The sequence below is a fragment of the Sphaerodactylus townsendi genome, linkage group LG10 (genome assembly GCF_021028975.2).
Source record: "Sphaerodactylus townsendi isolate TG3544 linkage group LG10, MPM_Stown_v2.3, whole genome shotgun sequence".
NCBI classification, from domain to species: Eukaryota; Metazoa; Chordata; class Lepidosauria; order Squamata; family Sphaerodactylidae; genus Sphaerodactylus; species Sphaerodactylus townsendi.
The window spans coordinates 24,252,712-24,396,890 of NC_059434.1; the positions used below are offsets into that span (position 1 = coordinate 24,252,712).

General features: G+C 43.5%; 1 protein-coding gene across 2 annotated transcripts; it reads left to right on the forward strand.

The window, feature by feature from the left end:
- The first annotated feature begins 3,500 nt into the window (after window positions 1-3,500).
- KIT (KIT proto-oncogene, receptor tyrosine kinase) lies at window positions 3,501-96,228 on the forward strand. Of its 2 annotated transcripts, XM_048509940.1 has the most exons (21): window positions 3,501-3,680; window positions 39,807-40,055; window positions 49,542-49,820; window positions 50,358-50,494; window positions 54,931-55,090; window positions 58,409-58,598; window positions 59,588-59,703; window positions 68,831-68,945; window positions 71,727-71,920; window positions 74,136-74,242; window positions 74,437-74,563; window positions 75,636-75,740; window positions 76,382-76,492; window positions 77,633-77,774; window positions 79,454-79,542; window positions 80,159-80,286; window positions 82,722-82,844; window positions 88,232-88,343; window positions 88,473-88,572; window positions 91,157-91,262; window positions 93,492-96,228. In XM_048509940.1, exons 1-21 carry the CDS (start codon window positions 3,623-3,625, stop codon window positions 93,615-93,617), a joined length of 2,874 nt encoding a protein of 957 aa, XP_048365897.1. In that variant the 5' UTR covers window positions 3,501-3,622; the 3' UTR covers window positions 93,618-96,228. The 2 variants fall into 2 exon arrangements, with proteins under 2 accessions (XP_048365897.1, XP_048365898.1); XM_048509941.1 differs by lacking the exon at window positions 39,807-40,055.
- The last annotated feature ends 47,951 nt before the right edge of the window (window positions 96,229-144,179 follow it).

Here is a 144,179-nt window from a genome sequence, read left to right on the forward strand (position 1 = left end):
AGATGAAGGGTGAGGAAGTGAACTTCTCAGTCTTTCTCTAGATTTATCTAGATTTTTGTACAGATCTCCTTTTAGCAATGGCCTTAAAATTGTTGAATGGGTTGATGATATGCTGTTTTTGGAATATTCATTATGTGGGTGGAGATATGATTTCTGTGTGTGGCTTTGCACCAGCAGTGGACAGGGATAGGACAACCTTGGAAGAAGCCTTGGAGCAACCCCAGCTGAGGCAGCCCCTACCAGCCAGCACTTCAGGGGCCACTGAACTAAGTGGCACCCGCAACAGACAGTAGTGGCACCCGCAACAGACACCCTTTATTCCACAAAATGGCAGCAATGCAGGAGGAGACAATTGGTGAGCTGGTTCCTAGTACCAGCAGAGAATATGAGTAGAAGAAGAAGAATTGGATTTATATCCCCCCTTTCTCTCCTGTTAGGAGACTCAGACAACCTCCTCCCATCCCCCACAACAAACACCTTGTGATGTAGGTGGGCTGTGAGAGCTCAGAAGAACTTTGACTAGACCAAGGTCACCCAGCTGGTGTGTGTTGGAGTGTACAGACTAATCTGAATTCCCCAGATAAGCCTCCACAGTGCAAGCGGCAGAGTAGGGAATCAAACCGGGTCCCTCCAGATTAGAGTACACCTGCTCTTAACCACTATGCCACTGCTGCTCCTAGTCAAGTTGCCCCTAAAACACTGGCAGAGCGGATGGGGCTTGGCCACCAATATCCAGTGGCATAGTGCGCAGGGGGCAGGGGCAAGTGCGCATGCGCGTCTTGCACCGTGCCGGTGCAGGAGCATGGTGTGGGCATTCCGGGGCATGGTGGGAGCATGGCAGGGGCGTGGTGGGGGCGCAGGGCACACACGTTCCCCCTGCACAGTTTCCCCCCACTACGGCTCTGCCAATATCCCCCTCCATGGCAGTGGCCCACCTGGAAATTTCCCTGTAAACACTGAGGACCAGTGGCCATAGGATCATTCAGATCTCTGCCCTGTTCATGTGTAATATGGGAATGGAGTATGGCCAGTTCTGATACTGGGAATGAGTTGGGAAGAGCCTGGAGCTTCAGGCTGAGGCAAGGGCTGAATGTTCTCCACAAATACCTTCTGCTTCCTGGGTGGATGGGGAAGACAAGTATCTACAAGTGTTTGCCGTTGAAATTCCTCGGTTTTTTGAGGGATTTGGCTTGTAGCGTGGAACCATCAGGCACAGCTCGGCCACCGTGAAATGCTCCCATTTGACTCACTTTCTCAGCATGCCCATTGGGTGGTTTTGTGAATTTGCAAACCAATTCCTGCCCTCCCACATTTTAGGCCTTATGTGGTTACTCATCCAGATCACCTGTATTTCAACCCTACACTATTTTTTTTTATTTACACCCTATTTTTTATTTACAGAAAGTCTCTGACATGATTCTCTTCTCATAAATTTTATTCTCGCAACGACAGCCCTGTGGGATAGGTTAGGTTGACAATTCCCAGCACGTTTCTGTGACAGGATAAGATTATGAACATGAATCTCCCAGATCCCCATTTGATCCTCTAAGCACTGTACTACTCTGCCTAGCTAACTACTATTATATACCAGGATTTTCAGCCCTCCTGTGTTCAGGAAACCCTGTTTACATGGATATCTGCTGAAGAAATCTGTGCACTTCACAGAGGAACTGAGTTGTTGAGCTCCAACATGCCCTCTTAATCCATGTGCAGCATAATCAGACTTACGTGAATGGTAGGCCTGCCTGCTACTACGCACTGAGAATGTGCCGTCACACTCTTTAGCTGTTGCATTTTAAAGGGAAAGATCAGCAATGGTAAACAAAGTGCCTTGGGCAGCTTATTGCTGCAGAAATGCTCATAAAACTCTGAAGAATGCCAGGGTTCCTAGGAACACAGTTTGAAAACACTTTAGAAATGATTAAATGGGTTTATGTACTACGAGCACACGCCAAAAGCACAAATCCGTTGCTTCAAACAAACAAGGCAAAAACAGATTTATAGTGCAATCCCAAGGAGAGTGACACCAGTCTAAGACCATTCATTTCTATGGGCTTAAGCTGGCATAATTCTGGATAGGATTGCACTGTTAATCTTGCTACAGTTACAGTGAGATATATAAAAATATATAAGATATATAAAAAAGTAACCACACTGCTTTGGACAGGGGCAATTTTATCTTAAACCTGCCCCCTCCACCCCACCAAAATATTTCTGTTTGTTCAAACTACAACTCTGCTGGGCATACTTTGAGACATTCCGAAGAAGGGATAACAGAAGAGGAAACGAGTTTATTTTCTTCTGCCTCCAGTTCTGTATCCAGAAGAGCGTTTGTGTGTACACACATGGATTGTGTGTACACACATGAGCACCAATCATTTGACCTCACTTGTCTTTTTTTGGAAGCAGTCAGACCCAGTGAGCAAACATCAATAGCATAAATATAGTTCCAAATCTCTCTGTTTTGAAACAAACTATGTGATGCAGCAGACGTGCGCGGCAAGGCTCGCAAGATGGCCACTGTTTACTCCCCCTGGTTTGTACTGGTGCAGTAAACACACATGCTTTGACATGTAGCATCAAGCTGTCCTTCACGACTTTGCCCAACTGAGAATGCATTGGCTGTTGTGAGGTTTTCCGGGCTGCGGGACCGTGGTCTGGTAGTTTTTGCTCCTAACATTTAGCCCGCATCTATGGCTGGCATCTTCAGAGGCCTGTGATGGTAAAGTGCGCTTCTCTCTGTGCCACAGAGCAGGTATTCATTTGACTCTTCTTGACACGCCTTTTTGGTGGTCTTGTGAATTGGCCACTCCTTTGGAATATACAGCATTTTATATAATTTTTTTTTAAAAAAAACAGCAATAGCAGGAGCCTTCTCATTCCATCTTGTTCATGGGGAGCTAAGTGCACCCCCCCCTCCCATTTACATCAATAAGTCACTAGTGTGCCAAAGACTGGCCTGAAATATGGTTTTCGGGCTCAAGACCTCATGTGGCCCCAAGCGACTTGCTGGCTGAACATGCCATAAAAATGCTCAAACCACCACCACGATCCCAAACGTTTCCTTGGGGTGGAAGTAATGGTGGCTTTCATTGCATTAGAAAGGCACTTTTGCATTTCTGCTTCCCCCCCCTGCCATAAACACAAAATTTAAAAAAAAACCACCCTCCTCTTCTAAATTAAAATCTGTTTCTTGCGAGGCTTTTGGGGAAACTTGGCAGGGAGAAGTTTGATTTTCTTTTTTTTTTTAATTGCCACATAAAAAGGGAAAACGGTTTCTCGAGCCGTCTATTTAAAAAAAAAGGATTCCAAAGAGTGGAGAAGCCCACCCGCTCCGCCCTTCCCGCAGAGCCCCCGAGCTGGAGGCTCCCCTCTTGGCTGCCGGAGCCAGTGGGCGGCCGGGGCGGGAGGAGTGGGAGAGAAAGAGGCGTGGCCGGAGCAGGAGAGGCCGCCGGAGTCGGACGCCCAGTGGGAAGCCGGGCTGCGCGGGTGCCGCTCCTCTCGGTGGCGCGCTCTGGCTTGTGCGCCCTGGGTTTTGCGCTCGCCTCGCAGGGCAGGCTGAGCAGCAGCAGCAGCAGGAGGAGGAGGAAGGAGGACGGGACGCCGGGCGAGCGGCACCACCATGCGAGGCTCCTGGGCGCTGGGGCTGGCGTGGCTGGCGCTGCTGAGCGCAGCAACAGGTGGGCACCCGGCAGCTCTTCTCCGGCGGTTGCGGGGATCCGTTGGCTTCACCTGGAACGCAGCGGGCGGGCGAAGGAGGAGAGGGGCGCTTTGTCCTTTGGGAGGCTCTCCGTTGAGGTGGGGGGGGGGCGTCAGCGAGAACAAGCCCCGTTCCCCCCTGGGGGCAGGTAGGGACCGGTGGCGGCGAAAGCTGTGCAACATGCAGGTGGTGGACGATTTGCACCGAGTTAGGTCCAGTTAGCGCAGGCAGTTCCGAGCCCAGAGACTGGGAGGTTGGCAATGCCCGCCCCGGCCGTTATTCCACGGGGCAAAGTCGGCTGTAAAACTTGCGGATGGGGAGTGAAGTTTTCACCTCGGGCTTCCCCGCCGCGCAAGGCTCGGGATGCGCTTCCCTTGACGCGCCCGGTGGGAGAGGCGCTGCGGGCTGGGTTTGCGCCCTGTCCGCTTCCGAGGGAAATCCGAAGGGTCGCCCCGTTTGATTCCAGTAGTGGGATGAGCGCTGGGCTGTGCTAAACGTTTTGGAAAAGAGGCTCTTTTGCAAACAAAACAAAAGCAAACCCCCTGCCCCATCCTGAATGCATTTCAGTGGAAGTTGTACCGTCGCTGGGTTTGCCGTCGGTGGGTGTGACTTCTGTGCAGCCTTCGACTTGGCGTGGTTCTGCAGTGGCTTCCATCTGGTTTAATTTCGTGGGGTTTCCTGCCCAGGTATACAGAACATCGCAGTCAGAATACAATGGTGGAGCATCAGGCTCAAGTGGGACAGTGGGGTTCCAAAATAAGGGTAGGGTGGGAGTGGGGGGGAATTGATTTGACCATCGGGCTGACTCTGGAAAGAGAACCTCTCCCCTCGCCTTGCATTGCTGGTTTGTCAGGATGTCAGATGAATTGCATTGCATTCGGAAAAAAGAGAAATGCCAGTCGACCAGATGAAGAGGGCACATATTTTACAACCCTCTGGTTGCATATTTTACAAATCTGTAGTCAGGCTTACAGAGCAGCCCCCCCCCCCCCCGCAACAGGTGTGTAGTCAACGTTTGACTATTTGCTCATGTCCATGTTCAACCAGCCGTACGGATTCAGTGCCACATATAGGATCTGGCTTTAGTCATGCCATCGCAAATGTTGTTTTTTGAGAGTCTGCCAACACTGCCAGAAGCTAAATTTGATCATGGGAAAGGATGTATGCTACTAAGAGCTGGTACAAAAGAGAATGTAGTTCATTCCTGCAGCTCCTGTTTGCAGCTGGTTAGACAGATCTGCCGCTGGTCCCTTGTCATAAGCGGGTACTTCTCCAAGTCTGTTTGGGTGATAGGAAGAATCTGAGATAGTTATTGATTGTGGCCCTACAGACACGCAAATTGCCATCAAGTCGCAGTTGACTTGTGGCCACCCTTGGTGAGGTTTTCAGGGCAAGAAATGTTCAGAGGCAGTTTGCCATTTCCCACCTCTGTGTCACCACCCAGATGTTCCTTGATGGTCTCCCATCAAGTAAACTTCTCAGAACTTCTGGGCTTGTGCAAGGTTGAGCTGGACTGGGGCTTTCCAAGTCAGGACAGACCAACGCAGATTGAGAGCTAATCCGCATTTCTTTTATCCTCCAGTCTGTGGACTTTACATATGGTACATTAATGTTCCAAGATCCTGAAGCCCTTTCAGTCATATTGCAGTGAGAGCCATCAGGAAGACACTTGCCAAACTTCCCCATTTTTGTATGGACCTTTCTGGGATGACTTATGGACTTGCTTCACTTATTATGGTGGAATTGTTTGAAGCCGCGCTGAGCCCATAAAAGGAAGGGCGGCCTGTAAATAAAGAAATGCAATGAAAGTACATTGATTACAGTGATTTATTTTTATTTATTCATAAATACCCTGCTTCTCTACCCAGTTGGGGCACAGAACACCTTGCAACATCTGATTATCGTAACAGCCCCTGTGGGCATGGATTAAGCTGAGGCAGAGCAACTGGCCCCCAATTGCCTAGAGATCTTCCATGGAGGATTGGGGATTGGGAACCCCTGAATGTTCAAAATCCTAAACACTAAAACTTGCAATTGTGTTTATAGGCCAGTGACAATGGTCCTTTGGCAGTATTGTAATTTAAATAGGGGAAATAATACTTCCAAAAAAGTCACCCTAAGCACATGAAGATGTGTTTCGGTTCAAGCTTCTAGTCAGCAAAGAACAGGATGCTCAGAAATTTCCTGGAAAAAAGAAGTTTTGGAAGAGAGTAGTGGAGGGGTAACGTTTGACCACAATGAGCAAGGATCCTAATAAAAGCACCATAGAGAAGAATTTGTTGCATGAATAGAATATTAGATGTTGCGCAAAAAAGGGTTTCCAGATACAAAACCGCTATAACACAAGAGTGGGGTTAAGTTTTCTCGTCCCGGTCTGTTTTAATTGGAACACTGGACTTGAAAGCATGTTGGCCATACAAATAACACTCTCGTTCAGGTTTTTAAGTATCTTAACGTGTGGAAACATTTTTGCGTATCACATAGCCTGCCTTTTTATGGGAGAGGCTTTGCCACATGCTGTGTCGGCTGCAATAACAGAATTTGCCACGGAGAGGAGACCTCAGCAGCTGTTCGCAGTTACCAGTCCTGAACACCTACAAATCTGCCAATACTAACAAGGCTGTTTGAACCACCTTTTTTCCCCCCCAGCAAGCTGGTTTTGAATATATTTCTGTTATAATGAGGGAACATGGATTCAGGCGGTGCTGTTTTGAGACTATCTTGTAATCAGTACAAAATGCCTTTGTGGTTGAAATGATCGTTAAAAAACATAGAAGCAGCAAAAATATGCATGAGATCGAGACTGCCCAGCTCGTTCCAACCAAGAGGAAACCCAAGATGTATGTCTGTTCTTTTTTTAATGAAATAGGTTTGTTTATTCTATATTTGCCTATGCTTTTAAAATTGTGGACGGTTGTGTGGCTTAACGTCCTGGCCTGGATAGCGCCAGGCTAGCGTGAATTAATCAGATCTCAGAAATTAAGCAGGATCGTCTCTGGCTAGTATTTGGATGGGAGACCTCCAGGGAAAACCTGGACTTTGACATGGAGGCAGTCAAAGCCAAACTACCTCTAAAGAAGATGAATAATTTGGATTCTACCCCACTTTTCTGAACCATAAGGAGTGTCAAAGGGGCTTACAAACTAATTCCCTTCCTTTCCTCATAATAGATAACTTGAGAGGTTGGAGAGAACTGTGGTTAACCCAAGGTCAACCTGCAGGCTTTGTGTGTAGGAGTAGGGAAACAAACCTAGTTCACCAGATTAGAGTATATTGCTCTTAACCACTGTACCTTGCTGGCTGTGAACCTCTCTTGCTATAAAAGTCCTATGCCGCAAGCCAACCGAGACTGTTTACCAGATTAGAGTCTACTGCTCTTAACCACTGTATCGCGCTGGCTGTGAACATCTCTTGCTATAAAAGTCCTATGCCACAAGCCAACCGAGACTGTTTCCCAGATTAGAGTCTACTGCTCTTAACCACTGTATCGCTCTGGCTGTGAACCTCTCTTGCTATAAAAGTCCTATGCCACAAGCCAACCGAGATTGTTTACCAGATTACTGCTCTTAACCACTGTACCTTGCTGGCTGTAAACCTCTCTTGCTATATGCCACAAGCCAACCGAGACTGTTTACCAGATTAGAGTCTGCTGCTCTTAACCACTGTATTGCGCTGGCTCTGAACTTCTTTTGCTATAAAAGTCTTGTCCCATAAGGCAGCCGACACTTGACAGCAAAACAAAACAAAAATGTGGCTTAACTTAGTGTTAGGCTTTCCAATTCAGTGTTTTCCCCATTATTAATTAAACAACACAGGAGTGGAATTTTGCCCCCATGTAGCTCGTGGTCCCACCTGTTGGTCTCCATGGCTGACCTTGTAATGAACCCTTCTCTTTGGATTACCTTTTGTTGCATGGTGTTCTGTACCTGCTGTTTCAGCTTGGTGATATATCTGCCTATGCATTATCAGTTTACATCCCTGTTCTGAAACAGTTAGCCTGGAGGTAAGGGACGTTTCAGAGATACTTTCTTTGCTAATTCTGTGCAAGTAAAAATGCACACAAACAGAATCATCTGTAAACAGTGTACACAGTTACAAATTGCACCTTTTGCCTGCAGAGTGAATAAAAGTGAAGGGTCCAAATACTGAACAGGCCACTGCTCCCATATACTTTGCTAGCGAAACCCACAAATGTGCTCCCCATTCACAGGCCTGTGTATTGGTTACCCAGTAGTTGTGTTCCATAGCACAAACAGTGTTGTAGGAAGAGGTTTTGGAGCTTGGGTTGGGTTTCAGACTAGTAGCTTGACCCAGAGAGCGCTCTGGCAAATATGTACAGGGCTGGCATTTAGACTGCTGTTAACTGCATGGTGTCATAATTCAGAGTTGAATCACTGGTGCGAGAAAGCCGGGACGTTGCTTTGACACAGCAGAAGTATTGGCAGCGGGGTTCTTTTTTCCTCCAAAAATGAGACAAATTCATTGAAGATAGGTCTGTCAGTGATTCAGAACCTTGCCAATTAAATGGAAATGCCATGTTCAGAAACAATAAAAACCTAAATACCACTCAGAAGAACAACAACAATGAAAAAGTATGCCCAGAGGATAACCATCTCTGTTGTGCTCTGTTGGGAGCTTCTGGAGACACCCAGTTGGCCCATATTGGAAGCAAAATGCTAGACTGAATAACCCCTGCTCTGTTCCAGCAAAGTGGCCGTACAAGGTCACCCTCCAGGCTTCATGTGGAGGGGTAGGGAATCAAACCCAGTTTCCCAGATTAGATCCACTTGCTCTTGACCACTACACCATGCTGGCTCTCCATACTTTCTTTCAAGTGTTTATTTGTGACTCGGGCATGTGTGTGTATGCACACTGCTGGAATTGATTAATATGTTATTGCGTTGTTTCCACCCAGATCTGCTTTGATATAGAAAATAGTCACGTGGTATTTCAAAGGGCAGTTGGGTTTTATCCAGCGTGTTTAAAGGCAAAGGGATCAGGCAGATGGGCTAATCCACTCAATTAGGTTGTTTGTCTAAATCCCCTCTGCTGGCATCACCCTCCCAGGAATAAGACCCACTGGATCCAGAATCAGTGCTGACTGCTAGATGCTGCTTGAGAAAGCGTGTGAGTATCACAATTTGCAGTAACCCTAACCCAGCTTCCTATATACACTCAGGGCAAACAGCAATTGCCCTTGACAAGATTGCCAGAAGCAAATGGCTCGTTCTGTGCAGCCCCTTCTCTCTGCTTGTCTCTTAAGACCTCTCTTTGTGGCAGATTCTGCAGCACGATTCCGCTGCAGTCTACACTTATGGACCAGCCCCTCAATTTTGCATGAGGGCGCACCAGGTTGCTTCCTTTGTTACAGGCACACCTTATATGAGCATGGCAAAGATTTGGCTTCTGTCCACAGAGGCATCCACCTGCATAATTTTTGAGAGGAAGGACATGCTTCTGTACTGCCCCAATACAAATGGGCGGAACTAGCCTGGTAAGGTTATTCTCCTGGTACCTCCCTTGAGAAGTGTCAGCCCCCTGTCTTTTGTGGCTAAAAGCAGCAGAAGCAGGATAGTTTAATTTATTAGATTTTATAGGCCACCCCTCCCCTTCCCGGCTCCGGGATCTTCATTGGTACATGCCACCGTGTACTGGTGGTGTAGTGTTAAGAGCAGCACGCTCATCTGGAGAACCTGGTTTGATTCCCCACTCCTCCACGTGGGGAAGTCTTCTGGGTGATCTTGGGTCAGTCTCGGTCTTCATAAAACACTCTCAGCCCCACCTAGCTCACAAAGTGCCTGTTGTGAAAGGGAGGAAAGGAAAATGATGGTGAACCTCTTTGAGACACCTGACAGTCGAAAAAAAGCGGGGTATAAAAACCAACTCAACTTCAGTTGGCAAGTGGTGGGCTGCGAGAGAGAAACAGCAACGAAGCAGACAAGTGAATGTGTGGGATAATTAAATTCCCTCTTTAAATAATAATTTGCCAGGCTGCTTTAAGCATTATTTGGAGCAAGCAGTCAGTCATTTTGGCTTTTTTAACTTTCTCTGTTACTGGCATTGCTTTTCTGATGTCTATTGTTCAAACCGTGTACTTCTACACATTTTCCTCCTCAAAATTGTTCCATCTCTGTTACTTGCGCTAATAATTTTTCTAAGTGTGTTGCTGTCTTTCAATCTGACACACATTTGAAGGCACCTCACGATAATAATGAAAACAAAATCATAGTAGTTGATGCAATCATTAAATGTAGCGGTACTGATGAAATAGTATAGGAGCAAAACTGCCGTGACATTAAAAAAAGTCAGAGCAAAGCTTTATTGTGATTTTTTTTAACTAAAGGAGTGTGTGGGGCGGGAGTGGGGAATAAACAATTGCTAAATGCATGAACAAGAAGTCAAACTTTACCCTGTGAGCGCCAGAAGGATGACAGACATCATGTCAGGTGAAGCCTCGCAGGAAGGGATTCCATTAATGGAATGCAGACACCAAAGAGGCTCTTTGTGTCCTGTGGACACCATCTACAAAGGCAGGCAAAGCTTGATTGATGACTTCAGTTGCCATGCAGGTGGATAGGGAAGAAGGCAGCCCTTCAGGTACCAGGTTCATTGTCTTAAAGGTCAACACCAGCACTCTGAGTGGAACCTAGAAATTAACTGGAAACCAGTGAACATCTTTTGAGAAGTGTGCTTAATTTGGCATGTGCCAGTGAAGATCCCTGACCTGCATGGCCCAGGCTGGCTTCATGTCGTTACATCTCATTAGCTAACCAGGATCAGTCCTGGATAGTACTTGGATGAGAGACCACCAAGGAATATCAGGGCCTCTTAGTGAGGAAGGCAATGACAAATGGCCTCTGCTAGTCTCTTGTCTTGAAGACCCTGCTTGGATTCCATTAGTCAGCTGTGATTCGACAATACTTTACATATAATTAAGAACTGTGTCAGCAGCTGGTATATTTTGGACACAGATGAAGTTTCTGAACAGCAGCCTGTGACAAAATGTAAAGTATAATACAGGAGGTTTGGGCGTGTGTGCTGAAAACCTTTCCCCAGACTGGTGATTCCCTCGAAATTTCTGTCTGGTCTCTGTAGGGTGTCCTTTTTCTCAAGAAAACCCTGGGAAAAAGACAGGTCAGTCTCACCACTCAAGAGGAAGGCCATCAAACCTATTCAGGCATCGAGGTACAAGAAAAGCAGGAGTGATTATTTCAGTCTCCCGTTCCTTTGTTTAACTGTATTCGAGCATGGTGCTTGTTCTTTGGAGTCTTGCAGAAGAGAACACTGTTTATTTTTGCTCTTGAGTGACATGTTGGATTAATATTGAGGAGAAGCACACAGAACAGAAGACACAGTGCCCTAATGGATCCCTTCCTGGGTAAACATACACAGACATTTACATTAGGTTTACCGTCTTTGTTTGTTGTTCTGCTTTGCTCTTTCTAATAGAGAAGAACTGGCACCAAATCCAATATTAAACGTCACCTTTCGTGTGGAAATTGAGCTGTTGAAGCCTTCAGCTCTACTGTTTCCCTCCCTAACATAGGAGCAGAATTCCGATCTTCTCATAATAGTCTTTTCCTTTTACTTGGCAGAAACATATATGGGATGACTTTCCTTTAAAGCCCCTTCTGTCCTTCCAGACCATTTTGTTTGTTTTTAATAAGCGTTCTAAAACTTCAGCTGTGAAGATTTTTTTTAAAATCCCCAATTGGCTGTGAATCTGTTTGAGTAACCTTGTGGAAGTCACCAACTCTCTGCCTTGCATTCCTGGAATAGCTGTTGTGATGATGAATTTCGATAATCACAATCCCCTTGGATGCAGGGCAGGGTAAATATGCAATAATAATGATAAGAAAGAACAAAATGCAAAAGAGATCTAGCAGTAGGTCTTTCCCGTTTGTTACTTTGGGGAGGGGTTGTGGCTCAGTAGTGGAGTATCTACATTGCATGCAGAAATTTCTAGGTTCAATTTCCTGTTAAAAAAGATTCAGGTAATGGTGAATGTGAATTCTGCCTGGGACCCTGAGAACAGCCAATCAGAGTAGATAGTAGACAGACATTGATAGATGAATGGTCTGGATCAGTATAACTCAGCCACATATAATCACTGTGGTACTTTATCTCATGAGTTTGATTGCATCTGAATTTATTCACTTACCCATTGTGTTGCATAGGTCACTAGTGAAAATTGTGCGTTACTTGTCAATAGCAAAGGAAAGAGGGGGGCATGAAGATCTTAACAATTATTGCAGTGTGAGCTTCTGTAAACCAAAACCCTCTTCCTGATAATATATAAGCTTACATTACAGTCTTAACTTGCCTTTCCTCTGTTTTTGTACTGCTTTTCAACAGAAGTTATCAAAGTCATTTGATTACGTAAACATACAAGGTTATGCCATGAAAAGTCAAGCTGTAAGAGCTAACCTTCAAAAGCACATGGTACAGTAAATTTGCATGTTCATAAGATGCTTCAGGCAAACTGGTCTATACTGTAAGGTAACATCTGCACAGCATTTTGATTTGCCATCTGCATCACCTGTGCTGATTCCCTGATAGTCTGTATAGAGCTCTGGAGCAAGTACGATGCTGGTATTCTTGATGAAATCCAAAATTCATTGCAGTAGCCATACTTCTTGCTCTTCTTAGTTTGGCTTCCTTTTATGTGGAAAGAGCATGGTTCACTTCTGCAGGGACGTGCTCAGAGATGGTGTCATCTAACAGGGCATAGAGTTCAATTCAGTTTTACAGGATGTGCAGTCAGAAATCTTGAAGTAGTCACGTAGGCAGTGTGGGTGAATGGAGTTGCTTGTGCCCCTTATTTCCTTTCCTGCCAAAGGCTCGAAAACATTTCAAATATCTGTGGGCTAGCACTGATTTTCAAATATGCCAAAGTCACAGCCACCAGCATCAAATTTGATTTCCCCTGCCATTACAGTCCTTGCTCCTAATCTCTGTACATTTTCTGCTTTTGAAAAAGAAGGGCATCTGTCCACATAACCCTACTTTCTGCCTGTGTTGAATATTTGCCCATAGTTGGGATCAAGATGCAAGATCAAGAGTCAGGTAAGCTTTTTGTGGCTGAAGCTCAGTTGTGTGATTCCCTCAAGAAGATTCACAGCCTATGAGGATGACTGACCAGCACACTCCTGCACTGCCCAATACGCCCTTCACAATGCGTTCAGACAACAGGAAAGAAAAAAGGAATACAGGGTAATAGCAATGAGGAGGTAATGCAAGATGGCACTGATTTAAGCCTTGCAAATCTAAGGGCAACCTCCCAGTAAAGGCGGGGTTTTTAGTGTCCATGTAACCCCACCAGATTCCATTTAGGTTTCAGCCAAGGTTGAATGAACATGTCTCTTTTCAGGATCACTTTGAGTCTATCAGTCAACTGTAGAGTAACATAAGGCATACTTCCTCTGCCCAGGGGGAAGAAAGCTGTCTCCACAACACACCCAACACCTGCCAGCCCACAGGGCAAGAGAGTTCAGGTATGCTTTGAGTAATTGGTTCAGCCTCACTGTTTACCTGAGAACTCTCCCTATTTGTTTTGGACCTGAGTTGGTGGTGATTTTTGGCTCTTCCCTTCAACGTTTAAGGACAGGTATGTTCTAAATGTTGTCCCCCAAACTGTAGCCTGAAATAAAATGCAACAGCAAAAGATGTGCTAGTTATGGGTGTGCATCTTTTTTCCCCCAGTATTTTTTAAATTCGGGTTTAATAACTACCGAATTTTTTTTTAAAAAAACTGATTCTCTATACTGGCTGTTTTTGGATATTTGGGCTTTTTAAAAGGTCTATTATACCCAAACGCCAAAAATTCCTCCTACCTCCGAACTCCACGTGCATCTCGGATGTGGCAGGTGGCTCAGAGCTGAACGCATTAAAATCAAAACTGCTGTTAGTCACACTAAACCTTTGAGGGAGCTTTTATCATGATCTCTTAATTCTCATCCTCTACTATTGCTAAAGCTAAGTATATGTAACTAAACTGAACTCTTATATTCCCTCTGCATTCTCTGGCATCTATTTTCTTTCATTCCTTTGCTGCTTGTCCCTGGAGAAATTTCAGTTGGAAACTTATCTAGGCAGGAACCCTTTTGTTGTACTTTGGAATATTGATGACACTACATAAAATGCCTACTTACTATAATAATAATAATACAGAATACAGAAAAAATGTGATTAAAATGAGGACTGAAAGCTGGCACAACAAAGCTCTGCACGGCCAATTTCTGGAGAAGATCAAGGACAAGGTGGACAGCGAAAAGACCTGGCTGTAGTTAACAACTGGAACTCTGAAAAAGGAAACTGAATCCCTGATTTTAGCCACTCAAGAGCAAGCCATTAGAAACACATTCAATCAAGGCCAGAATGGAAAAATCCTTGGATGATGCAAAGTGCAGATTGTGCAAAGAAGCTGATGAAACTGTAGATCATGTCCTCAGCTGCTGCAAAAAGATTGCCCAGACTGAATACAAACAGAGACACAACTCAGTGGCCAGGATGATCCACTGGAATTTATGCAAGAATTACAACATAAGGACAGCTAAGAACTGGTGGGAACATTGTCCAGAGAAAGTAATGGAAAATGAGAAGGTCAAGATCCTGGGGGACTTTCGAATCCAAACGGACAAAATGTTGAAACACAATACACCAGACATCATCGTGATCGAGGACAAGAAAGTGACCATCATCGACATAGCAGTACCCAGTGACAGCAGGGGTCATTGAAAAGAACAACGAGAAGGTCCACTTCCAGATCCCACCGATTTTGAAAATGGGAGCTTCGAAAGCGTCTATGGCACAAACCAGCTGAGGTCATTCCAGTGGTAATCGGCATGCTGGGCGCCATCCTAAAAACACTAGGGTCGCACTCGAAACATCTTCAAATTGACAAAATTAACATCTGTCAGATTCAGAAGGCAGCTCTACTGGGATCCGCATGAATACTATGTCGATACATTACAACTTCCTAGGCCTCTGGGTGTGGCTCGAATTGTAATGAAAGGCCAACAGCCAGCTAAAGATCTGACAGCTGTGAAATCTACCATCATCATCATCATCAATCATCATCATCATCATCAATAGTAGTAGTAGTCGTCGTCGTAGTACTTGGTGACAGCAGGGTCATTGAAAAAAACACACGAGAAGGTCACTAGATACCACGATTTGAAAATCGAGCTTCAGCATCTATGGCACAAACCAGCTGAGGTGGTCCCAGTGGTAATTGGCACGCTGGGTGCCATCCCAAAAACACTAGGGCAGCACTTGAATTGGCAAAATTAACATCTGAAAATTCAGAAGGCAGCCCTGCTGGGATCCACACAAATACTACGCCGATACATTACAACCTACTAGGCCTCTGGATGAGGCTCAAATTGTAATGAAAGGCCAACAACCAGCTAAAGAACTGGCAGCTGTGAAATCAACCAATAATAATAATACTGTGTTGGCTTAATGAAGAACACAGAATTTGCTGCTTTCATCTGTGTTATAATTTGAGTTCTTTTAAAGAGCTCAGACAGTCAAAATATTTAGGAAACAAATCTTCCATTTCATCAGGCTGTTTAAAATTAGTATGGTAGAAGATAAGGAAGTAGTGAAAGGTGGAGGGGAAAAGGCACTAAAGAATCATTAGCAGCACACAGATGCAAACATCACAATCCACGACACTTAATTTCTGAGGTACATTTTATAGCCAGATAGTGTTAATAACTCATCGCTTTTTTCCTGTCATTTTTATTTTTCCCTGAGAAGCTCCGTCCCGCATGGTCTTTCCCTTCACATTTGTGCGCTGTTTTACAGATGTTGTTTTCTTTGTAGTTTCGTACAAACATCTTCCAGGATTTTGACTCATTTCCTCAAGCCTCCTTCAGCTGTTTTAAAAGGACAAGAGGAAATAAGCTCTAATATCCTGAAAGGCACATAAAAAAAATTGTGTATAATACGAGTCTAGTGAAATCTCAGTTTACTTACAGATGTGTATTTTTTTTCCTGTGGATTCACCTCTGCCCCTGGTACATTGATATACTTTTATGTTTAGCTTATTTCCCATTTTTCTTTCTTATTGGACCAAATCCTGGTTCTCATTCAGCCCATTTATTTGTTTGTTTGTTTGTTTATTGCTTCAATTTAATATACTGGGCAGTGTACAGTTTAATCCACCATATCAATAATTAACAACCCCAATCAAATCATAAACAACATCTTAATTAAAACATTTTGAACATCCTGTAACTCCATAGCTTCACCTATCCCGAATTTCATCAATATCAATAACAGTAGCCCAGCTCAACTCAGCGGCGGTCGATCTCAAATATAATTCCAAAGGTGGAGTGGAATATAAGGGACAGCACCTCAACGGCTGGCCTCCCCAAAAGCACGGCGGAACAACTCCATCTTGCAGGCCCTGCGGAACTGTTCTAAGGCCCGCAGGGCCCTGATGGTCAGAGGGAGGGTGTTCCACCAGATGGAGGCCAGGGCACTAAAGGTCCTGGCCTGGGTAGAGGCCAGCCAGACCATGGAGGGGCCCAGGACCACCAGCAGATAGGCCTCTGACGAGCGCAGAGGCCGAACAGGGACATACGGGGACAGACGGTCCCTAAGATACGTAGTTGAGCTCTGGATTTGTATTAAAATATAGTTGACTATGACAGACCTGTTCATAGCTCTGCACATTTCATACAACTTACCTGAATATCTGATTTTATCAGGAGGTTGAACAAGGCTACTGAGATATACCTGGGCTGCATATAATTCATATTTCTGTGTGCTTTGTTTTTGAGGGATCTGATAGACAAAATAGGTTTTCAGGGGCATAATCAAATCTTGCATAAATGCTATCTCTGAGAGGACTTTGTGAGATCTTCCAGGAGTAAACATTTGTGTGTCCTATGTACTAGGAGGTTACTTCATGATATTGTTTGAGCCTCTTCCAGAAGTGGATATCTCAAAATCAAAGCCCTGTTGCTTTTCCTGTTGTGCTACCTGTCAATACACAGTGGGGAGGGGGTCAAATCCCACCAGTCACTTCTTTCAAGTGCCCAAGGAGTTCCAACCCCCTTGGTTGTTCCATGGGCGAATATTTGCTTTCCTTGGAATTAGCTGGTTTCTTCCATGGCTTCGTCCTCCCGATCTTTTTTGGGCTTCTGATTAAGGCTGCTTATGTCACTTATGTATCTGATTTTTCTTCCACCCTCACCCACATGTCTCTTTGCATCTGAGGTCCTGTATGCCTGCCTGACAGTCAAGAGACTCAGCATTCTTTTGTGCCACCGCTTGATTCTTGCCAGTCAAAGTCACATGTGCACAGCTAACCATGATGTCATCAGGGCCAACACTGTCATTTTGACAACCCTGCTCAACTTGCCAACAACACTGCTGTTGCAGAAAGGTTTATGCTAGACCTGTTCCCTTAGGCCAATAGTAACATTTGATACTCACTTTTTGTCCTGTGTAAGTCTCCTTAAAACCCATGAATCAGTTGACCTTGTGAGGCTAACGTCTCCCAGCTTTTTCTTTTTGTTTTATAGTTGACCATGTGAGGCTAACTTCTCTCATCTTTTTGGTTTTGTTTTATAAATGGAAGGAGTTATTTTGTCATTTAGTCTCATGACTGTAAAAATCATGTGAGAAGGATTCATACACTAATAAGCTAGGAGAAAGACAATCGTGCAGTTCATCTGCTCTTGGATTTTAAACTTCTTTGTGCTTTCTCAGAACTAGTTGCTTATGGTAATCCTTCTAGTAAAATGTTTTTAACAAATGGCTTTGGGGGACATTTCATCCTGTTGTAAGTCTCACTTTTGTTCTTTGTAAGTCTACTCAAAAACCATGAACCAGTTGACCACTAGAGACTGACTTCTCACAGCTTTTTTTTTAATAGAAGGAGTTATCTTGTAAGTTAGTTTCATGATTGTAAAAATCATGTGGGAAGGATTCATACACTAATAAACCAGGAGAAAGAGAGTTGTGCAACTCATCTGGATTTTGAACGTTTTCTCACACTTAGCTGCTTACAGTGATCCTTCCTGTAAAACGTTTTTTAACAAATGGCTTTAGGGGACATCACTGTGTTTGTACAACACATCCTCCTGACACTGTGATGTATAACTTTGTATTTGATCTTGCAAAAATGTTCCAGCTGTAATGAAACAGGCCATAAAGGTGGTTCCCATCAATTTTCTATTTTTTTCCTATGTTTGTTTTCAGAGATACCTGGTTTAAATGATAGGATTGCAGTGTGGATTCCATGGTCCAAATCCACCAAAAGGTCTGACATTCATGGCTCCAATTTCATATGTTTGTTCTGTCATTTAATTATATTTTAGTTTACTCGATCTGTGTACCTACCTGGCTCAAGTATGTTCTAACTGTTCTTAGACATTTATGCAAACCACTTTCACAATACCCTGTGCAGATGTATTCCATAGATTAAGTTTGTATTGTATGGATAATCTTTTTCTTGTATTCTAACATGTTAGTAAGTGAATTGTTTCTCATGTTTGAGGTTCTACACAACTTACAATATTATAGTTTTCTGCAATATATGGTACCCCCCTGCCTGTGTTTTCTTCTGAGTTTTTTTAAAAAAAGAAACTGGTTTTTTTTTGTACCAAAGATAAGCCATTTTTCCTTGCATTCTATATGTAGGGCTGGATCTATACTAAATATACCATAAACAGAACATGCAGGATAATTTCTACCCAGTCTCTCTTCCAATTTGCCTCTCTTACCATTTCTGAAGCTGCATTTCAGGGAAATCAGTGGGCTGCAGTTGAGGGAAAGCAGGAAAGTATCTCCAATTAATGTAAAATTTGGTCAGGATCCAGTCCATCTTTCCAAGATGGAGGCAAGGATTTGACCAACATTCCAGCTTGGGGTGTGTGCGCGTGCATTTTTTTTAATGGTAAGAGGAAGGAGAAGCCCTTGTGGAACCAGGAGAGGGCACATACCCCCTTCCCCCTGTTTTTTGCCTTTTAATTACATGGCCCATTCTAGTGAGGGCCATTTAAGGTTCCCTAGGAGGGTTTAGTTTTAATTTTCAGATGCTGGGTTTGTATATTTTAATGTTTTAATGCTGTTTTAATGCTGTTTTAGTAATATTACAGAGCTTATATTTGTGTTAGTTTTAACTTCTGCTCTGTCTGCTTATGTTACTTCTGTACACCACCCTGAGCCCTTGGGGGAGGGTGGTATATAAATCCAATAATGAATGAATGAATGAATGAATGAATGAATGAATGAATGAATGAAGCAGGAATAAACTCCTGACATAATTTGTTTTTAACCATAGGTTATTTGGAAGTAAGGTCAACTGCAATCACTTGATAACGTTCAAGATAAGCATGCAGTTACTGAGAATGATTGTTGCTTCTGGGTTGTACTAGAACAGATTGTAAAATATATTCCAAGTCTGAGAATCCCCCTCTCCCCCCGCCCCGCCGGCAATTATATCAGTTCTTTATAGTTGTTCTTTTGAAATAAATACTTTCACTTTTTTTAGATGCAATTTACAAAGAACGTGTAGTTCTGTGCTTAACTTTTGTAGTGATTTTCCTATAACAATTTGGATAAACTGATAATGAACATAACTGATTATTTTCTGTTAGTAACATAATCAGCTGCATGTTTTCGAGTCTAAGTCTTCCCCCTATGATTAGTCTTGCATTTTATCATCCCTGAATACATGAATTAATCAGTGGCTACTGAGAATGCAGAGAACTGAAGTTTCATAGAATGGCTTCTTGTGTTTATGGCTGCTTCCTGTTTTTTGGTGGTTATTTTTTTTTAATTGACAGAACCATTTAAAATCTTCAGAGCCATATCTGTATCACCAAGGCCCTTTCTGCACATACAGAGTAATGTACTTTCAATCCACTTTATATGCACTTTGCAGCTGGATTTTTTACTGTAGTATTGGAATGCCAAAATCCACTTTCAAAACAAAGTGGATTGAAAGTGCATTATTCTGCATGTGCTGAAGCAGCTTATAATAGTGGGGGGGAGTAAAAGAAGGCAGAATAAATACTCTTCTGAATAGTGACTTGTTTGGATGTTGGGTGCTCTGGAAATGCAAAAAATGTAGTTCTGAACCCTATCTGTTCTTAACCTCTGAAATGTTTCAACAGCCCTGCTAATTGGGATGTGTCCCTTGGAAGCATAGCAGTTTAATTGTATGCAATTGGAAGGTGAGAACAAGGATGTTCAATACCATTTCTTTCCTGCAAGATGTCAGCAGAAATAATGCACCCGTTTGCCAGCAGCAGCCGAGGAACCTTGACCGGCAGGAGATGCTCAGGCACCGAAGACCCACCGTGAGACAGCAGGCATACGTTCGTTCCAAACAAACTGGAAGGCTTTATCTTTGGATTTGCAAGATAAGAGATGTACAAACAACTGCTTGTACAGAAACAGAAATAGAATGAGAAGTACAGCTCACACGTAATGTACTCAGTTGAAATTCCTCCCACAGTCATACACTCACACACCGACCTTGCGATTTTAATTTACAGTCTTACTGGGTTCTTCCCACCAATCACATAAGGGATAATCTTATTGCACCTGATTCTGACATTAACTGACCTTTCAGACTTTCTGCTGATTGTGCAAGTCTAGATCAGAATATGTCGCTTTGACACTCCTACATTATTCCAGCACCCCTTCTCATATTCTGATCACGCTACTTATCGGATTCGAAGTTACATACCGGTATATGTATACAGGTTTGCAGTGTGTATTATTAACTTACAGTCCTTAACCAGTTGCACTTTATTTACATGGTTCACTTTGCACACAGACATCCGCTGGCAACCCAAGTTCATACACCAAGTAATTGTGTCTTTGTATAGGCAATTGAAACTTTGTTAGTATGTCTGCCATTTCTCCTCAAAAGGTTTATAGTGCAGCTTTATTAAACCAGACTGCGCTAAGCATAAGCATAAGCATTTTATTGTCATTATTGCGCTGCTTGAAATTTACAGCAGCATTCCTCGATTTTTACAATTTCAGACTCATACAATTTCAGACTCATGTACTTTCAGACTCATACATCATCATCCTCCACCAATACCTACATAGCCCCAAATACATCAATATGAAGCTTGGCCCGAGGTTTAGCATAGCCACAGCTCTAGAGTAGAAGCTGTCCCTAAAGCCTCTTTGTCCCTAGTTCACAGAGGGCCCTGTATCGTCACGCAGATGGTAGCAGTTTAAAAAGAGAGTGTGCTGGATGAGACGGGTCCCTTAGAATATTTTGGGCTTTATTTGGGCTTCGGGCATTATAGATTTCTTCCAAGGAGGGGAGAGGGCAGCCGATAATCCTTTGTGCAGTATTGATCACCCTTTGGAGCGCCTTCCTATTCGCCACTGTGCAACTGGAGAACCATACACAGATGCAGTAGGTTAGGACGCTCTCTATAGCACAGCGGTATCAGGTGTCTTACATTTTGGCACTTGACTGCTATGTATTTTGTTCTGGTTTTGATGCTTTCACTTTCTGCCATTGCAATACATGTTTGGGAATCCTCATACACACATGTTGGCAGTTTTCAGTCCTCACCTGGGTCACCTAGGAGTTTCCGCTCTGGAAAATTCAACGGAGAATATGTCTTCCTCTGGACATTAAGTGAACTGTTGAAAACAAAGATATGCTAGAAACATAAAGCCAAAGGGATAAAACATTTCCGGCCCTAATTGCTGATCTGTTTTAAAAGTGAGTTTGGCTGAGGCTAAAGAATTCACCTGTGGGATGGCACTTGCACAATATCCAGTTTAAGTTGAGCTGCTGCTCACATAGAGGAGTTATGTACACATGAGGTCCAGTTTAAACCAGACACTGTGTTAGCACTGTCCCAGGGATAAATTCGTTGGCCTCAGCCAGTCTTATGTTTAAATCAATTCTGAAAGGTCTTCTGCGAAGCGCACTTAGAAGTAGCTTTTCAAGAAAACCTTTTCAGGAAAATGAAAATTCAGATGAACTAAATGTAAGAACAGGTTTTGGAGGCTTCTTGTTCCTCAACATTTCATCTTATTATGGAAGAAAAAAATAGCAACTTTGCTTTTAACGTTAAACATTTGCTTTTACCCCAAACATAGGAATAAGGCTAACAACTCACTAAGGATATTCAAAATAGGATATCCAGTTGTCACTTAAAAACTATTTAACCTGAATATATGCTTTTTAATCTGTTTTTACTATTGTTTTACTGCTGTCTATGCCAATAAAGTCTTGCTTCCTATTTAACCTGAAGCACCTTTAAGGTAGTTATGGCAACTGCTCTGCTTCAACTGTCCAGACAGTTTTTTGAGACCAGAGAAGTGTCATGAAACCACAAAGAGGTGGGAGGAACTTCTCTGGGACCTTGCATAGCTAGATCTACTAATATCTAAGGGCATTTAGGTTAATTTTCCCCTGGAGAATCCTAGGCAGATTCTGCTGGACCAAAAACAGTGGTGTGAAAACAGTATAGACCCTTTTACACCGTTTTACACCGTTTTATGTCATTTTCACACCCTTTTCACACCGCTGTTTTTGGCCCATGTGCAATGGAAACAGGAACTTTTATGGAATGGTGCCAAGGATTGATTAGTGTTGTTATCCTTTTTTAAAAAAATGTGAACAACTCCTGAACAAAGAAATATATCTCAAACTACTCCTCCATGTATGTTTCTAATTTTTGTTTTGTCCAGAAAAAGAAACTTGGGCTGATTCCGCATGGGCCAAAAACAGTGGTGTGAAGGTGTGAAAACAATATAAACTCTTTCACACCGCTGTTTTTGACCCATGCAGAATCAGCCATGGACAAGAAAGAGCACATAAAGGAAGCCATCAACTGAGTAGGACAAAGAAAAATCCTATTACTTAAAAAAATTTAAATGAAGAGAATGAAACAGATCTTTTCTCAGTCTTTTCCTGGGTTTTCTAGGGGATACATTGCCAGTACTACCTTTTGGGCATATTCTGGAAATAGCAAATTAATTGAGGACCTAGTGTGGCCTAGGATCATCCCAGGGAAGTGCTAAGTTTCTGCCTTGCATGTTGTAAGGTCTTTGTTGTGCCAAAAAGTTAGTGATGACAAACTTCACCCATGTTACACTGAAAATTTGCAGGCCTGGCAGGGGGGCAGTGATTTCATTTATTCTGTACTGCGCTGCAAGTATCGTGACATGTGCAAAATGGGGGGGGGGCGCTTAGCTGTACTATTACAAATTTCACTTTTTATTTGTGTATCTGGGCAGAGTACAGTGAAATTATTACTTTTCCACTGGACCTTTGGGAAAGGAAAAAAAAGCACTCATTCTATTGAGATCATTGTATTAATTTGGATCGATCTCTTCCAGAAGGTGGAGAGGATAGTTTGGGGACTCTGTAACAAGTATAAGCTTGGACATTTCTTTTCCATCCATAGCAGTTTACTTGTATAGCTGCTGCAAGCAGATAAGGCTCATCTGGAGATGTTCCAGATTCACTTTAGTTGAATCCCATAAAACAGTACTGTCCACAGTGTATATACTGTGCAAAGTACTGAGTTACAGTTTGCAGGTTTGTGGTCGGGCTGAGACCAAGACACGAATTGCCTTGTCCATTTCCCCAATTAATGGCTTTCCAGTTTCTGAAACTAAAAGAGTAGCGCCTTTGACGAGGACACAGGAACAAATCAATTGGAGACTTGCTACAAAGAGATGGCCTCTTTGGCTGACTCAAAGAGCATTTAAATTAGTCCTGTGGCTTGTAACAAAATAAGATTTATGTATTCATGTGCTTTTCGTCCTGCTGGTCCTTTCAACAACCCAGCATTACAGCATTACTGTGATGGGGATTGTAGGTGAGTTGAATCCTATATGTTGTTTTTGCTTATGTTCCTGTTCCTCCACTGATGAGTGCATGTCAAGGTACTGAGCAGAAGAGGTCTTCGTCAAGGCTTGCTGATTATCTTCTTTGCTAAATGGTCTTTTATCTGAATATGTAATTCCTATGTCTTCAACCCCCCTCCCCCCTCACACATATGACTAGCTGCACTTGCTAAAATCTACCTCCAACATTTGTGTATTAAAATATTTCTACCCTGCCTTATTGCTTCAAGGTAGCTGACTGAAGAACTGCAAAGACATCATAACAGCCAAGCAATGTGTCAAAACCGATACTCAAAATATGCTCCTAAAAACAACATACACAATTAAATCACAGCCAACACAGTTTACCCATCACTAGATACCCTCTGAAATAAAACAGTTTAAAATGTCTTCCTGAATGCAGCAAGGGAAAATGGCTACTTACCCACTCAGGCCATTCAAGAGGGCTGGGCCTACCACTGAGAATACCCATGATTTAGCCTTTGCAAAATGGATGGGCCTGGCTGAGGGTACCATCAGGAGAAAGCTGCCTGAGAAGGCTGTAACTGGCACACAGGAATATATCAGGAGATGCCGTTTGAGAGATATCAAGGAATCAGACTTGAAGGGTTTTAAAGATGGTAACCAACATTTTGGGCAGTTTCCGCACGGCCTCCAGTGATGCATGCGCCGCCAAGAGTTCTGCGCGGCGTGGGGCGCTAATCCGTCCGCCACGCCAGCCGTCTGAGCAGGCGAAGCGGAGGCCGGCAGGCGGCAGGCGGCTCCGCACGGAGCCGCCTCTTCCCCCTTCCCCGCCCCACTCACTGTGTCCCTCGCCGTGCGCTTCGCCTGAAGCCATTCTGGGCCGCAGCTGCCGCCCACGCTGCCCTCTGGCCCCTGGAGGTCCGAGGAGGGACAGTGTGAAGCAAGGGCCAGCGGCTGCCCAGCATTTGGCTGTAATGCACGAGGACACCGTGAGATGCATGGAGATCGGGAGACAGCGTCTTCCCGGCGTAAGTGCGGTTCGCACCGCGCCGTTGTGAAGACGCTTCCTCCCCAACAACAACCCACTTTAAAGGGTTGTTGTTTAGGGTGGCCTGACGCCGCCCTGGGGGGAGGGAAGCGGGGAGTCAGGTCTGTCTGGTAACGGCGGCCTGGGGCATGGCGTTTTTACCCGTCCCAGGCCGTCTTTAATGGAAGCACGTCTTGGGAAACGGCCTTGAATTGTGCCTGGAAGCATGTAGGCAACCAATGTAGTTGGTGCAACCTGTGCAGGTTCCAACCAGGTGACAACAGATGGGAGTCTCAGCACTATATTTTGTACCAGCTAAGGCTTCCAAGATATCTTTAGCACCATGTAGAGTGCATTGTAGTAGTCCAGGGTGGACACTGTGATAGCACGGGCCTAATTCAGAGGAGAGTTTTCCAGGCAGATATAGTTGAAAAAAGGTGCTTCTAGAAATATAACTACTAAACACAGAGTAGCCTCGCTATCCACTTTTATCTGATCACCTCACAGGATACAAAGGGGCTCTTTTGACTTCAGTGGCTTGGAAGGAGATGTTTAGCAGATCCCTTTCTGCCATTGCAGTTACTTCAGTTATGGGAGAAATCAATGCCTTCTAAACTGCTTCAGTGTCCTGTTGGTGCACGGGGACACCCTTTCAGACCAGCCATTATCAACTCTAGTTGAGACAGAGCACAAGCATTCCTTCGTTTAGTGGCATAGATTATTTTAATCTGCCTGTTTTATTCATTGTTGCATTTTTCTTGAAATAAGATATGAAGAGGAAAGAAGATGCCAGAGATAACAAAATAGCAACAGTGGAATAAATGATGCCCTGCTATTTTCCCCCTTTGGTAGACTTTATTTAGGTGACTATCAGTATATCTTCAATGAAATTTCCATCTCCTGATTGAATTTCTGCCAGTCTTTGAAATAATTAGCATCCATATTACCAAGAAAGTGACATTTTCCTGTTCCGTTTGGTATTTTCTAAACTGCTTCTGATTCAGATTGGAACATTAGAAAAGACTGCTACGTGTATTTCTTGTGCAGAAGTCTAGAACGCATGTTGCATATATTTCTTTAAAATGAAAGCAGAGTAACAAAAAAAGAGAGAAAAACTAGTGTACTTCTAAATACGAGTAGTGGAAGAATTGGGGAGGGGAAGCTAAGCCATGGAGCAAATTATCCAGAAAAAGTTATTTTGAATGAAAGAAATAAAATCCCCGGCCTGTTAGAATAATGAATTTTTCATTAGTGTGTGTTTTGATCCTTTTTAATTGTTCTGATTTAATAATTTCATTTTTTCCATTAGTGTGTGTTTTGATCCTTTTCAGTTCTGATGTAATTATTTAATACCTAGCATATTTAAATGTACCATGTCTACAAAAAAATCAACTATGGGGAGAAATTAGTTGATTAACAGCTTGTTAAAGCAGAAGGAGAATGTGTACATCCTAGAAAGTAGCATTAGGTTAGTACATTTATACAAACTCTACTTAACAGGCATTTTCAGTAAGCAGTATTTACTTAAGCAAAATGGGAAAGGTGCAGTCTACCCAAAGTTAGGTGCTCCTAAAGGTCAGAGTACTAGTTAGGGGTTAGGGATCACTGTCAGTCTCCCAGTCTTTAAAGGCAACTATGATGGGGTCTGAGTTGGATATGAGAAGAAGTGCTGGACAAAGGGAGGATTTTTTGCAATCCATCCTGTTCAGGTGGTTACAGATGTACACCCTATTCCTGACAGCCCCAAGCAGCCATGGTGTCTGAATGCAGAAGCTGCTGGTGTTCTGGCACTCCTCCATCTCAGGAGACTGTGCCGGCACTGGTGAAGGTGTTCCAGGGGCATTCCTGGGGGTGGAGCCAACTTTAGTAGGCTTCCTGTTGTCTTTTTGACCAGGGAATGCCCCCTTTGGCTGGTGTAGACTTATGCCGGCTAAAAAGCGTGCATAGGGGGATTTGCAGGGCGGCCAAAGATTTCTTCTGCTATCTTGCTCCCTGCACCACCTGAAACCCCTTTGGAGGCAGTGTGGTTGCGTTGCTATTGCGCTTTTCCCTTCTGTTACGAAACTCCCTCCCCTGGTGGACTGCGCTGCCCGTGTTGTCTGAAAGCAGCCCTGGTGTCATTTCTGTTACTTGCCCATATCTCAGTGCTCAAGGCCCCCTTTTCTGCCTGTTCCACCACTGTGCCTCATGGCTCCGTGAAGCCCCCCCCCCCAATTGGCCTCCCTGATAAACCCTAGGTTAATGTTTTATTAATACTTTTGTTTATTTTTCCAAATGCGAGCCCTCAAGAACGAACCTCGGCTTTTTTTTCGTTTGCATGTTGGCTTGTTGCTTTTCAGAGTTTTGAAGATAAAGAGATTAATGTTAAGAGAGAGAGAGAGAGATTATCATTATCACATTAACTTCACAGATGGTGTGAATGTCCCGTTTGGTAAACAGCAGAGCCTTTGTTAATCTTGTCCCTTTATCTTCCTCCTGCTTTAGAGCTTCCAAGGAACTGTTATTGATCTGCAAGTATTAGGATGGTTTGCTCAGGAACCACAATGGGGAAGGATAATTGACCTGTTTTAATCAGCCTCGCTGGCCCTGTGATATCAGTTGTGTTTTATTGTGGCAACAAAGTGCTTTGTTTGCAGGGAAGAAAGGAAGCTTCTTTTTGAAAGCCTTTCCAGGTACATGCCACAGTAAACAGTGGATTGATATTGTGGTCGTCCTTTCCCTGGTCCTCTGATACCGAGAACTGTGCTGTGAGTGTAAAAGGGAACACCAGGTACCTGATGTTTCAAAAGGTCCTTCTTGGGCTTAAAGAGAAATGCAGGTGATAACTACCTCTGATACCATTGTCCTTGGCTAATCAGGTGTAAAGACACCACAAAATGTAGCACAGGTGGCTTTCTAACAAAAAGCAAAGGTACCAGTATTAAGTTGCAGGACTCATAAATACTGTTGAATGACACCAGTGCAATTGAATGCCACTTCTTCTGTTCAATCGTGTAACAACCTTATTAGCACATCGGTGATAATAACTACAGCCAGACAGTAGAAATCAGTGATTTCTGTCTACCTTGGAGGCTGGGATCCTTAAGGTGATGCTGGGAGAGTTCTGTTTTGCCCTTGGCCATTACCCGGTTGGGTTCTGCAAGGTTGTCCCCCATGTGCATCATGCACATAAAACAGCTGAGAGACATTGTCCAAGGATTGGGAGGGTATTGTCACCAATATGCCAATGACATTGAGCTCTATGTCTCTGTCTCAAGGGAGATGGTGGATGTGGATTAAACTTCTTGTTGACTACAGATGTACATGCAGAGGAGTAAAGAAGCTAATGCAATTGTTTATATGTAAAGAGCATCCAAGGTCAAGGAATTATGGGAAAGAGCCCTCACCAGATTTGTGTGTGTGTGTGTGTGTGTGTGTGTGTGTGTGTGTGTGTGTGTGTAGCAGTGGTCTTAATCACATAATGTTTTCTTTCCTGTTAAAATGTGTGTTTCATAAGAGTTAAGACAAGTAAATGTGCTTCAATTAGTCCTTAGGGCTGCAGAGCTGCATTCATTTATATGCTTTCTAGCTTCATTGACTTTAGTACAATTTAAGCTGCATGCCGGATTGCAGTACCATCATTTACTCTTATCATATCGTTTTAATTAGTATCCCTGAGAAATATTCTCCAAACTGCCTGTTGTGGGTTTTCTGGATTGCGTGCCTTTGGTCTGGTAGTTTTTGCTCCTGATGTTTCCCACCTCCAGCCATAGATGCGGGTGAAACATTAGGAGTGAAAACTACCAGACCATGGCCACACAGCCTGGAAAACCCACAACAGGTAGATGATTCTGGCTGTGAAAAGCCTTTGACAGTGCTTCTCCAAACTTGGGTGCTGTGTGGTTTCCGGGCTGTATGGCCGTGTTCTAGCAGCATTCTCTCGTGACGTTTCGCCTGCGTCTGTAGCTGGCATCTTCAGAGGATCTGATCCTCTGAAGATGCCAGCCACAGATGCAGGCGAAACGTCAGGAGAGAATGCTGCTAGAACACGGCCATACAGCCCGGAAACCACACAGCTTCCCAGTGATTCCGCCCGTGAAAGTCTTGACAATGTACTTCTCCAAACTATTTTCAAGAAGTTTCTTCTAAGCAGAAACTTCCATAGGTGCCCTGAGAAGTTTCCTGATAGGATAATTTTTTTTAGATCATAACCTAAAACCTACTCCGTCCTTCTTCTTCACTGCCACCAGAATCCCAGTAGGTCATTGAGGGCAGACAAGAAGCAGGTGGTACCTACTGTGATCCTTCCTTCCTTCCTTCCTTCCTTCCTTCCTTCCTTCCTTCCTTCCTTCCTTCCTTCCTTCCTTCCTTCCTTCCTTCCTTCCTTCCTTCCTTCCTTCCTTCCTTCCTTCCTTCCTTCCTTCCTTCCTTCCTTCCTTCCTTCCTTCCTTCCTTCCTTCCTTCCTCCTTCCTTCCTTCCTTCCTTCCTTCCTTCCTTCATCCATCCATCCATCCATCCATCCATCCATCCATCCATCCATCCATCCATCCATCCATCCATCCATCCATCCATCCATCCATCCATCCATCCATCCATCCATTCATGTTTTCAGGCAGAGATGTATGGGGGCACACACCTTCCAAGAAATCTTTCTGTTTTATCTCTGGATATAACATGAGACTTTCCCAATTTTTATCCTTACAGCTGCCCTTTCTAGTAGGCTGTTTTGGGAGAATGTGATTGGCTCAAGCTTATTAGATGGGTGGGGATTTGTATCTTAGGTTCTCTTTACACTCTGCTCATTGTACTGCACCATTGTAGCCCTCATTGCACTGCACATGTCACAAGGAACACAAGTGCATCCGGCATGTACATACATACATACATAAAACCTTTATTAGGCATAAAACGAATATAACAACCAGCATTATCCAGACAGATGTTCCATATATAAAACCACCACAGGTATTATTCCAAGGTTCCTAAAAGGAACCTAGCTACAGAATTTAAAATCACAGAAGAAGAGTTGTTTAGTAGGAATGCCACCTTCCCAGCAACAGAGTATTCCTTAAACTTAGCAGGAAGGAAGGTCAAAAGCCTGGTCCTAGCTTCCTCGTATTTGGGGCAGTTGAGCATTATATGTTCCATGGATTGCACCACTATATAGTACAGTGGGGGGCATTTCCGCCTCTTTATGAAAGTCATCAATTTTAAGAAACCTCCCTTTGGAGTATAGAACAAAGGGAAGGAATTAAGCAACGTGAGCCCCTTGTGTATATATCCATCTCACAGCTTGGGCTCTTGGGTATACTCAGATAGTTCTGCCATCACATTGGTTTTGAATTTGATGTTGAAAAAAGAAGGGGGAACAGTTACTTGGCTTGGTCTTGTAGGAGACTTGTAGCTCCTGGTCCAAGGAGTCGCCTTTTAGTTGAAAGCTAAAGAGTTCGGAAGGGGAGGTAGACATTTGCAAAGACTCCCAGGAGGAGAATCCCCAGGAGAAAAAGTATTTTAATTTCAACTGCCACGCCCACCACTTAGATCCATGGAGCTGGGGGAGGATATGATTGATAAGGCTACCAGTGTCCGGAATTAAAGCACAAGGCCGGACCCAGGAGACTTAAGGGTGGCCAGCCAAGCTTTTGTAACCAGCATATGCTGTCCCGCTTCCAAACAGAGTTGCAGCATAGAGGAATGCCAATGTGGCACTCCGAGATATTTTGTATAAGAAGGCTGACTGGATCCCTTTCTAAACTTTTGTGGCTCCAAGCATTTAATCCACAGGGGGGATTCCATAGAGCAATTGGAGGAATCACTTTCATGTTAAAGACTCTAACTGTGGCAGGGGATAAACCCTATTGCCTTTCGTACAAGAAAAAGTTCTCCCACACCCACCACAGTAGCCCTACAAGCTGTCATGGCTAGGTCTGCTGTGTTTTATACCAGAACAGGCTTTATGATGGAAAAAAGCGATTCCTAAATATTTCTCTGCAGAACTTGACTTGTTCAACCAATGCACCATCTAACATCCATCTAACTGGGTTTATAAATGTTAATGCAAATACAAACTAACACCTTAGATTTAGCTTAGGGTTGATGGGATAAAAGAATTCCGATGTACAATAATCACTGCATTTGGATAACAAAAGAATTCTGAAATCCCCTCTTCCGTTCTAGAGAGTAATAACGCATCATCTGCAAATAGAAGTAGTGGGTAGAGTCACATTACCAAAGCTGGGGCAAGGTGGAGTTGACCGATTTTTTAGATCAGGGGACAGATCGAAATTTAATGAACAGATTAGCGAGATAACAAAGGGGCCAAAATGCAGCAGCTTGTTTAACACCTTTAAAAGTTGATTGGTACGAATTTTTTTGGCGTTAATTTTCCCGATGGGTCACATCTCACTTGAAGGGTGGTATTTGTATATAAAGCCTTGATAAGAGCAAGCAGCCTACCATCGATACCCATTACCGTAAGTTTTTCCCATAAGAGTTCTCTATTCACTGAATCGAATGCCCTTTTGAGATCCAAGAAGGCAACATACAAAGGGGCGGCATGTACATGTGAACATCTGCTTGTAAGAAAGAGCCAATGTGCCATCACTTTACGGGGGGGGGGGGGCTAGTACCTTGTTGAATGTGGGGTTTCAGAAACATGTTCAGCTGTACATGCATGGAATGCAACATGAAAATTACTCCACACACTTGAAAGAAATATCAAGGGTACTCTGTGCATGAATTGCACATGAGTTCGCTATAACTCTTCAACCAGGCTACCGATGTCTGAGTTTGGTGGGACAATAATTTGTCCACACCTTCAGTGAGTACAGTTATAGAAAGATTCACATATAATGAGATACAGGACCAGCATAGTGGTTAAGAGTAGGTGAACTCTAATCTGGAGAACAGGGTTTGATTCCCCATTGCTCCACATGAGCGCCGGACTCTTCTCTGTTGAACCGGATTTGTTTTCCCTCTCCTACATTCCTGCTGGGTAACCTTGGGCTAGTCACAGTTCATTCAGAATTCTCTCAGCCCCACCTACCTGACAAGGTGTCTGTTGTGGGGAGAGGAAGAGAAAGGAGTTTGTAAGCCCCTTTGAGTCTCCTTACAGGAGAGATAGGCAGTGTGTAAGTCCAAACTCCTGATAGCCAAGGCACATGTGGGCCTAATTTGCATCAGGGCTACAGATTGGAGTGAGGAGGGTTTATGGTTTCCTCCTGTGGAGTTGCTGTTTCTCTGTTGGGGAAACTGATGAGTAGCGTGTAAGTTTTTCCAAATAGCAGTTCCTAGAGTATGTCTGATTATGAGAAGCTGAGATGGACACATGAGGGATATGAGGACTTTGTAACACAGGAATTAGCCCAAGTGATTGACATGATTGGCTAAGTTCTTGGATGGCTTTCTGACATGTTTCTGCCTTTCAGACTTCATGACTTTCACTGCATTAACAAGTAATTCAGCTGGTTGCTTTGTAATTCTTCAGTGTTCTTTGTTAGTTTTCCCTTGGCGAGTATAAATGGGCACATGTTTAGTTGCAAACACTTTGTGACTCATCATTTATAATAATTAGGGGACATGCCTGTAGGCTGAGTACCCTGGTAGTGTTGCATAGTAAGACAAGAAGGTCCAGTGTAAGTGGAATAGTAACCTTTGAATGAGTTAGCAATTCCATGGGTATGCAAAACAAAGAAAGCTATTGTTCCCTGTGGTTGTCAAAGCTGCAAATTCAAGATATGTATGTGTTGAACCATAAGTAGACTTATAATGGTTTTTTTTAATTTCATGCATGCTTGCTGGAAAGTGGCCTAGAATCTCTGCAGACAAAGAATATTGTGCTACTGCTAAAGAATGGAAGAATTTTAAAAACAGTTTTGAAGGTCCTATGTCTTTGTATGAAAGGACTTGGTTTGTCTGCAGTAGGTACCAAGTTCCATCATTGGAATCTCTAGTTAAAGGATCTCAGGTAATGGATATTGGGGAAGTCTTTTCTCTGCTTGAGAACCTGGAGTAAGGGTCCTTGACCTTTCTTGCTTTGAGGAGGACAACATCTCGAATCTGGGTTATTTCCACCAGCTTCTTGAGGAGCCAAGACTGACCAATTTTCTGTCTCCCATGTTGGAAACCCCAGAGCTCTGTTTGTTTGCTGCCTAGATAGTGAGCACACGGAGAAAGAGCTTCTCCTCAGCAATTATACTCTGTTCTTCACCAACTATTAAAAATGTTACTTCTAACTCAGCAGAGATCGATTCCTCTTTGAAAAGGTCACAGACCTGATGGTGCTGCCTGTGGTTAGAGGGGACTGTGCAGAAAGGAGACAGAGCTGGAGGAAAAAGCAGCAGTGTTAAAACAAAAGCACCAAACCATGCAGCCCCCAAAATGGGATCATCAGCCCCAACAGCCACCACTTTGTCCTCCATGGCTACAACTGTGGTCCCGCTCCTCCAGCAGACTCCCCTTTGACCCCAGTACTGGCAAAAGAGGGGTAATATACAGCTAAAACCCCTGCCTTGAGGCCTTGAGTAAGTTGTGAATGAGCAGCAACACCCTGGAACTCAGGACCATCAAGAAAGCTCTTCTAACATGTCCTCATCAGGACTGACAATGTCACTATCAAGATCCATATTAATAAACAACGGGGCTCAAAATCTGCTACGCTGCATTGAGAAACAGGCTATTCTTTCATAGGCAGAGATTCATCTACTATCAATCACTGCAGAGCATCTCCAATTGCAGAGCATATCAATTGTGGTCAAGTTTGGACTACTGAGAGTGGATTCTTTTGCCTCTGTATCCAGTCATCAAGTATCACAATTCTTCTCCAGGTACCGCTACACTCATTTGCAGCAAATGAATTCTCACATCTCATTGGCCAAAGGGTCTTCTGTATGTCTTTCCTCTACTACTGGTGACTCCAAAAGCCTTAAGAAAGGTACATCAGAAGACATCAAAAGTGCAAAAGATCAAAAAGTGCAAAAGATCAGAAGCAAATGTGATCTTAATTTCTTCATAATAGCCCCATAGACCATGGTTCCAATTTCATACAAGCGCCATAGTGTATTCTGGTGAGTCAGTATATGTTCCAATGGGGCCCGGCATGACATCCAGATCAAGTTGCATCTGGCTGAGTGGCTCTTGAAAGGCAAGGGTTTCTCATCAGAGATAACAGAAACCACTATGGCTTCTAGGAAAATGTCCACCACACTAATACATAGTTCCACCTGGGAAGCCTTTGCAAGATCATGACAACATAAGCATGTTGGAATTGGAACAATCCCGGAATTGGAACAGTTACTGTTTTTCTTACACGATGGTTTCTATCAACAATTAAAGGCTTCTATTCTGTGTTGCCAGGTTGCTGCCATTGCAATAATAATTCCCTGAACAGCTGGGGTTGTCCCTAACAAGGTCCCTCCATGTCGTTTAATTCCTCAAAGGGATTCACATATTTCCTTCATGGAGATTATATGTAGTGCTATTAGCTATCACCACAAGCAGTGTTTGAGCCTTTGAAGGAAGTGCCTCTGAAATGGGTATGCATGAAGACCTTGTTCTTAACTGCAGTGACTTCTGGCTTCAGAAATAGGAGTCTTATCAGCCAGGAAAGAGTCCAACCTTTTTCACAAGGACAAGGTCATGTTCCATCTGGATCCAACCTTCATTTCAAAAGTTAATTCCTTCTTTCTCAGAAATTGAGAGATTCACTTGCCATCATTCTGTCCACAACCCAGCCTTTATGTTAAAAAAAAGGTGTAGTGGAACCAAATAATTAACCAAGACAAAACCTACTATGCCAATTCTACTGGCAGAAATGAAGTTAAAGTGCTAGTTAATAAAGTGCTGAGAAAATTGTATTAATAAAGTGAAGCTGTGAATAAATAAAAACAAATACCAAACCACATTCAGTGAGATTAACAATCACACAAAAAGTTGCTCTACTCCCTCCCTTTGGATTGGGCTGTTATCTTCGATGAGTCCATTTAACCCACTTTTAAAGGTGGTAGGGTAGATTAGAATTAACATTGTCCCTGTACTGCAGAGGGGAGGTTGAGTGATGGTGACCCATTTCAGGCCACCCTGTTTGTTCAGGCTGCAACAGCAATTGAACTAGAGCTTTACAGCCACACTGATCATATTCTTTAGCTCCCACACTTACACGAACTCAAAAGGAATAAATAACCAAGCTGAGCATACTTTTTTAGAAGCTTTTATGTATTCCTGTTCTGTTATAGGGCTAAACAACATAGTTCCATAATGTAAAATGCTCAGTTTGGATACATTAATGTGTCACTATGATCAAGCTTTTGCAAAATAATTGATCACCCGGGAACCCTGTCTTCAGCTTTTCAGTGTTGTGTTCAGCTTTTTGGAAGAATTCTCATCTTGCTATATGATGCACTAACAGGACATTAATTGTTCAAGACTTTTGGACCATATTAGACAGTATTTCAGGACTTACGTCCTGTGTTATATGTCTATTGTATTGACACTTGTTTGCTGTTTGTCCTTATGTACTTTGCTGTTTATGTGTGATTATTGATCTTGTTAAATGTGGTTTGGTATTTGTTTGTATTTATACACAGCTTCATTTTATTTATATAATTTTCTCAGCTTTTTATTAAAACTAGCACTTTGACTTCATTTCTGCCAGTAGCGTTGGTACTGTAGTATGTTTTGTCTTGGTTAATGACATGGCCCAAGCTTGCCAAATAAAAGGCTAGCCACACGTTGGACTTGTGGAGGACCTTATACATTTATCTCACAAAGTCTGTTAGGAGAACAGACTTTTTATTGGTTGTGGTGGGTTTTCCGGGATGTGTGGCCGTGATCTGGTGGATCTTGTTCCTAACGTTTCACCTGCATCTGTGGGGTATAAAATTGTCATGTTCCCGGGTGGGGAACCAATCAGTAAGTGTTACCGATTGGTTCTTCACCCAGGGACATGATAATTTTATACCCCACTAAAACATTCCCCTTCTCACTGGACACAGTGTATAACAGACTTCTCTGTGTGATACACCTCTGAAGATGCCAGCCACAGATGCAGGTGAAACATTAGGAACTGGATCTACCAGACCACGGCCACACAGCCTGGAAAACCCACCACAACCAGTTGAATCCGGCTGTGAAAGCCTTTGACAAGACTTTTTATTCATTTCCTTAATTACACCAAATAAGGGATGGAAAATGTACAGGTCAGCCGTCAGCTACAACATCAGACAGTGTATTTGTCAGGCCTACAAGGTCAGCAACATTCTGACTCTGTCAGGCATCACAGCACACTCAGTTTGAAGGGCAGCTACCATTGCAGCATTTGACCATCAAACCTTCGAAGAAATATGTAAGGTGGCCACATGGGCCTCCATATTGACTCTTGTGAGGCACTATTAGCCTAACTCCTTCTCCTTGGCTGATGCTGCCTTCAGGTGCAGGGTGCTACAATAGTTGGTGGATGATGAATAATGCCCACCCAAGCTGACAGACACTGCTATTGGAAACCCCAGTTTCAAGATGCTATCCTCCTCAGAACAAGAATGGAACTTTGGATACTCACCATTCCCACTCCATCAGGAAGAGGAAGAAAAGAAAAAAGAAATAATTTCCTGCTTCCCTGATTGGTTGGTGTGAAACACCCACAAGATGTCCTCCTTCTGCTCAAAGGAGAAGGACCCTTCATGGGTATTACCAATGGTTGATTTCAGGCTGAAGCTCTGTTTAATAGGATACTTTTCAATCTGCACAACCAGTCAGAAGTCCTGCAGGACAAAACCCCCAATTTGCCTCACCCATTTTCTAAAAACACTTGGTGGGTACCAGAAAGGAGGCTGGCAGATCCAGTGCTTGCTACGTTGGGTGCTTGGCTTAGAGGGCCATTATCAGCAAGAGTAGGCTCTATTGAGCTAGTTGGACCAGTCTTGTGAATAGACATGAGCTATAAGTAATGTATAAGTAATCGCACTTGAATTCTCCAAGGAGTTCAGGCTGTTCATGAGCTTGAGGTGTTGTTGTTTTTTAATGAGTTATGATGACTCTGTCAGGTGGTTTGGGCTGAGAACAGGCCTAAGGTTAGCAGGCTTCATACCCTGCTGAAATTGCGTAGGGAAGTAGCATATAAGCTGGGTATCTTTAAAGGGGATAATTATGGGTGGGATCCAGCCAGCTATTTTCGTCAGTTTCATCTAATTCTCCTCCTTACTACTGCCCTCATCGCAGTTAGCACTGTCCACAACATAGGCTTCTTGGACATCCCTTTTGGGCTCCCCTTTTCAACAGCAGAAAAGTTGGTTGTATCCAACTCACTCTGGCCAGACCCGGTCTGCTATCTGGTATTACTACTTCCCTGCAGTTGAGAAGATATGGCTGGGAAGCAGGCATAGAAATGCTGCGAATGTGTGGTTCTGCGAGGAGCAGGGATTTGAATCTAGGTCTTTGTGTACAAGCCTAGCCCACTTGCTGCTTATTGATTTGCCTGGCTCTCTATGGTTTCGTTTGATTTGTCTCTCTGGAGAAACGTCCTTCTTTTGCCTCATCCTGTTTCACTTTTGATTTGTCAGTAACTGGAATGTTTACCGAACATAATCTTAATACAGTTTTGTGTTTCCAAGAGCCACTGAGGTGGGGAGATAACTGAATTTGAGACCGCGTAATAATCTATGCAAACCTCATTTGAAGACCGAGCTGGTGAGATTGTCTCTAATAGCGAGAGAAACAGCAATTTTTTAAAAAAGAAATAATTAATTGACATACTATTACCATCTTCATCAGATTAGCGCATTTTAAACCAAGTCTAGTTGCACTTGTATAATTTTTCATTTCTGTCAGAGTGGTAATTGGTATAAACGCAGTGTGAGATAATGAGATTGTGATTCATGCTACTGAAGCGTGGACAGTAAATGGACTTGGCTTGTGAGACCTTACTGTCAGACTATATATGCAAAGCAAACCATAATATTTAAACCAGCATGGCTAAAATTAGTTTCCAGAGACTTGCGTTCAGCATTCTGTTTGTGTGACTTAGACCTAATAAGTGCTTAAAACCTAAGGATAAGACAGCTAATTATGATTTCTGTGAGACTTGGACATGACTGACTTTCTTTGGATTGAGGCCACCATGCAGGACTTAATAACAGAAGTATGTAGAATTAGTCAGTACTAATGGGCTAGGGTTGCCAACAGCTTGGTGAAGAAAAAAGCAGTGTCCCTTCAGCAGAAGTGTAATGTGTGGAAGTGGGCAGGTGAAGCTTTTCATATTATGGAAGTAAATAACATCACCTGGAAAATGATGTCCCATTAAAAGGGTAGGTCATGTTTTTCCAGAATGTTGGCAGCCCTCAAATGGTTCCATAGTAGGACTGTGTGAGCGTGCATGCGTGTGTAATTCTATGCACGCAATGCTCAGAGCATGCAATGAGTACGCAATGCTCAGAGAGACTGTGACAGAGTACATACTGGGTATTTTCTCTTCCTAACCAGATGTTAGAAGATCATCTTGGAAAACTGGATTTCTCCATCCTTTGTTGTTTAATGATTGGTGGGACTAGCCCTGTGGATTATATGGGAGGAGTGACTCCTTCACATTCACACTCCTTCACATTCACACTCGTCCAAATTGTGGGCAGTTCCTATGAAGGATTAGTTATTTAGAGTGTGTGGTATTTTTTTTTCACACAATGGCTTTTATTGCTAGTGTGGTTTTGTAAGAACTAGGTAGGCACTAACACCCCTGTGGAGCATTCTACTACAAAGAGGGTCCAGGAAATGGTGGATTGATGTATAAATTTACTGCCATCTTTTGGTGAGACAGTCTATAGTAATTGAAAGATGAGGAACTACAGTGCAGAGATACGTGCCTCTCTGTTCTAAGCTAAAACCTTTTCATGCATGCCTCCACTCTCTGACTATTTCTACCCACTTGGCCCAAAAAGAGAGGTGAACTGAATTCTTTACTTTCCAGTGTGAATGTAGGCTTGGGTATGGGACTGAAATAGCCATGGTCAACCTAGATGACCTGTGCTGGGAGGTGTACAGAGAGCATGTGACTTTGTTGATTTTCCTGGACCTCTGAGCAACTTTTGATACCACTGATTGTGGTGTCCCTATGGACTGTCATTGCAGGCTAGGACTTTGAGGCACCATTTTGCAGTGGTTCTGGTCCAACCAAGAGGGTGGATTTAGAAGATGGTTCTGGAGGACTGCTGCTTAGCCCTTTGCTGCATTCCCTGGTTACATCTGCAACAATCATGTTGACTAGTGGGCCATATCACTGAGGTCTAGGCTCTCAGGGCCCTAGCCCTAGGGTCTTGCCATGCTCACCCAGTGGAGTCCAGGAGACAGTGGCCCCAAATGATCCCTCCTTGTGATGGAGCTTGGCTTTTTAAAGACTTGTAGTAATGGTTTTTCCTCCCTAATCAGACAGCACCTGGCCCTTTTCAGGGTTCCGATGGCCTGTGAACACTTTCGCTTTTGGGAAAACTGTTAGGAGGAGGGGGTGTACAACAGGGGATATAAGCTGCTGCTTAGTGTGGGAATGTAAGGTCCAGCAAAATCGCTGGAATGTATCTGTTCGTTTACTCTGTTGCAATAAACACAATTTAAAGTGCTACTGTTGACCTTTAAAGACATATATGACTTGGGGCCAGCTTGTCTGAATAAACCTACTTGACCACTGAGATCATCTTCCAAAATCCTGCTCTGCATGCTTCTGCCTTCTGAGATAAGAAGGCAAGTGACAACCCAAGAAAGGACCTTCTTGGTCATAGTATCAAAACTCTGGAACTTTCTCCTCTCGGAGACTCTTCCATCCCCTTCTATTGCCATCTTCAACCACAGAGTAAAGATTTGTTTTGTTTTTGTCTGGAATTTGCTCAGTGATCCCTCCTCTTTGCCCTGTTTTTTTCACACAAAATGCTTGCTTTTATGGGGGGGGGGTGTTCACACTTTAACTATGGTTTTAATATTTTTAAAGATGTACTTTTGTTTATTTTAACTGATTTTTCAGATGTGTTTTTATTATGTGTCAGAGCAGAAAGGCAGGGTAAACATTTTGTAAATAAATAATAAATTCAAGCAACATACTGGCCAAGAAAATTTAGTTAGCCGCCAGGGAATTTGGAAAGTAGTAGAAGGACCCACTTTAGTCTGTAGGTGCTTGTAAGAAGGGTGGGTGCATCAATATTGAAAATAAGTACATTTTAAAAACCTAATATATAGTATAATTTTTTAAAAAAAACAAAGGTGATGAACTCACACTAACCAACAAATTTTATTTTTGGCAGGTGGCACAAAACCTTCTATTATCCCTGCAGTATCAACTTTGGTTGTGAACAGTGGGAAAGAATTAAAGTTGTTGTGTAATGATGATGGCCCGGTGACCTGGGATTTTCAGAATACGGACCCATCAGGAATGCCAAAGAGTTCAGAAAAGAAAGAGCTATACATACCTAAGGCAAGAGCCAGAGACACAGGAACATATATATGCAAAAACAGGGAGGGCTTGAACAGCTCCGTTTATGTTTTTGTTAAAGGTAAACTTTTGTTTTCTCCCCTTCTTGCTCTGAGAGGACATTTTCTAACATATAGTGTGGCTTGAGGGTTTGGTTACTTTCTAGTTATGTACTTATTAAGCAACTTGACTTATTAAGCAACATATGTCAGCATAGTCTCTTCAGATGTCAGCTCGAGCCCATAACGGTGATGGACAACACATTAATGTCAATAGCGGTGTGGTGGAGTGTACCTATGTCCAAAGGGGGTGATGTACTGTGTGGTGTAATGGTTGCGAGCAGGTGGATTCTATTCTGGAGAACTGGGTTTGATTTCCCACTCCTCCACTTTAGTATCGGAGGCTTACCTGGTGAACCAGATGTGTTTCCGCACTCCTACCTTCCTGCTGAATGACCTTGGACTAATCACAGTTCTCTTGGAACTCTCTGAGTCCCACCTACCTCACAAGGTGTCTGTTGTGGGGAGAGGAAGGGAAAGGAGCTTGTAAGCTCCCTTAAGTCTCCTTACAGGAAAGAAAGGTGGGGGTATAAATCCAAACTCTTCTTCCATGAGCAATTGCTCTGGATCAGTGAAAGTTTGGTTGAAAGTTGCACCATTTTCAAGCAACCCCTTTGCTTGCTGTACAGCGTGGTATAGTGGTTTAGAATGGTGGATTCTGATCTGGAGAGCCGGGTTTTATTCCCCTATCCTCCTCATGAGCGGTGGGCTCTTATCTGCTGAATTGGATTTGTTTTCCCAATCCTACACATGAAGCCTGCTGAGTGACCTTGGGCTAGTCACAGTTCTCTCTCAAAACTCTCTCTACCCCATCTGCCTTACAAAGTGTCTGTTGTGGGAAAAGAGGGAGAGAAAGGAGTTTGTAAGCTGCCTTGTGTCTCCTTACAGGAGAGAAAGGCAGTGTGTAAATCCAAACTCCTCTTCCTCCCCCTCCTAAAAGCACTCTTGGAAGCCTTTCAATTCTTTGATACTCCTTTATCATCAAAGTGGAGAAGAGGTTTATGGAACATCAAACCTTGGGCAGCTTATACCGTGTACAATTGGGCCTTCACTCTTTGTCATTATTGGGCTAGTAATTTTTGAATGATTCCTAGAAGTCAATTCTCAGAGAAACATGCTAATTTATTGGAAGATGTAGCATATGAAGACTTGTCCCCTTAATGAGAGATCTAGGGTGGAAGAGAAAAAGGCTAATCCTGACCTGCCCATGCCTTTGAAGAACTGTAAAGAAAAATTCCAGGTTCAGGTAATGACAGTGATAAAAAGGGCTCATGTAGCCAGTAACATGTACAGGAAGTACAGTTAATACCTCATTCAGCTCAAGTTGGTAACTTTTCTATCTTGTGGTTAAGGTCTCCTGTGTTTTAGGAAACAGCTGCAAGGGAAAGTTGTACTTTAGGGTGGTCAGATGATTACCTCATAATGTATTGTGCTTCTTTTCCTGTGTTCACAGGGCTTTTAATGGTTCTTGGAGGTGCTAATTCATTTCTCCTGACCTCTGAAAGACGCATGCCTTTCCAATCCAACGCAACATGGGACACCTTTTTCAAAACGTTCCATTTCACGTTTTTGACATTGAAAAATCAGTAGGCGCTTTTAAAGATTCTGTGCAGTTATGCTGTGTGGCTGGATGATATGAATTACTTTGTGTGCTACTGGGCTTGGCAGTTGGGCATGCTTGACTTTGAAAGGGTCAACAGGGGGACTACGGTTGCTTGGTGCTGCTTCTGAATCTCAGTTCTGCATCTCCGTTCCTTCAGCCGGGTGATAGCTGAACAAAGCAGTTTATAGTGAGAACAACGTCCCTGACACCTGAAAGGTGTTTTGATAATGGTGTAGGGACTGCGGGCGATATCACTATTTATCAACTTAGTTTATTGTATTGAAGGTTGGGATCAGAGCAGCATACAAACATTTTAAAAATATTACATAAATGTAAATTCATAAAATTAAATTATTTACATCTCATCCTTAAAAACCTGAAAGGTGATGAAACAGCAAATGTCTTACGGAAGGCCAACCTCCCCATCTTGACATGGACCCTTTGTCAGAGGGCTGTTTGAGCATGGGGTGGGCGGGTGTTAGTTTGAGCCAGGGCTTAAATGAAGCCCGGAACCTGTTTTGAATCATAGGACTGAGTTCCTGTATTAAGAATAAACAGCCAAGTCAGAGATGCCTTTGAGCACGTGCTTTCTTTTTTGAACCTGGGTAACCTTAAGTCTGGCACTGTGTATCTGAGGTTAGAAGCAGAACTCTTTGAGTCAGAGGATAAGGCTTCCCGATAGAGTTGGGGTCCTGTACCTCTCTTTTGTAACATGACCTGTGGGATTGGCATCAAGTAAGCATCAAGTAACGTGGCTCTAAAGAAGTCTCTCTGAGACATGAGTATTCCTTTTGCTGGGCTCCCTAAGTAGATGGGAATGATGCCCATGTGAGGACAGAATCTCCCTTGAGAGGTACATGAAATAATGTGAGTTGCAGGATGGGTTTTTAATGGGTCCTCTGGCAACCAAAATGGCTTCTCTGTGGACCTTTCATCACACTGAAGGGACTTTGAAAGCACTAATAGAAGACAGTTGTATGTTTTGCCAGAACTTCCTCTTTTTTTGTTGGTATCTTTATTGAGCAAGTTCACACATGAAAAGCACATGTGATTTCTCATGACTTCTCAACAGTAGACAATTGGCAATTGAATAAATTCCCTCACAGGAAAGTTTTTGCTTTGGCACTGTATAGGATGGAAGGTCTATTGGTAGTTGTGATGGACTGCAAGGGTAAAGGTAATTTAAAATGAAGTTATGTCTAAGATAATAATTGTTTACCTTCACAGTGTGACACAAAAAGGCCTAGGAACAGGGGAGCCACCTGATTTACTGTGACCTCCTGCACTTTGATTGGGCAAGTAACGGTATGATGCAGAGGGGGAGGAGGTAAATTCCCTATCAGTACATTCTAAGAGGCTTTTGGCCTCTAGTGTTCCTGCTGTTAAGAATTGTCTGTCTTAACTGAGGCTCATTCCGCACATGCAGAATAATGCACTTTCAAACTGCTTTCAGTGCTCTTTGAAGCTGTGCAGAATAGCAAAATCCACTTGCAAACAGTTGTGAAAGTGGTTTGAAAATGCATTATTTTGCGTGTGCGGAAGGGGCCTGAGTAAAAACAAAACACCTCTGAGGGAATAGTTCTGTCGAAGTGAGCAACAGGAACTATTGTTATTAGCTTGAGTGCTGGAAGAAAGCAATTATACACCAACCAAGTATACTGGGGAAAAGGTTTACTGGTGGGCCAGGTGAATGGTCATTTAAACCTGGATAGGAATATCTTCTAGAGATAGAGAAGAGTTCCAGTGTACCAGTGGGTCTGCGGTATAGGGATTTGCTTTAAGTTTACCTCGGTGGAGAGTTTGTTTTATTTTTGAGGGCTTTTCCTAACAGGAGGGCTGAGTGAGTGAATTATGGCTAAGTATTTGGCCTATGTCAGGACCCTGTGTGTACAAACAATAAGGCAGTACCATCTATGAAAAAGGAACTGTACAATCTGAGTAATATCTATGAAACCAACATGTAAGCTGAACTATAACTGAATAATTTTAAGTTCTGTGCTGTAGAATTCAAAAACTCTAAACCTGTGTGCCAAGCTCTTGTGTAATTAGAGTATATATAAAGAGTATATATAAGTATATATAGAGAGAGTATGTATAAAGAGGTCTGTCTGACAATTGATATCTTCAATTCTCTTTATGACTTGTTTTGTGTGCTCTATGGCCAACTCCAGTAGGGCTCAAGAGGGAAACCCTAGCCTTTTCCCAGTCTGCTTTACCTTCTTGAGATTATTCTAGAGAAATGCTCTGATCCAGAGATACCTTTTAATTGCAGGTATTCCAGTGCCAACACAAAGGGCCTCCTACATGAGAGGACTTTGTAATTTGTGAAGGAGACAGCTATGCCACCTGTAGATGTGCTGTGAATTTACTTTTTGCCACTTGAGAATAGTGCTTGCCCAGCAACTGTGCGTGCTCATCAGAACGCGCTCATGGATGAGGATTAAGGTGTAGTGTGCTAATAGAATTTTGAAGACAGAATGTTAAGGAATGAAACAGCTCAAATAAGCCTTTGTTACCAATTAAGAACTTCTATTAAAGTTCTGTTTTGTTAAAGAGGATTAAACATCTGATCATACAACAGGTTACAAAAAAATCCTCTTTGAGAAGGAAGATGGGGAAAAATTATTACTTGCAATGAATCAATATGCAAACCTCATTCAGTGCTAGGCTGCATTTGATACTTAGATTTCGGCAAACAAAAGGAAGTGAAACTGAAGTAAACAATTCTGTGATTTTTCGCCCCCTTTTACAGCCCAATCCAGAGTGGGCTGGCAGACGGGGACGACATTGCACTGCCCTCTCCAAAGGACTTTCCTGCAACACAGGAAGCCCAAAACGCCCCCTAAACCCCTTTGAGAATCCCTCATAGGGGATAACAGAGATACACCACAAAGAACGTGGCTGATCTCCAACTCCAGCTTCACTGGCAGTGGAGGCTGGATGGGCAGTAGAAGCCAACTGAGGTTGGCTCTACCTCCTGGAACGCCCTCGGCCACGCCAGTGCAGATTTTTACATCAGCAGTCCTAGGGACAAACAGCAGCTTCTGGGTCAGGCATCACAGAGCTATGCAGTGCCCGGCTGCCAGGGTAAATTGCTCTTTTGTCAGCACATTTGCCCCTTGCGCCAGCAGGGTGGGTACCCACACTGGCACAGGGCTGCACCGGCTTCAGAGGGGGATCCAGCCCCTCACTCTGGATTGGGCTGCCTGCCTTTTTTGGATGAAAATACAATAATTCCTTACTGATTGTTTTATTTGTAAATTCATGCTGCAAACACAATACTGGACACTATTAATTTAGCAGAAGTTCTTCATGGAAAAATGATTCCTGTTGCCATGGAGCAGTCCGCTTTCAGGTGTTCCTTTGGCTTAATCTTGGGCCCTGGAAACTGACTTGCTTGCAGGAGTAACATGAACATGCTGTAAAATTTAAGGTTCTAATCAGTGGTGGGATTCAAATAATTTAACAACCGGCTCCGGTGGTGGGATTCAAGTAATTTAACAACTGGTTGTATACAAGCACCATTTTAACAACCGGTTCTGCCTAAGTGGTTCGAACTGGCTGATTCCCACCACTGGTTCTAGTCCAGTAGCACCTTAGAGACCGACAAGAATTTCAGTATAAGCTTTTGAAAGCCAGATCTCTCTTCATGATATATGAATGCGAATGGAGTTCTGTGAGTCTTTTTTTATATCAATCAGAAGGTGTGAGAGAGGTGTTGCAAAGAAAGCATGTAAAGGATTAAGAGGTGCAATGTTTATTACACAGCCTCATGGGGGAAGGGAGGACATCAGTGGGAGCAGTGGGGTGGCCACATGGGCCCCTTCCGCACATGCAGAATAATGCACATTCAGTCCACTTTCACAACTGTTTGCATGTGAATTTTGCCATTCTGCACAGTAAAATCCAGCTTCAAAGTACATTGAAAGTGGGTTGAAAGTGCATTATTCTCCATGTGCGAAAGGGACCTGTGACAAATTCACTCTCCCCGGGACACTTACCTCAGCAGAAGAATGATCCCAGTGATGTTCAGTTGCTGCCACTCCCAGGCACAGGAATGCAGTGCAGGATGCTCTGGCAGCATTCTGGCACAGTGGGGGGCGGTCAGGGGATAGCTGGGGAAGGGGTCAAGTGTGAATGGGGCTGCCCATCATCTTGATCAGAGCAGAGGGGAAATGCTTGGGGGAAGAAAATTAGTAGTAGGATAAGAATTCTGTATCCTGAGTCTTCCAGATCATAGTTCAGTACTCCAACTATTGCACCACACTGGCTTTCAGTGTAGAGGGAAAGAATGCAGGATGGTCTGGAGGAAGGCTCCTTGTAATGGTAAGTCATTTGCTCGTCCAATCACAGGTTTCTTCCACTTTTTTTTCCAAGGCACAATATCCATGGTCTGCTCGAAGCTGAACGTATAATATTTTGGTGACAGTCACAGAAAAAAACATCCTCTTGTTGGGTTTTTTCCTCCTGGTTTTCAATCAGACAAGAGATTACAATGATGATTAAAAATTGATGAATTGTTTTGTGCTGAGCTCTTAATTGCCTAAATTTGAAAACAAAAAGACATCTCAGTAGTATTGTAAAAATCAACATCAACGGGACCATATCGCATTAGCTCTGTTGAATGGAGCTAAGTCCATATTTTCACAAACAGCTCATTAATTGTAGTGTTGTGAGAACCAGAAATCCAACCCCCAAACAGGAATAGTTGCGAACAAATTATAGATCTGAATGTTAGACCCCTAACAATAACTGTAACAGCAACAACAACAATAATAAAGATTTATAATTAGCTTGGCTAAATAGACCCTGTACACACCCTATACCAGTGAGGGCAGACCTTTAGGGCTCAGTATGTAAAAAAAAAATCAAACATTGCTTAAGTTGACTCTGCTGTCCCCACCCCCAAGCAAAAGAGAAACAATTATCTACATATTCATTTATTTTTTAAAAATACAATCATGTACGGTGGTATCTATTATGTTAAGAAATGTGAAATAATTAAAAAAATGACTCAGAGTCAAAAAGGAAGAATAGTTGTTGTCGGGTGTTGATGAATGCTGGTGCGCCACCGAAAATATTGTGGCATGTCACCTTTGACACACGTGTCATAGGTTTGCCATCCTTCTCTACACTGTGCAGTATTCCACGTTCTGAGGTACTGGGAAATGAACAATCACAGAAGGCCTGTGATGTCTTCTTGTCATGTTTTAATTTTCCCTGAGGAACTTTTGTTATCCAGTTCTTAGTATGAAACAGGGTGTTCTAGAGGTAGAGCAGACAAACCGCTGGAAAGGTTCCTGCTGAGTACAGCCCTTACAGTCTCACATTCTGGGAGCCTACCTACTGAGTGAAGATCCTCCTGACATCCACAGGTACCATACTGTATGGACAGGGTAGAGTATGTATTTACTGTCTAAATACAGTGCCAGCACATACAAGTTGACTGGTGGCTTTTTCAGGCCTCATTTTCATGCATATTGAGGTTGTACACACACAGTAAATACGTTCATTGCCCAAGTTTTTACAACATGGCAAACACATATCCAGATGATCACCAGTAGTGCTCCCTTTCAGGCCATTGTGATATCTAAAAAAGAGATGAAATCAGGGCCAGATCTTGGAAGGAGGACAAAGGGAGGCACCTGTCCCTGGTGGCATGCAGAGCGGGGTGGCAGATTGCTGCCTGTGGCTCCATGTGTCATGTCCCCATTGGAGAAGGAAAGGATGTACATGCAGTTGTCCTTGCATAGTTCCTATTCCCTGGCTGGCTCCCTGCCTTTCTCCCTCCCTCCTTCCCCCTACCTCTGTGATATCCTTCGGTGGACATTGTCCTCAGATCCCAATTCCTATTGGTTTCAATGTTTGCAACTTTGCTAAGGGCAGGTTTGGCAGGGGACTGCCTCAGGATCAACTGCAGGAAGCTTCTTCCATTGTTTGCTGTGCAGCACCCCACACATAGCCACGTACCCGGCTCCTTTCTGGACGTTCTCTGAATAACCTTAGATCCATCACAAGGCCTCAGCCTGGCCTTTGTCACAGAGTGGTGGTTGTGAGAGAGTGGTGGAGGGGAGAATGCTGCTCTAAGCTGCTTTGAGTCCCAACTGGGGGAAAGGGGAGATTACAAATAAATAAGTGCAACAGAAATGTGCCACTGTCAGCTGGCCCTATTCGCTGAGCCTTCCTCAGGCAGCTGAGCAGCCCATCCAGCGGTTGGCTCTGTACTAACGTCTGGTTCTTGAGCATCCTGGTTTCTGCTACAGAATCAGGACAAAGTTCCGCCAGTGCTTCAAGGCTTCTGTTCCTACCTATATTCATGCATATGGAAGATTTATGAGCAGAGCAGGCTCTTCTCATAGCAGCAGTGTTAGGGAACAGTCTAGGTCTGTGGTGGCAAACCTATGGCACTCCAGATGTTCATGGACTGGCAGGGACTGATGGGAATTGAAGTCCATGAACATCTGGAGTGCCATAGGTTCGCCACCACTGCTCTAGGTCTAAATGGTGACGGGAAATCAGCGGTAAGGGAGGGGCTGTGGTTCTGTGGCAGAGCATTTGCTTGGCATGCAGGAAGCCCCAGCTTCAATCCCTGGCATCTCCAGTTAAAGAATCAGGTAGAGACCTCTGCCTGAGCACCTGGAGAGCTGCTACCAGCTGAAGTGCACAGCATGTATATAAATATGTATAGTATGGGGATGTGATGTTATTCTGCCCCTTTTCAAAAATTAAGCTCCTGGGTCAAGAACTCCAATTCCCTGTTAAAGTAATTGAGTTCCAGACTAATTGGCCATTTCTGCTAATTCCCCATTCTTTCTGCAGGCACCCCCTTCCCCAATTGTCCATCAGGGTCCCGTGTCCTATAGGAGCAGTGTTTTGTGAAGATAGAGTTGGAAGAGACCCAAGGGCCATCAAGTCCAACCCCTTACAATGCAGGAACACACAATCAAAGCACTTCCGACATATGTTCATCCAGCCTCTGTTTAAAAACCTCCAAAGAAGGAGACTCCACAACCATCCGAGGCAATGAATTCCACTGTCGAACATCCCTGACGATCTTCCTAATGTTTAGGTGGAATCTCTTTTCCTGTACCTTGAATCCATTTCTCTGTGTCCTAGTGTCAGCAGAAAACAAGCTTGCTCCCTCTTCGACATGGGATCCCTTCAAATATTTAAACATAGCTATCATATCCCCACTTAACCTTCGCTTCTCCAGACTTACCATCCCCAGCTCCCTAAGCCTCTCTTCATAGGGCATGGACTCCAGACCTTTTACCATTTTCGTTGCCCTCCTTTGGACCTGTTCCAGCTTGTCAATATCCTTCTTGAATTGCGGTGCCCAGAACTGAACACAATATTCCAGGTGAGGCCTAACCAATACAGAATAGAGAGGTACTATTACATCCCTCTATCTTGACACTATACTCCTATTGCTACAGCCCAAAATTGCATTGGCCGCCGCAGCACACTGCTGACTCATGGTCAGTTTGTGGTCTACTAAGACTTCCAGATCCCTTCCACATGTAGTGTTGTCAAGCCACGTGTCACCCATCCCATATCTGTGCCTTTTATTTCAGGTAGGAAAATTCCATTCTGCCTCTGGAAAATTTAACACAGAACTGACCTCTCGTAGGTTTTTCTACAGTTCTTCATTTAACTGTGGGGTGAGAGGGAATAGATCGAAAATGTGAGGAAAGCCAGACAGATACCTTAATATGGTTTGCACTTGTTTGTGAGTCATGAAGGAATTGTAAGGAGTGGATTGGGTACAGTTAAATATGTCTCTCTGTTCTGTGAAATGGGAAAGGATTATTTGCTATTTCTAGTTTCTTTTTTTTCAGACACTAATGTGAACACTGATATGTCGGTATAAAAACCTTCAAGAGAATGATTTTTGTTTCCTTTACAGACCCTGAGCACCTGTTCCTTTTCGAGTCCGTCGCCTTTGCGAAGGAAGACGACGATGCCGTTATTCCGTGCGCAGTGACCGATCCAAATGTTTCAAATTTCACTTTGAGAGGATGTTATGGAAGGCCATTGCCAGAAAATATGGTGATAATTCCAGATCCTCGGAAAGGAATCACAATAAAAAACGTGCAGAGGTCGTTTCACGGCTGTTACTGGTGTGTGGCGCTGCAAAATGGAGTTGAGAAAACGTCAGACGTGATTTCTCTTGTTGTGAGAGCAGGTAACTTAGATCTTCATCTGGCCCAGTATATTTAGTAAAGTTGTAACAACTGCCATTATTGTCGCATCAGCGTTCTGCTTCCACCCCCACCCCACCCCACCCCCAATTCCCTGTGATATAGGCAGCCAGTATTACTACTGTGATTTTATATAACATTAACAAGAGTTAAATAATTAGGTAATTATTTTTGCTAATAGTACACTCAGCTTCCATAACTAGATGTCCAAGCCATGGGTCATAACCTTACAATCATTATCATGGAATCAGTGTCTTGATTGTACTTTCTTTGCCAGTCAATTAAATATTGTGCAGGCTTACCTGTGCATGTTATGCAGTGACAGTGAATGTGTTTGTACTTTTAACGAAAGAAATGTACACAGCGGCAAACTACAACACTAATATATTGCAAAGATTTAAAGTACTTCCAGGAGGCCTGATATTTATTGGGAGGTTAATAACTGTTGATTCCCTCTCTTACCCCCTCCCCCTCAGCGCTGCATGTAATGAAAAATAATCCACATCTAAATTGTTTTCCAGTACACAAATCCCTTCCAGCCATCACCTTATCCAAAGCAAACCAGCTTCTTAAAGAAGGTGAAGAATTTAAAGTTATGTGTACAATCAGCGATGTAGATAGCTCTCTGCAAGCTAATTGGATTTTTCAAGGCAATGCGGTGAGTTCATTATATCCCATCAGTCTTAACTAATGTACTTGAAAGAACAGTGAAAAAAACCCCACAGGATCACATTGGGGATGTATACTTCATTAGCTGTGACAACAGTTCTCCTGAGAAGTGTCGTTATCAAGAGCAGTAGCCTTGTCAAGTCTCAAATGGGTGCCTCCGTGGGTTCCTTGCTTTTCTGCCATGCGCACCCCTCAGCAACAGCCTGCATGAAATTTCATCAACCACCGTTATCCCCTCTGATTGACAGCCTCTAATAGATTCCACCCACATGACTTCTTACCTACTTCCCGTTACTCATTTCAATTATCATCATCGTAGGTCCAGAGCAGCCAAACAGTGCTGTGGTTCCAGTTTATCTTCCCTGTGTTATCTTCAGTCGTCCCCTCTTTGCTTCCTCCTGACTGTCTCGTAGTTCTTGTCAGTGTCTTCTCGTTTGTTCATTCGTTCATGTATATGTATATTCATTCAGTCATACTGTTGCTTTTTAAATCTGAACCAAGACTTGGTTTTCACACTGGGACGCTTCTCTGGATTGTGTTCAAAGGCTCTAATACAGAACTGCTGAACAGTTGTGACGAGTTACAGGGGGCTTATTTCTCAGGGGCTAACTACATGTTAGTATTATCAGTATTTGAATGAGAGGAAGAAGAAGAAGAAGAAGAAGAGTTGGATTTATATCCCCCCCCTTTCTCTCCTACAGGAGACTCAAAGTGGCTTACAAACTCCTTTCCCTTCCCCCATCACAACAAACACCCTGTGAGGTGGCAGGGAGTGGGGCTGAGAGAGCTCCGAAAAGCTGTGACTAGCCCAAGATCACCCAGCTGGTGTGTGTGGGAGTGCACAGGCTAATCTGAATTCCCCAGATAAGCCTCCACAGCTCAAGCGGCAGAGCGGGGAATCAAACCCGGTTCCTCCAGATTAGAGTACCCCTGCTCTTAACCACTGTGCCACTGCTGCTCCTGTCAGCTGGCCCTATTCATTGAGCCTTCCTCAAGACAGGAAATGCTACACAGAGGAAGGTAATGGCAAACCACCACTCCTCTTCTTCTTTCCTTGAATATCCCATAGTTGGGATCATTATGAGTTGGTTTTGACTCAACAGCATGTTCCTTTTTAAAACTATGTTATGTGTAATGGGGCTAAAGTGAATTCAGACCAGTGAAATTGAATTCAGGGAAATCTTTGCAATGCAAATCTCAGCCTGGCTATTGGTGGGATTGCTCATTGAGGGTTCCAGGTTGCTCCCTGCTCTCCCTCCTGGAGCACTGCCTTGATATCACTGGCTTGTTCCCTTGCCTGGTTACCTGTTTTGGACAGACCGAATCATGTGTAGCATGCTACCCCTTGAAGTTCTCATCGTGACATGCATGCTTGGAGTTCTTGCTGCAAAGACAGTTGAATTTGTTGTGGGGTTTGGATTCCATTCCTAAGGCTGCCTGTGGCTTATGATTCTGGGGTCTTGTGGATCAGCTGGTCACAAAGCCAGCAACTCAATCATGCTTACACACAGACTCACACTCCAGTTTCTGTATTCAAATCCCCCCCTTTCAAAGAACACTGTGATTTAATTAGCCCCACAGAGCAGTCACTAAATGGCAGGCATACACCCTAGAGCTCACAAACAACACCAGGCCGAGACCTGAAGAGAATGACTGAATTAGCTAATCAATCAACGAAGTGTGCAGGGATGAGGAAGAAATGCCTTATAGGAAGAAGAAGAGTAGAAGAGTTTGGATTCATATCCCCCCCCTTTCTCTCCTGTAGGAGACTCAAAGAGGCTTACAATCTCCTTGCCCTTCCCCCCTCACAACAAACACCCTGTGAGGTGGGTGGGGCTGAGAGAGCTCCGAGAACTGTGACTAGCCCAAGGTCACCCAGCTGGCGTATGTGGGAGTGTACAGGCTAATCTGAATTCCCCAGATAAGCCTCCACAGCTCAGGCGGCAGAGCTGGGAATCAAACCCGGTTCCTCCAGATTAGATTAGGGAGGTCTAGAATGGGTGAAAACAAGGAAGATAAATGAAAATCTGGAGGGCCAGGGTCACAAAGAGAATCTCCAGGTCAGGCTGTGGTAACAGCATCAGTGCTGCTAACTTTTGAGTCCTGGAGCACTTGTTTGGATTGCAGACTCAATGAGACACTAATCCAGACATTCGCATGCCACAGGGGTTCTCTTTTACAGCAGCATGGGTCACAACTAGTCCCAAGCACGGAATCTGATCTCCCTAGCTGACCTTTCTTTTTGCGTCAGGAGCCCCAGGCAAGCAAACCAAGACCAGAACTCCAAGAAGAGGCTTTCTACGCTTGATTTTTGGCTTTCCTAAACAGGTAACCAAGCCTGGAAGCAGGTCAGGCAAAATTAAAGGCAGGATTCCTGAAGGCAAGTTGGCATAAAGAGCCCAACATCAACACCCCCCTCCCCCACTGCAAGGGATGGGGTTTCTGTTCTAAAGCTGGTCTTCTCCAGAAGTTTATTGAATGGTTCCAACAGCCAATCCTCTTGCAGCTGTTCAACAAGCAACAGATGGGAGAGTGACACTAAGAGGCGCAGAGGCACTAAATCGGGGCCAGAAAGGTCCACCCAAGGAATTCAGTTGCAACACAGTTGGCACTTCATCTCTATGAAAATGGATGCCACATCCCCGATACAGTGATTGACCTGGCTCTGAACCACTGGTGGCTTAGAACTTTGCAGCAACCTATTTTTTAATTGGAATAGGAAGAACGCCCAATTAGGCTGCTCCTAACCATATTGAACACAACCCTGCTATTAATTGACAAGCCTTCTCTCGTTAATGGCAGCATTTGGGATGTATAATTAGCAGACCATGTGTGCACAGAGAAAGGAGTTGTGCAGCAGTGCAGTGCTAGATAAATCATGCACTCTTGAGCAAATGCGTCCTGGGTAATCTCTCCCAGGGGTCCCTGGAGAAACATGCCTTTCCCAGCTAATCCATTGGTAGCAGCGGCGCTTCTGTCTCTTAAGTGCATCTCTGTTGGCACATCGCTGCTTGCCCCCTCGCCAACGTGAAGCCACTCTCAGTAGCATGTGGTCAACTCTGGGCCCTGCAGATGGTGCTTTTGGGACTGTTCCAAAGTCATGCAATTTTTTCAAAAATCTGAAAACTTGCTTTCTTGCTGGAAGCCTGCTCATATTTTTGTATTGTTTTCCTTGGTATATTTTACCTTCCCCCCCCCCCACACACACACACACATTTGCATGAATATAAAACGGTACTAAAATACTTTCATCTCTGTTTTGCAAAATATCATTAGCAGCATTCTGCTAAACTTGAAAATGAGACACTAAAATCTATCTTGCTAGTTAGGTCACATTAAAATCTATCTTGCTAGATAGGTCACATTAAAGGGGCTGGTGGAGACCCAATGGTGGAGACACACCACAGGTAGGAAATGAAGTGCCAGCCCCAGGAACAGGTGCTTCTCCTCCCCATGGCCCCTTCCATTCCTGGACAGGTTTTTCCTCTCCCCCTTCCCCGAACAGTTAATCAGCACCAGCGCTCACCAAGTTAAGCGAACTGGTTGTTCTTAGACCAGATTAATTAAGAGATTCTCGCTAAGTCGGAATTTGGCTTTCTTGCCACTGCGTTTGAAATTAGAATCCTAATCCTTCCCATGGATCTTTGAAGACCAACAAGATTCCCAGGGTATACATTTTGGAGAGTCAAATCTCCCTCTGTCATTGTTGTTATTGGATGAAGGGAAGGAAATCTTGTTGATCTTTAAGGTGCTGCTGAGCTCAAATCATAGCTCTTCTATTTACCCACCTGAAACTAACATTTTCCCTGTTACCTTAATGGCACACAAGTCTTCATCCTTGCACTGATTGTGTAGCCGCAGAAATCTGATATGTTTGGTGGGGGGGGGGCACTGTCTTGAGGTTGACCTGCTTTGTGGCTGACTTATTCCTCTCACGTGACCCAAGTCTTCTGACGCAGCAAAGGTAATACAGGAAAATGCTTTGAAATGTCACATCCCTTAATCAGGACATATCTCCTGATTTTCTAGTTATTCCTGGAAAAGGCAGTAGGCCAAGAATGTAGGAGAGTATCCAAAGAAAGGAAATTGGGGGGGGGGGGCAGAAGAGAAGGGAGTACAGCTCTGGGAAGGATCCCCCCCCCCCCGAACTCAGGCATCGCGGGGAAGGGGGACCACTTTGGCTGCCGGGTGGTCCGAATCCCGAGCAGCAGCTCCCACCCCAGAGATCAGGGTGGCTGAGAAGATAGCTGTTTTGTATGGAAAGGTTCCAGTGACAGGTTTGTCACGATGGCTTATTATTCTGGTTTTAAGTTATGAATATTAATACGGTGAAGTTATAATTACGTCTATTTTTAATTTATCTGAGAAAAATGCTGTGTACACCGTATCTTAGATGTTAATTTCTCCCCCTCCCCTTGCCGACAGAATGTTGCAATGAAAAGCAAGAATATGGGTTATTATGGATATGAACAAAAATTAACGTTGAGCATCAGTTCAGTGGGAGTTAATGATTCTGGAGAGTTCCTGTGCCAAGCAAGGAACCCTTTTGGAACATCCAATGCTACTGTCACCTTAAAAGTACTAGGTAAGTACTAACAAAAGTTCACTGTCATGGGGGAGAGCAAATAATACCTGCGTGCACCTTGTTCCCCAGTGCAGAGGCAGGAGGATTTGAAATATGTATATAGTAAGTTCAGAATGTTATTCAGAAAAATCACATCGCAGTTTTGTAACATGTATAAATTCATCTTAAGAAACACATGATTACTCTGAACAAAGGAACCTTTATTTGGTGTGTTTTTGTATGTGAAATGACACTGTAGCCTGTGATAACAATGATGATGACCGTCATGTCGGATTTATACGATGCTGTCAATGTAAATGCAGTGATCTGTCTCACGGTGTGGCACCCCTGCTGGCCAGGGCGCCTCCTTGAGTTTGCTTTCTGACAGGGCCTGCCAGTGCCAGGTCCTTGGTTCTGCCTCAGAGGTGAGGGGGGAGGGCTCACCTACTGCCTCTCCCTTCCCATCAGTGCAGTTCCCCAGCTTTGGGAACTGGCGATCAAGCTTCCTCCTCAGCTTGAGCCTTCCCCTTCTGTATAAAGCGACCCAAATACCTTCCCAGTCACCTCCAGCAGTCGTGACCTTGGGGTCGAGCTTTAGCCTGCCCTTCCTTACCCCTGTAGGCTGTTTTCCCCTTCCCTCACTGCTACTCTCCGCCCCCCCCCCATCTACCTTCAGCCTAATCTTTTCCTCAGCAAAGAGGCCTGGTTGATGGGCGTGGGCCAGGCCATGACCTGGCTTGCTTGCCCTGTCTCCCTGAACTCACTGCCTTGCTGTTGGGTTACCACTGCGTTGCCTGCAGGCCTAAGCCGCCCTTCACCCCAGTTGTTGTTTCCTCTCCCCTGGTTCCACCACACCTCTCTGATTCCCCCATTGCTCGCTCCTGTCCACTGCAGCTCACAATAAGACCTGCCGGTGGGCCAGGGTTCCGGACAAGGCCATCTGGACAAGACCATCTGCGATCTGGACAAGGATATCTGAAAAGACCTACCATCTTTGATCTGTGGCAGACTAACATGGCTGCCTTCTGTGCCATCGCAGGCATTGCAGGGAAGGGGTCCATGCTAGCTGCCAGGTGCTTTGAGCCCTGAGCAGCAGCTCCCACCCTGGAGATCAGGGTGGCCGCCATGTCAGGACAACTGTACCTGTGTGAAGTAACTACAGGAAGGTGCTGATTCTTGGAGAAATCATAGGCATTAATATGGCAAGAACATGAAATGTAGAAGTATAGTGGCTGTGGTGGAGATCTTCTGTTGTTTATTGTTTGGCTTACTTATTGATAAATGTTTAAAGCTGTGCCCCCTCCCCAGTGTTCAAACTGACATATACGCAAGTAGTCATTAAAAAGAAAATAATTTGTAATAACGTATTGTTGAAGGCTTTCACGGCCGGAATCACTGGGGTGCTGTGTGGTTTCCAGGCTGTATGGCCGTGTTCTAGCAGCATTCTCTCCTGAAGTTTCGCCTGCATCTGTGGCTGGCATCTACTATCAGATCCTCTGAAGATGCCAGCCACAGATGCAGGCGAAACGTCAGGAGAGAATGCTGCTAGAACATGGCCATAAAGCCTGGAAACCACACAGCACCCCAATTTGTAATAACATTAAAAGAACAGAGTAAAAACTGACTATATTAACAGCAAAATCCATGAATATCATCTCCCCACTGAAAATTGCCCATGGTAATATACAATCAAAAGACACTAAGAATATATACTATTATAAAGAACAGTGTATAGTGGCAGGGTTTAGTAGGCCTCCTTGGGAAGGCAAATCCACTAAAATTAACAGCTGCAAAGCATTGCCCATTTTCGTGCATGTTCCTGTCCTTGCATGATGCATGGAAAGTATATGAAGTGCATTGAGTTCTTAAGCATGGAGGAACATTTGGCCGAAGCTGTTTCCTAAAATGAGCTGCACTAAGCCCCAAGAGTCCATTTGACAGCTTTAATTTCCAGGGTCCACGGGAAAGTTTGTTGCATTGTGTCCCTCCTGCTCTACAGATTAGTTCCAGCAAGAGCCTTCAAAAGTGCTTACGTTGCTCTGTTTATTAACATGCTTCCCTGAAAGAAAAAAAAGCAAGCCACAGTGTCGGATTTCTGTAACACACAGTACTTTTTAAATATTAAAATTACCATAAGCGCTGAACTGATTAGGAGCATATTCATCTACTGTAATTAGCCGAAGTATTCTGAACACGTCTTTACGTAATTGAAAAAAGGGCTTTTTTCCCTTTATCGTTCTGCTTCATGGATGGTATTATTATACATAGGAATGGAATAAAATCAGTCTAGCTGCTACATTGCAGCATTTCTAGAGGATGTAGATATGTTAGGAGAACACCATGTTGCAGCTAGAACAGGTTGCAGGAGGGGTCTCAGTGTCATCTCCCAAGAAGGGCTGAGGATCCTCTACTCCTTTGTTCATTTCAGATTGGGAGGGGGAGGGTATTTAATTCAACCAGTTCTTCCTACTCTGTGGAGGATGATGCTTCATTTGCTTCTTAATCTCTCTGAACTCAGTTAGCAGCCATCTCTACCACTACCCTTTCTTTCCACGAGACTTGGATTGCGTTTATTATCAGCTATAAATCCTAAGGGCAGAATCAGTGGTGGGATTCAGCCGGTTCGCACCAATTCGGCAGAACCAGTTGTTAAAATGGTGCTTGTAAACAACCAGTTGTTAAATTATTTGAATCCCACCACCGGAACTGGTTGTTAAATTATTTGAATCCCACCACTGGGCAGAACCCCCCAAATACTATAGAAAAAGCATTACACCTGTGTGAAATGTAAAAAATTCATTGGCTCCTCCCTGTCAGGTGCAAATCAGGGTGCTAGTTCATAAATATTAGTAGCCTCTAACAATCTGGATTAATTTGAGGATACTTCTGCAGAGCTTATTGTATTGCTAACTCTCTATTTATCTGTTTATCGTATTTTTATGGTGGTTTTTCCGCTGTGAACTTCTGATATCGACCAAAAAAATTAGATGTAAATCCCGCAAAACATTTGCACTGTAAAGTTTCATTTTAATATAAATCTCCCCCTGGAATGAATGGCGAGATCCAGATCCGTTATCCGGTGCAAAGTTATTGCTCACCTCACTCAGCAAAATGTCACTGGCCACTCACAGTTTTTCATTTAACCGATAAGATCAATTTTCTGCAGGTGGAAATTTATAATCTCCTTTATCAGTAAAGTTTCCTTATCCCATTGACCTTGATTTAATTGCACGCAGATAATGTACACACATATACACAGACATACAAAACAACAGAAAAACTGGAAGGCCTACGGGCAAAATACTTTTTCATTTCTTTTTTTGTATTGCAACCAACCAGGTAAAGGATATGTCAGTTTATCATCTACGACAAACACGACGGTAAATGTCAATGATGGAGAAAATCTGGATTTAGTAGTGGTGTATGAAGCATATCCAAAACCAGAAGAAGAAGTGTGGCTGTATATGAATGAAACGCTGCAAAATTCATCTGACCATTATGTCCGCATCAACAGTATAGGCAAAAACAGGTAATAAAGTGCAAACAAGCTTTGATGTGGCTGGTTCTACCGTTGTTCCGGTAGATACAGGCCACGGCAGGATCACTCTATTCCAGCACTCTATACATTTTATTGGCAGAATAAAGGGTGAATGTGCCCAGATTTCCCCTCTTTCTCCAGCATAAAGCTCCTATACCATATTACCAAAGATAACTGTCACAGTGCTTCCATTATTTAGAGATAGCAGGCTTCCCTTTCTGGGGTAGTATTGAGGCTCTAGAGTAAAGGCAGGCTGACAATTATCTTTCACCTTAAGGTGAATCAGCAGTGAGAATGAAAGCGGAGACACCTCATGATATGTTGCAACAAAGGCAGTGGTGGACAGCCTGAAGTACCTCAGACAATACAATGAAAATAGCAGAAGATCAAGCTGGAGGCCTTTTCCGGAGTAGCAGATGGCAAATTTAATCTAGAGCAGCTGTGCTAGTGTGAAGAAAAGAGGAAACTTCACTAGGTAGCACATAGATGTTGTGATGTTTGTTTCTGTCTCGCCCTGCATCCTCAGATTTTGTGGTATCATTTTAGCCTGACATGCATTGGACTGAGACAGCTGGGTGTGCAGCAAGTTGAAGGCCATCTGGAGCACACTGCAGGGAGTTTTATCCAGCCAAGCCTAGCTCTCTGGCCCAGGGTTCAGCCACCTGGGGCTCTAAAGAGTCAAATGTGGCTCTTTAGCTGGCTTTAGCCACCATTTCATCCTTACTGTTATTTGCACATGGGGTGTGTTGCTGCAGTGCAGTTTATGAAGATTTTAACAGCTTTCCTACAAAGTGGTAGTAAAATGTACAAAGATGAAGCACATCAGAATAGGGGTCCTGAGTACCTCACAGTATAAGGATCCACATCTGCAGGGTCAGTTCAAGTCCACATTTGCTGCCAAAATGTCTCATGTTAGCTTTCTGCATATGCTATGGGTAGCATGAATAATAGAACCAAATTTCTTTCTTCTTATTCTGTAGATACTCCAGCGAACTTCACCTTACTCGACTGAAGGGAACAGAAGGAGGTATTTACACATTTGTGGTGTCTAATTCAGATGCCACCTCATCTGTTGCATTTAACGTCTATGTGAACAGTAAGTAGAAAAGAGCAGCCTACAGTGTTTTGTCGATGTACAGGTCATTGTGTTTTTTGGAAACAAAATGCATATGGGATTTGTCACAACAACTCACTGCCACAACAAAGGAAATTTCGTCAGATTTTAGAAGCTGGGAACAGTATTGAAAGTGTCCACTCCTTCCCTGCCCTTTCCCTTCTCATCTTGGAGTTAGCCTCGGTTTAGGGCTAACCAGACAATATCAGGTTCCTTTTACATTTTTTATAAATGCAGCAAGGGGGCCAATCCTGATGAGGACCACGGTCTCAGCTCTTGATAAATCTTGGAGGTTGGGAACAGGAGTCCCAGGGACGATCTGTGGTGTTTTCTAAAGATAAAACAAGCTCTGCTGTGGTAGGGCATTTTTGTGGCAAACTCAGGGAGTCTAGTTTGATGTACTGTCGAAGGCTTTCATGGCCAGAATCACTGGGGTGTTGTGGGATTTCCAGGCTGTATGGCCATGTTCCAGTAGCATTTTCTCCTGATGTTTTGCTGGCATCTGTGGCTGGCATCAGATCCTCTGAAGATGCCAGCCACAGATGCAATTAAAACATCAGGAGAAAATGCTACTGGAACATGGCCATGCAGCCTGGAAACCCCACAGTCTCATTTGACCTTTAGTATTATGTTAATGCTGACAATATTCCCTTGAAACCATATTTTACAAATACCTGACTGTGTGCAAGACCTTATGTCTTATGAACTATATCTCACTTATTTGTAAGAGCCAGCGTGGCATAGTGGCTAAGGGCAATGAATTCAAATCTGGAGAGCTGGGTTTGAGTACCCACTCCTCCAGATGAGGAGCAGACTCTAGATATACAATTTGCAAGCCCATTTTTGCGACTGAAATAAAATGCCGAAGCTAACAATACAGAACTATCATGTTGGTTTCAAGTCTCTGGATTGAATCCTGTGACTCTTCCACTAGACTGGATCCTAGAAATCTTTTCCTCCAAGGCAGCAAAGAAAAACTCCGTATTGGAGGAAACCACAGCCCATCAGAAAAATGTCGGAAGGAGGACTTGAAGGAAGAGAGTCAGGCGCTCCAACCCAGTGTCTGTATATAGTTAGGGAACCATGCCTGATGGCATAGGTTTTGTAGACTGCTGCTGCAGCATGACCTCTTCAGTACAGCTAAATAGCAGGGCTTAGAAGAATTTTTTTTGAGGAAGGGAAGGTTAGGTGTATTAAGTCAGTCTGTCTGCATTACATGAACCTTAGTGGATTTCAGCATCTACACACCCAACTTCATGCTTTTATTATTACTTTTCCCATTTGGATTCCAGTGTTCAGTAGTGTTAAAGGCCATGTACATGCAGTTATTCCCTTCTATATTTAAAGCGAGATGGTTTAGGCTGAGAGACAGTGATTGGCCCAAGGTCATCATAAAGCGAGTTTATGCATCTGGTGGAGAAAGCAAACATGGAGAACTTTCTTTCCCCTTTGCTAGAATGCTAGAACTCAGCTGCAGCCCTTGAGGATGGTGGGCAACGGGCTCAGGACGGACAAAAGCAAGTTTTCCTTCAAGAAGTAATTAAATTGTGGAATTCACTGCCAGTGAATGTAGTGATAGCATTGATGGGTTTAGCGGGAGATTGAGAGGATTCATAGGACCCATCAGTGGCCGTGAGATGTGATAACGAAAGGGAACCTCCACATCTGGAAGTGCTAAGTCTCTGAACACTGGTATCAGGACTTGGCCTCTGTACTGTGTTTATTGGCCACTGTATGAAGCACAGGGCTGGACTAATAGACCACTGATCTAGTAAACAGACCACTGATCTAAGCAGCACACCGGTTACATCCTTGTGTTCATCCGTGAGTGGAGTTTTGAATGTAGGTTTCTCTGGTCCAAGTCCAGCACTCTGTTTATTAAGTCCCTTTTTTGCTCTTCACCTCTTGGTGACATCCTCATCAGTATTCAAGGGACGGTATAAAATAATTGATTCAAATGTAGCCCAGCGCTAACTAGCATGGGTACTGGTTCTGTTCCAAAGCCTCATCCTGGGAGCTGTTTTATAGGATCTGGCTTTATATACTCCAGTGTTTTTCATTATGCCCCCCCCCCCCCACAAAAGATACTAATGGCTATGTATTGTTCACTGCTTCAGCGACAACAAATTAATTATTGAACATTTCATTAAGCTGTTTTGCATAGTTCCATCCTCTTGTCAATAATCAGCCACTAAGTACTTAAAATCTGTAATTTCATTAGTTTATTAAGTGCTATGGAGCTACTATCAAGACAGATTCCAAGCATGCTTAAAGGGAGCCCAAATAAGTTGCTTTCTCTCTTCAGCATCTCAATGGCCTGCACTTTAGCTCTATGGAGACAATTTGCATTACTTTTATTACTAGTTCCTTTTCCCTCCTAATTACTAGAGGCAAATAAATATTTAGGATGAGGCAGTGGTGGTACAAATGTTTGTCACTAGCATCCTCTGGAGAGGATACAGTCATTCACAATGCAAACCTATGCACTGCTGTAGTTTTAAGTGTGTGGCTCGGTGTAGTGGTTAAGAGCAAGTGGATTCTAATCTGGAGAAGCGGGCTTGATCCCCCACTCCTCCACGTAAGCGGTGGACTCTTACCTGGTGAGTTGGATTTGTTTCCCTGTTCCTTCACATGAAGCCTTCTGGATCGTCTTGGGCTAGTCGCAGTTCGCTCTCAAAGCTCTGTCAGTCTCACCTACCTCATAAGGTGTCTGTTGTGGAGAGAAGAAGGGAAAGGAAATTGTAAGCTGCTTTGAGACTCCTTACAGGAGAGAAAGACTGGGCGGCCACACACTAGCACAACCACCCGTCTTCAAGGGTAAGTGTGCCAGAGAGAGCAAATCTGCCAGCTTGGCCACACGCTGCTTCCATCGGTGGATCCCCTCCCCCTCCCGCCCCCACATGGGGCTCTTAAGCATTAACATGACATGCTAAACAGTGCAGAAATCTCAAAGTAGGATCATGCTTAGGATCATGTAGGATCATGCAAAGTAGGATCATGCAACAAACAGTACATACTGTACACAGTACTGTGTACCTTTAACAAAGCATGTTTCTGAACCATTTTGTTAAAATACAGCCCTGTTACCTGTGTAAAAAAGCCTCCCTAAATCACTCCGTTTTGCATAGTGTATATATTTAGTTGATTTCTATCCCACCCTGCAAATGCACCCCAGGTGGGTAACAACTATCTAAAAATGCTTCCCACATTACAATAAAAAAGCACCATTTATAGATAAAAATTCCTGAGGACAGACCTAAAACTAAAGTATACCTAAAAGATGTCCATCCCTTCCCTGTCCCTCCCAGGTGCAGGTGAAGGATAAGTTCTGAAAAAGCCCAGTGGACAAGAGTCACATAGCATCAATCATTCAAATGCCTGGGTGAAGATGACGGTCTTAACCAGGCCCCAAAAGGTGCAGAGTGTCGGTGCCTGTCGGACCTCTAGTGGGAGGGCATGGCATAAAGTGGGGGCTATTACAGAGAGAACCCTCCATGCAGCCCCCACCCCCCTCACCTCATAGAGAGAAGGGACTGCCAACAGGGCCCCTCCCTGTTACCTCAGCTCTCGGGGCCAGTCTGTATGGCAGAAGGTGCTCCTGTAAGTAGGTGTAGCCCCAGGCTGTTATTGGGCTTTATAGGTCATAACCAACAGCTTAAATTGAGCCTGGTAGCAAACTGTGAATCTGTGTAGATTCTTCATTACCAGCATAATATGTGCATGGCTTGGAGTGTTGGCAGCTAACTGCAGCATGCTGTACCAGCTCCAGCTTCCAAACTGTCTTCACTGGCAGCGCCACCTAAAACACATTGTAATAGTCCAACTTGGAGGTTACCAAAGCTTGGAGAACTGTGGCCAGGTCATTTTGGTCCAGAAATGGGCAGAGCTTGCTGGAGACATTGGTAGGCCCCCCCTTAGCCACAGCTGGCACCTGCACCTTCATAGGTAGCTGTATATCAAGGAGGAGCTCCCAAGTCTCTCACCCAATCCTTTTGGGGGGAAAGGTATGGGCTGTACCTTAGAACCCATCACAAACAGCACCTCCGTCTGGTCAGGATTCAGCTTCAATCGATTCGCCCCATCCAGACCATGACCGCCTCCAGGCAGCACTCCAGCACCTGCACTGCCTCACCTGATGAGGATGGAATCGTGAGGAACAGCTGGCCATCATCGGCATATTGATGGCAGCGCACACCAGACCTCCTGATGACCTCCCCCAGTGGCTTCTTATAGGTGTTAAATAGTGTAGAGGGCAGCACCGAGCCCTGGGGAACTCCACAAGATTGCTCCCAGGGTTCCAAGCTCACATCCCCACAACTATGGAACCTCCCACTGAGGTAGGAGGAGAGCCACTGTAAAACAGTGCCTCCTACCCACCACAGATGGTCCAGCAAGATACCTTGGTCGATGGTATCAAAGGCCGCCAAGAGGTCAAGGAGAACCAACAGAGATGCCTGACCCCATCTCTCTCCCTGACAAGGACAGGCTTGCAGGAAGCCTAGAGAATAGGAGTCTTCCTGACTTCATCAGCCAGGCTGTTCCGTAAGGAGGACCATAATAGTGAATGCATTGTTGTTTTTGCCAGTTTTCAGGGTGATACCTGCAAGAGGCCCTGGTCCAGTGAGTAAAAGTGACATGGAAGACCATAGGGCAAGAGGCAGATAAAGTGCCTCTGGACTCTTGGTTGGTTTTACCTAGAGAATGTCTTAGAGAATATGTGACATGGGCAAATGAGGAGCATTGAAGTACCGTATATACTCGAGTATAAGCTGACCCAAATGTAAGCCAAGGCACCTAATTTTACCACAAAAAACTGGGAAACTTATTGACTCGATTATAAGCCTTTGAACTGGACTCAGTAGCAGCTAAAAACAGAAGATTTGTGAGCAAGATGAGATAGAGATGCTTAGAGAATAGGAGAGAATAGGAGTCTCCTAGAGAATAGGAGTCTTCCTGACTTCATCAGCCAGGCTGTTCCGTAAGGAGGACCATAATAGTGAATGCATTGTTGTTTTTGCCAGTTTTCAGGGTGATAAAAAGCTGATAGCAGCTAAAAACAGAAGATTTGTGAGCAAGATGAGATAGAGATGCTTAGAGAATAGGAGAGAATAGGAGTCTCCTAGAGAACAGGAGTCTTCCTGACTTCATCAGCCAGGCTGTTCCATAAGGAGGACCATAATAGTGAATGCATTGTTGTTTTTGCCAGTTTTCAGGGTGATACCTGCAAGAGGCCCTGGTCCAGTGAGTAAAAGTGACATGGAAGACCATAGGGCAAGAGGCAGATAAAGTGCCTCTGGACTCTTGGTTGGTTTTACCTAGAGAATGTCTTAGAGAATATGTGACATGGGCAAATGAGGAGCATTGAAGTACCGTATATACTCGAGTATAAGCTGACCCAAATGTAAGCCAAGGCACCTAATTTTACCACAAAAAACTGGGAAACCTATTGACTCAATTATAAGCCTTTGAACTGGACTCAGTAGCAGCTAAAAACAGAAGATTTGTGAGCAAGATGAAATAGAGGTGCTTAACAGAGTTTGCATTAGGGATGAGCAGCTTTCCAGCACTCTAGGAACACAAATGTACCACTGTTTTCCTCCAAATGCAGAATAATTCTGGGATTCATAGCCATGCCAGCCTAAACTTTGCTCTAAAGAAAGTCTTTGTCTTCAGCAACATCAGTATTTGGCAGTAAACTACTGTATGAAGAATTGTATTCATCTAGAATGCAATGCACCAATAACCCTTAGGAGAGAAATGCCTTGAGTAAGAAATGTGAGTTAGAAAAAAAGCAGCAACATGCTTACTGGATCCCCACAGCAGCCCCAGCTCTGGCTGCCATCTTAGAATTACCGTATATAGTTGAGTATAAGCCAAAGGGGGGCTTTTTCAGCATTAAAAATATGCTGAAAAAGTCGGCTTATACTCGAGTATATACGATAAGTAGGACTCCTCACCATAATATGCTGCCATGGATAATGGGAATTTCCTTCATGAGCTAACTAGTAGATTCCACTAGTGCATGACTTGCTTCTTCATTGTTGCTCTGAGGGGAAGGACATCTTGACATAGGTGATTCTCATCTGTCCATCAAGAAGACAGGAATAAAATTCTTCCAGACAAAATGAACTGGGGGATCATGGACATAAAAATAGTCACATTGTCTCTCTTCCCACATAATGGCATCTGTGAGTGTCAGAAGGATCGCAGGTGGCATGCACTCATGTTGCATTCTATTGGAATGTCTAAAGTGAAGCCTGAACTGTGCCACAGTGAGTTTCATAAAGGGATGCTAATTGAAAACTTGATCTCCCCACTTTGCTGATTCTCCAATTCCAACTTGTGTCTCCTCATCCTACTTTTCCTGATGTGCTTCTGGAATAAAAAAAAGGTGTGGTAAAACAGACTGAAGTGGTTTAGCACTCTGCATCCACTCAAAGTTCTGTGCCTTCGTCAAGGAGTATTCACAGCTCTGCTCACTGTGTTTTGTGTTGGTCACCAGCTTTAGCTTTTTGCATACAAACTTTTGCATCTGCAACTGTGTGGAATTGGGCATCAAGAGTCACTGTATGTTCGAAGCATATTATCAAAAAATAGAGAGAAGTTATTGAATATTATTGGAAAGTTAGATAAATAAAAGAATTTTCCACTGGCCAAGGGCTATTTTTTTTCTGACTCTCCCCCTGATCAGGATGTGTTTGATCTTTGCATTCAGCACTCAGTTGAGTTGTATTGTTAATCAGTCCAGGCAGTTTTGCAAAGGTTTGATGTTTTGACTGATATGCAGATGCAGAGAGAAGATACTATTTTTAGTTCCTGTAACACAGTCTGGCTGTAGACAGTAAGGGGGGTGGGGAAGGATATGGAGAGAATCCACTGCCTTTCATACACCGTTTCAGGAAGTAAACATCACCTGAGTCATTTGGAACTTTGTAAAGAGCTAACTTTGCTTCTGTACTAAATAATACTTCCAATATGGTTATGAGTTTGTCATTGCCGCATTTATAGCGCCTTGTGGTAATACTAGAAAATTTCACAAACATGCACATGTTTATAGTGCAGTTCTAAGCAGACTTCAGTGAGTTTGCAAAGGCATGGATTACTTTGTTAGTAATCTTTACAACAGGCCTATAAGGCAGGCAAATAGAAACCCAGATTATGGGACAGGAAGGAACCCAAACTCTGTTAAGGCCTTTCATTGAATCCATGATTAAACTAAGGTTCAGACCAGAAATTTCCTGGCTTGTATATTGTACTGTTACCACTATGTTACGCTAGTTCTTTCCAGTTGGATTTTGTATGGGATTTTTTTTTTTTTTTGGTAATTCCATATTTGGAAAGGATTTGAATGTCAGGACGTATTTTTCCAACCTATTTTGGCTTCTGTTCCTTATAAAGCTGTCCAACTCCTCCATTAAATAAATCCTTTCAGGATGTTAAGAAAAAGTTTGTCAGAATTCTTTCCTTGGTGTACCTGTTCTTCTGAATGCTTTTTCAAAGTCAGCTAGAATAAATTGCCTTAAATCCTATTTATTGCTGCTGTCTTCCCTTGGGCTCAGATACTAATCTTTACACACAGCAGTGCAGCACTTTCTTAAAACAAATGTAATAAAACAAAGCATAATGTCTTGGGAAAGGAAACAGAATACTGCAATCCGTAATCTGTAGAGATGTGTATTTTAGCCATGAAACAGAGTAGATAGCCATTAATCTTCATTTCACTTAAAGAAAAACCTCTTTTTTAAACGGTGTTTTAAAAATTGGCCTGATATTTGTTTTACATTTCCTCAACTCATGTTTCCAGGTGAGCAGAACAGAGGGGCCTTAAGAGTCCCCCTGACCCCAGTTTTGGTCATTCAAGCCGATAAAAAGTGAACATAGTATGAAGCTGATGGGAAGGGTTGTGGGTTTCATTGTATTACTCAGTTCAGCTAAGTGTAGACCTTTCTGCGGGCCCAAGGAACGTTATGCTAGCAGAATAGGTTCTTTCTCCAGTGGGAGATTCCTTGCACCTTGAGAAGGCTGAGTGGACTGATAGGATATAAGCCCTAAGTTTCTACTGGCTTGGTGGTCTTAGGCAAATTGCTATTGTTCGATTACATCTGTAACATAGGTACAATGTTACATGATACCAGTTACAAATCGCCGGCCAGCCAAAGCACATGGCCAGCACAAAGGAGGGCTTGGCTTTTTAAGGCTCTGGTCCACCCTCCCCCTTTCGGTGATGCCTGCCCTGACCTAACATGGCCAGGGCTCTGCTTCTGCCCATACTTGGGCAGCTGCAGCTGGCGCAGCTCCACCTGCCCACCCCGTGCGGCAACCGCAGCCCATGGTGATTCACAGCTGTCTTTACATCTGTAACATAGGTACAATATTACATGATACCGGTTTATTTTAAGCTGGATCTACATGTTCTACAGCCACTTCATCTACTGAAAGATGTACACAGCAAGGGTGATTTGCAGTGTGAGATTAGTAGGAGAGGTGCTTTGCCTCTCTCTTGCTATTTTTGCCTTGCACTCCTCCTATGTTTTTCTAAGCAAGACTTCTAGGCATAAGTTTAGTTTACTCCCTAGCTGGAGGAAAATCTAAAGCTGCCGGGGTAAGCAGCAATGGTGGGATTCAGCAGGTTTGCACCACTTTGGCAGAACCGGTTGTTAAAATGGTGCTTGTAAGCAACCAGTTGTTAAATTATTTGAATCCCACCACTGGAACCAGTTGCTAAATTATTTGAATCCCACCACGGGTAAGTAGTAGAATAGTTAAGTCCCCCTCCCCAGTCTGATGTCTCTTCTCTGTAAATTGTTCCCTGCTATTGACTGTTTTGCTTCTGCAAAGCAGCAGTTGGGGTTTCAGTACAGGATTGTGGTTCCAGCCATAAATGATTCTTAACAAGATTTGGTGAGGCAAAATGTGTGAAGTGGGTTTATTAATGCGCTACGAATTGCTAAAGATGAATGCTAGTTCTCGGTTTGCTGAAGCTGCTTCGTCCATTCTGGCCCACCCTAGTCAACTTTCAAGTCCTCGGGCTGAATTAGGAACAAAGTAGGAATGCACAGTAATGAACAAATCGGAGGAATGACTGTGTTCCAATGCATTTTGTTTTCAGCCAAACCAGAGATACTGTCTTTGGACAGACTTAATAATGGCATGTTCCACTGCGTAGCATCTGGGTATCCTGCACCGACAGTAGAGTGGTACTTTTGCCCCCCATCTGAGCCAAGGTGAGTGGGCGATTCATTTTCTGCATGCATTTTAACATTGAGTTAGATGTTAAAGCGACATTGATGAATCGAGACACATAATGTTCAAGTCATGCATACATTTTACATTAACTGCAGCCCTGGTTGGCTAGTAGTTTTCCTGGAGGCCACTTAGGAAGAGAATGGGGGCCAATGGGCCAATCAATGCATCTACACTCCACCCTCTGTCAAATGGACTGCCTGCAAGTTTGACCATTTTGTTCCCCACACCAGTTCTGCTTGTAATTGTGCCGTGCCATGGGGCAGTTGGATGTCTTCTTCAGGGTAATTTTGTCCAGGGGGCTCCAGTTATTCACTTCTACTTTGCATGTAGTCTTACTTATTGGGGGGGGGGGGTCTGTTGTTTACTCTCTTCTCTCTTTTTTTGCAATGAGCCACTATAATTTATGACTAGGCCATTAAGGGCCAAATTGCACTTCAAAAGGCTTACATCCACTTACAACTAGGCTTTTTCTTGGCCCTAATTATTGAACCCTGTAGAATGACAATTACAGAATAGCTTCTGTGTGTGGCTATTATCTCTTGGATTTATCATGTAATAACACAATTTTCCAGGACACAGGATAATTAGATTTCCATTTATACACACTAGATTATATGGTAAATGTGTCTCGTAAACTTGGGGGGAGGGGGAAATTAACTACAAAGGTAATTACCAAGTTTCTGAGGAGATTGTGTGTCCTTTCACGCAGGTAGAGGATTTGCAAACAAGGAGTATAAAATGCTCACTTATTTTGTCAACATTCCAGCCATTATTGCTGGGAGATAATACATTTTCTTTCTGAATCATTTTTCAAAAGTTATTTTTTCCTCTGAGTTGCCTTTTGAAATGCACATTTTTCATCAGCAACGGCAAAGCAGCTAAAATTGGGAATTATGCTTCATCCAAAAGTGATTTCAAGTTGTCACAATGAAACAAAATGAAAATTGAACATAGAACCTTGCAAAAACGAGTCCAAAGATTTGTCTGCAACAAGAACTGCTTTTACTAGGGGGAGCCCAATCTTGCCCCTCCCCCCTGATTCCAGCAGCTGCCCAAAAGTTTTATTGTGGATGATAATAAAGTAGAACTAACTCCCTCCCTCCCTTCCTCGCACAATCTCTCTCTCTCTCTCTCTCTCTCTCTCTCTGGCTCATTCTGCACATGCAGAATAATGCACTTTCAAACTGCTTTCAATGCTTTTTGAAGCTGTGCGGAATGGCAAAATCCACTTGCAAACAGATGTGAAAGTGGTTTGAAAACGCATTATTTTGTGTGTGCGGAAGGGGCCTCTCTCTCTCTCTCTCTTTCTTTCTCACTCTTTCTCTCTCTCTCTCCTCCAGTGTCCTTTTGCTTATGCGTGTAGTGATGTAAAGGAAATGAAACTGCTCTTGTGGATCCAGAGCTATGGCTCTTAGCAACTCCAGCCCCAAATTATCCCCAGTGGCGTAGTGGTTAAGAGCAGGTGCATTCAAATCTGGAGGAACCGGGTTTGATTCCCTGCTCTGCTGCTTGAGCTGTGGAGGCTTATCTGGGGAATTCAGATTAGCCTGTACACACGCCAGCTGGGTGACCTTGGGCTAGTCACAGCTTCTTGGAGCTCTCTCAGCCCCACCTACCTCACAGGGTGTTTGTTGTGAGGGGGGAAGGGCAAGGAGTTTGTAAGCCCCTTTGAGTCTCCTACAGGAGAGAAAGGGGGGATATAAATCCAAACTCCTCTTCTTCTTCTTGCTGCCATTCCAGCATACGCTGCTGCCCTGAGAAAGTGGAGGCTCTCTTTTGCTACAGGTCAAGGACTCCAGAGTTCCAACAGCTTAGCAGCTGGTTCTACACTTCCTTTTTGCTGTGCATGTGCAAAGTGCTTCACTCAGCTCTTTTAAGATGGCCAAAGTGTTGCAAAATGTTAATGAGACTTGTTTGGGAAGGAGACTCTTTAGGTGAATTGCGCCTACCGTTATTTTGGTTGAAAGTAGAACTTGACCTAAAGAAGGGGGTTTATACCTGATAGATCACACGTGTCAAACTCGTGCCCCTCCAGATGTTATGGACTACAGTTCCCATCATCCCCTGCCATCATGATGCTGGCAGTAGTCCATAACATCTGTAGGGGCATGAGTTTGACACCTATGTGATAGATGCTACCCTGGGGTCAGTCCTTAAATATAAGAATCTTTGGACTATTGTGAAAAAAAAATTCACTAGAACTTGTTAGAAAAGGCAGTGAACATTTGGTCGACCAGTTTCCTTGTTAAGTACAATAGGTTAATAACCATGCAATTCTAAGAAGGATTACTCTCTTAGAATCCCACTGATGTGAATGGACTTAGAAAGGGGTAACAGCTTTCAGTTGCCATGTAAAATGTAACAGACATAAGATAAGACAGCAAAACCTGATATCGTACTTCCCCACAAGCTATGATATGAAAAGTAACGTTTTTAAATATGTGGTGTGTTGTGTAAAAATGCTACTTATCCTGCAAGGTCATCAAGTAGAGTGGAGCTCATGAAGTGGGACTTGCCTTACATCTCTGTCTAACTGCAGTCCGCTAAGCCCTTCCTTTGCCCCCAGTTTTGTTCCTAAACTGCAAAATATGGGACAAAACGGGACTCTGAAGTGTGAGGGGTGGAGGATCAGTAGAACTCACTCCCGCTGTGCATTAGCAGCGTAGAAGGTACAAACCAGTAACCTTAAGAAACATCAACAGGTTGCATAGTTGCCCCCAAAATGTGGTTTTTATCTGAGTGTATTTTGTGTCGTCCAGGTGTTCAGATTCGGCCAAAATGTTTCCAGTGGACATGAAGCCCAATTATAGTGCTTCTTCCCTCTTTCCCTTTGGGAAGATACTGGTGGAGAGCACCCTGGACGCCAGCCTCTTCAAGAACAATGGCACCATCATATGTGAAGCTTCCAATGATGTTGCCAGCAGCTCGACTTTTTTCAACTTTGCAATCAAAGGTATGGGCCAGTGTACATAAGAACATAAGAACAAGCCAGCTGGATCAGACCAGAGTCCATCTAGTCCAGCATTCTGCTACTCTGGGATCAGATTTATGATATAATCATGTGCCACATAGTGAACATAATGTAGTACAGTAGTCTGGATGTCAAAACCAGCCACGAGTGTCCACCAAGTAGCTACGGAATGTGAATTACGTGCAGATCTGAAAATTAAACTGACCATTTAGTAATTATACACACAACATTAAAAGTATGGAAAATAATGTAGGAACTGTTTTAGGGTGAGCCCAAAGAAGAACATTATGACATTTTTTTTCCTTCAGAGAAGAAATCTTATATCACAAGCCGTTTTTGAAAGTCTGCTCTGTTTCAGAACTAACCAGCACTATTCTCAAGTTGCACACAAAATTAGTTGCGTGGAAAGTGACCTTGTTTTTTTTCTATTTTAGTAAGCTTTGAATTAAATTTGTAAACAACTCTCTTCTGTGATTGTCAAAAAGGGATTAAAAATATTTTAAATACATTCAGACACAAAAGCAGTGACATGGGCTAATAGAGTACCAGTGTTATTAATAGTTCTGCTAATGTTTAACTGTAGTAATATGGCTGTCCATGCAATGGATTAGATCCAGGACAAAAGCGCTTATGCCAGGATTCTTGCACAAGTGGGAATCCAAAAAAAGAGAAAAGCTTGTGATAGCCATTTTCACTTTCTGACATTGTGTAAGAATATAAGAAACAGCCTGCTGAATCAGACCAGAGTCCATCTAGTCCAGCATTCTGCTACTCGCAGTGGCCCACCAGGTGCCTTTGGGAGCTCACATGCAGGATGTGAAAACAATGTCCTTCTGATGCTGCTGCTCCTGAGCACCTGGTCTGTTAAGGCATTTGCAATCTCAGATCAAGGAGGATCAAGATTGGTAGCCATAGAACGACTTCCCCTCCATAAATCTGTCCAAGCCCTTTTTAAAGCTATCCAGGTGAGTCGCCATCACTACCTCCTGTGGCAAAATTTGAATATTAATATTGAAAATATTAATATTGAATTGAATATTAACATTTGAAAATGTAATATTTGAAACAGCGAGGAGGGTCTTTAACAATTTGATCAGTTCAGCTGTGCCGTCCGACTGATATTAATCCTGCTGTATCTTCCCCATTCTCTGTTGGTTGTTACTTTAGTTGTAGTTAGTGATTTTTATGTATTGTAAAACTGTTTTTAAAAGGTTCGTAGACCGCCCTGAGGCCAGCTTCGGCCAGGGAGGGCAGGATATAAATTTCATAAATAAACTCGTGTATTGAAATGTGCACTGAAAGATCTTTGGGACAGGAACCTTCCATTTGAAAAGAGCCGTGTGATTATATAGAGAAATAAATTAGAAAAGAGAAATATATTTTTTTACTTTCTTCAGCATAATGCCTCCTCTACTAGATTTCCCTCATATTCATTTTTGGCTCCTGTGAACCACAAATGGAAAGCATAATGCCTCCTCTACTAGATTTCCCTTATATTCATTTCAGTTCCTGTGAACCACAAATGGAAAGAGTGGGTGATCCAGGATCTTTGCCATGTTCCTCTTCCCCCTTTGCAACCCAGAGAAAGTTTATTGCAGGATTGAGGGACTTGTCTCAGTTGGTCAGCTGTGATGGAGATGGGAATGAAAAGCTTGCCTTTTCTACCTCTTGTACGAGCAGAGCTACTCTTGCAGAAGAGAAAGGAAACCATTTCACCCTCTTCCTTTTCGCTACTAAAGCCGCCTTAATTGCCTAGTTTATTAATGTCCACAAGTCGCCGAACCCCAAGAATAATCTTTTCTGCAGTCAGAAGAAGTGAGCTCCAAGGGGAAGGTGGGGAGGATACACAGTCCCTGATCCCACACATAATGCAGCCCTTTATTGAGATTTCTTTTGCCATGTCTTTGCCGCTTTTTTACCCCTAAGCAGTGTCCACATAGCTTCGTAAAACTGCACCGAGATCAATAAAAAGGAAATTGAGAGCGACGTTATGATTTCTCCTGCCGACGGAGTATTCTTTTAATCACTAAATAGTATTTGTGCCCTGACAGAAGTTGCAGCCTCCACAGGAACATCCCCACTTTCCAGTTCAGCGCTTCAATTTCAAACTGAAATGGCAATAAAAGGGCAAGCTGGTTTCAGGCTTTTCTTGCGCAGCCTTTTACACCGGGTATTTCTTGTCTCTCTCTTTTTCTAGAGCAAATCAGCACCCACACTCTTTTCACTCCCCTGTTAATTGGCTTCGGGGTAGCAGCAGGAGTCATGTGCATCACCGTTATGGTTCTCATGTATAAATATCTCCAGGTAAGGTTCAGGAATTCACTGCTGTTATATTTCTACCCTGCTTTTCTTCCGCAGAATTTGCTCCCGTTCCAGGCTGCGTTATGTGCTGATCCATGAAGCCCCCCCCCCCCCCCGCCATCCCCAGAGACCTGCTTTAGCAACTGCTTTCATTTTACCCAGTTTGAGCACTCGGATTTGTTTGCCCTGTTTTTCAGAAACCCAAGTATGAAGTTCAGTGGAAAGTGGTTGATGAAATAAATGGAAACAACTACGTTTACATAGACCCCACGCAACTTCCGTACGACGACAAATGGGAGTTCCCTAGAAACCGGCTAAGCTTTGGTTAGTTTGCCTACTCTGGAAATATGCATGTAGAGGATTTTGCTTGTGAATGAGGAATCAATAGGCAGAGTCTCTCCCAATGCTTTGTCCAACTCTGTTGTGCACCATAATACATGTGAACAACACATTCTGGTGCCAGAGTTTAAGGATTCAGTTTCCACTGGCTGTTGCCCCACTTTGGTCATTTCCCCTTTGCTGCGCGCTACTCTCAGTGCGCGTCATTTCTGGCGCATGCCTGTGCTTCCAAAGGCGCCTTTTTGAAGAGTGCCAGGAATGACGCGGGCGGAGGGGGCGCGAGAGCGGCAGCTTTGGGGTAGCTGCGTTATCGCCGCCCCTGTAGTGGGGAGTTCCGCGGGACCCCGCGCTACTTGGGGAGAGTAGCACGCAGCAGAAGGTAAGTGGGGAAAAGCCCACTGTTTCTGGCAGTGTTGAGGCAGTGCCAGGCAAAGTCAGATTTCTTTCTAGGTCAGACAGTCCTTTGTCAGACAGACTAGTGATGTATCTCACTGTTGCTACTCAAGCAATCCACATTCACCAGACAATCCACTTTTCTTTGCCAAAATCGACCATTCTTTTGAAACTCCCCTTCTAAAGTATTCCCCACAGACCATGATGGTCCAGTGTTATGACATTTAAAAGTAGCACGTCACTGTAGATAATTGTAACACAGAACTGCTTATTTACATATGACAGACGTCAGATAAGCAGGATATGGGAACCACAGAGCGGCAAGTTGGTGTGTTGTGAATAAAGACTGAAATGAAATGTGATAAGAAGCTGTATCGATGGGCCCTGTGTACCACAGCTTCATATAACAATGTGGTACATGATAGTTCTAGGGAAATAAACACTGTCCCCTTCCTTGTCATATGGGGGCACAACTTTGTTACTTCTCCCGTGATAGATGAAAGGTGAAAGGGCCTTTTAGTGGGTGGGACACAGCCTATGGTCCTCACCTTGGCTACCACAGTTTTAGACTACTTTAACAATGTTTTTAAATGAACTTTCTGACATTGATCACACGGCCAGTCTGTTTTGCTTGTTCTTTAAATGCTTCATGGAAATCCTTTAGGTAAAATTCTTGGGGCTGGAGCTTTTGGGAAAGTTGTTGAAGCGACTGCGTATGGTTTGTCCAAACCAGATGGGGCAATCAGAGTTGCTGTAAAAATGCTCAAACGTAAGTCCCTGGATCTCTTTCATTTATTTATTTTTTTAAAATGTGTCTCTAACACTGATGTCTAAGGGGGTTCCAGAGTAGCTTATGAGTAGATTATAAACTAAACAGTAACAAAAAGGCAAGCTACCATTACAGCAAACTACAGCATACAACTGCTGTTGTAACTACCATTGCAACAGACTACAGATGCAGTCAGTCTTAAACAACCAGTTCCTATCTGAAAAGTGAGCCAAACAAGGCCTCCTTTGGGAGTGAGTTGTACTATAAAGGTGAGGTGTCATTTTCAGTGTAACTCTCTCCTGGAAACCCCTCAGCAGGGCTTTGTTGGAAGAGCTTAAAGAAGCTGGTCAGTATCGGATAGGGCAATATGAAGGCATCTCACTGTGTGACAGCTGACAACTTCCTTTTGCTGACTGTTTCAGTTGCAATACTTCTACATATCCATACACTTTTAGTCTTGGCTTTCCATCAAGGAGTTCAGGGCAACCATTGTATGCCATTTTGCCCTCAGAAGAACCCCGTGAGGTAAGTTAGGCTGAGAGATTGTGACTAGGCAAAGATCACCCAGGAAGCTTCATTATGGATCTTTCAAGCTCTTACTCCTACACCACTGTGACTGTGTTCCTTCTTTCTCTTTCTAGCCAGTGCCCATTTCACTGAAAAAGAAGCCTTGATGTCAGAACTAAAAGTGTTAAGTTACCTTGGCAACCACATTAACATTGTGAATCTGCTCGGAGCTTGCACTGTTGGAGGTACAATTTTCCACGTGTCCCTCAAGTTTGGTGTGTCTACTTGGAGAGCATAGGTGTCAAACTCGCGGCCCTCCAGATGTTATGGACTACAGTTCCCATCATCCCCTGCCAGCATGATACTGGCGGGGGATGATAGAAACTGTAGTCCATAACATCTGGAGGGCCGCGAGTTTGACACCTGTGTTGTAGAGTGTTTTTTATTTCACGGGTTTCAGGGGGTCTTGAGAACAGCAGAGCCTGTTTCCTAGAGGACATTTTCTTCCATATTAGCAGTTCAGTCACTGGGAGGCCCCAATTCATTAAGCCCCTCATTAAGCTATGCACTCCTACTTGCCCCTACAGGGGGTCTAGGATCTTGTCATAATGCTGTCTTGGCATAAACTTAAGCGTATTTTTGCGCTATTAAATAAATTGTAGTTGGCGAACCAAGGGTGAAGAAGCTACCCACATTAAGTAGTGCTGGCGCAGAATCCTATAATTGAAATACCATGCAGTGTTATTACAGATTCAAATGACTTAGAGGCAGTCAGGCATTCAGAAAATGCATATTTGATCTCAAAACATTCGTACCAAAGGCAGCTCAACTCCATTTTCAAATTTCATTTATATTAGTATAAAAGGTCTTGAGCATCTAGCTTTCTGTCTCAGTAGGCCGTTCTGTCTGGATGGTTTTTTCCTATCACTCCAACAAGTATAATAGTCTACATCGTTTCCAAAACATTACTGTAAGAGCGAGAAGTCCTACTGTAAACACGAGTGAATCAAAGGGATTAATGTGAGGAGTTTACATTTGGAACAGATAACTTCCTTCAGGAAGGGTTCCAAAATGAAACAGATGTGTCTGGTTTGTACCATTATCACAAGACTTTATTTAATTCATGAGGTTTTTTTGTTTTTAACAGTGCAGTACTATTGGTGTTGAAATAATTAATTGGGAATGACATCGTTTTAATTGGAAGTAGGACCCAGCCTCTGAATAGGGGAGCTGCTGTTGTAATTTCACTGTGACACTGCTCTACAGTGCTGTTTGAAATGGCCTCTTTTGTGCTTGTAGCAGAATAATCTTTTAATTTTTTAAAAAAATGCCCGAGATAGGATTCTGAATTCACCCACCATTTCTGACTTCCTCCACATCTGCAGGTCCCACTTTGGTCATCACGGAATACTGCTGCTATGGTGACCTTTTGAATTTTCTGAGGAGGAAACGTGACTCCTTTATTTTCCCAAAGCATGAAGAAACAGCTGTCTACAAGAACCTGCTTTATCAAAAAGGACACATGTGGTAAAGATGTGCCAATGTTAGCTGTCATTGCCAAGAAATCACAGTCCATCTTTTGTATATATTTTTTAATAGATCCGTACTGATTTTGTGAGGGGAGGGGAATCCTTATTTTGCTATATTTCATGCTTCCTTTTAAGGGATTCATGTAGACATGAGGTTATTCTTTTTAGTTTCACAGGAGCTTTGGCAGGCAGGCTCCCAGGAAAGATGAGGCTTTGCCCAACGCCATCTAGCATTGTGTTGTAGCCACATGAATTTTTGATTACTGAATGTTGTGGTTCAACTGTAGGGCTATATACATCACAAAGAACAGCTGTCTTCTAAGACCAAGCTAAACATAACACCCACAAGCTTTTGACTTAAGTCTCTTATCTCCTGTGGATTAGCTTTTTTGTTAGAAAGGACACTTTAATAAGTCATAATTTTATTTAGGAATCTCAGAACCAATTAGACATTCATTCCAATTTACCACAATCTAGGGGGTGAGAGTAGCACTTGGGATGGAGTGATGTCGCACTGGTGTGTTTGCCCACCCCGCTGGCTTAACTGGCATTTAAGAAAAAGAAGAGTTTGGATTTATACCCCCCACCTTCCCTCCTGTAGGAGACTCAAAGGGGCTTACAATCTCCTTTCCCTTCTCTCCCCCCCTCCCCACAACAAACACCCTGTGAGGTGGGTGGGATGGAGAGAGCTTGGAAAGCTATGATGAGCCCACGGTCACCCAGCTGGTGTGTGTTGGGAGTGCACAAGCTAATCTAGTTCCCCAGATAAACGTCACAGCTCAAGTGGCAGAGCAGGAAATCAAACCTGGTTCTCCAGATCAGAGTGCACCAGCTCTTAACCTCTACGCCAATGCCGCTCCCTTAAGCCAGAGGGGAGGGCAAGCAGGGCTAAACCTGGCTGCTTGTGAAGCTGTGAGTGGGCTAGGGACATTCCTGGGCGTGGAGCCAATCGTGGTTGGCTACCGCTGGGCTTTTGGCTTTGTAATGCCGCTAGTGCAGTAGTCAGATTTACACCACCCAAAAGGATAGCGGAAGTCCATTTCAGGCTATGGGGGATTCTTCAGCAGCTGGGACGTTCTTTTTGCTACCTCTCCTTGCCGCCTTGATCCCCTCCATGGATGGGGGTGTGAGTTTTGCGCTGCCCAATTAACCAAATTTTGTGGGGTCAAATGAAGCCCACTTGTTTGCCGTTTCTCAAGCCAGGATGCTCCAGGGCAGGTCACAATTCACTTGTCACTCACTCTCAGACTGAGGAAGAAGATTTGTACTGATAACTCCCTTTCCTAGGAAAAAAGGTTGTTCTGGGTCCTCTTACCCCGCCCCCACCCACAAGTCCTTTCTGTTGTGCAGTGAGCCATGACAAATGCCCTACTTGATGTTCGAATTTTCTAGACTACACAATCCGTCCATCGGTACAGTAAGGTGTGGTTCTGGATGGTTTGTCTGCAAGGCCCAAATGCTCCAAAAAGAGTTGAAATAATCCAGCTCCCAAGGTTTTCTCTCCCTCATTTTCCTGATCATCAGATAAATCTCATCAGGTTCTATTCCTTTTTTAAAAAAAAAAATTGTTTACTGCCTAGAGACTTTTGGAGTCTTCTACACAGACAGCTCCTTGGTAAATGCCACTTCTTTATTGTGTCCCGTATATTAAGCTCTGCTTCCTCTGCTTTCCTTCAGTGACAACATCAATGAATATATGGACATGAAGCCAGGAATTCCTCAGATCCTCCATGCCAAAACAACTGCAAGACATCCAGGGAGACCAGGTAAGCTTGCATCCCAAAATGCCGACAAGAAACGAGGGGGCGAGGAAAAGGTTCAGTTTTAAAATGGTCAGCCAGGCATTTCCAATTATAAAACCTAGTTTGGTGGCACAGAACTTTAACTACCGTGTTTCCCCGAAAATAAGACAGTGTCTTATATTAATTTTTGCTCCCAAAGAAGCGCTATGTCTTATTTTCAGGGGATGTCTTATTTTTCTGTGTTCTGTTCGTCGGGCATGCTTCCAAACAAAAACTTTGTTACGTCTTATTTTCTGGGGATGTCTTATATTCGGGGAAACAGGGTATGTGTACTGCAGTTTAAACTTATTTTATTCTTCTGTTGGATAGTTGCAAAATTATCATGAGAACAGGTTATATCAGGGGTGGCCAACCTATGGTGCTCCAGATGTTCATGGACTACAATTCCCATCAACCCACACCAGCATGGCCAATTGGTTGTTTTTGATTACCCAATTGGCCACCCCTATGTTGGCCACCCCTAGGTTATATGTTTGTGTGTGTTAATTCAGCGTCAGACTCTGCTGATGGAATATCTGTGATCTTCCCAAACAGCCATAATTAATTTTTTTGTTATATTTTCCCCCCACGTATTGCTTAGGATCATTTGCTAATCAGGACGTCACTGTTGCCATTTTGGAAGATGATGAGCTGGCTCTAGATACTGAAGATCTGATAAGTTTTTCTTACCAAGTTGCGACAGGCATGAGCTTCCTTGCCGCTAAAAATGTAAGTTGGAAACTGAAGGCAGAAAATGATTTCTTCACAAGGAGCGACGTTGACAGTGAAGTCCTAAAGAGGTCTACTCAGAATCTTACTCCACACTGTTCAGTGGGGCTTACTCCTGGGAAAGCGTTCTTAGGATTGCTGTAAAATGAGGATACAATACCTGTTGAAAATGTGATCAGCCCCTGAGTAGACCTGCTTAAGATGTCTCTTTTATAGCGTGATGCTAAGAAGTTACCCCCTTCTGTGTCCATTGAAGTTAATGGGCTTAGAAGGAATAATTCTACTTAGAGGGCCTGAAAAGTCTACAGCAGTTACTTACTAGAAACGACAGTGGAACTAGTACATGAACCATTAGCAATGAAACTTCTTTCAAATCACTCCCAATTCTGCTAAGAAAATTGTTATCCACCACCAGCTTGGTGTAGTGGTTTAAAACAGGTGAATTTTAGTCTGAAGGACCAGGTTTGGTTCCCCATTCCTCCACATGAGTGGTGGAGTCTTATCTAGTGAACCAGATTTGTTTCCCCACTCCTCCATGCTTGGTGGGTGACTGTGGGCTAGTCTCAGTTCTTTGAAACTCTGTCAGTCCCAACTGCCTCACAAGGTGTCTGTTGTGGGGAGAAGGGAAAGGAATTTGTAAGCCCCTTTAAGTCTCCTTACAGGAGAGAAAGGTGGGATATAAATCCAAACACTTCTTATTGGGATTTTTCAAACTGGGTATTGACTTGAATCCAGTTACCTTTTTCACTCAATCTCGCCTAATTCCACTGCTTAATACAGCTACTTATCCCAGACAGCTTTTGTCCAGGCAGGTCCCGTGAACCCCAGCATAGCCTTTTTGATGGTCAAAGGTGATTCCTTCCTCCCTTTTTAACCAGCTAAAAAGCTTGTAGGATCCAACCCAGTGAGTGACATTACTAACATATTGTATTATCGCCATGTACTATGTCAAAGTAACTAGGGGCAAGTTAGCTAGATGTCATTTGAATGATAAATAGCATGTCCTTCAAAATGCTATCTAAGGTGTCTTTCAAAAATCAGAATCTCTTGCTGAAAGCTCAGACTTGTCATTTGGGAACAGCCATTTTTTTAAAACCATGGGCTTCGGAGAACTGACGTTTTGCTTAAATCGAAACTATTCTTCCGCGTGCAAGTTAGTTTCTTGATTTGGTGCATATAGCTGCTTCTGCACAGTTTTTGGTGCTTCATTCATAGGGGCAGCAATTATAGAACATGTGCTGTGGCAATAGAGATCCCATGAAAGGAATTCCCTGTGCCCTTTCCTCTTTTTATTTAACTTTTCCTTTTCACATATGCTCTACTGCAGTTCTGTGGTTGTCAAAGCTGTTAGGGGTTTTGGTTTTGGCTTCATACATGTTATTGACTAAGGCCCCTTCCGTACATGCAGAATAATGCACTTTCAATCCACTTTCAGTGCCCTTGGCAGCTGTGCGGAATAGCCAAATCCACTTGCAAACAATTGTGAAAATGAATTGAAAGTGCATTATTCTGCATGTGCGGAAGGGACTGTAAAATGGTATCTTTCCAGCTGTCTTGCAGCTTTCCCTCTTTATTCTTTTGTAGGCTATTGAGACAGAAACGTTCTGCACCTTCCCTCTCATAGCTCTCCATACATAATTTAGCCATTGGGGAAATTAGAAAACAGTCCTTGAAAAAAATGGAAATAGAAAACAACTTTTCAGTTTTTTTCTGGGCCTTCACATCTGTAGGAGAAAAACTCTTCTATGTTAGCTCAGCAATACTACAAAAAACAATTAAGAGTAGAAAAATGTAATAAAGAACATGCACATTCAGAAGACATTACCTGGAAGTAGATTCCATTCGTTTCAGTAGAAGAAGAAGAAGAAGAGTTTGGATTTATATCCCCCCTTTCTCTCCTGCAGGAGACTCAAAGGGGCTGACAATCTCCTTGCCCTTCCCCCCTCACAACAAACACCCTGTGAGGTGGGTGGGGCTGAGAGAGCTCCAAGAAGCTGTGACTAGCCCAAGGTCACCCAGCTGGCATGTGTGGGAGTGCACAGGCTAATCTGAATTCCCCAGATAAGCCTCCACAGCTCAGGCGGCAGAGCTGGGAATCGAACCCAGTTCCTCCAGATTAGATACATGAGCTCTTAACCTCCTATGCCACTGCTTCTTTCTGTGTAAATCTTCCTTCAGTTATAGTACAGAGATTGAAAGGTAGCCTACCTGGCTATGGGATCCTGATGTAGTTACTTTGGCCCAATCATTTCTTTGTGCCCATCCTCAAAGTCCTATTCGCTGTATTATTGTTACTTCAGCAAGTAAGGTAAGATTCCCCTTTTGCAGCAGATCAGCAACTCTGCATAACAAGTGTAAATTAATAACAAAGCTCCACAACTGTTTTGCATCTGCCTTTATTTTGTGCTTATCTGTAAATTTATTTTATTTTTCAGTGCATTCATAGGGACCTAGCAGCAAGGAACATCCTCCTCACTCACGGACGCATAACAAAAATTTGTGACTTTGGCCTGGCGAGAGATATCAGGAATGACTCAAATTACGTGGTAAAAGGAAATGTAAGTATCACTGAGTGCAGCCTGTGTCTCCACAAACAGCAGAGCAGAACTAATCTGAGCTCTTAACCACTATAGATTATGCCACAGCCTTCTGCCCAGTAGATCATGGCTCACCTTGGAATGGGGGGTGGAGGTGAAGAGTGGAAACAAACTGATCTGGACTTCCAAACGGAAGGTGCAAAGAAGGGTTCCCCCTGTCATTGCAAACCACTTTCCCTTAAATGAACTTCCTTTTGACTGAATCCCTTGGTTAAAACTGTAATCTCTTCCTGTGTGCTGGAACCTACTATTCGAAATGCCCTCTTAAGATGATGAGGATCCCAGGCTCAACCAAAGAAGGCTGCGTTCCTTCCTCTTCCACCCTCCACTACATTTTTCTCGCCAAGTTGAATGTGGGATGCTGACCGCTAAGGCACGAGCGCAAGCAGGCAGGCAAACGAACAATATATTTTATGCCCCTTTCCCCTAAAAGCTCAAAGTGGTTTACAAATGAAAACAAATCAACACTATCTAATAACCATGCTAAGATCAGATTGATGACCAAACACAGTATTTTAAACCTTTGATTGCTTCTGTACAGGGAGGATTGGTTCTTGATAGCTGTTTTGTTGCTGCTGAAAATGCAGAGCCACTTACAGCAGCGATGGAGATTCTGCTGGTGGTATTTCCTCTTGTGCCTCTTGTGTCCACCGTCCACCTCTCACCACTGGAGTGCGTTTTGCCAGCTTTTAAAAGATCAGTGGTAGGCATATTGCTATAGAGCAGTGATGGCGAACCTTTTTGAGACCGAGTGCCCAAATTGTAACCCAAACCCCACTTATTTCTTGCAAAGTGCCAACCCGGCAATTTAACCTGAATGCTGAGGTTTTGGATTAGAAAAAAAATGGTTGGCTCCCTCTTCCTCTGCCCCACCCACTCGAGCAGGGGCCAGCCTGCTCTAGCCTCCAGCAAGTCCCTTGCGCACTGCTCTGTGCCTCTTTAGCATCTCTGCCTCCTCTGCGGCCCCCCCTCAGGCAGCAGCCACCCAGAGCACAGGCACCAGGGCCGCCAGCCAAGTCCTCACTGCGGTGCGCGCATGTCGTGCTCAGTGGCCCAGGCCAGCCTAGATGTGTGTGTTTGGGGGGGGGGTGATTTTCCGCTCCCCACATGACAAACTCTGTGTGCGCGTGCTTACAGAGAGGGCTCTGAGTGCCACCTCTGGCACCCGTGCCATAGGTTTGCCATCACTGCTATAGTGTAATGACAGGATAACGGTATAGTTCACTACTGATTTTTGGTGGCAGGGCTGAGTGGCAAATGCAGAGGGTAATGGTGCCAGATGTGGATTGGGGATGTGGAGAACTCTGCATCTTCCTGTCCTCTTGATGGCTAAATGTGCTTTGATTACAACTGGAACCTTCTGCAAGCCAAGCCACCACCACCACCCCCAAAATGGACAATTGCACAATGACGTCATGTAGATTCAAAGAAAAAAAAGCCTGCTGTGGTTTGGGGAGGGGAAAGGATGAGAAGCCTGAGGTTTGTGTGGGAACAGCCTGTAACGTCACCAAAATGTTGACTGTGGCAAGGATATCAGAACAAAGATGCCACAATTCCCCACTTGACTGTGCAGTTCCGGTGATGGATCCGTCACAGGAGAAGCTCTCATTTTGGCTGAAATGGTCCTGACCCCCCTCAAAGAAGGGGGGGGGGAATAGACAATGATGAAAAAACCAAAGCAGTCCCAAGGACTCATGTCAACTAGTGACCAAAAGTCCCTTTATGACAGTTGCACAGGCAAAGAGACAAAAGTGACAGATCTGGTTTAATTCTCAGGGTAAGGATCTGCATTTTTAAAGTCAGGACAACAGCTTGCAGGTGGGAAGTAAGTAATTACATTCCATTTGCCTAGATTAGGGGGTTTCTGTGTCCTGAGTTGCCTGTTGTTGCCTGATCCTCACAGAGTCAGAAGAGGAATTGACTGCAGCTGTCAGGAACTGAGGGCAGAAGATGCCCCTTAATCTTGTCTGGCGTAATATCAAACCAGATGCTAAGGGAATTCAGAGAGCGGTGGAAAGTGATAACAAGCCGTTGCTTCAGTCTAGAGCAGGAGTGCTTTGATCACCCTTGGGCAACCAAAGATAACAGCAGTTTTAGAATTCTAATTCAAGACTTTTATAGCAAACTCAGGTAAAGAAGTAGTACAGACTGCTTCCTTTAATCCAAAGCTTCGTGTTCTTACTGCATTTTATGCTGGGATCAGACTTATGATATATATCATGTGCCACATAGTGAACATAATGTAGTACAATAGTCTGGATGTCAAAACCAGCCACGAGTGTCCACCAAGTAGCTACGGAATGTGAATTACGTGCAGATCTGAAAATTAAACTAACCAATTAGTAATTATATACGCAACATTAAAAGTATGGAAAATAATGTAGGAACTGTTTTAGGATGAGCCCAAAGAAGAACATTATGACATTTTTTGTTCCTTCTGAGAAGAAATCTTATATCACAAGCCGTTTTTGAAAGTCTGCTCTGTTTCAGAACTAACCAGCACTATTCTCAAGTTGCACACAAAATTAGTTGCGTGGAAAGTGACCTCGTTTTGTTTTTATTTTAGTAAGCTTTGAATTACATTTGTAAACAGTCCTCCTCTGTGATTGTCAAAAAGGTATTAAAATATTTTAAATACATTCAGAAACAAAAGCAGTGATGTGGGCTAATAGAGTATCAGTGTTATTAATAGTTCTGCTAATGTTTAACTGTAGTAATATGGCTGTCCATGCAATGGATTAGATCCAGGACAAAAGCTCTTATGCCAGGATTCTTGCACAAGTGGGAATCCAAAAAAAGAGAAAAGGTTGTGATAGCCAATGCCATTTGCACTTTCTGACATTGTATAAGAACATAAGAAACAGCCTGCTGAATCAGACCAGAGTCCATCTAGTCCAGCACTCTGCTACTTGCAGTGGCCCATCTGATGCCTTTAGGAGCTCACATGCAGGATGTGAAAGCAATGGCCTGCTGCTGCTGCTGCTGCCCCCGAGCACCTGGTCTGCTAAAGCATTTGCAATCTCAGATCAATTTCCATGAAGACTTGTTTTATTGTTTACTTATTATTATTTATTATGAAGACTTGCCACTTAGGCTGATAACTTTCACAAAGAACACAGATCTCTCACTTTCTCATAGCAGCATTCTCAATCTCTTTTCCTCTCTTCCCCCACACCACATATTCCTCTCTCTCCAAACCAGTCAATGGTACCCCTTAGGATACAGCTATCATTCAACCATAACACACTTCAATCACCCATCCAGACCCCGCCCCTTTCCCACTCTAGAGGCCAACATTTTAACCCACAGCAACATCCATAGAAACTTCTTCACTAAATCACAGAAATAAAACACACATTAAATATTTACTTTGTGAATTACCAGAGCTAATTTTGCAGGATAGGAAATGAAAGTGTGGTCAGTCCATTTAGGTTTCCACTTGGGCATTGCTGGATCCAAGGCCATGGCTATTTCAACAAGTAGCCAAATCTTCATTTACATTACCAAAGCAATGCAGACTTGATATGAGTTATCCCCTTCTAAGGTCATTGCAGTCAGTGGGTTAGAAAGGCACAACTCTATTTAGGATTCCACTCCCAGTTATGTAAACTGCCTAATGATTTAATGAACTTCAGTTTGAGTATGGATGCAATTCATAAAAACTATTCTTGCTAGTTCTTTTTGGAGTTTTAGTGGATATCCAGGTGTCAGCAAGAAAGGAACTTGCTTACAAAATCAGCTGTAAAAATGCAGTCCTTATTTTGCAGCATATAGCCAAACAGTCAATAGTTTAAAAATTCCCATTGACGCCATCCCAAGAATACTCAGCCAAAACTTGTCAAGGATTTTTGTGCTATCACTTTCCTAATATCTTGATGCCAATGATCTTGTCTGTTTCTACCACACTGAATGCCGTGCAGAGGTGGGGGGCGCTGTTCGAGAAACACATGAAATGGGTTGGATGGTTTTTTAGGACATTGGCTTAATCCCGTTTTAATTTTACTAGGTTTTGAATTATATTTTGAAAAGATCGTATTTATTTGCACCCTAATGGAAATTACCTTTTTTAGCAGGCTGTGTACTAATTAGAACTGACTTGATTGGTAGATTAATCACCTAATGCTTTAATCAGTTAATCCAAAAAGACTGGTTTGCATGGACAAGGCTTCAAATTAAGCACAGTTACTGCGATTGAGAATGGGGAAAAGTACTAAGCGGTTCTTTACAATCTCATTTGTAACCGATTTTCTACTGTTTGAAGAAAAGCAGCTACCTTTTTGGGACAATGTAATCGATTAATCATTTATAACCCACTTGGCTGGTTTGCTAGCTGGGCCATTCCTAGAGAAAATAGACCTGACTAGGGCAGTACATCTGGATGAAGCAGAACCAAAAACAAACCTGAGAAAGCCATTTCAACTTTTGTAGGGTTTATTTTTGGCCAAAAAATTATGGTAATTTAAGGAAGCTGAAAACTGGATCCTGAAAAATGCCAGATTTTTCTGACATTTTTTGAGCCACTTCATAAGAACATGAGAAAAAGCCTGCTGGATCAGACCAGAGTCCATCTAGTCCAGCACTCTGCTACTCGCAGTGGCCTACCAGATGCCTTTGGGAGCTCACATGCAGGACGTGAAAGCAATGGCCTTCTGCTGCTTCAACTCCCTAAAGAAAAAAGGGGGACCCCTTTTTCCCCTCCTTATCCCCCTCATTTACCTGCTAACTGCTGCCTCCAAAATCCACATCGGCTCAGAAGTGGCAGAAGGCAGAACTCTGGCCTAGCATTAACTTTCCCTCACCACCTCCAAAGACCACTTGGACTCTGGAGCCAGTTGGGGGAGGAGCAGAGCTAAAGCCAAGCCTTGCATTCAGCTTGGCTTTATGGAATTTTTCAGGATCAAGTTTAAAATGCCCCCCAAAATTAAAAAAAAGATTGTGGAAAACACTACACCAATATGGGGCTTTGACTTCTTTTGGATTTTTTGAAAATGTCCAGGTCTTTTAAACCCAAATCTGAAAAGTACCAAAAATAAAATGGTGCACATCTCGAGACCTGACCATAGTTACACATGTCTTGCTAACACCCAGGTCAGATTATTGCTCTACATAAGGCTGCCTTTGAAGATTTCAGCTAGTGCCAAATGCAGTGGTCAGTATGTTGTTGTGCACAACTGTCATCTAAATCCGGTTCTTTCAGGATTGCAGTATCTCTCTTTGCTTCTTGGTTTAAGTTGTTTACAACATAAACCATCTGATAACAGACCCCAGTAATTGGCTTATTTCACATTTTATATGATAGGATCTTTTATGCTTTTATTTTTAAATCTTCTTTCCCTTTGTCTGCAAAGGCCCGGCTTCCTGTGAAGTGGATGGCGCCAGAAAGCATTTTTGATTGTGTGTATACATTTGAGAGCGATGTCTGGTCCTATGGAATACTGCTTTGGGAACTCTTTTCGCTAGGTAAGATGCATTCAGCAATCAAAGCGAGGGCTCTTGCAAAATAGCAGAATTGTTAGGGCTGTCTTCATTTTCCTGGGGTGGTGGTGGGGGAAATAATGTGATACATTAACAGGGCTTCTGCATTCACAGGAAGCAGCCCCTACCCTGGAATGCCTGTGGATTCCAAGTTCTATAAAAGAATTAAGGAAGGATACAGAATGTTCAGCCCAGAGTTTGCACCTGCTGAAATGTGAGAAAACAAACTTGGATAATTCTAACGTGTAGATTTTGATTATCTTAAGGGGGGGGGGGGGGATGGTGGATCCATTGCAACATTTTAGCTTCCACCAGAGCTCTTGTGCAATTGGAAACACAAGCGGTAGGCTTTTTACACTAATTCAGAAGTATTGTATGCCTACTTACATTTTCACGTGTTCAAGATTTTGTGCAACCAATATTTGGGCATTATAATGAACAGCTGTTGCGCAAGATCTTGTGCAAGCAAAAGTGTGCTTAGTCTGTTTATGTTTCCCTTTGTGCATTGCTGGACCCAAACCACAGTCTTTTCTTTTTCTTGCTGTAGTTGCAGTAGCTATGTGTTTATCTATTTTTATTTCTGCCATTCTGCAAGGAGCTTGGGGAACGATTTATCATCCTCCGTTCCCTCATCTTGTCCTCACAACAGTCCAGTGAGAAGGATGAAGCTCAGAGAGGGTGATAGGGTGATATACACACACACCCGACCCTACCTTTGCAGCCCCTTATGGACTAGTAACTTATATCCAGTGCCAGATTTTGAGCTGCTGCATATGATTGAAGAATACATACATGGTTCTTTCTCGTCTGCGTGGAGGAAGTGGTGATCTCATGCAGAACAAAAGAAGAATATCTTGATGCAGTTTTGTACTCCAGATTTATCTAGTTCAAGTTTGATTTTTCCCAGAATAAATCTGATCTTTGATGGCTGTAGCCCAGTAGCCCTGTATAATAAACAGTCACCTGATCTTGATAATTGTGCCTTTGAACTGGATGTTCTCTTACCTTGTAATGTTTGTTTACTGTCAACAGCGTGACAGCCACTGAGTACACGTTCGCACAGTCATGGCACTGTCCCTAACCAGTCAGATACAGATGCGAAAGGACAGGATGAAGGAGGGAGTAAAGTGAGGGTCCTTATATTTCCCCATGGTTGCTCCACTCTTCATCAAGCAGTTTATTGAGGGGGCTGGGACTCTGTGAAGTCCACCTGTCTTTCACCAGGTCAAGAGCATTTTGGGTGGCAGCTCCTTCCAGTAAATGCTCTACTAGGGGAGATCTGTGCCCTGTCAGATTTATCTTAATTCCTCAAAGCCTGTAAAACAGAACTCTTTTAACAGGCATTCCTTCAGACTCAGGCCACAGGTTTGGTCTGGTACGTTCCATGTAATTGCTGGCCAGTTTGATGCCTCTGCTTAATACTAGAATAAGTGTTGGTGTAGTAGTTGAGCAGGTGGACTCTAAACTGGAGAACTGGCTTTGATTCCCTACTCCTCCATACGAGCAACAGACTTTTATCTGGTGAACTGGATGTGTTTCTCCAATTTTACACGTGAAGCTTGTTGGGTGACCTTGGGCTAGTCACAGTTCTTCAGAACTCTCTCAGCTCCACCTACCTCACAACGTGTCTGTTGTGGGGAGAAGAAGGGAAAGGAGTTTGTAAGTTGCCTTAAAACTCCACACAGGAAAGAAAAGCGGGGTATCAATCCAAACTGTTCTTTATACGGCTGTGATATTTATTGTATTGTAAACTGCCTTGAGCTTTGGAAGGACAGTATAGAAATGTAATAACTGGATGAATGAATGAAATGGTCCTACTGATCACAAGCAGGCTAAGATCCAAAGAGGTGAGCCCTCAAGAGGTGGGTTTTAGAGAGGGACTTAAAAAATATAAGGTGTTGATCTGTGGAATTTCCATTGATTGAAAAGCAAGAGGCTTTCCCAACAGCCTACCTGCCCTTGCATGCTTATCTGTAAGACTGTATTATTATGGGTGCAGCTACACGAAGCTTTGTGCATGCAGCAGAAGAATTCATGGGGAAACCCTGATTTGAAGCCATTTGTGGGTTGGCGGGGGGAGGGGCTCACTGCATTATATCACCTTTCTTTCTGGGACTCCAGCCACTGTTTGTTAAGCCATTCTGACCCATGAGGTTGAGGCAGTTCTCTGGTTCCCTCTGCATTTCTCCATGATGCCTGAAAAGTTGACCAGAGGGAGAAGAGAGCCACTGAGCTTCCTCTACCAGTGGAAGTGGAGAGAATTTTATTCCATTCAGCAGGGCAGCCCCTTTTGCCCAATTCAGCAGGGCAGTCCTTTGACCCACAGCATCAACAGTTTTTGGGCAGGGGGAGACCCATTTGAACTAAAGCCTTGTGTTTTCAATTCATAAGAGCCAATGTACTGTCGAAGGCTTTCACAGCCAGACTTAACTGGTTGTTGTGGGATTTCTGGGCTGTGTGGCCATGGTCTGGTAGATCTTGTTCACCTTTGCTTCTGTGGCTGGCATCTTCAGAGGTGTATCACAGAGAAGTTGCCTCTGAAGTTGCCAGCCACACCTCTGAAGTTGCCAGCCACAGATGGCAGGTGAAATGTTAGGAACAAGATCCACTAGACCACGGCCACACAACCCGGAAAGCCCACAACAACTCATAAGAGCCAGTTTGTGGTTTGAAAACCAATGTTCAGGAGGCAGTAAAATAGCATGCATCTGCATTTTATAATATCTGTGTTTAGATACAAGCATTAAGTTTTATCTCCTGATGATGTCTTGGTTGATCAACCCTAACCATATTTGCAGGTATGAGATAATGAAGAGTTGCTGGGATGTGGATCCTGTAAAGAGGCCAACCTTTAAGCAAATTGTACAACTGATTGAACAGCAGATTTCAGATACCGCAAACCATGTAAGCATTGAGCTTTCAGCCTTGCTTCCTGAAGGAGAGGAGTGTTGAGTGTCCTGTTTAATGCAGTTATGCATTGTAAATGTTCCTTTTCCAATTCCATCTGCATCGTACGTCTTTCCTGGTTAAATGAAATGAAAAGGTCTTTAAATGCAGCTTGGGTACATTTCTACCCTCCTCCTTGCTGCAGAGATGGATTATGTCTGAACTTAAGAGGCTTTTCTGAATGTACTGTCTCATCTTTACAGATTTATGAGTAGAGTGAACAACCAGAATTAATCTAGATGATATATGCCTTTGATTGTGCTTTTAAGTAGTTTTGTCATGGTGTCGTATACTATGCAAAATGTCAGACCTTTACGCACACATACGTACTTCCCAAAAAGAGGGTTCATAATAACAGGTTTGATTATTCCAATATCTTCTTAGGAACAGAGGAAGAAGAGGATTTAACTCTCTATCTTCCATTAACTAATGAGTTTAATGAGTACGGAACTAATGAGTACGGAATGCTTACCTCAGGACTCTTCTTTGTGCAGTGGGCTTGCAGAGGGGTCTCCTCATGTTTCTCTGTTTACACATGAGGAGGCACTCCCTCCTTTCTGTGGAGTTTTTCTGAAGAGAGCTTTCCAGGTCTGGTTCTCTTAACTCCACCCATCAAGTGATTCTTAAAGGCAAAATCTCATTACACACCGGTAGTCAAGACTTCTGACTTAGGCCTTTAAGCTGCATTTATGTCAGTATTACTGTTCCAAAAGTAATCCTCCCCCACCTCCACAAATAAAACAAGTAGAACCATTCTCTGGACCATAGGCTGCTAAAGAAGGGGACCATCCTGGAACAAATATTCTCTACTCCTCCCCACAACACTTGCTGCTGCTGGTGCAGCTGCTACTGGAGGACAGAGGCTTGTTATTTCCAAGCTCTCTTTATAACAATATCTTGAAATGTCAAGAGAATTAGAAGTTGGAGTTGTGTGAGTGAACTTATTTTCTGTTACTTGAAGCATCCAGCAATATGGAAGGGGAGCAAGGGGAAGGAGTGCAAAGTGCTGTGAGGGAGAGGGAAGACTGGCCATGGGTGGAGGGAAGGTCTCCAAGACAAAGCTGTTCCTACTTGCAAATCTCCCTGCTCTGGCAGTGAAGCAAATTAAAAGTCTTGCTCTAAAAGTGGTCTCACTTGCCACTGAGACAACGGAAAGTGAAAGCTGGGCTTGAGGAAACAGGTCCTCACAAGGAATCTTGCTGCGATGGACACTTGCTCCCACCATGTAGCAAGCACATTGTGCATAATTGGCTGTTATCAGGCATCTAATGGCAATAAATTCAGCAAATATCTTGGAGCAGGAAGCACTGAATGGTGGATGAGATGTTCTTAATCTTTACAGTACCTTTTTGGTTTAAGCAAAGTAATTGATGCACAAGAACTTTCTTCTATGTGGAGATCATTCATGGGTCTCTAAGAAGTTCACCATTCTCCTGCATATGGTGTATATTATTCTTGCCACCAAAGTGACATTCACAAGATAATTTACCATGTAAAGCAGCCCACCTGATTTGACTTTTCCACTTCAGAAATGCTCTCCTAAAGCATCTGTTATTCCACCACAAGAGTTTGGGTCCAGGCAGCTTTTTCTCTGGTGAAAAGGGAGGAAGAGGTGGGACTTCAGCTATCAAAAACATCTGATGAACATCTTGGGATCTACATGGACAAGAGCCATGTGGGGTAGAGGCTGTTGTAAAGTGGGGGAAATGGCCGAGATAGAGCAAAAAATTGACGACCCAACCTATATCATGTGCTTCAGTGTAAGTAGGTGCATTTGGGAGGAGGGGCAGAGCCAGCTTCTGAATCTATCTTTGCTGTATAGATTCATAATTAAATCCTCCTGACTGGTCATTCCTCTCACTTTTCTCCCCAGTAGGAAGCCCATTAAGATACAGCAGAAACAAACATGAGCAGGGAGAGGTTTAAGAATGCAGCACAGGTCTTCCTCTGTCTTTGTTGGCGGATCTTCCTTCCAGCTCCTATACAGTCTTTTGGCTCACACTTCTAGGCATGCCTGTGGTTTAATTCCCTGTTGCAGAGGAGAAACAAACTCAGCCAGGTCTTACACAACTAGTAGGACCTTCACTAGCACATAACTCTCCTGGAATAAATGCAGAAAGCACTAATAGTTGATTTTCGTTTTGGGCGCAGTCATTCAGTATTAACTCTTGGTTATTTCTTCTGCAGACTTATTCAAATATTACAAGTAACATTTGCAGGCAAGGAAATGACACAGATCATTCGGTGAGAATTAACTCAGTGGGCAGCAGCGCTTCGTCCAATCAGCCCCTGCTCATGCATGAGGAAGCTTGAAGACCGACTCTGCAACCCTGGATGGGGAATCCACTGTTACTTTCGGCATTTTGACAGAATGACTACTTGTTGTTCTCATTTTATATACCGCTCTGCCAAGGCTAGAAGGAACACCACAGTAATTTTCTTTCTCTCTGTTTTTCTTTCAAATCACATCCTGCTTAGAAGCAAAAGCAGATTTACCAATCATAGTTATAGTGTTGTTGCTGTGTTTGTTAGAATCTGTGTATAGTTGCTGTGTTATATGCATTTGTAGTGTGGGGCCAGATCTGGAAGGGGGAAATAACCTTAATAAAACTTTATGTTGTGTTTATGGGATTTTTGATGGATTTTGAGAGCTCCGGAAGCAACTAGACAAGACATGTGAGATCCATGATGGGACTGAATTTCCCAACATCTTTGATGTCCTGTAGAGGCAGTCACTGGGGGATCCTGTGGATTGGAGCCAAGGTGTGAGGAGAGGTGGGACTTAACTCCAGCACATGTGCCATTCCCCACTTGAAATCCCCTCTCCCAGATCTGTTAAGTTTCCCTACTGCTTTGCGTTTGTGCGTAAGATTGGGAAACCAGCACACAGACGAAGGCTTCACCCTGTTCATTGTTGTAAGCTCCCCCTTTCCCATGGTTGCTTTTAAATGCAATTGAAGACGTAATCACTGCTCTCTCATGGCAAGTCTAGTTGGATTCTTGAAAGCTGATGTTTGTGTTTGGAAATAAATAAATGCAACTAACTAATTTCCCACAAATTACCATTACTTGCCAACTTTGAAATGTGAGCGCAAGACAGTGTTCAAAGCAGAATAAGCCAAGAGAAATAGAGAGATCCTTAATGGTATCTCAGTGTGATAATCAAAGATGATTAGCCACCTTGTAGGGGAGATTAGAGAATATGGTTTGCCTGTGTACCAATTCAGGTTTCAGTTTCTTTCGTTGTGGGCTGAACAGTTCGAGGTCAGCTCCCGTGTTGCCTTTCTTTTATGCAGAGGTTTAAAATCATACACAACTACCTGCCCTAGCGCATATTTTCTGTTACCCACACTGGAAGCCAGTCTATGAATCAGTTTCCCAAAGCGTGCAATGGGCCGTTTGTCATTCCCATCTGGATCTACGTGTAAGAAAATAACATCTAGTTCTGGAAGAGACAATGCGGATAGTTGTATTAAAAACAGACAATCATATGTTCTTTATACACGTACTTTGATCAAATAGACAAAGTGTCTCATGATATAAGCTACATTCCTCCCAAAGAACAGACTTGTTTTTCACTTGTTTGTTTCCTAAACCAGTCTAATTGTTCTCTGGTTCTCCCAGAAGCATCTCTTGCATACGTTTCCCTGCTCAGCTGTCACAGTTTTTTTAGACTGGGCCCCACATGCCGCATCCTGACTAGAGCCTCTTCCCTTGTAACATTGCATACTGCAGGGAGGGCAACACTGTGAAAAAAACGGAGTGTTTGAAATTTGTGCATGTTCATGTCATAGCCGAGTGGAATATTGGCAAGCATGTGGAGATAGGAATGTTGCATCTTTGTTGTAGTTGTGTTGTTTTAAAAGACATCTTTGCTAGCCCTCAATAAGAGAAAGGTGCTGGAAAGTCCTAAAGATCCTTTTATTTTCTAAACGATTCATTTGTTTGTCCTATTTTTCATCAGTGAGAAACAGGAGGTGTTGGGGTGATTCACTGAAGTATCTGTTCCATTTGCATTGCACGCATGAGCATTTTAGTGCCTGATTGCTTAGCCTTAACATGCCAGCTTCTTTCATTGAGTTTGCATTTGCTTGTTAGAAGTAATTATGTGCTCAAACACCGATGCTGTTCAAAATGTACAGATTGCCAGAGCTCTCCCCAAGTTACACTGGATTTGCTGTATATCTGATCTTTAGCTATTCTTTTTTCCCCCCTTCCATGTTGATAGCAACAGAAATTTATTAGCCAGTTTTTTTAAAAGTAGACTCTTGCACTGGAATTATTTATGCTGTGGCACCTTTTCCAAAGTTTGTGGGGTTTGAGGCGAACAGTCGGCTCCAACCCCACATACGAGGAGGGTCCCCATTCTCTTCTGTGAAGGGAAATGTTGTATACCTGTACTATGTTTTCTTATTGCACAATACAAATCATCCCTCCTCTAAGAATGGGGAAGCCCCTCCACATGCTGAGCATCATGTGCGCATCAGACTCTCTGCATGCACACCAAAGCCACTGGATTGACATCCTCCACTCCAGCTGTTATCATAAAAAACATTTCTTGGCTTTTGTAGATTAAATTGTAATAATTGTAGACACAGCGGTACTTCATGGGCACTTGGATGAAAGTTTTTTTTTTCTTTTAATATTCTCAAAAGTTATATTTTTATAATTTTTGGTTCAAAAGTTAGCTTTGCAGTAGCTTGATATTTTCAGATCATTTTATTGTTCATATTGTTTTATTGTTCCTGTAAATGCTGAGATGTAGCAATAATGTCCTCTGAACTCCTTTTGGTTCTTGAGTCTTAAAAGATATTTTTATAAATATATATATATATATATATATATGTGCAGCGACTGCATGTATAAATATGTGGATGTTTGAAAGTGCATTGTTGGGAAGACTGAATAAAAGTGTAAATATTCATAGGTCTTACTGTCATATACTTTCATCCCAATTCTTCTGTTTCCTGGAACCCCAATGCGAACTGATGGGACACAAACCACTGTGTTCCATTGTGCAGAGAACATCTGCTGCAAACTGACTATGCCATGGAAGTGGGCTATACACCTTGTCTATATTGGGTGTTATTTGCATAGCGAAAAAAGAGGAACCAGCGACACTTTTGTGCCTTGCCAACTGAATACTAGCCCCAGGGAATGTATCAATTGAGGTCTAGAATGTAGAAGTCAAACTATCTGGATTTCTTCCTATTTTCCTAAATTTCCCCCCTTTTCACAGGGAAAGGGTAATAAACAGCAAGACAAGCTAGTTAATATTCACATCTGACAAAAAAAGATGCTGCACGTAATAAGATACAGAACCTGAATCCAAGCAATCTAGTGTTTATTAAAAAAAAAAAAACTAGAGGTGGGCAAAGTGAAGCCAGGCCAAGAATGCTTTATGGTTTGGTTAAGACATAGTGCAAAACCATGGCTTACTTTAGTTTGTGAATCACTCAGATCCTGGCTTTTCTTGACCAGTGCTGGTTTCATCCCCTGGTTTCATCCCCTCATCCCCTGGTGTCTCTGTAGCCAAGAAGTGCATGAGAGTAATCAAGGGAGGTCTTAGTCATGAGGCATCCACAGAAGCTGTTCAGGGCCCCAAGCTTGGGTGGGGGCAACCACCTATGTCCCTGTCCCCTTAATTAGGGTGAAAGGAGAGTGAAAGCAGGTATGGCTCTTTTTGCTGTTCATGCCCACAATGTTCAGCTATCAAGTACCCAGCCTGGTGGTTACTGCTCATTCCAGGGTTGGGCATGTCATGAACCTTCTTGACCCCTCAGGCACTCAGTTAGCAGTAAGCTTGACAGTAGGATTGGAGATTCAGACAGTCTGAATCCGGGGTTCGGACAGAACCCGCGCTGATTCGTACTAGTAGGGTCCGAATCCGAGCCGTCTCTTGATGACACTATCCAGCTTTGGGGAACTTTTCTTCAGGGGAAAGTGGGAGATGGGTCCTACCCTTTTGGGGGCCCATAGCATTGAAGCAAAGTCCCCCTGAAGCAAAGTCCCCCAAACCCAGATAGTGTCATCAAGAGACTTTCCTGAACATACCCTGAAAGTTGATGATTGCATTATGCTGTGTTACGTTCTTTGAGGTTCAGTTAGAAATGCAGATAGTAATTTTTTTTAAATGCCCTAGGATTGAACAGTGATACTGAAATTCTTTGCTTAAATTAAACCCCCTCCACATGGCTCATTTACAAGTGGCTTAAACCTAGATCCTTTGGATTCAACCTGACCAAGGATGAGATCCTAGAAGTGGTCACAGCCAAACTATAAATTATGGGTTTTATGAAATCCTTTGACTGAGACAATTATGTGCCAACTGCATTCATTCCCCAGTGCCTGGAGCCCCAATTTGGATCATGACTGCAGCACCAGTGGTGGTAAGAAGGGGGATGGGCTTCATTTTTCAAAATGGGGTCCCAATCACTTGAGAAATGAATTGGCTGACATGTGATTGCTTCAGTCAAGTCAAGGGAACCCAGACTACACATTCAATGTTACTTAAATGGAAGTAAGTTCTATCAAAACCCAGAGGGATTTCTAAGCTATATGTTTAGGATACGAGTGTCTTTTAGGCCAGTACAACTGTCATTAAAAATTGGTGTTGCTTATCTGCTGAAGAACTGTTCTTATAATATCAGCGTGCTTTGTTTTGTATTGGAAAATCACTCTGTACTCCTCTATGGGCAGCTCAATCCAGAGCCTGGGACAGCACCGCCCTACCAACTCCAGAGGGCTGTATGGTTGCTTGGGCAGGCAAAAACCAAAAAAGCCTTCTCGCCACCAAAAAGTCCTCCATTGGGCTCAATGGACTTATGCCACTTAAAAGGGTGGCATAAGTCAATGAACTGGCACCAGTGTCCCAGGAGGTTCCAATGCTGGGTTGGAATCTGATTAATATCAGCTCAACCCCTGGCCAGTCACAGAGGTACTTACAGGGCATCCCAGGGCACTAACAAGGTGTCCCGAGAGACCATAGCGGCCACCCTTCAAGAATTTGCTCCTGCGCCTGGGTAAGTCCCTGGTGTAGGACCCCGCAGCATCCACAACTGCCTCCCCCCAGATTGGGCCATAACTATTTAATTGTCACTATAATTGTCTTACCCTGACCTGGGTGGCTAGCCTGATCTTGTCAGGTCTCAGAGGCTAAGCAGGGCAGGTCCTGGTTAGTACATGGATGGGACACCACCAAGGGACACCACCAGGGTTGCTACCCAAAGCCAGGCAGTGGCAAACCACCTCATTTCTTGCCTTGGGAACCTCACAGTTGCGACTTGATAGCACTTTCCACCCAGCACCACTATGGAGGCCTCAGGAGACACATGTGGATCTTTGGCATGCCACCTGTGGCTTTTCTGTTCACCGTTCCACAATACAGCACCTGTTGTGATAAAGCAAGGAGGATATCTTGATCAGAACACAAGAGGTTCATGCCCCCAGATACATCACCTACTTTGCTGGGAAGGAAGATTTCGAGCTGAGAGAAGAGCAGTTCTTTTTATGGAAATAAATGGCAAGGATGAAGATGTCTGGTTCTGTTCCAGATATTTTGAGCTAGGCCATAAATGCCAGGGATGTACACTACTTTATGAACCAGGGAAAATTCAGCAACTGAGTCCCCAGTCCAGGATAGGAGAGGAAGAAACTGATGGGGGGAAGGGTTAAAAATGTAGCACACACTGTGGAAGAATGCAAACCAAGGACCAGGGAACAAAGAGGAATGGTGTGTCTACCTTGACCAGCCTATAATTCAAAATTCAGCTTGGCTTATGTCCATGCATCAGAATAATAAAACCAGTTATGTCTGCAGTTTAGTTATAAAGATGATTTACAATTGCTTGTTAGTTCAATTGTAGCTTCAAGACAGTGTTCATTGGAAAAGCTGAAATGGATCAGACAAGTTTGGAACATCATTTTTCCTACAAAATTAACTGATGTATACAGAAAGATGAACAATGTAAACAGTTGTTCTGATAAGTTTGTGAAAAGAGTAGTCTCTTTGTATTCTTGAAATTTTTAACAGTGTGCTAAAATAAGACCCAAAGTCTCTTTTAACATGGTAGTTTTTTCCCTTGATTTGCTTACTATGTTAGTAAATTCTATTTATGTTAAATGAAGAACATTTTAAAGCATTGATTTAAAGCACCCCCTGGCAAGTTTGGTTCGGAGTTTCGGACTGCGGTGTCATCAATATGTAGATGACACACAGTTTGTGTTCATGATGTAGGGCAGCCCGTCTTCGGCCCCTGAGGCTCTCCAGCGTTGCTGGTTGGTTGAGTGCGAGTCAGCTGAAATTAAATCCTACAAAGACGGAAGTCCTGTGGCTGGGTCGGGGAGAGTGTCCGGTGTCCTTTGGCCTGCCTAAGCTGCATGGTGAGGCTTTACAGTTGGCCTCATCCGCCAAGAGCCTGGGGGTGATTCTGGACCCAGTACTATCAGTGGAGGCCCAGGTCACCCGAACGGCTCAGTCAGCTTTTTCCCATCTGCGGCAGGCACGGCAATTGGCCCCGTACCTCTCCCGTCCTGATCTAGCCACTGTGATTCATGCAACGGTCACCTCCAGGCTAGACTACTGTAACTCGCTCTATGCAGGCTTGCCTTTAGCCTTGATCCGGAAATTGAAACTCGTACAGAATGCGGCAGCCAGGCTTCTTACAGGAGCATCTAGCAGGAGCATCTATACCATTTGCACTGGCTGCCAATCGAGTTCCGGGTCATGTTTAAAGTGTTGGTCTTGACCTTCAAAGCCACTCATGGCCTTGGACCTGCATACCTACGAGATCGCCTCTCCCCATATTGCCCCCTTAGGCCCTTCTGTTCATCGGAGGAGGACCTCCTGGTGATCCCTGCCCCTAAAGCTATCAGGCTGGCCTCTACAGACGGAACAGCCCTCTATCAGGCTGGCCTGTTCCACCTACCTGGTGGAACAGGCTTCCAAGATAGATCAGGACCCTGCGAGACCAGCAGAGTTTCCGCAGGGCCTGTAAGATGGACCTGTTCCGCCAGGCATTTGACCAGCCTGGTTAAATACATCGCTGCCATTTCATCTGGCCTCCCATGGGCATAATGATAAGGAGTGGGGGGAGGGTTGAATGCCATCTGACACTGTAGGGTTCTGGGTTTTATTGCTAAGCAGGGTTGGTCCTGGTTAGTACTTGGATGGGACACCACCAAGGAAATCAGGGTTGCTACCTAAAGCCAGACGTTTACATTTTAAGCTGTTTTTATCATTGTTGTTCGCCACCCTGAGCCCCTAGGGGGAGGGCGGTTTAGAAATCAAATAAATAAATAAATATCGGCCCTCAGTTAAAAACCAGTATCATTCAAAGTCATAAAGCTTTTAGCCAATTGAATTCAGAATCAGGGTATAACCCTCACAAAAAGACATACAACTGGGGGGGAAACACATGCAACAAAATGGCACCAGAGACAGGATAACGAGAGCTGTCCCTAGGAGAAGGTTCCAGAATCCTGCTCTGCTCTGGAGAAGTTGTTTGGTTTCTGTATTTTTGATGGTGATCTCAGTGCTGCAACAGGCCTCCATGAGATGACACTGTTTGTAACATGGTCCCATTGTTAGGGCTTTAGCAGCGATCTACAAAAGGTAGCTGCAGAAATGCAGTCTACTAAAAAAAAATCACAATAGCAATGGGTGTGTGCTATGTGTAGGCCTGGTGCTATTCACAAACAACTAGCAAGTTCACGCACTCATGGCACTGTGAAAATATTCAAAGCTGCTTGTGTTGGACACCTTTGAGTTACTCCCTATGGGGTAGAGAAGGCCGCTCACTCACTGGTGAGAAGGTGCTGAATGGTGTCGCACCAAAATTGAAGGAGGAGGGAGCTCAAAGGAATGGGAAATTATTTTTTTATCTTCTGAATTCAGTATCTCTGATAATGATAAATGATCTCTTGGCAATGATAAATACCGAGGTTCTCCAGCTCTGGATTAACCATTAGGCAAAATAAGAACATGTTTAGAGTGTCAAGTAAATCTATATGTATAAGGTTTACCATTGTTTTTATTTTGAATTACATATGCAGCATATGGGGGTGTTGCGATCTTTTCAGCGCTTAGGACCTCTGAAGGTCTTAATCAGGCCTTGAGGTCCCCCTTAGCATTTTTGCAGTTATTTCACCCTTGGGGTGCTTTCCCGGGCTTGTAGATTATCCCGAGTGATACCATTAATACCTCCAAGCGGATGAGGGTTTTGCAGCTTCCCAGCCTGCCTCTCCTTTTCAGAGTTGACTCAGCCCAGAACCACAGCAGAGTCAGACTTGACAAAAGAGGCTTCTCATTCCCTGACAGACATCAGCTGACATTTGCTGGAGGTGAACAAGGTTATTTCAGCAATCAGAGAGAGTGAAGACCAGGACGTGTTTGCTATTTCCTGTGCTCAACCATTCTACTTTTGGTAACATCCAAATTTAGCCTTTGGTTTTTGTTTTTTTGAGTGAGTTGTATCATCCTTTGCAGTTAATAAAATGGGACGTTGTCTGCAATGGCAAGAAAAAAGGCATGGTGTACCTTTTACTTAGACCAATCAAAACATCACAAAACTGGTGCAAACTTTAATATTCTCTAGAGCAGCCATTCTCAACCAGGGTACCGTGGTACCCTGGGGTGCCATGAGCATGTCCCAGGGGTACCGTGGCAACACTACTGCCCCCCCATTTTTGTGGTGTCTCCCACCGGCGCCAGCAAGGACATGGAGCTGTCCCATGGGGCAGGGCCTGCCACAAGGTCAGCAGCCACCACCACCCTCAGTGCTTCCCTTCACCCTGGGAGGGGAAGGTGGGGGTGTGGCAAGCAGGGGCAATGGGAAGGGAAGGTGGAGGGTGGCGGCAGGGGTACCGTGAGATATGAAGAGTGAGGTCAAGAGTACCCTGACCTCGAAAAGGTTGGGAAACACTGCTCTAGAGTGTATTGTCAGGCAGGAAGGTCAGTACAAAAAAGAAGGAAAGGACAGATGGGACCCGTTGGAAGAAACAGCCTCTTCAGAGCTAAAGCAAGTTGGTAGTCTGTAGCTTGTCTGGTGTTTCCCATCACAATTGCCATGGTTTTTAGTATTTAATTATTTAGTCTATCCAGCAGAACTTGAAAATTCTGTACAACTCACATCAAGCAAAGCTTCAAAAGCAATCAAGGCCACAACTGCATAGGGATTATGTTCTGATTTCGCTTCTGCAATAGAGCATCCACACGATCAGTTGACTAATGGATTCTAAGACCACTTTGGCTGCCTTGCATTTTTTCTTCCATTTCAGGCTTTCAGGACAAAAACCTGTCTATACCTTTCCCCTTATATCTCTGCAATGAAAAACCTAGAGGCTTACTTTTAAAAATGGATACTGGGAACTCAGAAGAGCTAGTAGATTGTGGCAACTGATTATTACAACATTATTATACAACAGCAATTATGGATTTGGCAGGGAAAATGGCACCAGCGATATAGTGATGGAGGAAGAATGGTACTAACTTGGGTGGGTACTAACTTCTGAAATGTGGACCTTCCTGCCTCGGTGGTGCACAAACTCACTTGGGCTACTCTCTATCAAAAAAGTTTGCATCAAAGCAGGTTTGGGATAAATTGGAGCAAATATCCAAGCACAAATCAGAGAAAAATCGGAGGAAAGCAGAGACAACTTAGAGAGTGGACAGTTAGAGTGCAATATCGTGTGCATGCTAAAAGCAAGGGTGGGGTCTAGTTTAGAAGCAAGGGCAGAACAAAGCATTGCCAATGAGTATTTTGGCACCTTAAAGGCTAATGTATTGTGGTGAAAGCTGAATGTAGCCTGTTTTTTTTTCAGATTCAGTTTTAAAATGGTAAAATCAACCCCCACCATGTGGGCTGCCCTCTGCTAGAATCTCTCCAGGTTCGTTTTGAGAAAGAATCATGCTGTAGTTCAGCTCTTCGCCTCACTGAGATCTCAGGTATTCAAAATTCTTGGATAAGCAAACTACAACTCTGCTAATTTAGATGCCTGCTAATATCCCAGGGCTCTTGGTGGCTACCAACGGCGATCAATTATCACCATTAATTTAGCATGCATTTAATACTAATCTGCTAAAACTAGGTCAAGCCACTTACCAAGAGTTTCAGCTAGACATTCAGCTAGACACCAACTCTCAGGTGAAAAGGGGAAACAAGACATTTGGGTTTAAAAACATGTTGGTGGAGGAGACAGAAGGCACCATATTAGAAGATTAATAAACCAACAGTGCAATCCTAAACAAAATTAACACCCTTTTTACACTCATTGATTATTGAATGTAGAAAGGTATAAGTCTTCTTAGGATTGCAATGTAAGAGACTAGCAAAACAACAAGATTGGGAGGAGACTATGCCCAGACAACAGATAATTTATCATTTCTGCTTAATCTTATTTCCCTCATTGCATAATGTGAGTTTTTGCCCAGTCTAAATTTGGGCACATAATAGGATTTCAATGTCTGTAGAAAAACATATAAACATCACGCTGAACTATTCTCAATGCTCTTTTGCTGTAGACAGCAAACATGATTTCCCCCCCTCTTTCTAACCCTGTACATGTATTAGAATTAGATCATAAGTACATGTGGTACCTTTGACCATCTATAGATTCAAGAAAATGAGCTTTGTTTCTCAGAATCTATTGTTTTAAAAACAGAAGTGCCTCTTTTGTCCTTTCAAAGCAACAGTTAAGCAGAAATGCTTCAATCTCACAACATGGTGCTATTGTGGAAATCACTGAGACGCTAGAAAGCAATTTGCAGGGGTACTTCAGCAATTTAGGAGCAACAGAGGATGTTCCAGATTCAGTCTTGCACTGGACCGTCTTCAGAAATTATCTCCTAGTTTTGTAAAATCTGTGACTAAAAAACTACTGAATGTAAAACTGAGTATAGATACCACATATTAAATAAACACCATACAAAACACCATACAAAAAATAAACACTATATATACCAATAAAATCCCCTCAGTTTAAATATCCCCCAGCACCTATTGTTACATTTTACAACTTACTGGTTGACCAACCCTAGAATAGGGAGCGAACACAATAGTAAGTCCAACCCATCAAACTGTCCTAGAAACACTTAACAAGAGCGGAGACCAGGCATCCTTCCCTAGAATGTCAGGCATGGGAGTCAGGCTTCCCAATTGTTGCCGCCCCCACCCAGGGGGGTAATTACTAGTCCTCAAACCACAGCCCCAATTTCCTACCTCCGAGAAACTGAGGAGCAGGAGAGAAAAAAATGATCTTCACAAAGAAGCTCTCTCGAAATTTCCTCACTAGAGCATCACCCAGAAGTGACATCACACCCTTCCCAAACTCCACTTTTCCCAGGCACCACCTCCCAAATCTCCCACCATTTGTCATGGCAATGTTGGGAACCCTAATGGGAGGGGCGTGAAGAAAGCATGTTTGTGCCTTCCTGATCTATCAGATCAGAAGAGACTTTGTAGACATCAATCAGTAGAGGAAACACTGAGCAAATAATCTAGCTATTTTCACACCAGCCCAATTAAAGATATATGGCATCAATTTGCAGTGGATATGGATGTGCAGCAGCATCTGTTCTTTGGAACACTCTTTCTCCTGAGTTCAGAAGACGGCCTTATTATTACTTTCATGCAAAGTTGGTTTATTCAGTTTGAAAATAAAGTAAGCGTACAATATTTCTCTGGAAATCATCTTTGCAGCTTGATTGGCTCTGCCTTCATTTCCTCTCTACTTCCTCTGAAACGGTTTCTCCAGGAAGCAGAGCTTCTAAACACTGACTGCTTTGAAAGACTTGTTAACAAATTGTAATCATATGGCCAGGATCCTGCTCATATTGCTTTAGGGGAAAAGTAACTGACGCCAATAAGTGACAGAAAATGTCTCTGGGAGGAAAAGCATCTGTTCTTCTAAGAGAGAAAAGGCCCACAGTCAGAATATGCTCACATGACTGTCATATGCATAGAAGGGCTATATCATTTCAGTAATGGTTCAGAAAAAGAAAGAATTGTTCCAAATGCCCTTACTGTATGGTTTCCAGTTCTTGACATTCCTTTCTTGTATTACATACAAACATAAAAAAAAAAACCATGCTGGATCAGACAAAGACTCTTCAAGTCCAGCCGTCTGTTCACACAGTGACCAACCAGGTGACCCACAAATAAGATGACCAAAGCAGCATTATATAATAGACATGCTCCCTAATACTGAGGAGAATAGGTATTACTGTGATTACTATCTATTTTGACTAATAGCCATGGATAGCCCTGTCCTCCATGAACATGGCCACTCCTCTTAAAGCCTTCTGAGTTGGCAGCCATCACCTCATCCCAGAGTAGGGAGTTCCCACAATTTAACTAAGCATTGTGTGAAGAAATCCTTTTGTCTGTTTTGAATATCTCACCCTTCAGCTTCAGCAGATGACCCTGCAATCTCTCCACATCAAGCATGTTTTAAAGATCTATATCATGTCTCCCCTTATCCACTTTTTTTCCCATAAGCTGAATAGCCCTCAGAGCTTTAACTGCTTCTCACAGGGCAGCTGCTCTCGCCCCCTGACCATTTTGGTTGCTCTTTTCTCCATCTCAAGCTCTGTGGTGACCAGAACTGTACACAGTATTCCAGTGGTGGGATCCAAAAAATTTTGTAACAGGTTCCCATGGTGGTGGGATTCAAACAGTGGCGTAGTGCCAATGGGGCTGGGCGGGGCACAACGGGGGCATGGGCGGGCATTCCGGGGGCGGGGCATTAATAATTTCTCTGTTACTGTAAAAAACTCTTACTGTAAAAAAAAATTCCTAATTTCCATCTGGTGTCTTTCTGTCCATAATTTAAACTCATTATAGCAAGTCCTATCGTCTACTGCCAACAGAAACAACTACTTCTCCTCTAATTGACTGCCTGTCAAATACTTAATACTTTCAAATACTTAATTTTGTTTCTAGAAATCAAAAGAAGGATACTTTCCTTAAACAAGGAACTTTACCATATTTCTAAAACATGTTTTTAAAACAGCCCAACAGGGAGAATTATCCCATTTTCTACCTTTGCTAACCAGCCACATAGGAAACAACAGGACTTTGTGATTTTTGGACCTAATGGAATTTCTAACGGAAAAGCAGACCCAATTAGTAACCCCCTCTCGGCACACACAAATAATTAGTAACCCACTCTCAGAAACTGGTGAGAACCTGCTGGATCCCACCTCTGCAGTATTCCAAGTGTAGTCTCACCATAGATTTGTATAAGGGAAATATGATACCAGCAGTTTTATTCTTTATTCCTTGTCTAATAATGGCCAATATGGAATCTGCCTTTTTCACAGTAGCCACACACTGGCTTGACATTTTCATTGAGCTATCCACTACCACCCCAAGATCCTTCCTTGGCCTGCTGCTACCAGCTGTGAAGTTGGGATTGTTGCCACTCCTATTCAGATGCCCTCACATATTGACGTTTACTCACAGGTATATATACTCCACTTGCTTTCCTTTCCAACTATCAGATCCTCTGAAGATGCCAGCCACAGATGCAGGCGAAATGTCAGGAGAGAATGCTGCTAGAACACGGCCATACAGCCTGGAAACCACACAGCACCCCAGAAGTTGGGATTGTTTGCCCCAATATGCATCACTTTACACTTGCTCATCCTGAATCCCATTTGCCATTTTAATGCCCATTCCTCCAGTTTGAAGAGATGCTGTTGAAGCTCTTCACAATACATTTTTGTTTTAACCACTCTGAGAACTTTGGTATCATCTGCAAACTTGGCCACCGCACTTTTCACCCCCAGCTCCAAGTCATTGATGAACAGGTTCAAAAGTACCAGTCCCAACACAAATCCCTGAAGGATCCCACTGCTGATATCCCTCCAATATGGCAGCTGACCATTTATTCATACTCTTTGCTTCCTATTTTTTAGCCAGTTCTCAGTCCATGAGAGGATTTGTCTTTTTATCCCATGACTAAGAAGTTTACTTCGCAGTCTTTGGCGCAGTCATTTCCTTTTGGAATTCCAAATATACAGTGTCCACAAACTCATTCTTGTCCACATGCTTATTGACATTTTCTAAAAAAACTCTAAACAGTTAGACTCATTCCGCACATGCAGAATAATGCACTTTCAAACTGCTTTCAGTGCTCTTTGAAGCTGTGCGGAATGGCAAAATCCACTTGCAAACAGTTGTGAAAGTGGTTTGAAAACGCATTATTTTGCGTGTGCGGAAGGGGCGTTAGTGAGATAGAATCTACAATTGCAGGAGCTATGTTGGTTTTTGCTCAGCAGGGCTCCTCCTTTTATATGCTTGGCAATCCCATCTTTAATAGTGCTTTCCATCGACTTCCCTGGATCAGATGTTAAACTAACTGGCCTGTAATTTCCTGAGTTCTCCCTGGAACCTTTATAATAAATTAGTGTTACACTGACCATTCTCCAGTTCCCTAGTACAGAGCTGATCTTGGGGACATGTTATATATATTAGAAGGTCATGTATCTGTTCTGGTCCTTTGGGGGCCTTTTTGTTTTTATTACCGATGTATTCATTTTGCTTTCTGATTATGCCAATAAAGGCTAATGTATGTATGTATTAGAAGGTCAGCAATTTCCCACTTGAGTTCCTGAAGAGCTCTAGGATAAATACCAATCTGGTCCTGGTGACTTATTAGTCCGTAGTTTGTCTATACATTCTACAACTTCCCGCCTTATTACCACAGTTTGCCCGGCACCTCATTCCCACCCTATGTCTTCAATAGTGAAGACAGATGAAAAAATTAATTTAGCTTCTCAGCAATTGCTTTATCTTCCCTTAGTGTTTCTTCACTCCCGTTATCGTCCAGTGATTCAACTGCTTCCCTAGATGGCTTTCTGCTCCTAATACCGCCCCTTCCTGATGCCCTATGTACCATCTGTCTTTTTTGGCAATTTGCCGGTCCCCTCCTAGAGGTAGGACCGAAGGGTGGGTGGGTTGTATTGCTGCTACTGATTTTATTGGTTTTATGTATTTTAATGATGTTATTTGATGTTTCTTTGTACCTTGTTATTTACTGACTTGTATACCGCTCTGAGCCCTCTGAGGGAGAGCAGTTTATTAAACAAACAAACAAACAAATAAATTTAAAGAATTTTATTAGTTGGTACTGATATCACTTAGCAATATCAAATCTTAGCCTTCCATTTCTCACCTGTTTGGAAAAAAAAAGATTCCTAAACTCATACCTCTCAGTGCTCTCAATGGTGAGTGCTCTGTTGACAATTTCTACTCCATGGAAGGGAAGGACATAAACTTGATACCAAAGAACACCCTTGTTTTTGTGGGAAGATAGACAAGATTTTTGTTTTTTTGTTTGCATATTTGACATGATATTGTAAGGTGTCAGAATCTCGAACACAAGACATTCTTGATGTTTCCCAGCCCTTTTCAAGTCACCCAGTTCCGTAAAAAAAAACACGGGGGCCTGGTTTATGCACAAGGGGTGGGAGTGGCCGCAGAGTGGCAACCTTGTTGATAGCATCCAGGATCTTCACATTCCATACTCCCACTGCAGCCTCAGCTGAGCATGTATTTGAGATCCTAAATTCCCCCAAAGCGATCTGGAATCCAGTCGATTCATGAGCTTCTGTGGGCAGACTGTTTGAACCCAGCCCTCTCTCAGGCAGGGTATTGAAGTACCTTGAAACATCAAGGATATATTTAAACAACTCGAGGAGGCAACCAGAAGAAAAGTCAACAGGGTCTTCTTTTACACCCCACGAGCAGAAATTCAACTGGAGAGCTCTTCATGCTTCTTTTTAATGATAACTGATGTTTATGTCTGGAGTTTATGGATGAATGTTTATTAGGTTCAAAAGGATTTAACTAGTCCAAAGCATAACCCGATTTCACACATAAACAAAGCAACTTTTATTTTTACTTGGTCATTAAAAAAAAATCCTCCACCAACGTTTTTCAAAGAAGCAGTAATTGTACTTTTTAAAGACAGAAAAGACTTGTTCATTTAACTGCACAGTAAATGGTTCTCAGCAAGAAAGTGATGGAAATTTAAAAGATCTTTTAAAAGCTCAGACAGATGGCAAACGTGTAACAATGCTCATCCACTGTCACTGAAGGCCAATGAAAACAAGTTCTTACCCAGACCTTCTCTAGAACAACGTGATCTATCTATACTACAGGAATATGTTGATCAATAGACGTGGGGTTTCAAAGTTGACGAACAGGCAATGGTGCCACAGGCAGGAGAGGTAGAGCCAGCACGGTGCAGTGGTTAAGAGTGGCAGGCTCTAATCTGAAGAACCAGATTTGTTTTCCCCAGAGGTGGAGCAAGGGGGAACTGTGCCTGGGATGCGCGCGTGCCCTGCGCCCCTGCTGAGGCACCATCCACCCCTGCCCCCCTCAACGCCCCCAGAATGCCATGCCACACCTCCACCATGCCGCCTCTGCAGCCCGGCCACACCCCCTCCGCTGCTTTGCCCGGGGCATTACGCCCCACCCAGCCCCGTTGGTGCTATATCACTAGTTTTCCCCACTCCTTCACAAGAAGCCTACTGGGTGAATCTGGGCCAGTCGCAGTTCTCACAGAACTCTTTCAGCCCCTCCTACCTTGCACAGTGTCTGTTGTGGGGAGGGAAAGCACCTGTAAGCTGCTTTGAGGCTCTTTAAAGGTAGAGAAAAGAGGAATATAAAAACTAACTCTTCTTCTCCTTCTCCTCTTCTTCTTCTCCTCCTCCTCCTCCTCCTCCTCCTCCTCCTCCTCCTCCTTATAGGAGAAAATGCAGAGCTAGTCTTTCTTAGATGATTCAGCCAACATGTAGGTTCTCAGGCTTCTCTCATTTCCTTATCCATGCCTGGCTTAAACCTTGTTAAATGGCTGTTCCTGTTCTAAGAGCCCTTGTTTATTGCAAGGCCATCTTGACTCATTATGACTGTCTGTCTTCTGGAATTCTCTTCAGATCCTTTAATGCTAATAACTCCACAGCCATGATGTTTTGTTGGAGCAAAATTAAACAGGAGTCTAGGGGCATTTTAAAGAATAATAAAAATGCATTCCTGCAGAAACTTTCGTGACCAAGTCAGAACTCACCTCATCAGATGCATATGAGTCGACATCCAAAGCATCTTAATTTATACAAGCAACAGAAAAAGGGGAAGGGGAGTACTGAAAAGTTACAAGAAGCCAGTGTAAAACAAGACTCCTTAAATCCATTCTGAGCCAATGAGAGCAAGCATGGTGTAATGGTTAAGAGCAGGTGGACTCTAATCTGTGGCTCTTTCCACGTAGGTGGAATAGAGCGCCTCAGGGATGGCAAAAACGCCATCCCTGGGGAGGAGTTTGCACGGCCGCTGCTGCCACATCACAGCAGTGCCGGCCTCGCCACCCCAGAGTGGCGCAAAGATGCTGCTTCCGAACCTCGCTCCCTGAGCGAGGTTTTTCAGAAGCAGCGTCTTCTGGCAGCGGCGGGAAGGCGCCATTCCCCCTTCCCCACCGTCCCTGTCGCCGTACCTCGTCTCCTGGCTTCCGGCATGTCGCAGAGGCCAGGGGACATGCCCCCTGGCCTGTGACTCCAGAGCCACTGTTCCAGCCTGTGGGGGGTTGTCCCCTGGCCTTTGTGACGCGCCAGAGATGAGGGACGGCGACAAGGATGGCGCAGCCTGTGCGAAAACTGCGCCACTGCCTGCACCCCTACCGGGACCGTCCGTGTGAATGGTCCCAGGGGGGGTGCATCGGCATTGTTTATGCCGACGCACCCCCGCTTGCACCCGGGGGGAAAGGGCCTGTGTTTGGCTCTCCACTCTTCCACATGAGCTGTGGAGTCTTATCTGATGAACTAGAGTTGTTTCCCCACTCCTTCATGCCTGCTGGGTGACCTTGGGCTAGTCATGGGCCCCTTCTGCACATGCAGAATAATGCACTTTCAATCCATTTTCAATTCACTTTGCAGCTGGATTTTACTGTGCGAAATAGCAACATCCACTTGCAAACAATTGTGAAAGTGGATTGAAAGTGCGTTATTCTGCATGTGTGGAAGGGGGCATAGTTATTCAGAGCTCTATCAGCCCCACCTATCTCACAAGGTTTCTGCTGTGGGGAGAGGAGGATAAAGGAGTTTGTAAGCCACCTTGAGTCTCCTTACAGAAGAGAACGGCAGGGTATAAATTCAAACTTTTCTTGTTTTCTGAGAACTATAATAAAGTTTAGTAGGATTACCATAAAATGTAGGTGTTCTGTGCCTCCTATGATTAAGGAAGGGATGTTGGAATGACTGAAGATTTCCAGAGACAGCAGTGGTGATATTTGGTCAAGTACTTGGAGCCGGTTTTAAACTGTATGCCAATAGCAGGTATAATTACTGCCCTGATGTCCAAAACCTCCACTGAATTCATGCTTCATCAGAGCCATCAAGGTCTTTTTTGTTTTCGTTCCAACACTTGCCTTTCGATCAATATTTAGTGCTTCTGTGTGCTTATTGATATTTTTTTTCTTTTATCATTTGTTCTGTGATTTGATTAGGTCGTGAAGCCAATTTTAACAGGTGAATGGAAAATAATTACCGTGGTGATTATTGTTTCATTTCTGTTCCATACCACTGTTCTAATTGCTTCTCTATCTTTTTGTAAGAATGTGGCTTGTCTGTGCTTCTCGCCATTCTGCTCAGCCGGTTTGTTCTATTAGCCTGTGACCCAATTCTAGGAGCCGTTGCATCAGCGTAGATCCTTCAGGTGGAGTACAAGAAGTTCTACAGCTTGGTAAGATGTGCGGCCAATCTGTATACCCTGTTGGTCAGTGTTCAGTGTGGAATGAGATAAGCTTCTGCTGGGATTCAGGAAGGCAATGCTTACATGAGTCAAGTCTGGAGGTTTCACCCATGGAATAACCCCCAGTTGACTGATCATAGCTCAATTAATCTGAAGTCTTTTATGACTCAGAAGCAAATTAACAGATAAGGGCACTTTCACCTATGCAAAATAATGCACTTTCAATCCACTTTGCAGCTGGGTTTTGCTGTGTGTAATAGCAAAATCCACTTGCAAAGAATTGTGAAAGTGGATTGAAAGTGCATTATTCTGCATGTGCAAAAGTGCCCTTAACGACAAACTTTCCAGGCATATACTTAAGGCAGCTAACAAAAATCAAATGGCATTAATACAAAATGGAGACCATAGAATCAGCACTTCCTTATCCTTTATGCAGTTGATATTGCTAAGTGGTTGCAGTAAGTATGACTAATAGAGGACTGTCCTTTGGCCTTCTCTCTGTTCCAGTAGTTGGCCTGGGATAGGTTATGAGCCATGAAAAACTGAGCATGAGCTGAAGTAACTGTGGTGGTTGTGTAAGGTGATCGTAATCCCATGATTTGTGGGGTGCTGCAAGGAGCAATCCTCTCCCTAATGCTTTTTAGCATCTACGTGTGCCCCCTGGCTGGATTGGTTCGGAGTTTCGGGTTGCAGTGTCATCAATATGTGGATGACGCCCAGCTCGTGTTCACAACGGCAGGTTGCCTGGCCTTGGCCCCTGGGTTTCTTCAGTGTTGTTTGGAGGCCGTGGCTGGTTGGTTGAGAGCGTGTCAACTGAAGCTGAATCCAGCAACGATGGAGGTTCTGTGGGTGGGTTGCGGGGAGAGACCAGTTGACTTTTGCCTACCTACACTGGACAGCGAGGTCTTGCTTTTGGCTTCACCAGTCAAAAGCCTGGGAGTGACCCAGCTTTGGACTCAGCTTTGTCACTAGAGGTCCAGGTCACTAAGGCCACTCAGGTGGCTTTCTACCATCTGTGACAGGCATGGCTACTGGCTCCCTATCTCTCCTGTTCCAACCTGGCCACAGTTATCCATGCAACAGTCACCTCCAGACTGGATTATTGTAATTCGCTATACGCTGGCCTTCCTTTGTCTGTGACCTGGAAACTTAAGCTCGTGCAATATGCAGCAACCAGGCTCCTTACCGGAACATCAAGGGGAGACCGGATCAAACCGGTCCTGTACGAACTCCATTGGCTGCTGATCGAGTACAGGATCATATTCAAAGAGCTGGTACTAACTTTTAAGGCTGTGAATGGACTTGGACCTGCATACCTGTGGGACTGCCTCTCCCTGTGTTGCCCCATGAGATCCCTCTGCTCATTGGTGGGATATCTGCTGGAGGCCCCTGGCCCAAGGCTTCTATGAGGGCTAGGGTTTTTACAGTCCTGGCCGCTACCTGATGGAATAAGCCCCCCACAGTGAGATCAGGGCCCTGAGGGAATTGAATGGTTTCTGCAGGGCCTGCAAGACGGAGGTTTTCCCCCAGGCATTCCCATCCTACACTAGCCGGCCTGGCCGATTATCATCATTGGCCTCCTGTGGGTGCAGTAGGGGGATGGTTTTTCGCCATCTGTGGTTGTTTTTACTGTTTTTACTGGTTGTTGGTTTTATGATTGTATTGGTTTTTATTATTGGTTTCTTGTTCACTGCCCTGAGCCCTGCTGGGAAGGGCAGGATATAAATGGAAATATAAAATAAAAATAAAATTTCCAGTTCAACCCACTTAGTCAGCTGCTTTGTGATGGACCATTGAGCCTGCACTGAGTACTTGAGTACTGACTACTTTGTCATTGCTGTTTTTTAAAAACTCTATTTAATAGCCTTACATTTCAAAATTGTGTATCAGTGCATGTGGAACTGAGGCCCCTTCTGCACATGCAGACTAATGCACTTTCAATCCACTTTCACAATTGTTTGCAAGTGGATTTTGCTATTCTTCACAGTAAAATCCAGCTGCAAAGTACATGGAAAGTACATTGTTCTGCATGTGTGGAAGGGTCTGAGTGAGTTAAGGGAGAAAAGTTCTCAATCTGACCATACATCTGCTAACAAGGATATTCAAAAAACCAAGCTACTTAGACACTTCAAAATAAACACAAGGAATGATGGAGAACAGCATTTAATTTACAATCAGCTCATCTCAATCAAGATTGTTTTAATATGTGTCTGAGACTTCGGTCAGAAGACCGTTGATTTGATACCGTTAGCCTGAATTCTTGATAAAATCTGTTATTACAAAAAGCTGACGGAACTAAGTTGTGTGGCAAAGTATAAAATTACTTGGGTCTTCTTTCATGACTTGCCTTGAATGGAAGAACCAAGGAGCTGTGAGGTAATTCCAGGTTCCCTTTTGTGTTTTTCAAGAAGATTGGATGGATCGAAGCTGGTTTTGGAAAGAAAGGAGCAAAGCAGACAATATTGTGGAAGTTAGTGATTGGAGGGTGACTGGGTATGGTGTCATAAGGAAGATCTGGGAAAAAATATATAATTTGAGATTCAAAACGGAGCCAGACTCCCATGTGAAACTGTCTGACCAAAGTATTTTCATCGATTCTATCCCACCTTTCTATATGAATCCAAATGGAAGGAAAGTTGATAAACTGGGACTGAACCCCCTTCCTATTAGCCATCTGTTCTAAAAACCCATCTTTGTTTCCTTTTGGTTGTAGCACATTAATCTGCAGCTTTTGACACTGTTATCTTTTGCCTGCAAGCTTTGGCTATAATTTATTACTTGTTTTCCTGCCCACCTTCTCCTTTCCAGTGCAAGTTCCCTTTGAGCAACAGACTTGGAACTATCCTTCAGAAAACCAAACTGGCCACTTCCTATACCTAGCATTTTCCATTATACCACAACAGTCACTTCTGACTTGAATTATGACAAAAGCGTTTAAGTATTCTTAATTACTCATCAGTTCTTCAACATAGTCATTTGAAGGATGGGGAGGTTTTTACACATCACTGCCCCTATGTATAGGAACTGGTTTCACCAGGCCTTTCCTGCTCTTTTAGCCACTGATTGGACAGACCCACAAATAGGTTGTCTGATGGGGGGGGAGCTTAAATTGTTTACTGTCCAGAATGCTAGAGGAAATTGACAGAAAACAGCTGCAGTAATAATTGTGTGTTACTACAGATCAAACATGGCCAAAACGTGGTTCTTTGAGGGGGTGATGTGGACTACTCCTTCAGCTAATGACACCTGCTTCAAGAGTTTATTTGTTTGTTTGTTTGTTTGTTTATTAAATTTGATAAACCACCCACCCCCAAAGTGCTCTGGGCGGTGTACAGCAAAACCACAACTAAAACAATGTGCACAATAAATAAGTGATAAATAGTTAAAATACATAACTCAGAATAAGCAGCATTCTAAAACCCAGGAAAACAATATTAATAATACTAATGATGGCTCCCAGTCCCAGGGCCGGGAGGGGACAGACAATACCGAAAGATGTCACACCGGTAGTGCCAATGATGGTGCTGCACGCAACACAGGGGCATCCAATCTGCGGCTGGCCTCCCCAGAAGCCCGGTGGAACAATTCGGTCTTACAGGCCCTGTGGAAATCACTAAGATCTCGCAGGGCCCGCACCGCTGGTGGAAGTGCATTCCACCAGGCAGGGGCCAGGGCCGTACAAGCCCTGGCCTGGGTAGAGGCCAGCCGCATCACAGAGGGGGCAGGGATCATCAGCAAGTTGGCCTCAGCAGAACACAGAGATCTACCAGGGACATATGGGGTGAGACGGTCCCGAGTTGTTTTGACTTCCATTTTGGGTTGGTCATTCTTAATAGTAGAAATGGAGGCTGAGACATTTTTGACTTGCCATTTCAAAATGTAACTGCGCAGTGACACTGGAGCACCTGCGCAAAAGAAAAAATGGGGAAGGGTTGTTTTTCTGCATCAAGGATGATATTTCACCAACCTCAGAAATAATATGTTTTTAGCAGTTGTGTGTGGAATATGTGCAACTGAAGAGACAAGGAGAACCCCTCCAAATTACTGGGGGGTTGGGTGGGAAGGAGGTGGGATGAATGATTGCACAGAAAACACATCCAAGACACAAGATTTGACCACTGGGAAAATCTCTGGTAAGCTAAGCATGCAGAAAAGGCCATTATGTTGCACATTTAGAGCTGGCCCAAATGCAATCAAATACTGAAAGACAGATTATTCTTTGAAGCAATGAAAGAAGATAGAAATGTTTAAAACCACCAAATAAATACACACTGAGCATAAGATACTGAATGGCAAAAAAAATAATAATCTCATGCCCTGTACTCTTGGCCCTCTCTGGGCTTTCTCCCTTCTGAAGTGAGGTGGCTAACAACTGGAGACAGAGCCTTTTCAGCAGTGGAACTTTGTCTTTGGAGTGCTTTCCCTTTGAGACTCCCCCGGATCCTACCCTGCTTTCCTTTAGGCACCAGGTTAAAACAATTATTTTTACTCAGGCTTTTAACTGAAGGTTTCTACGTTTTTAAACTATATTTATGGTCTGTTTGGAGCCGAAGGATGGTTTCGTTACTACATGCTGAACGTTATGTAAGATGCTGAATGTTATTTTTATGCTCTGGTGTAGTGGTTAAGAACAGGTGGACTCTAATCTGGACAACAAGGTTTGATTCCCTGCTCCACTACATGAGTGGTGAACTCTTGTCTGGTGAACCAGATTTGTTTCCTCAGTCCTACATTCCTGCTGGGTGACATTGTGCTAGTCACAGTTCTTTGGAACTCTCTCAGTCCCACCGACCTCACAAGGTGTCCAGTTGTGGGAGACTGGAAGGGAAAGGAGTTTGTAAGCTGCCTTGAGTCTTCTTATAGGACAGAAAGGTGGGGTATAAATCCAAGCTCTTCTTCTTCATGCTGTGGTTTCATGATGTTATTGTATTGTTTTACTTGTGAGCCATTTTGAGCATCTCCCTGGAGCATGGTATAGCAATTTTCTAATACGGTGGGACTCACTTTGCAGCTCACTGAGTGGCAACTTCACAATTATTATAAAACAAAACAAGCACATGACTCCTGTATTCCGGGCGTGCTACCACCCTCACTATAATATAAAATATATTAAACGTGTAACTAAAATATTTTTAATTACCAGATTACTGATGAGCAGTAAAAGTTCTCTCTCCCCCTGCTGCTGAAACTGACAGCGCCTGGTCTTGTTTACGTAGGGTGAGGTGAAAACCTTTTAAGTCAGGCTTGTGACACAGAACAGAGTGCGGTCTTTCCAACTCTGTAGAACTGTTTATTAGGCTGGATGTTTTAAAATAGATTCCTATGTTAAAAGCTTCAAACTTGCTGAGATGAGAACGCAGAAGATGCAAAGGAGGGTGGGGGACTGTGGGAAAGACAGGACCTTTCCTTCCATCTCTGGCAAGAAGCCCACAATTCAGGGAAACTCGTAGTTTACCCATCTTCCCTTCCCTTCAGTGGTGTCTGCTGTAAGGTGGGAACCAATTGCCAGCCTCAGGCCCCCACCACAAAATGGCCTAGCCCACTTTCCTGAAACATGGGGCCACAGGTACCATAGTGGGGAATAGAGCTCAGAAGAGCCACAGGTGGCATGTCAAAAAGCCACTGAGTGTTCTAATATCCTAGGCCAGTGACGGCGAACCTTTTCGAGGCCAAGTGCCCAAATTGCAACCCAAAACCCACTTATTTATCGCAAAGTGCCAACGCGGCAATTTAACCCAAATACTGAGGTTTTAGTTTAGAAAAAATGGTTAGCTCCAAGGCACGCGTTACTCAGGAGTAAGCTTGGTGGCTTTGAAGCCACCATGCAACTCTTCCAACGGGAGTATCACGACCCTAGGAAGGTTTACTCAGAAGCAAGCCCTATTGCCGAGCTTACTCCCAGGTAAAGGGTTGCGCTTTAGTTGTTTGCATGAAAATCAGTGGGGTTTAACAGCGCTTAACAGGGTTACCTACACTGCTTCCCCAAAATTAGGACTTAGATTTAATGCTAATAATCAAGCCCAGCGACCCAGGCCAGCCTAGATGTGTGTGGGGGGGGGACTCTGTTTGCGCATGCCCACAGAGAGGGCTCTGAGTGCCACCTCTGGCACCCGTGCCATAGGCTCGCCCTCCCTGTCCTAGGCTGATTACGCATGGGCCAAAAACTGGTGTGAAAACGGTATAAACCCTTTTACACTGTTTTAAACCCTTATCCACCATTTTCACATTTTTGGCCCCTGCGGAATCAGCCCTAGAGACTTCTAAGCCAAGAATACCCTCATGCCAATGATGGATTTGCTGTAGGAAACTTAGCAAAATTTGGCTGTTCTTGCCTATGGCAAAAGGATGGAGGACTATTAAGAGTTCCACTTCTTTATTCTGCTGCATATTAAATTGTCTATGTTACGTAGTTGATTTCTGTGGTGTGAGCATAGCAACGCTATGAAGGAGAGCTCTCCTGCCTCTCTAGTCCTGCTGTAGGCAGTCATTGTCCCCTGAAATCATGCCCTGAGAGTCCCCATAAACTTTGGGGTGAATTGGGAGTCTGCAGTATGGACAGCTGCTGAACTCCCATTCCTTCATGAAGTTCCTTCCCAAAGTGAAAACATTGGTGAAGCTAGAAAGAAGTTAGAATGATATAACCACAGTCAATTCCCTTTTCATGAACAGATTTGAAACTCAGTGTTTTTCATACATTGCAGGCCACCATATAGATGCATTCATAACCTGACCATTGTATGTGCAAGTGTGGAAAGTGGTCCCTCCAAAGTTCAAGCACAGTTAAGTCTCATTGGTTTCAACAAACAAGGCAACCATATCTTCATCCTTTCTAGTGAAAGGCTTATTGCTTAATCCTATGCACAGAGGTGGGATCTAGCAGGTTCTCACCAGTTCCTGAGAGTGGGTTACTAATTATTTGTGTGTGCCGAGAGGGGGTTACTAATCGGGTCCGCTTTTCCATCTCCACGCCCTCGCCTCCCCGAGAGCCATACTGCCTTTGAACGTAAAGGTTCCATATAGCAATTGTGACTAATAATGTAACTCCCTGAACTGAGTTAATCCCTTTCAGGTACTGCAATTCATTGATTCTCAGCCTTTCGTACCTTTTATCTCACCAGTCTCTATCAAAGAACCTTGTGTGTTTCACCATTGCTGTGTTCAGATTTGTGAGTTGGGGCATTTTCTATAATGTGATGATGATTTAGAAATGACCTGGTGCAAAAAATTTGGGGGGGGGTCGTGGTGGGGTGGCTGCCCATGGGGGCGGGGAGCATCCAATTCAGGTTTTGCCCAGGGCTCAGGTTTGCCTAGGTACGCCTCTGCCCCCTTTGCTGAGGGGGGCCTGGCGAGGGAACCTGTTACTAAAAATTTTGGATCCCACCACTGCCTATGCATGGCCATGTGGGAAGCAGTAAATGCACAATAGCCCCATGTTTACTTAGAGGTAAGACCCACTGAGCTGAACAGGACTTTCTTCCAATTAAGTGTGTGTAGAAGATTGTTGTCCTAAGCCATTTTCAATTGTACTCAAGCATGGCCATGCTGAATCAAACATAAAGGTACCCTTACAAGATGAATGGGTTTTTTTCCCACCAAAAAAAAAATGGGAGCAGGAAGAAAACAAATAATGTGTTTTATATATATTTTTTGTCCACGTTGCTGTTTGATTAGGAAGTAGAGGAAATTGTTCCCGTCATCCATGAATGTTAATAGATTTCCTCAAAAGTAATATGGGACTATTTATGCTGTGATTATTTTAAAAGTAAAATTAGGTGCTGGAAAGGTTTAAAGTAATTCTCGTTCTATTAAATGCTGCTTTCTGGAGTGTTGCAAACAGATGAGCGTTGTCTTCCTGCCCCATGCGCTTCACATGCACCAAATTATGCAAAATGCAGTCAGCATGCAGAAATCAAACATCTCAGAAATGAATTTTTTTTTGGCTACATAATCAAGCAAGCAATTATTACATTATCTTCAAATTATGGATATACATTATTAATACATATTCTGCAGGGAGACAGGGGGGAATAAATGTTTCTGTAAAAGCATCTTTTCTGGCACGTGTGATAATCCAGGTCAAGTTAGACATGAACATGAGCGATTGCCTGGGTCAGTTTTAAATGCTCCTCAGGGGTTGACTGTAAGAGAAGCAGAGAAAAAGAGCAGGTTTATATTAACTGTCATGTACTAGACTTTTCCCAATGAATGTTCTGTCGTGCTAGAAACGCAGGCAGTGGTTTCCAAGTGCACTATGCCAGTTGGGCAGAAATTGCATTGACAAAGCAAATGCCCCCAATCTGGAATTTATTTTATTACTAAAAAATGCAGTTTCCCTTGCCCTGGCTTGCATATGCATTTATCCTTTGGGGGTATTCCCAAACTACCCCCTCAGTTACCATAGTCCTTACTCCCACCACCACCAAGAACAGTGGTGGGATCCAAAATTTTTAGTAACAGGTTCCCATGGTGGTGGGATTCAAACAGTGGCGTAGCGCCAATGGGGCTGGGTGGGGCATGACGGGTGCGTGGCTGGGCATTCTGGGGGCAGGGCATTGCTGGGCGGGGCTGTGGCAAGGAAATGAATGCACGCAGGCACAGGCTGCCATGCACGCCGGTGCACCTCCTGCTAGACTGCTTCAAGTTCTACCCGCTACTGCTGAGGAGCGAAGGAGGGGCGTAACTAAGGCAAAAATCACGTGGCAAAATCACCAATTAGTAACCCTCTCTCGGCACACACAAATAATTAGTAACCTACTCTCGGGAACCTGTGAGAACCTGCTGGATCCCACCTCTGACCAAGAATCATGACTTCTGAAGGCTGATGAAGGTAGTGAGAATTCTGCTAGGTATCCCTAGTTTCCAGTGTGGTATAGTAGTTAAGAGCAGTCGATTCTTATCTAGCGAACCAGGTTTGATTCACCACACCTCCACATGAGCAGCAGACTCTTATCTGGTGAACTGGGTTTGTTTTCCCCACATCTCCCGGAGAAGCCAGCTGGGTGACCTTGGGCTAGTCACATTCTCATGAATTTTTTTCAGGCCCACCTACCTCACAAGGTGTCTGTTGTGGGGAGATCAAAAGAAAGATTTTGTAAGCCACTTTGAAAATCCTTACAATTGAGAAAGGTGGGATATAAATCCAAACATCGTGTACATTATAAGCCTGCGGCTCTTGCTAGAAACAACAAAAACAGCTCCCCAGGGACAGTAAAAACACTGTCCCTGGGACACTGTTCACATGGCTGCCACCTCCAAAATGAGGCAGCGCTGTGTTTTTCCTGGGGAAATGCTGTGTTTTTCCTGGAGAAATGCTCAATGAGCAAGGCATTTGGGAAACAGCATTTCCCTCCCACTTTTCGGCACCTCCATCTTTCCCCAGACTTACCTTCTTTCCCTGTGGAGCTCAGCAAGGAGAGAAGATGAGTGTGGGGAAAGGAAATGCAAAGGTGCCTCGGTAGGCAGTGGCTACTCTGGGGTCACTCACACCCAGCGTGTAAATGGCCCCAGGGCTTCATAATACCGAAAGATTTTCAAGTAAGCCAGGGAGTTCTTTGGTGGATTCTGCACGGGCGGGGGCAGCGCTATTCCACCAGCATAGATGATGCTGATGGAACAGCGCTGCCCCCGCCCGTGCAAAATCCACCAAAGAGCTCCCTGGCTTACTTGAAAACCTTTCAGTATGAAGAAGAAGAAGAAGAAGAAGAAGAAGAAGAAGAAGAAGAAGAAGAAGAAGAAGAAGAAGAAGAAGAAGAGGAGGAGGAGGAGGAGGAGGCGGAGGAGGAGGAGGAGGAGGAGGAGTTTGGATTTATATCCCCCCTTTCTCTCCTGCAGGAGACTCAAAGGGCTTTACAATCTCCTTGCCCTTCCCCCCTCACAACAAACACCCTGTGAGGTAGGTGGGGCTGAGAGAGCTCCAAGGAGCTGTGACAAGCCCAAGGCCACCCAGCTGGCATGTGAGGGCATGTACAGGCTAATCTGAATTTCCCAGATAAGCCTCCACAGCTCAGGCGGCAGAGCTGGGAATCAAACCCGGTTCCTCCAGATTAGATGCACGAGCTCTTAACCTCCTACACCACTGCTGCTTATAATCACCTCTTTGAGCTGGTGTTTTTTTTTTTTAAGTATTAAACAGAAATGGAGGTGATTGACTAGAAAGGGATGCTCCTCTAAAAACTGTAGACTCAAAATTGCTGATTTCCTTCCAGTTAAACAAGATCTTTGATGGGAAGAAGAGTTGATTTTATACACTACTTTTCTCTCTCTTTTTTTTAAGGAGTCTCAAAGCTCTCTCCTAAACTAGAAGGATCCCTTGGGAAAAGAGGAAAGATCACAGTAATAATCAATCTTCTGTGTATATTTCTGACTCAGTATAAGGCAGTTTCATATGCAGAAATCTTCCATTGGCAAATGGGTTGCTTCCAGTCACTTCCACCTTCTATCCCTTGTATTAATCAGTTAAGGAACATGTTGGGACTCATAGGAAATGTCATTTTCTTTTCTCCATGCAGGAAATAACAGGGTAGAAATTTTTTAAAATTATCATAATCAGAGGTGGGTAAAATCTGCTGTTCTCAGAATTTCATATAGTAGTCTGCTCCTGGAATTTTCATGTAGATAAAAGGATTTTCATGGGAAAATTCTTCTCAGCTCCAGGGATTCTTGGAAGAGACTGGTTTTCTCAGTCATTTCAGTCTAGCTTGAGGTCAGGATTTGGAACCGAGACAGCTTTGGTCGACTTGGTTGATAATCTCTATTGATAACTAGATGGAGAGAATGTGACCCTGCCGGTTCTATTGAATCTCTCAGTGGTGGAGAGAGGTGCGGGTGGGGTGGCTTTTGGTATATTGAGTTTGATTGTTTTTAGGTTAGATTGCTTTAAATAAATAAACGGATTCCAAATAGGCTGTGTGGGTCAAGGAGATGTGAGAATAAAAACTTAGGCTCATTCCGCACATGCAGAATAATGCACTTTCAAACTGCTTTCAATGCTCTTTGAAGCTGTGCGGAATAGCAAAATCCACTTGCAAACAGTTGTGAAAGTGGTTTGAAAACGCATTATTTTGCATGTGCGGAAGGGGCCCCTGACAGTAAAAAAGTCACAAGGAAATAACAGAGACATTTCATAGAGACATTGCATGGGGCTGTACCACATACCGTACATAATGCAATGTGTGAAACGTTGACACCATGTGGATGCTCCTGCATGCCGAGAACCAACTCACATGATTCCATCCACCCTGGATAAAGGAATTTGGCCCCTTCCGCACATGCAGAATAATGCACTTTCAATCCACTTTCACAATGGTTTGCAAGTGGATTTTGCTATCCCGCACAGTAAAATCCAGCTTCAATGTGCATTAAAAGTGGATTGAAAGTGAATTCTGCATGTGTGGAAGGGGCCAAAAAAAAAAGGTAACACAAAACAGACCTCCATGCATATAGAATAGAATAGAATAGAATAGAATAGAATAGAATAGAATAGAATAGAATAGAATCTTTATTGGCCAAGTGTGATTGGACACACAAGGAATTTGTCTCTGGTGCATATGCTCTCAGTGTACATAAAAGAAAAATACATTTGTCAAGAATCATAAGGTACAGCACTTAATCATAAGGTACAGCACTTAATGATTGTCATATAGGTCTAGTAAGCAATCAGGAAACAATCAGTAGTAATGAAAACATAAAATGTAAAAAATCATAAAATAAAGATAAATGTAATAAAATGTCAGCACAGGCTATAGTCATACAGTCATAGCGTGGGAGGAGAGATGGGTACAGGGAATGATGAAAAAAATGTAGTGCAGTAATTATATAATAAGTATAATAATAAATAGTTTAACATTAATTCGAGGGAATTATTTGTTTAACAGAGTGATGGCATTCGGGAAAAAACTGTTCTTATGTCTAGTTGTATTCCCTGGGGTTGTATTCCCTGTTCATTTTATTTGAAATCATTTTATTTGAAATCTAGTTGTATTCCCTGTTCTTATGTCTAGTTGTATATTGTATTCCCTGGGGTTTGTCTGTGTCTCATGTGATCAGTACAGAGAACATGCCTGCCCCTTCTTCTTCCATGGGAAGATCATCAGATGGAATAAGAACAGGAACCAGCTCTTTGTGACTGCAAAAGCAAATTCCAATTTTTAAGCACTTATTGTACAATTACTACAGTGACGTGAGGGACTGATTATTTCCGAGCAAGTGCCTTGATGACCCCATGTTTAGACCGAAAGAAAATATAGACTTTAATCCTTAAAAGAACCTAGACTGCTGGGTACTCTGTTGACTTCAGCTAAGCCAGGGATTCCATAAGTCTAATTTTCAAAAGGACTGGTTAATGTATAACAACCATCATGCAAATCATGTTCTGGCTCAGTTCCTACATCCCCAATTTAGTGTTTGAAATATTACCTGCCTAATAGCTTTAGCTTCAGAAAATGTTGGTCAGCATGAATCATTCCCAAAGTAGTCACTGAAAGTCTACTATTGAAAGAAAAAAAAACACCCAAAAGTCCCTCCTTCCCAAATTGCCTTACTGAAGTTTTATTATATTAATCATTAACTGCTCAGTGTGACATAGCAAACATTACTTTGCATAAGCATGAATCTTTTCCACATGGAGGATGAATATTAGCAGGGTCATCTGAAGCTGAGGTATACCTTCCTAAGTCTGTTGAAGTCAAAGGCTTCTGCACTGACACTTTAAAACGTTTTCAGGCAAGAAATAAAGCATTTTCTCTGACGAGTTCCACAATATTTTTGTCCCCAAACCAATCTGAAAACGTATTATCGAAGGCTTTCACAGCTGGATTGTTGTGGGTTTTCCGGGCTGTGTGGCCGTACTCTGGTAGAGTTTGTTCCTAATGTTTTGCCTGCATCTGTGGCTGGCATCTTCAGAGGTGTATCACAGAGAGAAGTCTGTTATACACTGTGTCCAGTGAGAAGGGAAAGTTTAGTGGGGTATATATTTTCATGTCCCAGGGTGGGGAACCAATCAGTAAGTGTTTGGGTGGAACTTGCTATGCAAGTATGTGGTTGACTGCATTGTAATGCGGGTGGGGTTTTTCAGTCCAGGGAATGATTCACATTTGCATTCCCTGCAGCAGCAGCAACAGTCTTGGTGAATGCAAACCCCGTGACTGTGTGGAGTCCATTGTTCATGAACCCAGCATGCCATTGGCCTTTCTGGTGTTTTTAATGTACCGGTACTGGTAACAAAGTTCTGTTAATTCTCAGAGTCTTTTCCTTCTTGTTAAAGTTTTCTTGGTGCTTATGGATTTCAATGGATACTCTTTGTGTAGTCCTCGACATAGTAACCTTCACAAGAGTTTCGTTGTCTGAATTTTCAGTGTTTTCCAATAAAATTGGACATAACATTTTATTTGAAAACACTGAAATTCTGGACAACTCGGAAGGTTATTATGTCAGACTACACAGGGAGGCCATTGAAATCCACACTGACTTTTCTCTGTGATACACCTCTGAAGATGCCAGCCACAGATGCAGGCAAAATGTTAGGAACAAGATCTACCAGACCACGGCCACACAGTCCGGAAAACCCACAACAACCAGCCTGAAAAACGTTTTGAATGCATCTTCTTTTCCATCAATTCTTTTGATGAAACATTTTCCAAATGTTTTCACTTGCTGTGTGATCGCTTTAAGACATTTCCCAAGCCTCTCCACAGTCCTCGGTCTTCCTTCTCAGAGCCTTTTTTCTGAGCTTGCTCCAGCCATCTTGTCTGTTTATTGTTGTCATTTCTGGGGTTTTGTTTTTGTTTTTTATTATTTTGGGAGTGAAATTTACATAGCATCAATTACATGAGCTGTGGCAAATTGCAGCATGAAAAACTAAAGCAGTGAATCCAGAAGAAGTAAAAAAACAACAACCCCCAAAACAATCACAAAATGGCGGCCAGGAATCGTTTCAAGAGGATTTGTGCAGACAAATGGAGAAGGGGATCAAAACATTTTGCAAAGATTTTCGGGAACTTGTACAGAAAAAGCCAGAAGAGTGTACATTTGCTTAGGATGTGGTTGCAAAGAGCAAGAGTTAATCTCTCTCTGCTGAGAATCCACATCTGAACACCTCTTTCAATTAAAATGAAAGGGGACACACACAGTGGTGGGATCCAAAAATTTTAGTAACAGGTTCCCATGGTGGTGGGATTCAAACAGTGGCGTAGTGCCAATGGGGCTGGGCGGGGCGCGACAGGGACGTGGCCAGGCATTCCGGGGCGGGGCATTAATAATTTCTCTGTTACTGTAAAAAACTCTTACTGTAAAAAAAAAGTTCCTAATTTCCAGCTGGTATCTTTAAACTCATTATAGCAAGTCCTATTGTCTACTGCCAACAGAAACAACTACTTGTCCTCTAATTGACTGCCTGTCAAATACTTAATACTTTCAAATACTTAATTTTGTTTCTAGAAATCAAAGAAGGATACTTTTCCAAACAACCGAGAACTTTACCATATTTCTAAAACATGTTTTTTAAAAACAGCCCAACAGGGAGAGAATTATCCCGCTTTCTTACAGCTTTTGCTAACCAGCCACATAGGAAACAACAGGACTTTATGATTTTTGGACCACAATGGAATTTCCTTGAACGGAAAAGCAGAGCCACTAGTAACCCCTCTGCAGCTCGCACAAATAATAAATAATTAGTAACCCACTCTCGGGAACTGGTGAGAACCTGCTGGATCCCACCTCTGGACACACAGATGATGGAACGTGTGCTGTTTGGGGGATAACAGTTCTTGGTCCTGGTGTATTTTTGGTGTATTTTTGGTCTCCTGACACAATTCTTGGTGTACTTTTGGTCTCCTGACTATTCTTCTGTAACATAGCACTGCAATTGCATATGACTCAGACCTTGCAAGGAGACTGCCTCCCAAATCAGCCTACCACGGTCCACAAATCTTGCCCCTCCCCTTCCCACCAGCAGCCTTTCAGTGGATAACTGATGCTCCTTCCTTCATGTGAGCAACGGGACTGTCTCTAAAACACAGCCATGAAAGCAGTCCTTGGGCTATCTGTTATTGAACTTCACATGTATTGCCTCAAATTGCCAGCTTCTCATTTCTGAGAGTGGCTGCGGTGAACACTTCAAAGGCTTCAGAGGAAAATAGGCTTTGCCATGCCTCTTTGCTTTGAAGTTCTGCATACAAGACATTAATGGTTTGTAATAAACAGGAGTCTGGATTTTTAGGAGGGAAAAAAAATCTACAGTTCCCCCCACCCCACCCCCGCAACTGTTTGCCTGTGAATCCTGAATACCATTACTTAATATGTTTATTTCAGTGTATTTCAAATAGATTTATGTAGTTCTGTCCATAGATTTATCCTATGCAGTAGGGTCACCGTTACTACCATTTTACGGATGGGTAACTAAGAATGAAAGCTAGTAGCTTTCTTCAAGGGCAAAACTTGAATTACAGTGTCCTAATGGACTTCACAAAAATGTCACCATCCTTTTAAAGTGACTTTAAACATATACACTTACCTCCCTCCCCCCCCAAACTTTTCAAATACCAAAACATTCATGGGGTGGGGTATGTGTGGCTGTTTTTGTACTTGATAATGTTCAAGGGCATGAGGGCAAGAGCATTCCAGGCAACTTGCACTCTGGACCTGATCCGTATTTGACCCTTGTAGCATTTTCTTTCTAAACTCCCGAGGGGACATCCTTGTGAGTGGCAAGCGAGGGCTTAGATGTCACATCAAGTTTGGCCAAAGTCCATAGAGTCTTTGCAAATTTGGGAGCATATGGTAAAAAAAGGTCTCTCATACCCCACAATTGATTCCCCCACTGGATGTAATGATCCTGAAATTCTGGAACCAGAAAAGAAGCAAGAAACAAAAAAACTCCCAAAATAGAATCCTAGATGGGTAACAGCCTTCCAAAAAATTCAGGATAATAAAACCAGTGCCCTCCTCAAAACCCAGATCCAAAATGAATAATTTTTCAAGTGAACACCCATAGCTAAAATTTAAATACAAGTGATATTATAATTATGCCAGTGTCACAGTATACTTGATCTGTACCGAGGGAGAATTAATGTGTGCACCAAGTTGTCAGGTCCTTGCCCCCATTTAACTGCAACTGTTCTCACTGCATTGGAGGTCACTCTGAGGAACCCCCTCTCTTTCGCAATTGGTTTTTAAATTACAAATTGATGATCATGTTAAGATGAGGGGCTCAGAAGTCTTGAGTGGAAATTACCCTTTCACTCTGTGCCTGCACCTGCTGCAGAGTTCTGCTTATTGTCATATCATACAATAAAGTATAATCAAACCAAGCAAACTAGGGAAGTATAAGCAGTTGAATCCTCCCCCACTCCTGCAAAAGGGATGCCACTTTTTTTAAGGGCTTGTGGAGGCTAAAGATCGGCATAAGAGTAAGACAACTACTCCCCACAGAAATGGATGTGCCTAGAGGGTTTTGGGATCCATGTTCTGCTTCCAAGCAGAAGCGGAACTTTTCCCCTGGCCTGCAGGTGCACCTGGCTGGACAACGGAGCTAGATAATCTTCACTGTGTCACTTCTAAAGTGATTTAATCAGTGCTCAAAGCAGATTACTTGCACCCATCCCAACAATCAATCAGTTTTCAAGAGAATAGCTCAGGCATTCTCTTGGGTCTTGAGAACTCATCTTTTGTAGAAACTCTGTTTTGTCTCTGGCTTTACTGCCAGCTTACCTCATACCACCTCAGTACCCATTTTGGGGTATAAATCAGAGGTGGGATCCAGCAGGTTCTCACCAGTTCCCGAGAGTGGGTTACTAATTATTTGTGTGTGCCGAGAGGGGGTTACTAATTAAACTGCTTTTCCCATCTCCATGCACCTCGCTTCTCCTCCCTGGAGAGCTTCATACTGCCTTTGAATATGAAGGTTCCATATAGCAATTAAGCATCAATAATGTAACTCCCTGAGACTGGGTTAATCCCTTTCAGGTACTGCAATTCATTGATTCTCAGCCTTTCGTACCTTTTATCTCACCAGTCTCTATCAAAGAACCTGTGTGTTTCACCATTGCTGTGTTCAGATTTGTGAGTTGGGGCATTTTCTATAATGTGATGATGATTTAGAAATACCAGGATTGCAAAAAAAAAAGTTTTGGGGGTCAAGTGGTGGGAGTGGCTGTGCCCATGTAGGAAAGACATCCAATTCAGGTTTTGCCCAGGGCTCAGGTTTGCCTAGGTACGCCTCTGCCCCCTTTAGTGAAGGGGGGCTGGCGAGGGAACCTGTTACTAAAATTTTTGGATCCCACCACTGGTATAAACATTTGGGTTTGTTTGTTTGTTTTGCCATTCTCTGTGTGTGTCCCTAGCGTGCAGACTTGGATCCATGTGCATGCCCCTAGCATGCAGACTCTTTTCTTTGCTCTTGGAAATGCTGATTGTTTTCCTCTTTCCATGGACATCCCTCCAGTACTGGTAACTATTGATTATCCCTGAAACCCTATCCAATTTCCTCCCTTTTACTCTGAGTCAGCTCTGTGGGTGTGTGTTGATGGCTGAAAACATATCTTTTGTTTTCATTATTTTATTGTTAGTAAAACTCAGTTGTTAATGGTACTACTCATTTAAGAGTTCTCACACAAATGAACCTAGTACACATAGGTTGTGCCTCCTTGCTCTGTCTCCAGCCAAGACTGCTTTCTTAGGGTAACAGAAGGACCTAAGTGATTGACTGTGAGAAATCTTTACTGACAATATTTTTCAGGACTAGGACTATTGTCCTATCACATGAACAGATACAAATAATATAACACACAATGTTAAACACAAATCATGTCATCTAGTGGCAAGGGTGGGGACTTTTATAATACATTATTTGATTCAAATTGAGTGACAAATATGCCAACCTAAGGCCTTGAGAGGGGTCCAGCATTTTCAGATTTTGATGCTGTTCCATTTATGTTTATCCCAAAGTGAAAAATATAGCCCAACTGAAGCCTCCCTTCAATTTCACACTGAGTTGTTGCACAAGATAGGTAGTTTTCTAGGTTTTAACTTTAAACAGAGGAAGCTAGAGGCCTTCACTGGGAAATCTAGGAGGTTTGAAGGTGCCATGAAAAACAGATGCTCAGGAAATGGGGCACTTTGTGGGTTACTTATACGGAACTTCTGAACTAATATATTGTCCCTCAACAGGAGTGACTTCACTCTTTGTTGCTGTGCCCAACAACAGCAACGGTAACGCAGAAAATTCCACAACTTATCTAAGGCATTGCCTGGTTCCTAGTACCCTCACGTGACATGTGGCAATTTTACTCCTTGTTGCATAACAAACCACTTACCTCAGAGGATCTTAAGAAAGGATAAACTAATTAACAGCTAATAACTGCCACTCCACGTGAAAGATGGAGAAACCTGATTACTTCAAACAGTTTTTAAAGTCAGAAAACTACAAGGGGACAACTGTTTCCTTAAATGGTCTGTTATTAATCTAAAAATTCTACTTAACATAGTCACAGCTCTCCCCTCCCCTGAACTATCTCACAACAAAAATAGTTTATTCCTGGTCAACCACCTATTTTTAGCAGTTGTTTGACTAGGGCCCCTTCCGCACATGCAGAATAATGCACTTTCAATCCACTTCCAATGCAATTTGCAGCCGGATTTCACTGCGCAGAAAGGAAAAATCTACTTGCAAACAATTGTGAGAGTGGACTGAATGTGCATTATTCTGCCTGTGTGGAAGGAGCCTTAGAATCATAGAGTTGGAAGAGACCACAAGGGTCATCAGGTCCAGCCCCCTGCCATGCAGGAATACACAATCAAGGCACTCCTGACACATGGCCATCCAGCCTCTGTTTAAAAACCTCCAAAGAAGAAGACTCCACCACACTCAGAGGCAGTGCATTCCACTGTCAAACAGCCCTTACTGTCAGCAAGTTCCTCCTAATGTTTAGGTGGAATCTTTTTTCCTATATCTTGAATCCAGTACTCCTGGTCCTAGTCTCTGGAGCAGCAGAAAACAAGCTTATTCCCTCTTCAACAGGACATCCCATCAGATAGTTAAACTTAGCTATCATGTCACCCCTCAATCTTCTCTTCTCCAGACTACACATACCCAAGCTCCCTACATTTAATTGGGAGTTCCATTCTGTGTTACAATATGTATCATAATGTTCTCTGAAAGCAACCTTTTTATGCAATCGCATAACGTGGTATATTCAACATTTGCCACAAGATCACTTATTTCCCGCTTTTATCTGTAAAGTGCTTCAAGCATTTGTTTTTTGTGGAATAATTAGAGTTCCAGAACAGGTAGACACTGAGGCAGCTAATTTTAAAAGCAGTCCATATCTAGCTGTCACTACAGCTGTTTAGAGAATTTTATGGTACTACCAATAGACTCAATAGGATAAAATGCTTTGGGTACACTTGCGCCATCTCAGAATAAACATGGAGGACTGTGTGTTTGGTGCTCTCCCCAAGTCATGGAAAAATTAAATAGTAAGCTTTCCCCACGGTATGTACATTTCATCCCTGCAACCATCTCTGCACATATTTTGACATGGTTTAAACACATTAGGATTATACCACATGCTCTTCTGGAATGTTTGCTCAAAATGAGTCAAAAACAAATCAGAATCTGAAACAACTCATGCTCCAGAAGATGGTTTTAGAGACCTCAATAGGGTTTTATTATATTTGCTTACTAAGTAGTTTGGTCTTGGAGCTGGCTCCAATTGTTGTGCTATAAAGCAAGATAATGTTCAATGTATTGTCGAAGGCTTTTATGGCCGGAATCACTGGGGAGCAGGGGCGGAGCAAGGGAAAACTGTGCCTGGGGCATGCCTAGATCCTGTGCCCCCACCACGCCCTCACCCGCCCCGCCTGGAATGCCCCAGAATGCCCTCCATGTCCCCACACCTAGTGCGCCCCTGGTGAATCACATCCCACCCCATTCCCTTGATGCTACACCACTGCTGGGGTGTTGTGTGGTTTCTGGGCTGTATGGCTGTGTTCTAGTAGCATTTTCTCCTGACATTTTGCCTGCATCTGTGGTGGCCATCTTCAGAGGATCCATCATGGAGTCCCATGAGTCTCTCAGCAAAGGAGAGAGAAAGTGGCTGAGAAAGTGGCAGGAAGATGGGGATGGGAAAGAGGGGAGGAAGCAAAGGCAAGGCAATGGAATGCCCCCTCCCCACAAGTTCCATGTGAGTCCCTACAAGTCCAGCATAGGTCTCAAAAGCATGGTGCCTTTTCCAGAAACCCTTTACACTATTTGCCAAAATTAAATCTTGGGGATCCCCATGTTCAGCATCATTCTCCACAAGTCCCTGGCACTCTTAGCACTGCTGTGCATTCTGAGCTCACCATAAATTTCATGTCCCTAGGTAAGCTGTGAGTGGAGGAGGTAGAGGACAATTGAGGTCTAGAAACAGCTGCCAACGAACAGATGTCTTTTTGGCAAACCTTTATAGACAGGGATGAAAAACTTCATAAAGATGCTTGATGACTTTAATTATAGTAATATTAGGAAAGCTTTTAAAGGCCTCCAAAGTTAGATGCTAGACATTTCATCATTGATCTCGGGGTAATTGATTTTCATATTATGTATCATTTGTAGATAAGTTCCAAGTCAGACTGTTAACTTTCAAAGCCTGATGTATTTGTGATGTTCCACTTTTTTTCACTGTACATTCCCATACTTTGTGATCAGTTGGAAGATACTCAGTCTAATAGGTGTGTGAAATGAGGTATCACTGCAACACTATCTTGTTTAGACACACACACACACACACACATATATATACATGTATATACATGTATATATACATACATATATATACATATATGTATACACACACACACACACACACACACACACACACGCGGTAGATCCATTATTGACATTAACCTATAATTTCAGCGCCTAGCGTTTTAAATTACAATTTATCCCAGTTCCTGCCAGCATGGTCAATTAGCCATGCTGGCAGGGGCTGATGGGAATTGTAGTCCATAACATCTGGAGTGCCAAAGGTTCGCCACCACGGATCTATCATGTGTGTGTGTGTGTGTGTGTGTATGTATGTGTGTGTGTGTGTGTGTGTGTGTGTGTGTGTGTGTGATAGATGGACACATAAAGCTGTTAATGACAGGACTTTTAGAGGCCATTAATCCCAGGGGCGTATCTAGCTAAAATGGTGCCCAGGGCTCACCCTGGGTGCTGCCCCCCCCTCAGCCCAGGACTCATCCTGGGCACTATGTCCTCCTGCCCTGAAGGCGCAGTGCTACTGGGCATTGCAAGGGACTCCAAAAGTTTCCTGCCAAGTCTTATGATCTTACCCGGAATGGAGGGAAACAGTGTTTCTGAGAATGTGTTCGGTTCCTTTCATTCCCTCTCTCCCTTAAAATGCTCTGAAGCAGCTGCAGCTGTCAGTTCAGAAACTCAGCATTGGCACTCACCGCTTAAGCCTTCCAAAGGGTGGCCCCTTACACGCCGCCATGCACTACTGCCTGTGGTGGGATTCAAATAATTTAACAACTGGTTGTTTACAAGCACCATTTTAACAACTGGTTCTGCCAAAGTGGTGCAAACCTGCTGAATCCCACCACAGGCTACTGCCCCTTGCTGCCCTCTCACCATGGTGGGTGAATGTGAGGAGTTTCCCACAAGAGAGACCAAGGCCAGGGGACAGGTGTGGGCCCAAACTCCACTGTTGAGGTAGAAAGAAGGGAGCCAGTGGTTGGACTGACAGAATGCAGCAAATGTGATTCAGGGGGCTTGGTGGGCTGCAGAGGCTGGGCTGAGCAGGAAGGTGCTTTGCTGCCATGACTGCCCTACCACTGCTGGCCCTACTTGCTCCTGACCTGAGGGGAGGGCTGGGCTACTGCCAGGCTGAGCAGGAGGGTGTCTTGTGGTCACTGTTGCCCCACTGTGTCTTGCTTGCTGCTGCAGGAAGGGTAGGGGGATCAGTCGAAAACACCCCTCCATGTGACACATGAAAGATGCACCTGGGTACTCTGCCCCCACTGTCCCCCGCCCCACAAATATGCCATTAATTAATTTTCCTAGCAACACCATAAATTGGAAGGAAGTCCGGACTTCAGACAAACCAGTATATGAGTCCAAAACTACTCCCAAGGTGGAAATCTGGTGTTGTGCTGTTGTTTTGTTTCTTAGTTTGTATATCTTTTTTAAAAAACTGTAAACTGCTTTGAGTCCCTCTAGGGGGGAAAATGGGGCACAAATGCATGAAGAAGAAGAAGAAGAAGAAGAAGAAGAAGAAGAAGAAGAAGAAGAAGAAGAAGAAGAAGAAGAAGAAGAAGAAGAAGAAGAAGATCTAATTTAATTTAATTTAATGCACGCATTTTACCTAATTTTACTCCATTTTACGGCGGCTTGGCAGGCAACTGACGGCAGCAGCTTAGCAAGCGGCGCACTCTTGCACAGCAGAAAGAAGAGGTTGGATTTATATCCCCCCTTTCTCTCCTGCAGGAGACTCAAAGGGGCTGACAATCTCCTTGCCCTTCCCCCCTCACAAGATAATAAATAATCATTCTTGGAAGTGACTGGTACTAGTATGTAAGCATGTGCATATCTCAGTCTAGACTTTTCTCCAAATGGAGATGTACACAAATGCATAAGGGAAATATAGGAGTGTAAGTGACCTCTCTGAAGGACCTCTCTTTTTTGATTGCAGAATGGTGAAAATAACTCGTTTTTTTAAAAAAAAAACCTTTGAAACCGTGCTTTCAGTACTCCCTTGTTTCTCTGCCCTGGTCTGATGTGTTGGGTAGATGTTGTAGATCAGAGCTTCGTTCTATACAGCTGTGTTGTTAAGTAGCACAGCATGAGATGCAGCACGTACTACCTCTGTGAGACCATCGCACAGCCACAGTGCTAGAATTCACAGACTGCCTTTATACACAGTTCCTTCTGTCCCTTTTGAAAACATCTTCTTTTCAATGCCTGTTCTCTGGCAACTAATTTTAGTACTAATTTAGTAGTATACAGAATGCAGGAAGTTTGGGATCAGTATCCAAGTTTTAGCAAATGAGCGGAAAAGCTTAAAAATCATATCTCTTCCTAATTACTCACCAGGATGATGAGCACAACCAGGTGCAAACTGAACTTCAATTGTCTTTATGTGGGTCTCATTTGTCTGATCTGTTAGGACAGAGTCGCCTTTTTTAGAAGATCATGCAGAAAAGTCGTAACTCTTTCATGTGAGTGTGCTTAAGTATATTGTCTCCATTTAAAAAAAATTGTTAAATATCTCACCTTCTAGAAGGAAAAGTTCCCTCAGAAGGATACTTAGGCCCCTTCCATACAGCAACTGTATAAGAGGTTGTAGTAGGGATAAAGGAACCCGTTTTCCTGCATTTTTGCAAGCCGCAATTGGAGCCCATGGAAGCAATCCGGGTAGCTGTCGTGCTTTCGCACGGAGACACGTCTATTTTTTTCCCTTCCCACACATGCATAGCTATGCAAATGCAAGCTGCAAATTTTTTAAAAAAGGAAAAGGGAGGTGAATAAAACACCCTCTGCGTGGCTGTTTGTTCACGAGTGGCTGCAACCCTGGATTTTTTTTTAAGGATCGCTTTTTTAGTGATTTTTTAAAAACCTGGGGGAAGTAACATGGGGCAGACTCATTTGGGGGAAGGGATCTGTGTGAAGTCCCCCCCCCATGGGGTTATTTAGCATCCTTCACCTGTGTTTATTGGCCCGTGCGGGAGGGACCATAGTTTCAGCTACAATACTAGTTCGACTTGACCTGGATAGCCCAGGCTAGCCCAATCTCATCTCAGAAACTAAGCCGGGGTGGTTCTTCTAGTTAGGACTTGGAAGAGAGACCACCAAGAAAATCCAATACTGCAATGCAGAGGCAGGAAATGGCAAACCATCTCTGTTAGTCTCTTGCCTTGAAAACCCTAAGGGATCACCATAAGCTGGCTGTGGTTTGACACATTTTGCGCACACTCTCCCATATACAATAGTTGGCCTGAGTGTAGAACTTAATGTCAGAAAGGAAACACCAGGTGTGTCCTATAATCCTTAGGCAGGAGCACTTGCAAGGGAGAACTGGGGGTGGGGGGGGGAGTCTTGTCTTTTGCCACTGGCATCTTTGGTCAACAGGCCTTAGGCAGCAGCCATGACAACCGGGGATGAACCATTCTCAGCATGGCTGGAGATGTACGATGGGAGGCGGAAGGACTGGGGCAAGCCACCTCTCATCCTTGTTCCCCCAGCAAGAGGGCCCTAGACCTGAGCAATAAGGGCTCATCCCTTGTTCTTTGCCACCCATGAGAAGGGTCCTAGACCCAAAGGGCTACAGAGAAAGTAGGGAAAGCCTTCTTTCTCCTACCTACCTCGGCCCCACCTCTGCTGCCAGCTCCACTTGGGACCAGCACAGGCAAGAGTCAAAGCCTTTGCAATTTAAAATTGCCTCCATCTCCCAAGCAACTGTCTTTGGACAAAGTTAGCCAAGCGTCATCCCTTTCTAGTTATGACCAGGGAGAGGAGCGGTAGGGGCAAGAATGTCTGCCAGGAGCAGGCAGGCTGGGAGAATTTTCTATTACTTTCTATCAGCATGGAACTGGAACAGATGACCTGTGTGGGAATATCTTTGCTGGAAGACTTGAAGGGGGTGCCTAGGAAGAGCAGTACTTTGGAAGGATGTGACATCACTTCTGGATGACGCTTTAGGCTTGAAACCAGTTGGCTCCTAATGGAAAGACATGTGGATTTGCTGTTAAATTCCAAGTCTGTCACTAGGGGAGGTCATTGTTTCCACTCCTAGTTCCTCGGGGACAGCAATGTGGGATAGGGAAGGTAATTTCCTCATCCCAGGTAGGGAAAAGAGAGACTTAGGCAGATTCTGCATGGGCCAAAAACAGCAGTGTGAAAATGGTGTAAAATGGTTTAAAACAGTGTAAAAGGGTTCTTTACACCATTTTCACACCATTTTCACACCGCTGTTTTTGGCCCATGCGGAATCCGCCTTGGTTTGGGAGCATGCAGTGGATCTCCACTACATAGTTCTTACACCAAGCTAGTACTCTCCAAATCTTATTTGAAAAAACTTCAGCCAGCTTTTGAGAAACCTGGATAGTGACTCAGAAATGATAAGAGTGGGAAGTGTACTGAAACTTGTTTTTATTCCTTTCCTTCTCTCTAATAATGAATTTTACAAATGTGTTGTCACCTTTTCTTTTACAAACCCTCTTTTTGCAATCATAGCAGACATTTATACACACACACATATATCTATATACAGACATACACACATTATATATAAGTGTGTGTGCATATATATGTGTGTATATATATGCACACATATATACATACATATACATACACATACATATACATACATATACATACACACATATATGCACACATATATACATATATATACACACATACATATATACATATATACATACATACATACATACGTACATACGTACATACGTACATACGTACATATGTACATATGTACATATACATATATACATACACACACATATACACACACACACATATACACACACATATATACATATTCATATACACACACATATACACACGCACGCACGCACACACGCACGCACGTACATATATATATAAAAGAGTCGGGAATGGGCAGGGTAAAAATCAAATATATAAAAATCAAATATATAAATAAATATATGAGTACTATTTTGATTCTAACAAGATCCCCATAGACCACTTGGCTTCCCCAGGAGCTGCACGAAGCCCAAGAATTCTATTTCATCAGGCTCTGTTCTGCTTTGATTTGAAAACAAAGGAGAGCTTTTGATGAAATGTCTTGGAATTACGGACTCATAGAGTTGAAATGCAGGTCATCTGGTCCAACCCACTGCTCAATGAAGCATCAGCTTAGAGTATCCCTGAAAAGTGTTTCTCCAGCCACTGCTTAAAGTCTGCCAGTGAGTGGAAGCTGACCACATCTTGAAGCCCATCACCTCCTATTGAAAAGGTACATTGATTTGCTGTGAAATTCTTATTTCCTCTTTCTAATGTATATTGCTCAAACTGCCCAATAGTGCTGCAATAATAATTTCTTTCCCCTGGTGGAAAATCAAATTGTTTAATTGTCCAGCAAGATGCTTCAGTTTAGTCTATAGTTTGTTTCACATGCTATTCTGTTCATTTAGAAATCATTTCTTCCTGATCAACTTTTCCCCAGTTTTCTGTTGGTGCACAAGCAAAAAAAAAAAAAAGATTAAAAGAAAAAAATCATTATCTACTGTGACAAATGTTGCCATCAGCAAGAAAAGATGCTCAGTGCCAAAACCTCGTCTTTTCGAAAACGTACTGTTTGTGCCGAAAGTTCCAGATTTCTGAGCATATGGCAGGCCTGCCAATTTGTTGAAAGCCGTGTCACATGTCAATTTCTGTCACATCATTAGGCAGCACTTTGCAGCCAAATATCTCCTTCCCCCACTCCACACACGATTTGCCTCTCAAAAAACTGAAACTTAATCCAACAAAATGGAGGTGCTACTGGGATTTGACCTAGGAATTTGACTGTCTGCTGGTCTGCATGGGGTTGCACTCCCCTTAAAGGAGCAGGTTTGTAGTTTCAGGGTGCTGCTGGGCCTGGGTCTTTTGTTGGATCGACAGGTGGCAGCAATGGCCAGGGATGCCATTCACCAGCTTTGACTACTGAGAACCGGCTGCAGCCCTTCCTGGGCAGTAAAAGATCATACCACTGGAAGCATCTATATTAGATTGCTGCAAGGCACAGTGTGGGGCTGCCCTTGAAGACTATCTCTAAGCTACAGTTGGTTCAGATACTGTGGCCAAAACATTCACTGGAGTAGGTTGTAGGGACCATATCTCTCTAGTCTTGTAACATCTACATTGGCTCTCAGATGACATTCAGGCTCAATTCAAGATGTTGATATTGTCCTTTAAAGTCCTGTAAGGCCCATAGCCAGCATACCCCAAGGCCTGCCTTCTTCCATTTGAACCTACCCATCCGCTCAAGTCGTCTTCTGCGGTCCTACTTTTAGTGCACCTGTCAACAAAACTGGGCAGGTGGCAACCCAAGGAAAGGCTTCCTTGGTTGTGATGTCAAAACTTAGGAACTCCCCCTCCAAGGAGATTTGTTTGCTTCCCCGTGTCTTCCACCAGCTGATGAAGATTTTTTAAATTTCGTTAAGGGTACCCCCACTAACTCTTATTAGTCCACCTCCTTTGATTTGTTATGTATATGTATGTGTTGTACATTTACACATGCTATTGTTTAAATGTTTTATATATGCATTATCTTAAATTATGCTTAATGTCGTGAATGTTTTAACATTCTGATGTTTGCCTCTTTGGGGACATTATTGGATGGAAAGGCTGCACAGAGATAAATGAAACAGAAATGCATGCTCAAAGCCACAGAAACCTCTTTGGTTTGGGACAAGAAGGATTCCATTCCATCATAGTCTCTTATTTATGTTGCTAGGAAGCAAATGAAACAACGTAGACTTAGGATCCATTGAGACATTATGGAACAATTGGCTACACCCAATCAGCAACCCTCTCCTACATGTCTCCCTGGTAACAAGTAGCAAAAGGAGTACCTGGTGTGATGTCATCATCTTCAGTACTTCTGTGCCTGTTAAAGTGCACTGATTGTTAAATGCAATTAAATAAAGCCTCATTTTGGCTGGAAATTTCCAGGACACATATATGGGTGTGTCAGAGGATGGCAGTGTCCCTACCTCTGACTTGGGGAGCTCTGAGATGGGAAAGAGGTTGATGCCACGGAGAGGAGGGCTTACAGTAATAGCATCTCTTCAGCTGATTGTTTGCTTTGGTACACAGGCAATCTAACTCCATGGCCTTGGGAGAGGGAGTAGGCCCAACTCCTCATGAGGGTCCTAGTCTTTGTGAGAGGCAAGAAGGCTCTAAGCTGCATGCTCAGCATTTCCAGTCACCAGGTGATGACTGGAGAGAGAGGGAGGCCTTATACCCCCATTGAAGTATCTCCCATCGCCAAACCTCACCTTCCTCAGGCTCCACCCCTAAAATCTCTGAGAAGTTTGGCTCTTTCCTCAACTGCAGTTTGTCTGTAAGACATTTCTCATTTGTATGGATCCCAGTTTTGAGCAGGATACAGTTTGGCTTCTCTCTAACATGATTTTGATAGCTTAGCAGGTGTCTCCCATGCTCCCTGGAGGCAGATACCAGTGTTCTTTGTGGGTTATAATCACCACAATCATCTAATAAAGCAACTTAACAAATTCAATCCTCTGGGAAAGTATTGTGATTAAAAAAATGTTATGTCTGCTTTCAACGTATGAAAGGCTAGCACCACAGGCAGTTTCTGAGGACCAAGCATCTAAGGAGCACCTACTGCTGACCTCTGACAGAGCACTTCCAACTGACTAGCTATCTGAATCCAAGAGAGCTGCATCTATCTTCAGGCCTCTCTCCCTCTTTTGACCTCTCTCTCCCTCGCCTTAGAACAGATTCAGAATTCGTTGCAGGAGGTGGTGGGAGCCCTACGGGCCACCGCGGGTGGGAATCGGGATTCTGGTGGGAACTCGGAATTGTCGTCCATAACATCTGGAGTGCCAAAGGTTCGCCACCACAGGTCTATAGTGTCTAAAAGGAGGGGGAACTTTGAAGGCAGGCAAATAATTGATGGCAGGAAATGCTGCTGCTGCCCCAAAGATGGGAATCAATGTGATGGTGCTGAAGGAACAAGAAAGCATTGGGACAAGGGTCTCCATAACATCTGAAACTATGTACATGTTCAAGCATTCCTTGCTAGTTATATTATCCTTCCCACCGATCCACAAAACTATGTTAGCAAACTATAACTATACTTTTGGAATCATTGATTGCTGTACCAGAATACCCTGAGCTCAAATAACATCATTTGGGGTTTAATGTTCTTCTCAAGACAATACCCTTGACTTCCCAAACAATAACCTTGACTGTATTGTAATACAGCTGCTGGAGGACTGAAGCAAGATGTAAGAAATGTAGGATTACATTTCCATTCAGCATTTTGTAGCCAAGGGCCAGCAACTATCTTTCAGCCTAACAGATGTCACTTATCTTACTGCCGTAAGAATGAAATGAGATAACCTCTGTCTGCCCACCCTGGGCATCACAGATAAAAGACTGTTGTTATACAAATGAATAATAAGAAAAACCACAGACCATTTTTATTTTGGTTTTATTGATGCCATAAACAGTGTTTGAATAAACTTTTAAAAGCCACATCATTCCCGGAAAACACCTTTGTTCCAAATACATGAACATAAAAGTGTTTTATCCAGAAATGGAATTTTCATGGTTGGCCCTCATAAAGGGATCCGTTTAAAATGTTTTGAGGCTGTAAATAAAACATTTGGGGTTTAAAACAATGTGAAACTCCACGGAGGAAACATTTTACTTCCCGCTTCAAAACATTTTAAAAGGTTTGGGCAGAATGGGGCCCATACGGGTGCAGAACTAATAGGCTATTTAATGCATATTTCATAAAGCCCACCCATGTCTGCAGGTTTACAAACCACCACCAAAGTGTGTTGTATAGACTGCCTGTTAAAGAAGCTTTTAATCCATTTATGTAAAAAACCAAAGATCTCACAAGTGACTGGAAATGCAATTTCATGTGCCTCAAAGTGAACCAAGCCTTGAATTAGGCAGCTGTATGTATTATGCATCTGCACAACCCAAGTCACTGCCAACCCACAGACCACAGGTCTTCATCAGTAGACCTTGCCAAGCTAGGCTGTTGCTGATCAAGCACATGGCAGGTTTGAAACAGGCCTGCTGCTCAATCCCTTTCTGGCACTTTGACTCAGCAAGTCGCAGAAGGTGAGCCTGCCAAACTGCAAGCCGCATTTCTCATGCTCTGGCCAGCTCTGCTGTGGTCCATGTCCACTTGTTCAGGGAATGATGCCATCTGGACCAAAAACAGCATGTGAGATCTCCAAGGTTTTCAACTTGGCTGCCAACTTCCCTACTCACACAACATGAAAGACCTATTACTCTTATTCTGATTTTCCTTCACTAGCTGCTCTTTAATCTCCAGGTCCAGTTCCAGGTGCCGGTGCCGGTTACTTTTCAAGACTTGGGGTAGGGTTGCCAACCCCCCAGTAAGGCCTGGAGAACTCCCAGAACTGCAACTGATATCTAGACTACAGAGGTCAGATCCCTGAAGAAAATATCTTCTTTGGAAGATAGACATGATGTCATTATACCCTACTGAAGACCCTCAGGTCCCCAAACTTCACCCCCCACACACATACACACTCAAGCTTTAAGTCTACAGAAATTTCCCAGACTGGAGTTTGCAACCCCACTTGGGGCCAACATAACTGAAGGACTGCTGCCTCTCCCTGTGTGTTTCCACATGGCAACTGTACTCCTCCCAGCACGGTCTGGGCAAGAGGTGGAGCCTGGGCCAGAGACCCCACCCAGGAGCAAGAAGAAGAGGAGCTTGGATTTATACAGTAACTTTGGCTGAGTCTGCATAGGCAACGCTAACGGATTCAATGAACCCGTGTTGCCTGCTGCTGCCGTTTACATGGTGGATGCAGGGGCCAGCCGGGATCGCTGGGATCCTGGCAGCAGGAGGTGGCATGGTTCGCATGGGAAACATGACGTTACCCTGTGAATTGCACACCCAAGAATCCCCCATCCGAAAATCCCCCCACCCACTCACCAGCACTACATGGCGGTCATCTATGAAAGAATCCACTCTAATGGCAGCCTCCTGGGGAATCCACCATAATGGTAGACAGAAGGGGATGGGAATAGAATGCTTCCTGCTTGCCCTAGGTCACACAGGCAAGCAGGAAGCATCTGCAACCTGTGTTGAATAAGGGTGTTGTTTTTTTTGCTGATTTAGCAACTTTCATTTAACCCATGTTCAGGCCATTCAAAGAATATTACAGTCTTCTCACATGGTAACTCATTCACTGTAAATGGGAGGGGACTCAAGAAGATGCTTGTGGAGTCTCAGCTGTCTTAAGGGTGAGTGTCAAGAAGGTAATATTCTAGGCTTCTGAGGGAGGGAGAGGAACTTAAGTTGTGGTACGACTTTTGTCTACCTATACTTACAAATGGTTAGTGAGTATGGAAAAAAAAAGCACCTATGATTTTGTGCTGCCTGCTCCTAGCTTGTGTATAAGGTTTGGTGTCAAATAAGGCCACAATTTGTCTGATCCAGGATGTGGTTATTATTTCTTAGAAGAAACATAGAAACAGGCTTCTCTTTTTGAAAATACTCTCAGTCATAACTCAAAATGAGCATTGATGTTATCCTTCAGGCATCCTTTAGTCTTCTGATCCAGATACTTTTTTTGTGGGTTTTGACACCACTTAGTTCTTTTCCCACTTTTTCCACTTGCCTAAGTCCAAGTTCTTTGATCTTGTGTCCATCTCTGGTAATTCCAGTATCTTCACATAACATTCTTTTATTGTAGGTATTGATGAAGCTTTCCATTTTTTGCATATAATATTCTTCCTGCTGCTGCCATATATAGAAACAAAGTTCCATATTTTTTAAACTGTCCATACAACCTAAAAGAAAAACCTCTCGTTTCATTTTTATATTAGTCTTTAAAATCTGCTGGTTTGTTGAATGTATTCGTATTCAAACTTCTTTAGCTTTATTAAAGTCCACCATAAGTGATAGGAAGACACTTCATATGTACACGTATGAATACCTTTCTGCTCTTCTACAACCTTAGGAAAGTTTTGTTTTTTAAGATATTCTTCTATTTTTGCTAATGGAATCTCTAGATCAGTTACAGGCTGGGCTCTACACCTAAACTGGGCTCTACAGGCTAATGGTTACTCCACTACAGACATCAGAAATGCTGCAAGGTGGTGGTCGTGCTTAAGGTCCAGTTAAATTCAGCATGAATTTATGAATTCTTAGCTTTTTTTGCACTGTAATGATCTAGGAACTGCCTTTTTTTTTTTAAAAAAAAAGCATGAACTAAAAGTAAAGCTCTGGTGGTGCAGGGCAAATGCAAGCTAAGGGGCAGAGGACACTTTCAATCCACTTTCAGTGAACAACTGAACTTGACTGTGTGAAATGACAACATCCACTTGTGATTGTTAAAGTACCTTGGTATTAGTCTCTCAGAACTCTCACATACCTCACGAGGTGTCTAT

Coding starts and splice junctions, on each gene's coding strand:
- KIT (XM_048509940.1), top strand. CDS start 3,623: ATGCGAGGCTCCTGGGCGCTGGGGCTGGCGTGGCTGGCGCTGCTGAGC. Junction 82,845..88,231: donor ATTACGTGGTAAAAGGAAAT/GTAAGTATCACT, acceptor TTGTCTGCAAAG/GCCCGGCTTCCTGTGAAGTG. Junction 88,573..91,156: donor GAGTTTGCACCTGCTGAAAT/GTGAGAAAACAA, acceptor CCATATTTGCAG/GTATGAGATAATGAAGAGTT.